At 44.8% G+C, this 121,896-nt stretch overlaps 1 protein-coding gene across 2 annotated transcripts; it reads left to right on the forward strand.

Annotated features, from left to right (window-relative positions):
* The first annotated feature begins 32,244 nt into the window (after window positions 1-32,244).
* LOC144770854 (C-type lectin domain family 2 member B-like) lies at window positions 32,245-120,390 on the forward strand. Of its 2 annotated transcripts, none has more exons than XM_078655634.1 (6): window positions 32,245-32,827; window positions 41,174-41,236; window positions 43,135-43,286; window positions 63,281-63,384; window positions 73,731-73,854; window positions 114,093-120,390. In XM_078655634.1, exons 1-6 carry the CDS (start codon window positions 32,590-32,592, stop codon window positions 114,114-114,116), a joined length of 705 nt encoding a protein of 234 aa, XP_078511760.1. In that variant the 5' UTR covers window positions 32,245-32,589; the 3' UTR covers window positions 114,117-120,390. The 2 variants fall into 2 exon arrangements, with proteins under 2 accessions (XP_078511760.1, XP_078511761.1); XM_078655635.1 differs by having other exon boundaries at window positions 32,250-32,827; window positions 73,731-73,858.
* The last annotated feature ends 1,506 nt before the right edge of the window (window positions 120,391-121,896 follow it).

Genomic DNA, 121,896 nt, shown 5'->3' on the forward strand with positions numbered 1-121,896 from the left:
TCCCCTGTACATTTATGGTGTGGGTGGACTTCCTGTTCCTATAAATGTACTCTGTGGCAGCAGGTGGGCATATTGGTATGTGGGTACCATCAATACAACCAATTATGTTGGGGAAATGTGCCATCTGATAAAAGTCTGTCTTCGTCCTTTGCAGTTCTGCATGCGTTGCAGGGAAGCTGATGTAGTGCTGCATTCTCTGCAGCATGGCATCAAGGAATCTTTTAAAGAAGCATGACAGACAACTCTGGGACACCCCACCTACCGCAGCAACCACACTCTGGTAACTCCCAGATGCAAGCAGGTGTAGGCAGCACAGCACCTGCACATGGGGTGGGATGGCGTGTGCCCTTGGGGTTGGATGTTCCAATAGTGGGTGGAGGTCCCTGATTAGGTCCAGGATAGTTTGGGGTGCCAGCCTGTACCTCTGTAGGATCTCTGGCTCAGTTAGCTGGAATAGAGTGATCCTCTGCCTGTACACCTGCTCCTCCCTCCTCCAGACCCTCTCTCCTTCTGCTTGTAGCCGTAGCTGCCTCGCAATGACATAGAATGCCGCCATTCTGGTGAAAATGTTGCATTTTGGGGCATTTTTTATACCCTGCACCTGTTTACCACCTGATTTCAATCCATGTTAAATACCGACTCTTAAATACCGAATTTCATGCAAATTCGGTATTTAAGTGGTTACCTAGGGCAAGATGTAGGTAGGCCAATACCGGTCGGTAACGGCCGAATTTACCGAATTTCAGCCGTTACCGACCGGTATTGGGCATTTGGGATGTAGGGGAGCCAAAAACATCCGAATCGGTAAATTTACCAATTCGGTAGAGTTACCAAATTGGAAAACTTACTGAATCGGGTAAAATTCAGAATCGGTAAAAATACCGAATCAATACAGTTTCCGAATCGGAAAATTACCGAATCGGAAAATATACCGAATCGGTAAAGATACCGAATCGGTAAATTTACCGATTCGGAAATTAAGAAATGGTAAAAATGAGTATTTGAGATGTAGGTAACCACTTAAACTTTGCATGAAATTCGGTATTTAAGAGTCGGTATTTAACATGGATTGAAATCAGGTAGTAAACAGGTGCAGGGTATAAAAAAAGGTCCCAAAATGCAACATTTTCACCAGAATCGCGGCATTCTATTTCATTGCGAGGCGGCTACGGCTACAAGCAGAAGGAGAGAGGGTCTGGAGGAGGGAGGGGCAGGTGTACAGGCAGAGGATCACTCTATTCCAGCTAACTGAGCCAGAGATCCTACAGAGGTACAGGCTGGCACCCCAAACTATCCTGGACCTAATCAGGGACCTCCACCCACTATTGGAACATCCAACCCCAAGGGCACACGCCATCCCACCCCATGTGCAGGTGCTGTGCTGCCTACACCTGCTTGCATCTGGGAGTTACCAGAGTGTGGTTGCTGCGGTAGGTGGGGTGTCCCAGAGTTGTCTGTCACGCTTCTTTAAAAGCTGCAGAGGATGCAGTACTATATCAGCTTCCCTGCAACGCATGCAGAACTGCTAAGGACAAAGACAGACTTTTATCATATGGCGCATTTCCCCAACATAATTGGCTGTATTGATGGTACCCACATACCAATATGCCCACCTGCTGCCACAGAGTACATTTATAGGAACAGGAAGTCCACCCACACCATAAATGTACAGGTGATCTGTGATGCCAAGTACATTATCACTGATCTAGTAGCCAAATTCCCCGGGAGTACCCACGACTCCTACATCTTCCAGAACAGTGGGATCTACGCACGCCTGACTGCAGGGGAATTTGGAGAAGGATACTTGCTAGGTAACAGACTGTGTGAAAGTCCCTTGATACGTATTGCAGGTGGATGTGTGTGTGTGCATGTGATTAATTATTTTCTTCTTACTATAAGGGGACAGTGCATATGCCCTCCGGGCCTTCATCCTCACTCCCTACCTCAACCCTACAACACCAAGCCAGAGGAGATACAACCGGGTACACAAATCAACACGAAACATTGTAGAGCGCCCCTTTGGCATGTGGAAGTGCAGGTTTCGCTGCCTCCACAAGAGTGGAGGGGTCCGGCAGTACACACCAATCACCTGCTGCAAGATGATTGCAGCCTGTGCAATGCTGCACAACCTTGCGGTAAAGAGGGGCACAGAAGTGGATCTCACAGATTATGAGGACCATGACGACGATGAAGCAGTGCCTGAACCACACGCATCTGGAGTTGCAACACCAACTGATGGCAGACACAGACGGGATGAGATCACACGCAACTACTTATAAGTAAGTAAAGAGACACAGACAGGTGGAGTATGCACCAAAAGTAGTTTAATTTTGTAACGACGTAGGTTTTTGCCTTTTTATCCGCTAGCAAAGGCCCAGTTCATTAAAGATAATCTACCCTCGGGTGCTGGGACCTCTTGCATAGCTTTTAATTTACACTGTCTCACCCCTTTTCACTGCACACTCAGCAACATACCAGCTCCGCAGTCTCCTGGCGTTGAAGCACACCCGGGGCACATTCGGTGCCTCTGTGGTGGGCCCGATGATGAAGCATGCCACCGACTAGGTCGGTGGGTGAGGGCTTTATGAGGAAAACAATGCTTTTCCCCACTTTATGTTGCTTCTCGACGTACCTATAGAGTCTTCTATATTCTACTAACCTAGCTAGTCCTTTTTGATATTTGTTGATTATGGAAATGCCTTGTTTGCCTCCATAAATGAGACTCTGCTGACTAAACTACAAACCATCCAGAACGCGGCGGCGAGGTTAGTGCTGGGCTTGCCTCCTAGGTCTGCTTCTATACCCATTCTTAAAAAACTGCACTAATTACCTGTGCGCCAAAGATGCCATTTTAAAATTTTGAGTTTAACTCACAAACTCCTTCATGGCATCGGCCCCTCTTATTTAGCAAAAATATTAGTGTGGTACACTCCGTCCAGAGCCCTTCGCTCTAGCTCAAAGTTCTTGCTGTCTCAGCCTAGAGTCCGGTCGTCCAGAAACGGATGTCGATCCTTTTCATATGTGGCCCCCCAATTATGGAACAAGTTGCCCATTCATCTTATGTCCCTCCCCAACCATCTGGAGTTTCGAAGGGGATTAAAGGCGTGGCTCTTTCCTGAATACAGTTCCTTGTGATGTGCCCCCACTCTGGTAGGTCATGCCTTTCTTCTGCACAGCGCCTTGAGACCTCTTTTGGTGATAAGTGCGCTATATGAAAGCATTTGACATTTGACATTTGACATGCACCTGTGTCCTGTGGTACGTTGTGGGTTGTAGGACCTGCCTCCTGACTTTCCTCCCTCTCAGGTGGTGTGCCTTCAGTCTCCTGCGAACGCCTGCGAGACGTTTCACCTGTGGACATATGAGCGTACATCAGCTAAGCGCTACTGTCTCACAGTCACTACCAGTAAATAAATGTCACATTGGCTATATTCTCTATGCAGTCGTTTCCTTCAATAGTTGGTTGGTGTGCTGTATGACATGTTCTTACATTCCCTGACTACACATAGCATCATGCATTGGCCCTGTATAGTGCTAGCAGTACTGGTCTGGGGTTCACTAGCCCACAAAGGGTACAGGTAAGGATGATGGTATGGGGGGAATGCTGTGCATTTGTCTTACCTTTTTTGCTTCCAGCTCCGGCTGAGCTGTCCACTTCTCCCAGTCCGCAGACGCTTTCTGGTTCAATGGTTGAGGCCACCATCTCCTCCAGGTTAGTGAGGGGGGGTGCTGGGTTCTTGCCTCCGCCGGTTTTGATGTCTGCTTGTGATGGTCTGCCAATTTCTTTTTTGTTTGGCTCCTGAGGTCAAACAATCGTTTTTTAAGGTCCTCTGTGTCTCTGGTGGTAACCCCAACTGCATTTACTTTGTCCAAAATGTCCAGCCAGATTTTTCTTTTGGCAGATTCTGCCACAGTGAGGGACTGCCTGCTCAAAAGTTTGTGGTGCACCTTCACCACCTCCTCCACAAGGACCTGCAACTCCATGCTGCTGAATTTGAGTTTTCTCTTCCTCTCAGGCTGCTCTTTATCTTTGCTGCTTGACATTTGGCAATTTTAAAAGTGCACCAAACCCTTTCTGCTGCTCAGTGACTCAGCTCAGCTCCAACTGCCTTTCCAGAAGCTTCTGATTAGTTGCAGCTGCCTGTGTAGCCACTTCCTGGTAGGGAGGGGGAGGGTGGTAGCACCTGATTGGCTGCCTACTTAAGTTTCACTTTTGTTTGCTTTCCGATTCGGTATTTACCGATTCTGTATTTACCGAATCGGTATTCGCCAGGCATTCCTATGGGCCTTTTGGTCCATAGGAATGAATGGGGTATACCGATTCGGTAATTACAGAATCGGTAAATTCCGATTCGGTATTTTCCGATTGTCCGATACCGAATTTTACCGATTCGGTATTTATTACCGATTTTTTATCTACATACCATTTACCGATTCTAAAATACCGATTCGGTAAAATTCGGTATTTTAGAATCGGTAAAATCGGATTACCTACATCTGGCCCCTATATCTCAAATACTCATTTTTACCATTTCTTAATTTCCGAATCGGTAAATTTACCGATTCGGTATATTTACCGATTCGGTATCTTTACCGATTCGGTATTTTTACTGATTCGGAATTTTTCCCGATTCGGTAAGGTTTCCGATTCGGTAACTTTACCGAATCGGTAAATTTACCGATTCGGATGTTTTTGGCTCCCCTACATCCCAAATGCCCAATACCGGTCGGTAACGGCCGAAATTCGGTAAATTCGGCCTATACCGACCGGTATTGGCCTACCTACATCTGGCCCTTAGTGACTTTTGATGCTCAGAGACAATGTGCTGTTCCAGAAATAGTCACCTATGTTCCAACTTTCCTGCGAGTATTGGTCCATAAAGGGAACAAACGTGCCGCAAATCTTGAGGAAAACAATAAACCATGGTGGCTCGAGCCAGCTGCAGCCCGCAAGCGGTTTTAAATGAGCGAGGTGGGAACAGAAGCTACGGGGCCGTGAACGAGGGTCAGCAGGGGACAATCAAAAAATTAATGTGAAAGCAACATTTAGTAAGGGCAGTCCTTGGGAAATGCAAAAGGAGGAAGGGTACAGGTACACGAGTCGACAGCTCAAAAATCTGTGCTTGAAACCCAAGGAGTGGATATCAGACTACCACCGTTACATCTTAAAATCTTGGAAATAACAACAGAAAACCCTTCAAACAATTGAAGCCATTGCATGCGTTTAGGCAGGAACCTATTTAAGCTGATCCCTCAAAAATAGTGAATGTGCCTGTACAATACCTGCATTAGCTACTTAGGGACATAAAACTACCGTTGCTATCCCACTTTGCAAAATAACCTTACATGTGTATATTATGTTTCGTATAATTGCTATCAAGCTACACAGGCATTTATTAGTGCTAATTTAGAGGATGAAGTCTAGTAGACACTAGATAGCCATGACTTCATGAAAAGCTACTATACCAGCCTCGCCAGGTACTTTCTTCTTTTAGGCAAAATGGACATATGTACACAAAACCTTAAGAGCACAACACTTCATATCCATGCACAAAGGCAATCGAAATCGCCATGATTACCCTATTTCAATTTAAACAAGCATTGGCCGCGTGACCCGGCCGGGAGTTGTGTCACGAGCAAAAATGAATTTTTAAAAAACGCGAGAGGGGAAGCCAGTGGTGCGCGCGCGATGTGAAAAAGTGCTGTGCACGTCACGCGCGCCTGTGCACATTCTGGCAAGCTGATCGCCGCTTTGAGAGCACTTCTCAAAGCCCTCCTAAATGTCTCTCTGAGCAGCGCATGTGCGCTGACCCAGCGAGACCTAAAAAGGACTGGGGGCGTTCTACAGAGGGGAATTGAGATATGCAGAAAACACCTAGCATTACAAACGTATTCAACTAAAAGCCAGGAGAGTTGAGTCCATGCCAATGTTTTTAATGTCCAAAAGAGACATATTTACATGAGGTAAATTCGCATGGAAAGCATCCATAGTCTGTGATTTAGGAACATCCATTATGCTATGGATTCGGCCCTCCAGCACATACAATGGACATTAATGTTTCTGTGGTAGTAATAACAGGTTTCTACTCTGGAAGCGGAGTAGCAGTGTCCGAGGCCAACTCAGGAGAACAAATGCACAAAACAAAATAAAGTAGGTATTACAGAATTGCAGAGTGACATGTTTTAACTGGATTGAATTGGCAAGTTAGGTATGGTTTCTACTTTTATCTGGCATAGGCCATGGGGCTATTATGAGGAAAGGTTGTTTGGAATGTTTCGCTTAGTTTTATTTAACAAGTAGCATTTTCCCTGATCTCTTGCCTGGACATACATTTCAGTGCCAAAAACCCCTTTTGCTGCTGAAACGTCATCTATTCAAAATCTTGTGCAACTGGTGGACCTGAATTTTCACACAAAAGGCATAGAAACGACATAGCATGGGCAGAAATAATACACCTTAGGGAAAGCTGCACCTTCTTTTTAAGCGCACAATAGTGCTAGCGTGTGTTTAGGCGCGCAGCGCTGATAATTATTTTTAAAATTATCGTTTTTGTAAAAAGTGTAAAATTGTAATTTAACATCTCTGTTTTTTAAATCCCATCAGTCCGCCCACATACCTGCACTTTAATTGTGCCCTCACTGCTTCTAGAGCGGATTACTGCCTCTAATTAGTGTTGCTCGAGGCGCCCGACCGCCATCTTGGGACTGCTCTGGACTAAGGGTGCCACTCGTCAGAGCGCTCTAGTGCTCTGTGTGACAGCAGGGGAGCCTGTATTTAAGGCGAGCACCTAGTGTGGCTCGGCCTTAGGGAAAGCTGCACCTTCTTTTTAAGCGCACAATAGTGCTAGCGTGTGTTTAGGCGCGCAGCGCTGATAATTATTTTAAAAATTATCGTTTTTGTAAAAAGTGTAAAATTGTAATTTAACATCTCTGTTTTTTAAATCCCATCAGTCCGCCCACATACCTGCACTTTAATTGTGCCCTCACTGCTTCTAGAGCGGATTACTGCCTCTAATTAGTGTTGCTCGAGGCGCCCGACCGCCATCTTGGGACTGCTCTGGACTAAGGGTGCCACTCGTCAGAGCGCTCTAGTGCTCTGTGTGACAGCAGGGGAGCCTGTATTTAAAGCTCACACCCTCCCGCGCAGCGGTGACGCGCAGCGGAAGCGCCTGACTCTCGCCTGAGTCAAGCCAGAGTCTGCCCGTCTGTGCCCGTCAGCGCTAGGGAGGCGCGAGAGGCGGGAGACTCTGACCTTCACTCCTACTGTTCCAGGATGCCTCCTGATTTAGGTATGTCACGAGACTATTTACTATCATTTCGGGGCCCATATGCCCCTTGTCACTGTTCCTTAGTCCCCCACACTTGGCATGGCCCGGCTTGTTGCGCTCATTGTCGGCTAATTTTAAACTCTGATCTGCCGCCTGAGATACCCAGTGATACTATTTTACTTCGAGGCGGGCTGATTAATGCTCGCTCCTTAGTAAAAAATGCTCAGAACGTCTTTGATCTTATCACTGAATCTCAATTGGATTGTCTTTTTGTTACGGAAACATGGCTGAAGCCATGGTGCAATCCTGCCATTGCCATAGCTCTACCACAGGACTACCATATCCTACGTCTAGATAGGCAGGAACAACGAGGAGGAGGTCTTGCAATTATTTATCGCAACCGCTATAAATGTACAATAGAAGCACTGACGGAGCTTAAGGAGTCAGAAGCACTTGTTTTTTCCCTAGTACTCCATGATTCTCTTGTATTTTCTGGAGTACTTATTTATCGCCCTCCAGGCCCCCCTTCCACATTTCTGGACTCTGCTAGTGATGTGTTGAGTGATTTAACTCTTAGGTTCTCTAACTTTACGGTGTTGGGTGACCTCAACTTACATCTTGAGGCACCAAATGATCCTGGAGTCAGTTGCTTTCTAGATACAATTGAAGTGTTGGGACTTACTTTGGTAAATCATGAACCTACCCATCAAGCAGGACATCTATTAGATGGTATCTGCTCTAACTTCCCTGGCCTTATAGTTACACCCCCTTGCCCTCAGGTTTGGACAGATCATTTCTTCATTCCTTTTCTTATAGTTGAACACCGGAAACTTTCTGTCAATTTCCTAAAACGGACAGATAATCCTCATATGAAACCCACTCCAAACTGGAAGTCATTAGCGAGGAGAGCTGACATCGTTGAAAAACTTAACAACGAATTACCAGCTCTTGCTGATTGTACTCCTTTAGATTATCAAATCTTTTGTGATTGGATTACTGGAGTAGGCAAGTTGCTTACACCATCCAACAATGAGAACACGAAACCTAGGTATAAGAAAAAAAATGCTTCGTGGTTTTCACCAGCCCTTAAGACTGAGTTAGGCGAAGTGAAAACGCTAGAACGGTGGTGGCGTCGTAATTACGACACCGACGCACGCAATAGTTACATAGTAGCAAGACGGAAGTATCATGTAGGAATAAAATTAGCAAAAAAAGCCTATTACCTACAGGCCATTTCTTCAGCAGGCCAAGAACAAAAAGCTATCTTTAGGATTGTTAAGGATTTTATCAATCCTTCAGCTCTATCGCAAGAGATCCCTCCATCGCAAGATCTCTGTAACACGATATCTGATTATTTTGAGAATAAAATCCTAACAATCACTAATACCTTTCCATCAGAAACCATCATCACAACTGATGTTGGAGAGATAGCGAAACTGACTCCCCCCCCCCCGTTTCGACGAGTTCGCCCCAGTCTCTCTGGAAGAAACTGCTAAAGCTATTTTAGCCAGCAAATCAGGTTCCCCTTTTGATCCCTGTCCTGTTCCGGTGTTGCACCAGTTAATAGAGATAGTTAATCCTATGATTAACAGTATCATCAACTCTTCTCTAGTAACAGCAAGTATCCCTGAGGATTGGAAACTTGCAGCTGTCAAGCCACTCCAAAAAAAGGCCCTGGCCGACCCTACCACCCTTTCCAACCTGCGCCCGATTTCCCTGCTACCCATTCTATCTAAACTGACTGAAAAGTTTGTCAATAGTCAACTGACAAACTTTCTGGAGAAGAATAACGTTCTCCATACGAATCAGTCAGGTTTTCGGTCAGAACACTCTACCGAATCAGCTTTATTATACTCTGCTGAAACTGTAAGAGCAGCAATGGATCAGGGAAAACAGGCTGTCCTTATCCTTCTTGACCTGTCGGCAGCCTTTGATACCGTATCCCATAACATCTTACTGGACCGGTTGGCTGCCGCAGGGGTGGGAGGGCAGGTGTTGGCCTGGTGTAGGAACTTCCTTATTAACAGGCGCCAAATAACAGTGCTTGGCCCATATCAGTCTGAGGCTAAAAACGTCAGCTCAGGGATGCCACAGGGCTCCAGTTTGAGCCCTGTTCTTTTCAATCTATATATGGTACCCCTGATGAACTTGATCGCGTCATTCAGGATCAGTTCTATATCATACGCTGACGATACCCAACTGATTTTGGTGCTGGATAAGGAAAAACCAGGTGCCGAGGAAGATCTTAGGAATTGTCTTGCAGCAACATTCAAATGGATGAATAACAACCATCTAAAGTGCAACGCCGGAAAAACGGAAATCTTACCCATGGGGATCAATAACCCTTTTTCCCCCTTGGTATGCTGGCCATCGGATGCAGAAGCCCCACCCAATACAATTGCATCCGCACGTAACCTAGGCATAAAATTTGACAACTGCCTATCTTTTAAACCTCAGGCGATAGCAGTGGCAGGCATGTGCTTTCAAATTATTAAAGCACTTAGGAAGTTTTTTGATCTCCTTCCTCTCTCAGCGAGGAAAACAGTCGCAGTGGCCTTAATAAATTCTAGGCTTGACTACTGCAATGGACTCTACGCTGGAGCAAATAAAATCGTGCTCCACAAATTGCAGATGGTCCAAAATGCGGCTGCCCGCCTCGTACTGCGTCTGCCCCGTAGATCATCAGCCTCTGCAGCCTTAAACACTTTACATTGGCTGCCAATAGGAAGGAGAATCCTGTTCAAACTTCTTTTGATTACTTTCAGGGCCTTCCATCAGCGTGGCCCGATCTATCTACGCAGGGGGTTTAAAAGATACTACCCAACACGCTGCCTTAGATCTGCAAGCCAGAATTTACTTACCACTCCTCGTTTTAAACTGGCTACAAAAGGTGGCAAATCCATTTTTGTACTGGGAACCAAGGCGTGGAATAAACTTCCCCTTTCCTTGCGATCCCTTTCCCAAGAGGCCCCTTTTAGGAAGGCATTGAAAACCTGGATTTTTTCTATGTCTGATACTCTGTGTAGGACTTTAGTTTAGTGGATGTGCTTAATAATTCAGGATGCTCTCTTCCCTATTCCAACTATTCCACCGGGTTGTGTAAGCGCCAAGATACTCCTTGGAGTGGTAGCAGCGCTCTATAAGTGTCCCTTACATTTACATTTACATTTACACCTTGTCTGACGAAAACACAAAAATGCTTACTTTATGAGGTGTTCTTCCAGACACAAGCTTTACAGGCTAAGTACACACGCCATGAGGCCTTTTCAGGTCCTCCAGGCATCTCGTCATGTGAGTCATGTTTACTGCCATGAGAGCACAAGCATTTGAAATGTTATTGGTCTTGCATTTACAGTAAAATATAAATAAAAGGCATTGCCATTTACAATGCAAATAGCTCAAACTGACGTAAATGAGAGACCTATTGCATTGCAAATGCTTGTTTCGAGTTGGGTGAGCCGCGCATCTCATTGCGTGCGGTCACCACTATTTAGCATATAAATGATAAAAATAAAAAATTGAGTTGGGTGAAATGTGCAGCCGCCATTATTTAGCATATAAATGAAAAAATAAAAAAGAATTGGCATAGCCAACAGGTAGGCACCACGGACAACGGGAGGGAGGGTCCGGGGAGGGGGTGGTGGGACGAAAGGTACGGACAACAGGAGGAAGGGTGGGGGAGTAAAGAAGGCACAGACAATGGAAGGGAAGAATGGAATGGAAAGGCTCTTATATAGCGCATGGCTGCCCGGGGGCATCCCAGCGCTGCAGCAAGACAGCGAAAGGGAGAGGGAAAGTATTCCGGGGAAGAGCCAGGTTTTCAGCTGCTTCCGGAAGTCCAGATGGTTGGGTTCTTTCCTAAGAGTTTGGGGAAGGGAATTCCAAAGCTTGGAAGAGTTACATGAGAATAGCAATTAACGCTCCCGCAAGTTAAACGCACGCATGGACAATGGGAGGGAAGCGTGGGGGGTAAATAAGGCATGGACAACGGGAGAGAAGGCCTAGGGGGTAAGGAAGGCACGGTCAATGGAAAGGAGGGTGGGTGTAAAAAAGGCACGGACAATGGAAGGGAGGGCGAGGTGGTAAAGAAGGCATTGGCACCGGGAGGGAAGGCGTGGGGGTAAAGAAGGCATGGACAGCGGGAGGGAGGGGGGATTGTACAGAAGGCACGACAGACTGAATGTAAGCAAAGAAGGTCATGCCTGCAGTAAGAGAAACTCTTTAAAGAAAATAGTGCTCACAGTCTAAATAACACATACCGTGTAATAACTGAAGTAAAGGGGCCAGTCACCATGAGAGGTTACACATGAAGACAAGGAGGTACTAAGAAGGAGCTAACAAGACTTTTTTCAAAACAGAAGCCATCATGAACGAAGGACAATGACACAAGCCAATGGCAAATATGGGTGGACAGTGGGCAGGGCTTCTATTCCCCACTCCACTACAAGTCTTGCAGAGAAGGGCAGGCACACTGACTCTAGGCTCGACCTAAAAATTAAACAATGCAAGACAGAGTGGTCACAAAGTGGCCAGATTGATTTTATTCACACCCAAACACATTAGCGTCACTTTACAGTGTTTTTTCAGTGAAGCGCTACTTTTGTTTTCTTGTCTTTCTTTGAACAGCATTGCTTTTCCCAGGTGGAGAAGTGAACCAATCCTGGAGGTACTGTAATGCCTGATTGATGGGTGGATTGGTAAACAAAATGTTTACTGCAGCTCTGTATTCACGGATGTGGTCTTTTTAAACCATACTCCTTACCTTTTGTAAGAATATAAGTAATGGACATTGAAATGTGTCCCTTCCGGGCACTGTAGACATGTCCTTAACTTTTCAGGCAAAAGCACTCACTGATTTCTGAATAGTGAGTGTAAAAGTGTTATGGTAACCATGTTGCTCCTACTTACATCTCACATGCTTTACTTAATCTTGCATTCCCTATGAGTGTTTGCTTTTCCCAGGATTTTGGTACTTTTTAGATGTTGCCTTAAGCAGCGCGCATACGCTGCATAGGCGAAAAGACCTTTTGTTATCGGTATGGCTTTTCAGCCAAACACGTGCACGCGTTCCATTGCCTTCAATGGCAATGCGTGCACCCCAGGCGATATACTTGCGGGAGCGAATGCCACCATATGGTAGCAATTATCGCTCCCGTGAGTGAATCGCACAGGCTCCCCTCCTACCCCCTGCTGATGTGCCTCCCCCTGCTGCTGCGTGAGCTTGATGAACCTTCAATCATTGCCACTAGCGGGATTATACAACGCGGGCCTGGCCTTCCGACATCTCCCTCATGGCTCCGCCTGGGGGAATCTCTGCTTTCGCTGGTCCTCCAGCTCTTTGTGTCTCGCACTGTTCAGGAGCCTACCCCTGTGGGCGCTTTGGTGCACAACACCACAATGTCCCCCCAAACCCTCTCTCATGTCTGAGCGGTGCTTCCGCTGGGCCAACACTCTAGTGCTGATTCTTTGCAGGCACACGCACTGCTCACCTTCTGCCTCCTAGCCAGCAGTCACGGGTCGTAGGTCCCGCCACACATCCTGGAACAGAAGCCAAGCAAAAGGTCGAATGAAGGAACTGAGATGAAAAAAATTCCTGTTCAGGCGGTTCCCCAGATATCGCTTACGATTATACATTTTATCTTTCAATTCGTTCTGCTGGGTGGGGTTAATATTTGCTCCAGCCCCACAATGTGTTTTGCTTTCAAATAGGAAGCTAGATGTTTCAGATATAGGCACAACTGGCTGGTTGTTTGAGTACAGAGGTTTTTGCGTAGGTCGGAATTTTGAGCCGTTCCTATATGTCTGAGATGGGCCGCCAAAGCCACAACGTATAGTCAAGAAGGCTCAATTAGAAAAATCCATAGTTGTACAATGTAGAGATTTCTCTGGCGAGCCCAACTCATCTTTAATCTGCCACATTAAATACACTTGATTTGTGGAAGGTCTGTTCTCTCTGGAGCTGGAGGAAATGGGTCATAGAATTCCCTTGAAGGACCTGTGTATCTACTACTGCTATCTTGGAAATGTTATTACATTTGGAAATGATCCGGAGATAACATTTTTATAATAAACCAATGGGATTTTTTAGTTGAGGAAATGTAAAATATTGTTGGACATCAATAAAAAAAAACAGACAAAGGCTTGGCCAGTTTCCAATCAGTCAGTCATAAAACCTTTTTTCGGCTTAGCTAGTCATAAAAGTATATAAAAACAATGCATACATTTATAACATCACTTAAAGTTTAACACACATACCTATGAAAAGGATCGAAACAAATAGGTGGGTTTTGCCAGGATGTGGGAGCATGTTTGCCTCCCTGAACTTTAGCTGTCTCTTTCTGGGTCTGACTGATGATGTAATGCATGATACTTCCTAGCACTCTGTGAGGCTTCTGATTTAGCTGACATTTGAGGTCGTTAATATACTTAAAGAAAATATTAAGGCAGTATGTTTTGTTATAATTATTAAGAACTAAAATGTGGCATTTTATGTTATAAAATGGTAAATTTTCAGAAAATGTCAAGTATTTTTCAGTAAATTACGAATGAAAAGCTGGTATTATAATAAAAGATGTTGTATTGTACACATTGCTATTGTTTAGGCTAAGAACGTATTTACTAAAACGAAAATCTAGCATTTTAGAGACAAATAGCTTTTTTCCAAAATGACAAAGATAACGTAGGACAAAATCACTGTGTTTACTCAAAGTGAAAACCTGTACCTTAGGGAAATATGGTAGTATTTATTGAAAATGCCATGCGCATATTTCGACCCATAACTTGTGGTGCATATGCGAAAAAATCAACCCGATATGGGTACACCCTGTGCTTATGACAAGGCATAGTTTTGCTGGTGTTTCAGGACAGTATAACTCGCATATCAAATCCATTTTTTAAATTCACTGCTTATGAAATGTATTTGCTACTCGGACAACTGTTTCATCAGTGTTGGAATTTTTCATGCATTCCGATTTATGTATAAAATCGAGGATTGAAATGTACAATTTTCACATTTAAAAAAAAAAAACCTTCCTATGTGGTGTGGGCTAAGTTACACTGATTATTTAGTCCATGACCCACCGGTGTGATTATTTCGCCTCTTAAGGACCATGGGCCTTATTTATGAAGGCCTTGCGCCGCCGGTGCGCCACTTTTAAAATGGGAAAAAGTGACGCACCGGCGGCGCAAGGCCAGGGCCGGACTGGGAACAGAAACCGGCCCTGGCAAACTGCTCAGCTGACCCCCCCTGGTGTGAGGGGGAGTGCAGCCGAGCAGTTTGCGAGGGCCGATTTCGGCCGATTTTGTTACCAAGGGCCGATATTGCCGACCCCTGGTAACAAAAACGGCCCCCCATGGGCCCAAAACTGGCCCCCACCCTAGCGGCCTACCGGGGAAACGCCCGGTGCCCGCTATGGCCAGTCCGGCCCTGCGCAAGGCCTTCATAAATAAGGCCCCATGTTGTTAGCATCCTGGTACGAATACACCAGGACTTTGCCACTGGGCGGATAGCACAGCCCACAACAAGAAAATCTAATATGAGAAAGTTCAATATTTATTCAGCAAGTTGGCACAGCGAGCCAAGATTCAGATGTATTTAGCAGGTTGTTTTAAGGACATTAATATGTTTGTAGATGGAAAGTAGCAAAATGGTCCATTCTTAATCTTACTTGGTTATGCAGATATTGATAACGCTGAGTGATTGCATATGTACTAAACATGGTTATGAATGTTTCTCTGTAGATTGATTCTCGGAATATAAACTCAATAAAAGTGTAAAAAATAAATACAGTATGACCTGGGTCTTCACCACATGGTATATTCATGGATATAACTTCCTTTGTGTACTTAGGGCCATATGTATCAAGGTACCAATTAGCGATTCTGTAATAGCGATTTTTAAGAAATCGCTATTTCAGAATCGCTAATTGGTATGTATCAAGAAAATCGCAGTTTTTTAGCGATTTCTTGATATTTCTTAATTGCGAATTCGCAAAGTGCGAATTCGCAATTAAGGAATACTTTCCCATTCCGGGAGGCCCATAGGAAGGAATAGGATTTATTCTCAATTTGCGATTCGCAATTTGCGAATCGCAAATTGAGAATAATTTCAAGGGTGCAGGGGTGTCCAAAGGACACCATGTTGCACCCCTGAAATAAGCATGGGTGCACATGTGGTGCACATGGCACTTTGAAAAATGCAAAAATTGGCATTTTTCAAGAAATTCGCAAATTACCACCAACTTGAAGTTGGTGGTAATTTGCGATTCCTTAGGGACAATTAGCAATTTATTTAGCTTCATACATTGCATTAAAGGAATTGCAAAATTTGTGATTCCTTAAATGCAATTGCAAAATAAGGAATCGCTAATTTTGCGATTCCTTATTTTGCACCGGATTTTCATTCATACATCCCATTTAGCAAATTCGCATTCGCAAAGGCCGAAATTCTGTGAATTTCGGCCTTTGCGAATGCAAATTTGTATGATAAATATGGCCCAAAGTTTTAACGATTCAGAAAACAAAATGAAGCAGGTCTCTGACTCATTCTTGGAAAAAACCTTTAACACAAGTAACTCTTCCATGTAAGTAGGCCACAGGGCGTGTTGTACAGGTTCAACCACATACCTTGCAGGGTTGGCTAAGCATCCTTACTGAAATAGCCAATCATTTGAGGGTCAGGGTGGGAGTGGTGGGTAACACCTCTCTGAGGATCACATCTCAGGGGTTAGTCAAGAGAATCCTGGGCGCCTGTGTTCTGCTTGTAAGTACTGATGTCGTCACTCGGAGGATGACAAACCTGAAAAAGTTTCACAAAACACTTTTTTCATGTGCACTAGTACAAACGAAATGTGCTTTGATCTTTCTTGGACAGATTTGTTCTCCTCTAGGTGTAAAAATGCCACAAGAATTATATGGTAAAAAAATCGAATTCATAATGTTTCAGCTTCGCTTATCGGGCCTGATGTAGTTCGAGTCTGTGCACAATTTGTGACCACTTGTGAACTGATTTTTTGCAACATGACTGTATTAGTATGCCACAAAATCACCATTTGCAGGGGATCGCAGAGCGACCTCCCTAATAATGAATATTATTTAGGATGCCTACAACTTGCGCCCACTGCCATTCACTAGAAGCAGAGATGGTGGCCTAGAAGGGACAGCTGACCACCATTCTTGTGTTTGCTTTCCCAAATAAGGATTTTTAAAATAGATTTTTTTTAAGGAACCTATGTCATAGATTCATCAAGGTAAAATCCGCTCGCAAAGGGGCAGATTCTCAGAATCTGCTCCTTTGCGACCGGTATTTTTGCATTTGGGATGCATCATCCCAAATGCAAAAATCGCAAATTGGGGAATTGCAAAATTGCAATTACTTGCATTTAAGGAATCTCAAATTGAGATTCCTTAAATGCAATGCATTAAAGTTTAAAAAATAGCGATTTCGCTAATAGGGCTCGCAAATAACCATGAAGTTGAACTTCATGGTAATTTCCAAAAACTTAAGTGCATTTTTCAAAGTTTCATGTTGCGCACACACATGGGCATGTGTGTGCGTAACATATGTGCACAGATCAATTTCAGAGGTGCAACAGGGTGTTCTTTGGACACCCCTGCACCCTTGAAATCGCATTCTCAATTTGCGATTCGCTAATTGCGAATTGCGAATTGCAAATTGAGAATGTCTTCCCGTTCGCCCATAGAATGAATGGGGAGGTATTCCTTAATTGGGATTCGCAATTTGCGAGTCGCAATTAAGGAATTTTAAGAAATCGCAATTTTTTAGTGATTTCTTTATGCATTGCATTTTGCTATTCCTTAATAGCGAATCGTTATTTTTCGGTATTAAGGAATAGCAAAATGGGTTCTTGATGTATCTGGGGGTATATTCCTTAAAAAAACAGACTCTGCTAAAAAAAAAAGTTTACTCTTTAGCAAGGTTTTTTTAAAGATCATTTTTGTTGGTTTAGATGCGTTCGTCGCGTTTTCGAACAGAAAGGCTTCTCTTCCCCTCTATTGAACAATCCCTGATCTGTCGGCGATTAGTGCTGCTTCACATATGTAGTGATGGATGAACGATGAAAGTCCATGAAGTTGCTTGTAGATGTAATTTATTAGAAGTAAGATGGTACAAGGTTATTGAGGTATAAGTAGTGGTACATAAGTTAAGTAGATTTTGAGCCCCACCAGGAGCAGGATCATCTCAGCTCAGCCCCAAGTCTCAACTGAAACTCAAGCTGAGTCAGCATTCTATTACATCACAACCATGTTAACATTCTAATAGGCCAGGCATGAGAGATTGCAATAAAGAAGGATGCAGAAGGCACTACAACATGCCAGCAGAGTGGACTCCATCTTCTGCATAAAGCTGCAGGGCATTCCCAGCACCACCCTCTCCCCCTCCCTTCCTTCTGAGTTCCCTAGGGAAGACATGTACAGTAGGATTCCTAAATGATGGTTGTTTGGGTCCCATTCCTATATAGTAACTAAAAGAACATGGCATCTATTTTCAGTCAAGGCCTGTTTTGTTTTCACCCTAATTAATTATGTGTAGGTTTCTGATTCGAAAACATTCACTTTCTTTTAATTGGTATAGATGGCGGACTAATGATATAATTCCACACATGTAAATATTATCTATGTATACGTTTGTGGAAATGTAATAGTAAGTTTGTAATATGATTTCTTCTTTTTGTTTTCTTTTTCCATTTAAATACAAAATCTTTCAAATTGTGCAAAGGAATGGCGTGGTTGTAGGCCTGTCTCAGAAACCTGCATGACAGGTTGGTTGCGAAATGCCAGTGCACACGCTTATGTTGGAGTTTAAAGGTCTTCGAGGAAATATCTGTGTGTCATTTCTACAATAGCGACATAGAGAGTGACACCATCAGCTTAAAGTGGACAGGCCCACCTAATCCTCTTTCGTCTTCAAACCGCTGCTCGATATTATTTACATACTCGGTAACACGTTTGCACAGGTCGATTTGCTCCACCACCTTCAGTGTTTGTCATACATGTGTTCTAAAGCTCCAGGTTGTTCATTGTAAATTATTTGGGCATTTATTGTCACAAGCTGCATTTACTGCTTGCACGTTGCTGGCCAGCTTTCCACGCATGTGTGTTCTTTTGAGGGTGCAACATGTGAGCTGTACCCCTCCATCTTCTTGGTGAGGCTGGTTTTACAGAATCGAACATGACTCGTGGCCCGGGCAAACTTTTGATCTGCTCCGAAGCCTATTCTGACCGGGGTTCGCAGGGATCACTTTTGAGTGGTGTTCAGTGCATGGCTTAGAAATTATAAGGTCCCAAAAGCGAGACCTATTGGCTATGCCAATGCTTGTTTTCTTAGGCAGCATATTGCTCTATGTAGTGCGTAATTTGAATTGAGTCACATCCAAGTGTTTATAGCGGGGCACAATTGGGTTGTAATTGAAGGCAGTGCGAATTTCTCTCAGTGGGGCAGAATGGTGTTCAGTGGGGAAGAGGATGTGGCACTATGGTCAGAGCTGCCAAATTTGGAACTGGGGAACCAGGTTCTGCCTTCATGACTGTACTAGCAAAAATGGCCCCCACTGGTCTAAAACCAGCCCCCACCCTTCCAGCCCACCAGGCAAAAACCTGGTGCCCGCTACGGCCAGTCCAGTCCTGCCAGTCCCTAGACTACTCTCCTGAGGGAGCACATTCCCGCGATAGACCTTAGAAGGCCCTGCAACACCTTAGAAGCCCAGGTGTCTTTGCACCAGCAGGTGGACCCTAGCGGTGGCAAGTATGTGTTAACCTGGGAGGCCTGTCCTCGACAATCCATATTGAACGTCACCTCCAGTCTTGCGGTCAGGCCTTTAAAGCAACACACCCTAGAGCAATAGTGACTCTGTCACAGGATCCTTGAGAAGAGCCAGCTCTAGGATGGTGAGACTGGTGTAACCGCACCGGGGCGCTAACTTTGGGTGGGGACGTCATGTTTGCATGTTTATTATGGTTTTAAAAGCACTTGCGGCCTCCTTCCTGGCCTTTGGCATTTTTCAGAAACAAAAAAATTGTCATGATAACTTTGGTGATTAATGTTCTTCCTAGAGAGAGAGAGAGAACAGAGTTTTGACCAGTGGAAGTTTTGACTCCTGGAAAGTGCAGATTGTGAATGTACGTGCTGCAGCAAAGAACATGTACCATGTGTAGGAAGGTGGATATCGATATCTGACTATGGTTACCCCCAAACGTTTTGCCTAGTGTTTAGCTGGTTTTTGACTTAGTTGGCCTGGGATCCTGCTATTCAGGGCCCCAGGCTAATTGCTCTCTCCTTAAAATGGACTCCATGTACCTCAGGTACATACACAATTGAAACTGGTTCACCTTATTGGCCCCTGTAACAGTGTACCCTAGGTACCCAGGGCATAGGTGTTTCCACGGCCTACCAGGGGCTGCAGCATGTATTATGCCACCCCTGGACTGGCCTCCATATTTGACACAACTGGCTGATCACTCAGCTGGGGTAAGTTGGTGTAATCACCTCTTACTTAGGTATAGTATGTCTATATCTAACTTAAAATGGACACATATGTTCCTATCAGTCACTCCTATGGTAGGCCTCATCAATCCTGGAGGCAGAGTGCTTGGAAATATGTGAGATGGTGCTCTAGCATGAGCTGAGCCTGTCTGCAGCTTTCGGAACCACGTCCTTTAGCTGTTTCATGATATTGCCATACCATATACTCTTAAGTGCATTATGAACCTCGCGGTTAAATACTATCTTTGGTTTGGCTTTATCAAAACATGTCGAGTAAGGTGTCATACGAATTGGAATACTACCCCCTCGCCAATTCTGGTGACGGGGGTAGCATTCCACCCTTCTAGAGGGACATGACATGTACCTAACCTGAAACCCGGGTAAAGTTAAACATGAGCCTCAGCATCACAAAATGGATGCTGCCACCACAGACACAAGTCTGACCTCCTGCTGCTGGGAGTCCTTCCAGCTTGGGAGGATTGGACAAAGGGTTTCCTGTCAGGGGAGGTGCTTGCACCACCCCAGACAGGATTTTGTGTAGTGGGCTGGGGAGGGCTGAATAGAATGAGACATGCATGGGGCACACAAGGTGTCCCTGTGCATATGCCAGTTCAAACCAGTACTGGGGCTCTCCAGCCCCAGTCCTGGCACGAAACTGGACAAAGGAAAGGGGGTGTAACCACCCCCCTTCCTGGTCCCACCCAGAGGAGGGACCTGGCAGGTAATCCGGCCCCTAGATTTTGAATAAGAGTAGGAGCTGTGTCCTAAGACTGCAGATCATCCTGAACTCGACTTGAAACTAAGAAGAAAACTGGACTTCGACATTCTGCTGCACAGAAGACTGAAGAGCATCTCCCTTGTGGCCAAGGAGTGACCACCCTGTGAATACAGGCACCATCCAGCAACTCGACGTCTGCTTTGCCACCGCCTCCCGCCGGAGCCCGAGCCCAGAGCTCAACAAGACCTGGATTCCCAGACATCTCCAAGCCCAATCCACAGTCCCTGAAAAGAAGAGACCCGTGGAGGCATTGAGAGACGTGGGACCGGCCATCTTGAAAGACCCCCGAGAAGCTGACTGCGCAGCACCCGAGGCATCCTCAATGCTGTGCTTTGGGGTTTGAGAAGCCCCCCTACCGAGCAGCATTTGCACCAAAGATCAGCCCCCCAGCATCTCCACGATCTGCGTGGGGCCCTTTTGCATTTTGCCACTCGATGCATCATCCCGGTTGCTGGCCCGTTGGCTAGTGGCCATCTTGGCGACGAAATCCGAAATCTACACCACTGGTCTGGTTGCTCCAGACTGGCCCTTGCTCCTGTAAAAAGGAGCAGCCCCTCTGACCTTGCTGGTCCGAGCGAAAAGCTTGCATCGTTTCCTGCGTGGCTTGCATTAGCCAAGGCCTGTTTACCCCAATCGAGAAGCCGACACCGCCATCAGCTAGAGCCTTTGTGGGACAGCTCGTGACCAACTCCTGGACTTCCTCGACCTCTTTGTGTCCACGTGGCTGCAGAGACAATCTTCACCTCTTCGCCTGTTTGCACCCGACATCACCTGGTTCCTTCCTGGTTCCACGGCAGTCACTGGCTAGTGGCTTTGAACATTGTCCCCTCTGCTTTCACGTCTTCACCTCTTCAGATCCACCGGAACGCTCCACGACGACCCGCCTGCAGCATCTTCATCTACAGGCTCCATAGACCAGCGCGACGAAACCCGACACGCTTTGAGACATATGCACCCGCTTCCTGTGGGTGAGGTAACCCTGGCACTCCGGTGCTCCTGTGTATCAATACACCTCTAGTGTCTATGTTCCAAGTTGCTAGGTTCTAGGTCATCCGGAAGGTTCCCTTTTCTTTAACTTCGTGACTTTTACGCACCCATTGAAGTCTGCGGGCGCCTGCGTGTAACTTTCATCACTGCACACGCACTCCGTGGGCCTCCTGATCACTAACTACTGTTAGCTCCTTGTAGTCCTAGCAATTCCCAAGGCTCTAGGCCTTCTTCTTTTAAGAGTCGTGGTTCGTATACCACTATTTTAGTATATGGTTTGAGCGGCCACCAAGGCCTATCCATATTGTGCAACTTTTGTATATTTAAACAGTGTTTTGTTTTAACGCATTTGCTTCTGTGCTCATAAAGAGTATAGGGGATACTTGTAGTAAATAAATATAGATATATTTTCAATATATATCTGTGTGGTGTCCTTTCATTTGGTATTCAAGGAGAGTGTATATGGTAAAACAGCTTGCTTCACATGCCTTTACAGAGTTTAGCCTAAGACTGCTTTGTCCATGCTACCCCTAGGATAGCTGGTCTATAAGGACGACTTACAACCAATCATCCTAAGGGTTGCTTGGCATGGTACAAGGTGATCACTAGAACTAGTGAGCATCATATACCAGGCCAACTTCTCACACCATGCAGATCACAAAGTGCACATAATGTAAATAGGTCAGTGGGTTACTGTTTTAGTAGGAGATATCATTTTGTTACTTGCAGTTTATAAGTTAAAATCCTAACTTAGAACAGTGAGCTATTAACTGTCATATAAGATCTGCATGTAAAATGCAAGGTAACAATTAGAGCATTATGTTTTTTTTCCCAGTCTTTGATTATCCTAATGTTGTAAAAGATGTTCATTCAGATGGAAGTCAATTCTGATTATTAAAGAGAACCTCCAACCATGGCATTACATTTTAAAGGATGTATGACGTTACAACGCAGGCTATTACAACGCCTGCCTTTACAACGCGGTTTTTACATCACAAACCTTTACAACGCATAGCGCTTAGAGGTGCTGGATAGTAAAAAGTTTAATTTTCTATTCCAACTCCAGTCCCCGTGGACACTAGGGAAGGTGTTGGATAGAAAATTAAACTTATTCCCTATCCTAGAGCGCCCCCCAGCGCAATGCGTTGTAATAGTTTGCGTTGTAATGACCGCGTTGTAATGGTAGTGCGTTGTAAAAGTTTCTTTGTAACGGTTGTTCACCCATTTTAAATTCTCCGTTTGTGTTTCTCCAGACCAATCACTATTAAATTATATTGCCTACTAGTATGGTTGTCATGTGACTCCTACACCTTGTAGTCCTTTGTCTTATGTAACATTTCCTATACAGTAATTTAACATGTATAATTTATTGTCTATGTGTAATGTGTGTAATGTAAAGTGCTCTGACACCCTACAGTGGTATGAGCGGCGCTTTAAGTCAAATTAAATGCATCTGAGAGAGAATGTAGTTATGGAGACTTGAGAGGTGCAGTTAAAGGGTGGTAGTGAGGCACTTGGGGAGAGGAGTTGGCCTACAGGCTAGGGCGGTAGGGGGAACTGGGTTCTGGGGAACCGGGTGTGAGTCTCCGCAATGACGCTGAACATCCTGTGATTCTGGCCAATCACATAATCTCCCTGTGCCTAACAAAAAGGAATGTGTCCTCGTGTAATGCAACTGGTGCTATGTAAAGTGCTTTCATACCCGATTCGGGTCAAGTTCGCGCAATATAAAACTCTGTAAATTAAATAATAATCTGATGCGGAGGGAGTCATTGGGGGGTACAAACAAACATTGTCGCACAGGGCGCCTCCAACGCTAAAGCCGGCCCTACTCTTTAGGCCAGTCCACCTCACGCATTGGTACCTTCATTGGCCTTGTTTCAGCAGTAGTAGCTGCAACTCACCAGAGATCAGCAATGCAGGATTTGCACGCACACCAAACTAAGGGGCCCATTAGGATCACGGGTAGATCGTCACCGCCCCCCATGCCTATGGCAATCTGCCCGTGATCCGACCCCGCCTGCCAGAATATTCCCCCCGCCATATTTCTATGGCAGAAAAACTGTCCCCTGCTTTTCGAGTTGACCGGGCGGAAAAGGGTTTAATATGGTGGCTGTGTCTGTTAGACACCGCCAGCCATATTACCATCGGTGCAGTAACATGCCATGAAAGGCATGCGGGAATATACTGCGGGGGCCCGTTGTGGGCCCCCAGGGACTCTGGGGGGTGGGCGGTGCTGAGTGCACCGCCCGCCACAATGACAGGAATGCAGGAAGCGCATGCCACTGTGGCGGGTGCATCCTAATTGCCCCCAAAGGACACCTGCCCTTAAGGTGGGCGGTCCCGTTTCCTGATAGGATGGCGGGTGGACAAAGTCCGCCCGCCATCCTAATGACCCCCCAAGTTCGCAAACTTCATAGTCTATCTGCTTCATGCACAAACACTTTTAAGATGTGCTGCCTGCTTTGGGGGCAACTGGAATTATGCAGCAAAGGAGGATAAAATTATACTGTGGTGCTGACAAAATTACGCAGGAAAAAAAGTCTGCAGCGTAATGCTATATATTTTCTGCTAATTTATTATTTTGACATTTTACACATGCTAACAGTCTCTGGAAAGATTGTGCCTTATTAGTTCCATTGTAACTTACAAATACAGCAGTGAGAAAGGTGATCAGTTAACCTTTGCGAAGGGTTGTCCACTCCGCAGCAACACAAGTCACATTGTTTTTTAACTTTTTATCTGTTTGCGCTCCAAACAATTTATTAGATAAAATTGTCATATTATGTAGCAGATGTTGTGTTATGTGTCAAATATGGCAGAGCCATAATTATATAGAAAACATTTACAAACTAGGCTATTTTGCTGTTCATGTATGAACTGCTCTTGTGGAAAAAAGAAGAAGTGCTGATGACAGACACTCCATGGTTCGGAGACAAATGGCTTGTGCTTCAACTTTTAATCGTATTTGAGACATTCTGTGGTTTGAAACATATACCACTCTGTGAATGTATTTTAATGTCAAAAATTCATATTAAACCTTAAATAATTATATGCCTCCATTGGTTGAATTAAATAACATAAAAAGCTGTAACTGGTCAGTAAAATGCCAAACAAATACTTAGAATTGGAATGTTTTGTGCATTCTGGCCACACCTCTGACTCTGCCTACTGATCCAATCCTCGGGTTATTCCCACCCTCTGATTCTCCACCCACAGTTCCCCTACTTTTTTCCCCACTTCGACCTCTGGGTAAACGTCACTTTGTGGTGACCGGAACCAAGCAGGGAACGAGGAAAAAAGGTTTTGCCTACAGTAGTTCATAACTCCAAGGCCCCTTGTTCTTGTTCCACTCGCCATGCATGGACACCCATGCAGTTGTGGGTGGCAAGTGGTGGGAGGCTTGGAGACTATATGATGTCTTCCTGTAGGGTGGCTCTTTTTCAGTCGAGCTTGGGCAGTGTATGCACTGCTCTGCGAGGTATGCTGTGTTCTGGTATGGACTTCAAGCTCCGCCCTCTCTCCACCCATATTTTTCATTGGCTTGTGTCATTGGCCACTGTAAACTGTGGTTGTTCATATGTTAAAAGGCTTAGTAGTCCCTCCTTAGTACCGCCTGGTCTCATTGTGTAACCTCCCATGGCGACACCCACTGTTACGTGTGTTGTTACTCTGTAGGTTTAATTACAGCCTCCGAGCATTATTTTATCAAATTGCTTTGTGATGCCTGCTGTTGCAGGCAGGACACACTCTCTGCTAATGCTTTCATTTTATTTTTATACCACGGGCGCCAAACACATTTGCAATACAATAAGTCTCGCATTTACGAGAGTTCATGCTATTGGCATTGTAAATGACAATGTTTTTTATTTGTCTGTTTTAAAAATAACACATAAATAAGAAGCATTGTCATTACAATGCCAATAGCTCAAACTTTCGTAAATGCGAGAACTATTGCATTGCAAGTGGTTTTTATTCTCCACCCAACAGGTGGGGAGGTATTGGTCAAGCTGTTACTGGTTATATTAGAAGAAATAGGGCATATGCGCTGTCTGTCTGAGGTGTGCTCTAATCTACTAATCATGAAAAACCAGTGCTTTAAATGGGCCAGTACTCACCGGTACCGAGTACCGGCTCTTCTTAGTTTATAACTCTGAGTAGCGGCACTTCTCTACGGCCGTTGAGAGTACCTGTCCTCATTAGAGGTAGGCTCATTGCCTGTGCTGGTGAGCATGAGTGGGACGAGTCTCTGGCAACCAAGGCGCCGCTTTTGCAGCCCCCGATCTGAGCCCCTGCTGAGCTATTCAGCAGGGCTCATTTAAATAATGTCCGGGTGCTCACCCTCACGCTGTGCTTCACAGAGCAGGGTCCATTCAGGCTCTGTGCTGTCAATCACATTCACACTATCCTGTGCATTCCTTGCAAGCACAGGAATCATGTCAGTGCCCTGGCAGTGGCAATCATGCTACGGCCATTCCATCCCTGGTGGCAATTAAAAAAGCCATAGTAGGTGAGAGAAAAATGGCTTTCATCTACCTTAGTCTTTTTGTGTGTCTGCTATGTTTGTGTGTATGCCTGTTTTTGTAAGAAAAAAAGTGAGCACAAGAGAGAGAGAGTGCAGACACTCAGTAAGTATTTTAAAGAAAATGGGTGGTACTTTGTCTGTACAGGTCTGCTCGGTGACAAAGAATCATAAATAACGTAAAAGGTAGGGTGGGTGAGTGAGTGGATGGATGGATGAATAGTTGAATGGATGAGTGAAAGCATCCATGGGTGAAAGAGGGTGGATGGTTGGATAAAAGGGCGGGTGATGGGTGGATAAGTGAAAGATTGGATGGATGAATGAAAGGTAGGGAGGATGGATGAAAGGGTGGATGAAGGATGAGTGAAAGGAGGGATTGAGTGAAAGCGTGGATGGAATAAAGGAGTGAAAGGGTTGATGGATGAATGAGCGAAAGGATTGATGGATGAGGGGAAGGGTGGATAAAGAGATGGATGAGTGAAAGGATTAATGGATAGGTTTGGAGATGGATGGACGGATGGATGGGTTTGGATATGAAGAGTGGATCGATGGAACGGTGAAAAACTGAATGTAACGGTCAAATGGTGGACATCAGCAGGTAAATGGTAGGATAGAAGGATGAATGGATAGATCGATGGAAGAGACAAGAGATATCTTTTGGGGAGGGTCATGACGAGTTGCTTCATTTGCTTGGCGCCATAAGAGCTTTTGTTCGACGTGGGGGTATTTTCAGTTTCTTCCTACTCGTGTGCTCAAAAATGTATAGTATTGTGCCAAACAGCAGCAATTAACAGTATGACATTAGGAAGGTGCAACTATTGCAAAAAAGGAAATGTTAACATATTATCCCATTTCTCTTTCATTTTGTGTAATGAGTTAACCTGCTTTGTTTATATAAACACACTTCTCAGGTGTTTTGGTATGTGCTGCAACTAATATAGAAGTTGTTAAGTATCATCATGACTTGCCCTTTGCCCCGCCCCTAGCCCCGCCCCTCAATACACCTCTGGCTCTTTTTAATGAGTACCTGCACTTATTTGTTCCCATTTAAAGCACTGTGAAAAACCGTCTGGTTTCTACCTCTTAAGCAGAGGAAACGGATATTCTTTCTTGCCTGGAGCGCAGTGGCGGCTGGTCCATGGGGGCGTTTGGGCGCCGGCCCCCCCTGTTTTCTCGCCGTTCGAGAAGGCAAACAAAGGTAGTTACCAATGATAATAACTAACATTTGTTTCTGCCTTGCCTTCTCGCACGGCGAGAAAGTAGAAGTTCCTGTGTGGGCGGTGTTACTCGAGGGCAGGGGCTTGCCCACTGTTGGTAATACTTTATTTATTTATGTATTTTGAAATTTTTATTGCGCAACAATTACCCTGAGGTGTCTCGGCGCATATGTGGGCTAGCAGGACCGCAACAATAAAGTTCACTGATTGAACAACCATGTCTTTAAGAGCTTCCGGAAACTCATCAAGTTGGGGGCATTTTTGATACTTAGTGGTAGAAGGTTCCAAAGTTTTGGTGTGGCAACCAGAAAGCGTCTGTCTCCCCAAGTTGCCGTTCTTGTGCGAGGTACTGGTAGGAGGCAAGTGTTAGCAGATCTCAGCAGCCTTTTGGGAATGCACAGCTGAAATGCCTCAGTCAGAAACTTGGGTCCGACGCCATGCACTGCCTTGTAGGCAATGCAGAGGGCCTTGAATTTAATTCGGCTCTCTATTCTGAGCCAATGAAGCTGGCGAATGGCAGAGGTAGTAGGCTACATGTCTAAGAGAATTCTAGCAGCCGCGTTCTGTATAGACTGTAGCTTAGACAGCACAAGTTTCTGGGTATTGAGAAAAAGGGCATTTCCGTAATCGGTTTTGGAAAAACCAAGGTGGTAACTAGGGTCTTCCCAGCTGAGGTGGGGAGGTAAGGCAGCAATTTCTTAATTTTCTTTAAAATGAAGAAAGCAGAGGAGACAACCTTGTTGACATGAAGGTTGAATGTCAGCTTGCTGTCGAAGATGACTCCCAAAAACCCAGCTGGTTGGGCCACCAGATGGAGGACCATTCTGGGGAGGAATTGCCAAAGGTCATAACCTCGGTTTTATCCGAGTTAAGCCTTAGGCAATTGGAGGACATCCACATACTAACAGCAAGCATAGCCTCCTGGAAATTGGCTGCCACCGCTGTGCCGTTCTTATGGATCGCCAGCACCAGTTGGGTGTCGTCTGCATAAGATGTTAATCGCACCCCATGGGCCTTTATTACCCTCGCTAAGTCCGTTACGTAGATGTTAAATAACGTGGGACTTAGCGAGGAGCCCTGTGGTACTCCACATGGTAATGCAGAGACGGAAGAGTAGTAATTACCCAACTTGACTGTCTGGGTACGGTCGGCCAGGAAGGATGAAATAAGATCTCTAGTCGAACCGTTTATCCCCAAAGCTGTGACACGGTCGACCAAAATAGCATGGTCGACCGTGTCAAATGCTGCGGACAGATCCAGAAGAATCAGGATAGCCGCACCTCCCTGGTCCATAATGGCTCTAATTTCATCTGAAGCTTTTATGAGAGCGGTCTCCGTTCCATGTCCTTTCCTAAAGCCAAACTGCGTTTCGTCTAGGAGTTGGTGAATATCGACGAACTCTGAGAGTTGTTTATTCATCAGAGCTTCGCAAATTTTGGCGGGAAAGGGGAGACAGGCAATGGGTCTGTAGCTGACCACGTCGGAGGGATCCAGGGAGGGCTTCTTCAAAAGAGGCTTAATCACTGCCTTCTTCCACGGGGCTGGATAACAGCCGGTTTGAAAGGCAGTGTTACAGATTTCCATAAGTGGGTGAGAAATCACCTCACTTAAATTAGCCATCACTGAAGGAGGACATGGATCCAAAGGAGATCCAGACTTGGTGATGGAGATGAGTCTGCTAATTTGGTCTTATGTGGTGGCGGCAAATGAGGAAAGGGGCGCATGGTTAATATGGGGTATTTCCTTACTGCTGACAGTGGATCTAGTCCCTGCATCCCCACCAAAAGATGCGTAGATATCTGCCACTTTAGTGATAAAGAAAGTGGACAACGCATTACAGAAAGGCTGGGAGGGTTCAACTCCAAAACCCGACGGAGGAGTAGATAGGGAGGTGACCACTGAGAACAATTCTCTGGCCGAGTTACTGGCATTATCTATTTGGGTCGAGAAAAAAATCATTTTCTGAGCAATAATAGCCTTTTTATATATAGTTAAGGCATCTTTGTAGGATTGCTTAGCTATGGGGCAATAGGATTTCCTCCAGCGTCTTTCTAAATTCCTACAATGTTGTCGATGAAGTCTAAGCTCTTATGTATACCACGCCGCCGATGGCAGTCTTCTGTTAGGTCGGATAGACTTTTCCGGGGCTACTTGATCAGCAGCATTCCTGATCCAATCTTGGAAATCGGAAGCAGAAGGGACAAGGTTGGATCCTATGGTCGGGGAGGATAATGTCAAGATATCTGCCATCTGAGGGATATCAGCATTCTTCCAAGCACGAATTCCTTCCCTGCTGGGTGGTCTGTTTGGGCAGCCTGAGAGGCTACCCAAACAGACAGTATTAACACAGTAGGCAAGCCGCTCCCCCCTGCCCTCGAGTAACACTGCCCACTCTCCCTGTCTCTCTGTATGCTGCTGTGCTGCAGCATACAGAGAGAAATGACGTCAGTAGGGCAGCCGGCCGAACCAATCACAGCGCTGGCTGCTGTGGAGGGGAGGGAGGCTGCCTGCTGCCTTCTGATGACGTCGGAATTCTACAGCGACGGCGGGAGTCGGAAGTCTGGATCCTGGATCCTCAGTCAGGATTCAAAGAAAAGCGGGAAGCCATTAACTGAGGTAAGTTTCGGAGTCCCGAGCCAGCATTAATACTATTACTGCAGTGAAGTATAATGAGAAGTCGAGGAATCGTTGAGGAATGTTCGGGGAAAACAGCTTGACGACTCCTATAATTTAAAGTCTATGTCAGGAAAACCCAAACTCAGATGGGATCTCTCGGCATCCAACAGTTTTCTGTGATAAAGTTCCGACTGGAAACAGTTAATTTTAGATGAAAACTGTTTTAAAATGTTTCGCATCGTCATCGTGCACTGTTCTTATTGAAATATATTACAATTTCACTGTTTATTAAACTTAGCATGTAGTGTTAAACAGTTTTCATTCTGCATCTGCCACCGCAAATGATTTCTTTAGGAATACATATTAAATGGGACCCCCAGAAGTGTTCTGACCAGTATTGTACATTATGTTTTAGATATGGCTTTATATACGGTCATTGATCTGTTGAAGCGTGATTCACATTTTGCTGCCACCCTCCTCCAGACCATGAGTCACTATGCCAGCCCTCTATATCCTTTGGCTGTCTTGCACTTACAATGGCAGAAATTGGTCTAATCGCATGTGCACATCCTGACGCTCCGACGGGGCCCCGGTGCTGCAGAAAAGCAGCTGTGCGGTCTTGTTTGTCGTGAAATGCACCAGGCTCACTGCAAGAACAGGTATGTGTGTAGGTGGGATTTGTGTAGTGTGAACCTAGCCAGAAACAGAAGAGCTGCATAGGGTCGACGGAAAGGACACACTCCGTGTCAGCAGAGGTAGCTTGGTTCTGGCAGCGAGAGTGGACTGTGACTGCACTGTGATGTGTGTCCTCAACTCTTTTCTGAATTGGAGCAGCAGAAGGGGATGCTATTGTTTCTGACCCTGGGTACATAGGAAGGTGAAGCCCGCTGCCTTGTTTTTTCTTCTTTAACTTCCTGGTCTCCAGTCTGATGGTGTCTGGGCTCTGGGTGTGCCAGGAGCCGCCATTGATAAATTCTATTATTTAGGCATCTGGTTAGATGCTAGATTAAATTGTGATCCTTTAATCAGCCTGCTTGTGCAGTCCTTTAATAGAGTAGCCCGAGGTATTGATGCCTTTGCGAGGCAATTGGGTCGTTCGAATGTCAGTTTCATAATGGCGGTTTATAAAGTAAAATGTGTCCCAACAGTGACATTTGGTTCTGAGATATGGGGCTAAAAGTCTTGCTTCCTCAGTCAGGTTGCGGAAAAACATTTTTTAAGGAGAATCCCGAGGATACCTCTGTCAGTACCTGGCTTATTAAGCAGGTTTGCTGGTTGTCACGGCTTTTGCTGCTTTGAAGATGGTGCGGCCGGTAAGGGAGCCAGTGGAGTTCCATCAGGATGGGAGAGGTGTGTTCCTACTTCTTCAGGCCCTGGGTGAGATGCAGCGGCAGATAAGAAAGCTGCCCGTCCTGTGCGGGTGACTGATGTGGTGTGTGTTAGCAGTGCCCTCCCCTCTGTACCCTCTCCCTGCATTAACTTGCAAATTGTGTGTGTGTGTATGTGTGGGAGAGACGATCAGGCTTGCTCGCCGACAGGTCCCAAACATTTGCGCCTCACCACTTTCAAATGTCACCAGCCGCCACTGCTGGAGCGAGCTTTTTTTCTCTCCCTCTCTCTCTCCCCCACATACACACCCCCACGCCCCCGCACAACCTCATCTTCCAACGTCAAATGTGTCAAACTACTGCTGCTTCCCGCCTCATCTTCAGCTTACGTCGTCACTCCCCGTCTTACCACTTTCTTCTCAGACTTCAGCGGCTTCCTTTCTCTAAAGGTTCTGTTTTAAAAATAAAAAATACATCTTTTGTTGTCATGGAATTGGCCCTTCCTATCCTCAGAGCGCACCCCCCTCGTCAGCCCGCTCCTCCTCTCTTCCTGTATCCGAACCCCAACAACCTGTGACCCCCAAGGTTCGCTTCTTCACCTTAGGTCAACACTGGCCTGCTCTTATTTCTGTCCCACTCTCTGGAACGGTCTCTATTTCTCTTTTTCTCGCTGTCTGCACACTTCCCTCTTCTCTTCCTAATCTCCCTCTTGTCTATTTAGCTTCCTTTCCCAATTGACAGTTTATCTCAGAACTCCCCTATTCAAGCAATGGCGCGCATTACAAGACGCTGCACCCATCATCCGTGGAGCGCGGGGGAAGTGACCCAGTCTGTGTCCAGTCATGGCTGGCGAGGGGGCGCGCTCTGTCCTTCATGAAACAAAAGAAGAGATGGTCGGCTCAGTCTGCGCTGCTACAGAAGGAGCCGCAGCAACCACAGACAGGTACATGGCGCAGCAAGTGACGATATTTTGCCTTCATAAATAGGCGCTGAAGCACAGCAGGGCTTCGAGGCGCCTAGGTTTGCGCTTAGCGGAAGCCAGCCAGAATAAGGTGTCACTCGTGCCCAGGGCGTGGAACGGGGGACGGGCAGGGCCGCATCTGCAGTGACGTGGGCAGGAGTAAAGCAAATGCTGACTCGGGCTTTGCTGTTATCGTTCAGTTGCTAAATAACGCGGAAGTGAAGCAAGCCTAAGTATGCAAGCAACAAGACGGAAGTCACCACTGGAATCTGGCAGCCACCTGGCGTGCAAGAGGGTGTCCAGGCACTATCCACCGACGCACAGTTTTCTAAGTACTCCCAGTTTTGACAGGGGGTCACCAGAAGCCCCGAGCACTGCTGTGATTTGCCCAGGATCACACAAGGTCCAGGATGGAGACAGACACTGACTGGCAGCTGCCTATGCACCGCGAAGATTCCGGCTTCCTTTCCACTCCGGGAGGGACCCCGTCGACTCAGACCCCCCAATCCTACAGGCGGTCTAAAGACGCAGACCCATACGCGCAGGATGAGTACGCGGACTCCCTCAACTCAGGCGGCACGGTGGATCGCCCGCGGAGGAGCCGGGGCACGGAAGATCCTTGCACGGTGGCCAGGAGGTGGAGAGAAGGTAAGAGTCAAGTACGCAAGCAACAGTCTCCAGCACTGGGCAGAACTATCACGAGTGCGGCAGGTGCAGTGACACCGGGCCCAGGGGTGTTACAGAGGCCCAGGGCTTTCATTGGGCCGGGTCTCACCAGGGCTGAGCCCTGGCACAGGCGGTACGTTTTTCTCCGGCCTGCAGTGACAGCGCTGCTCACACTGCTCACTTTTCACTAGTGGAGCAGTTACGGCATGACGTCATGCCATGTGAGCGTCGTAAGGGAAGGGAAATCCTTTAAAGATTCATTTTCTCTCTGGATTTCCTTTCTCTTTTTGAACCTCAGGAGCAGCAACATTGTCGTGGTGTCACCAGGGCTTCAAGTGGAAACTTTTTCAATATTAAATACAAGCCATAGTTGCTGCTTATTCTTCGTATGCAACTAACAACCATTGGCAAAGCAAATAGTCCTGACTTGTTGTAGGTATGATGTTATTTGTTGTATCAGAATCAAAATATATTTGATTGTTTAGTTAATTAAAACCATAACACTATACCAATAATCTCACTACTAAACACCATTTTAATATAGCTTAAAAAGATAGCAAATTAAAAATTCTTGTTGTAGCTGTACCGTAAAAATTAATTTGGGGAGTATAAAAGTCACAGTGAATGAAGCATCTATGGGTCATGAATACACAGGGTGTACAGGATAGGTAATTCATACAGTACATTTGAAGTTGGAAGGGAGACAGGGCTTAGTCTCTAAAGTGCCGTTGTGCGTGGCTGCTAGCCGTGTTTAAGGCTTTCTCGCAATTAATTATATTATTCATTAAACTACAGTTGAGCTTTGGGTCGTTTGGATCGAGACATTTTAGTATTGCAGTTCTGCAAGAACAAATACCTCGTTGTATAATTCCTTCAGCAATTTGCGACGGTTTAGATTTAGGGCTGGGCAGATACATATTGAATGAATAAAATCCTGTGTTTGTGATCCACAGAGAGTACATGACTTTGGGCCCTGATATTTCCAGTGGGCTGGTCTGCATAAAACAACAACATTCCTAGTCGTACTGCTAAAAACGTAGGGGGATATTCACAATGAAGTGGCGGTGAGAGACGTTAGCCTCCTTGGCTTAATGCCTCTCACCGCCACTTTGGAAACGCAAGGCTGCACCCTATTCTCAAGAATGAGGTACAGCCTGGCGTTTCCCCCTGCGATGGCGCTAAGTTTCACGACTTAGCGCCAACACAGGCACCCTTGCACCAGAGCTCAAGGGTTTCTAAGTGCAGGGGAGCGTTGTTTATGTGTAAGAAGGTGTTCCCTTCCTGCACATAAACAATCCCAAAATACCATGTTGTATCTTACATGTGTGCTGCTTCGTGCAGCACACATGAAACTTACAAAATGGCATTTTTTTAAAGGTTTGTTCATGTACAGGAAGCATGAAAAAACATGGCATTTTACTATTTCCATGTGTGCTGCAAAAATGAAGCCTTTCTCCTCGTGTCTCCAACTTAAGACCATGATTATTCGGGTCTTAAGTTCGGCGCGCTGCTACCTATTATCGCCGCCCTTCATAATAGGTGGCAGCCATCGCAATGGGCGTTGCCGTGGAACAGCTACCGCAACACCCACTGCACGCCCCCTTCATGCTAAATTTAACATGAAAGAGGCCTTATTTTCAAGGGAGAGTTAAGCCATGTTAATTGGGTTAACGCTGCCTTGTGAATATGACGCTGACCCTATCGCCACGGGAACGTCAGAAAAAGTGACGTTCCCGTGGCGATAGGGGCTTGAGAATATGCCTCTCAGTCTTTAATTAAGGAGAAAAAGACAGACCTAGATAGGGGGCTGGTTGCGGTTTTGTATACGATTGCAGTACATCCATGCATGGGCTTGTTTGCTTAGTCTGGCTTTGTCCTCCATTAGTAAATGCTTCTTTGCCACCTTCTTTAGTATTTGGTGAAAAGAAGTAAATGATAGGTTCCGCTGACAAAGGTCTGCCATGTTGGTAAGTTTTAAAGATGATTGTAGGTACTCCGTGTAGGCGAACTGAGGGTCACCTTGTAATGCATTCCAGAGTGCATTATTAATCTCATTTCCTCGGCTGCTCCAGATTTTTTACCAGGTCTTTATTTTTGCATATCTTCTGTATATTAGTTGCTGTTGCAGCCCAAATTCCAACAGGATCTATGCCATTAAGGAGATGCGTGGTAAAGACAATGCTGGTCTGTATACCTGCATTTAGATGCTGTCTATCCAGGCACTGCTAATTTTCCTTCATGTATGTTTTCACTGACATTACTTTGAAAAGTATAATGTTGAAGTATTTCATAGAGACATGTCCTTTCTGATGTGGACTTCTTCTTGGATAATACGTATCCAGCATGTTACTTTTCAGAATATCTGTACTGCATGGATCAAATTCTGCAAGATATTGAATTTCAGCAAAATACTTCAGTACTCTTTTACGAGTATTAGTAAGCCCTAAACTCACCCATAAAACTCCTTTAGATTTAAAAAACTAGCTGAGCTTAACCGGTCTACACATTCATAGGAACCAATCTCTCTGTGAGAAAGTATTTTATAAACTAAAACTTTACAATTTCTTCCTAAGACTCCTTCTGCTGAAATCTCCTCCCACATTTCTTTCATATCAACTTTGTTACATAAGATGTAACGTACCTAGCAACAGCAATTGAGTTGTCGGCAATAAATGGCACATCCAAGTTTGCACTCCACATCTTCAGAATCACTCAGTTGTAGTCATTAATTTACTTTGAGGCCTCTGTTCTTCATAGATTGTATTTATTTTTTGGGGGATATCCTTGTAAGTGAATGTGTGACTGCAGACAAAAAGCTGTTGACTCTTCCTTGTTAGATGACAGGTCATGGAAATCTTAAATGTCATCTTGTATGAAATTTCCCTTTTGCTATGTATTTTCGCTGACAATAATTTCTGCCTCTAGTATTTCAGAATCGTAGAACGTGTTCTCTTAATATGTTGTCACTACTCTCATTTGTGATGGAGCAAGTTACATACTACTCATTAAAAGGCAAAAATGACTCATTACTGTGTGTTCCAAATGTTGGGGCATATTTTAAATCAAAAAACAATCCGAAATATCAGATCAAAGAAACCTAGCTTACAAGAGGAGTCACTATCGGCATTGGATGTGGCTCGCACACAGGAAGGGGAGGAATATCCTTTTTCTTTAGTCCCCTCACTCACCGGAGTTTCCTCATGGTGACATGCTTCATCATAGGGGCTTCCCAACCTGCTGCGGGTTGAGGCGGGCTACGACTAGCGCCACTGCGCAGGAGCACTTTTTTCATTGATGACTATGTGTGGAGTCATGTGAAAAGGGAAGTGAGTGGAGTGGTTAGAAGTGGCTATTTGCTCAATCTTGTGGCGCTCGTGACTAAGAGCGTGATGTCCCTGGAAGGAAATAAATGTTAAAAAAAACGTATTTACATGCAGCGTTTAACCCTCGTGTTTTCCTGTAATTTAGGAGCTCAGGTGCGAGAAAAAGAAATATATACAATGACCACAAAATAGTGCAGTGCCTATAGACAACACAAAAGACAGACGCACAACAGGGATAAACATGATTCACAGCATATGAGAGGCCAGACAAGTCACTCTCAAATAATAGATGACATATATATGGAATACACTGACTAAATGTAGGATCTTCTGAATAAAGTCTACTACATCTATACTCAGCTGCAAGTATTTGCACAGGCTGCTTGTCATACCTGCCACCTACTGAAAAAACCACGAGTATGCTGTTTCACATTTTGACTTCCCAGCAAGCTCTCCGGGTAGCCTCGGGGCTATATTGATCTATTCATTCTTCGGCAAGTGATCTTTCGAGCGGCCACTCCTAAGCAGCCAGTGAAAGCTAGTGGCATTGACTTTTTTATCTATTCCGATTTTTGCCATTAAACAGTCGTAAGATGCTGGCAGCTCCAGGAACACACAAGCTTGGGACCTCTGTCTCTCTTATGGAGCCTGCAACTCTGTCAGACCCTCTAATTTAATAACAGTCTAAAGGTCCAGGGACTGTTAACCAAAGGGCAACCAGGGGGCTGAAGACACTTCCTCTTGTTCTATTTACTTTTTTTCTCTGTTGAGTGCAAATGGCTCATTATGGGTATTCATATTGTGGTGTCTCCAGGTCAGATGGAAAAAAAAGCTTTAGGATTCAGTAAGGGAGGGAGTAACCCTTTCTGTCTTGGGAAAGTCAACAGCAAGGGCTAGGGCAGTCATGGCAGGATTGCTGGATTTTTCCTTTTTAGGAGCCATTTTCTTGTGTTTTTGATTTTTGGGCTATGTCTTCTTGTCTTTTATGAATTTGGCTTAGGTCTGTCTTTCTTTTCTCTCTTATCGTTGGCTTTTTATGTCAAAATCTCCTCTTTAAGTAGTTCCTCTGGGCGGCTGGGCAGTCAGGCCTTGGGCTGATGGGGCATGGGACCTCATCATCAACCAAACCCTGGGAGTATGGGCACAGGCCCTTGATGCAGACAGCACTGGGGGGTGGGTTGGGTGGCTTGCCACCATGGGAGCCAGGGGTGGGGGCTCAGGTGGGCTGGGGAGGAATGGGGTAGGGAAGGGGGGGGGTAATTTATTTATGTCTTACTGAGCATCTGGGCAGCATTTTAGGTAATTTGACTTGGAGTAAAGCTATCTACAGTTGGGAGAATATTTGCATATATGGTTCTTTACAAACTGTACGGTGGAGGAGTTGCTCGTGGATCTTTCGTGTTAATGACAACCGGTAGTATTAGCGGCAATACTGTTCACCAGCTGCATATTCTTTCATGGAATATTAATGGGGTTAAATCGCTACAAAAAAGGAAACTGGTGCAGGAAGAACTCAATATGCTCTGGCCTCAAATTGTCTGTCTACAGGAGACCCATATGTCTCAGACGGAAGGTTTACTGTTAAAACAGCTTGGTTATCAGACACTAACCCTCTCCTGTTACTCTTCCGCCAATAGGGGCGGGGGTTGCACTTCTAGCTCAGGATAGGAGGTGGGGAGATACCGCAACAAAAGATGGATTGGGGGGGGGGGGTGCTGGCTGATATAGAAAATTCCAATGGATAGTCATCGGTTTACTATTTGTATGCCATATGGTCCAAATACGGATGATCCAAAGGTCTTTGACTTCGACTTATCTGAAATATATCTCTGGGCCCCATCTTACATTGTCTGTGGTGATTTTAATGTGATGCTGGGTGCCAGAAAAGACACAGTATCCCAGCATGTATCCTTTGACCAGCTTTCTCGTGATTCTGCTCAACGGGGCAATTATTGGCTATAGAGTGTTTAATATGGAGAAATGGGGTTGTATTGTACATGCTGTTAAGTTGATGGTGCAATGTGTTAAGGGATGATTGGTGCAGTATTGTAAAGTGGGTGTTGTGCGATGTGGTTTGGAAAGATAATGAGCTGAATAGGATGACATAGAGTTTCTGTGTGGTGTGTTGCTATAAGAGGTGGCGGGTATGGTGAAGTGAGCATATCTTCAAAGTTGTATGCATTGTGTTGTTGTAATGTCATGGTGTGGAGTGTTGTGGTGTTTTGTAGATATGTATGGCTGAGTACTTTCTAGTTATATGATGTGATTTCATAAAGTTTTTTTGTAGTTTGGTGAAGTTTTACAGTATGGCATAGTGTGGTGTTGTGTTGTTTATTCTAATATCTTTCTGGTGCTATGTCATACTACATTACATAGAATAGTGTGCTTTGGTGTGGCTAAGTCTGGTGCAATATGTTAAAGGACTGGTCGGCGCTGTGTGGTCATTATCTAGTATTGATAATTAAGGCGTGACTAACATACAATGTTGTATTATGTTGTTTAAAATAGCATGGAGTGGACTTGTGAGGTCTGGCTTGGTGAGGTAGCAGGTGCTATGATGCGTGGTAAAGTGTGGTGTGGCATTAGTGTTGCATATTTTATAAGAAGCAGTGCTTTTGTTTGGCTTTGTTGTTTGAGTGTGATCACTCCTTTTCTGATTTGCACTACTTCAGGTTATGTGTTAGATACCTTATTTGTGATCCTCCTTGCTGGAGTCCTCCCTGCCCTGTGAAAGCATTCTCTGTTTACCTATCCAGTCTGCATCCACTCATGTCTGATGCTTGTGTTTGTAATGTTGGCTTGCTTCCTCTCTGAGTCTGAATGGGTTAGTGGCTCTCACTAACCCTTCCAGACATTTAGCATGGCATCAGCTCAGTGTGCAGGATCCTGTCTGCACAAGAAGACTTGAAGATACATACAGAGGTGGCCCCTCACAAACTCTGCCCTTGTTTATCAAAGGGTATATCAGAGATAGTGCAAGCAGTGGATTTCAATACCTATAACCACAGGTTGGAAAGTAATGTGGTGAGTTGAGATACTACAAATGGGTCAAACATGACCACAATGGTCTTATGCAGGTTCTACAAGTACTGCAAAGATACAGATGGTATGGGGATGTAAAGCTCAAAGAATGAAAGGTAGTTAAACCAAAATATATCCTTTAAGCCAACAGACTATACTTCGCAGTGTGTGCCCTGGCTTATGTCTGTAGAGTCTGGTTACACTTGCGTAGTAGGAATGTATGACGTTACAACGCATACATTTAAAACGCATCCTTTACAACACAGTTTTTACATCGCAACATCTAGTACAACACATTTTTAGAAACTACCTTTACTACGCTTTCCATTACATTGCATTATACCATTACAGCGCATGCCATTACATTGCATATAGGGTAAGTGTTGGATAGTGTAGGGGTAAAAATTACTATTCCCACTCCAGTGAGTGCAACAGTAGGGTAAGTGTTGGATAGTATAGCAGTAAACACTATGCCTTGTAATGGTATGTGTTGTAATGGTATGCGTTGTAGTGACATGAGTTGTAATGACGTGTTGTAGTGACATGCGATGTAATGGCTGCGTTGTAATGGCATGCGATGTAAAGGATGTTGCATTGTAATGACTGCTTTGTAAAGGTAGTGCGATGTAATGACTGCGTTGCAAAGGATGTTTCCCACACCGTAGAGCTCCTTATGGAGATGAAATGGGACTCAAGAGGGCTGTTTTGTGTTGTATAAAGTTGCATATGGAATTATAATAAATAAATACATTTTATACGTAACAAAATGAAATTGCTTCATGTTTGCATACCTCAGAAAAGGTTTTAATTTTTAGAGCACTGAATAAACAGATTCCCTTTATAAATCAAAATACAAAAATTGTAGTTATCTTGAAAATGAATCCCCAAAGAAACTAATATATACTATTCTTTCAGAATGACTTTATCGTTTGGGGATACAAGGTATGTCACGTTTATTTGGGGCTGTTTATCACCAGGGCAACCACATTTTCATTTGAAACAGATATTTTATGGGCAGTTTTGAATTATTCAATAGATCAGTGGGACACCAGGTCAGGCAGACTCTCGCCCTCTCATAGGGGCTCATTTATGGGATTTAGTTATAGCACAGCGCAGCAAGGCACCTTGGCCAGCTGCCTTATGCCAAAGTGAAAGGGCAGAAATGCACCATATTTAAGCTTTCCTGTCCTTTCTTCCTGCACTGGTGTCGTTTCGGCAGCCTTGCGCCAATGTAGGCACCCTTGCACCATGATGAAATGCAAGATTGTTTTTGTGCAGGAAGGGGCTGCACCAAAACAATCCTAAGAGGTGTTTCCCTCATTCTATGTGTGCTGCAGAATGTAGCACACAGGGAAAGCGGAAAAACTGAGGAAAAATAAATATGTTTCTCCTTGTTACGCCTCACCTCGGGAGGCATACGGATTTGGCGCTTCTCTAGGTTCACATCACTTAGTAAATCAGGGGCAGCATCAAATTCCATGTCTGTTGCATGGGAAAGCCCACTGCAATACCCCTGGAACTTAGCCTTACTCATGATTTATGAGTCCACTCAAAGGTACACAAGGTGTCTATGCGTGGCTTCATGAATCAACATGAGAGCCCTGCATCACCCATGTACCACTTTACATGATGCAAAAGCGACACACTGCCCTCATAAATAAGCCACAGAGTTTATAACTAGGAGACATTGCTGCCAGTACTTACTAGAAAATCCTGAGAGCTGTCATTGAGGGAAGTATTCCAAAGATTCTCCTCCTAGAGCAAATGATGCCCAATACTTCTATTTCATTATATTTGGTCCTTTGGCTGGGTATCTGAATGGTGGGAGACCTAGGCATTAACCTCCTTTGTCTTTTGATGTATCACAAAATAAGTGACACCTGTTAGGTGCTATGCAAATATTTTAACCTATAGCAGAATGGAAAAAAATGTTTACTTATTTGAATTTTACAAGTTACCAAACATTCCTTGTTTTCATTTTCAGTACTGATCGCACTTCTCGCAATATCATTTGTGACTTCTTTAGCAATAATCGTGTGGCTTGCAGGTAAGACATTTGGAAACAATCCCATAAACATATGCTAATTAATTATAGCTTAGATTAATAAAAATCTATTCTCCATGTGCTTGATTTCACTCATCTCACAACCATTTCTAAAGACTTCCCAATCCCACCTTTCTCTTTCAATCATAACTCATTCTTTATAGCCTCCCTTGTCTAGCACCTTGGATCATTACAATGTTGTTTTAAAGGTATGTCTATTTTTGTCTTGCAAACATGTGTGCTATTTCCTTTGTCTTGCTAGTTTTATTTATGAAGTACAGCAAAAAACAATTAAATATCCATGTTCCATTCCCTTACATTTGATCCTTATACTGATGCAATATCAAAATATCTATTTTTTGGTGTACTGCTTTTTTTTTTTGTAATTCATATAACTATATCGCTTGTGGCATAAGAGTTCCTACAGATCAAAGACATACTGTACATAGTCTGGGAAACAACACAGACATTAAGAACTGTAACAAATGGAAGTATGTGTCACTCATATCCCATTAAACAACTAACAATCTGAATACTTGTTCACAAAGCCTTGTATTGTGGATTCTTGAACTTGATCCCATTGAATAGGCTTTGCACTGCCTTTCTCCATTTACGTCGATCTCTGTGGACAAGACCAGGCCTGAAGTCATTTTGAGGGTCCATACCACCAACACCAACAGTCAGCTACCTCAGCTGAAATGTTCACAGTGCTCATCCATAAAATAATGTGTGAGGTAATGCTTGTTTTCCAATAACCATAATAATTTTAATGTTTTTTTTTTCAATTTTGTTTCTCAACTATAGTGCTTGTTTTATGGGAAAGGCTTGGATACACCTACCTTTTGTTTAAAACTTAATTTATAAATGCTATTTGTTACAGTGACGTGTTTTAACCCAATTTTAATTGAATATTATTTCTATACACTAGTTCTAGATTCCTTTCTCTTTCCTAGGTCTTTCATCTGGTTGAATCACTAAGACTTCTCTCAGACTTTTTGTCCAATTTAACATTGATATAAGTTGTGTCTTTTAAATGTTAGTCATAGCCAAATGCTGCCCCTCTTTACCTGTTTCTGAAAACCACAGTTAAGTTAATGTCCTTACCACTGGTAGTATAGAATCCGACTCTCATCTTCTTGTGTGTGATCAACCACTTCCTCTCATTTAGCCCTTTATGTATGAATATTAATATATGGCACTCCTTTGTATTTCTTTAATTCACTCAAACCCAGCGACAGAGCAAGAAAGAGAGGTGTAAGAAAGTGGATTAATGACAGGGGTGGATGATAGTCCACCGCAAGCAATAAAGTGACTAAGCTGATTGGTCCAGGGAAAGGCTTTAATAATTTAAATCTGAGCTCACTTTGGCATGTGCCTGAGCATGCTTTGGCATGGAGCAGACAGGCGTAATTTAGTGAAATTGTGTAAAGCATTTATAGGCATCAATGGCTGAAAAGTAAACAACACAACATACTAAAAATCACACTTGAATTCATAAAAAAAATAGTAAAATGTAATAAACAAAATGACACAAAAATGCCATGAATCAAAACAGGGGAGTGAGAGACATGTAGTTTTAAATATTTAAGAGAAAAAGCACCTTGAAAAGTAAAGCGTCAATAGAAAGTATAGCTAGAGAGCGACCAGGACCTAGTTGCACTTTTAAGCCGACCTCGATAGAACGCAGGTCTAATACACCAAGCAGGTTTGTCTGTCAAAGATTTCGCCTTCTGAAATAGTCTCTGAAAATGAAGTGTTCCAAGTTACAAGAAGGTCTTGCTCTGAACTCTACTTCAGATGTGTGAAAAGATGTTCTTCCAAGCCTTCGGTATAGGAGGTTTTTAAGAGTGTAAGATATAGTAGAAAAGTGTTCAGCTTTCTCAATACCCATCTTTCACCAGGTGCATCACTTCCGCCTTGTCCTAAGGACTGGATGTGGACTAATGGAAAATGTTACTTCTTCTCAAACAAAAAGGAGTCCTGGAATCAAAGTCAACAGTTCTGCGAGTCCCATAATGGCAACCTGGCCACCATACTGGATCAAACCACTCTGGTAAGAAGGAATGTGGGAAAGCTATCTGCATCTATGTAATGAAATTATTGCACAGGTGAATCAGTATTTGAGTGAAATATGATAACCTATGGAGTTACTCACAAATGTAGTATAAGAATAGTTGTTGAGGTCTGATTTTATCTTCATTTCTTTGATGTGGTTAATTTATATAACACTGGCCTGGTCCAAATGTGGCGGTTTAGCTTCACACATAGGACAGGGAAGTGCCTCATTGTATGTGCATTTAGACAAAAAAAATGACTAAAGCATTTCTGACAAACCTTTTTCATTGAACATATTCAGACAATTTTTGTAACTATAATGGTATTCACCACACTGAAGAAAACAACTAGTTGATTGCCCATCTTGACGAAAAATCATTTGGTTAAGTTTGGCTTTTATCAAATACCCCTCTACTTTTCTTAAAGGGAGTATTTCCACTTAGGGCCCCCTTTTTGTGTTTCCATTCTTCTTTTTAAGCAACCCCCTATACCCTAATTTCATCCTGTTCCAGTTCCATTTTTTCTGACCTCCCAATAGAATGTTTATATTTTTCTACATTTCCTAATGTTTAGGAATTGAGGGGCATATTATCAAGATGTGCGTTAAAAAACGCACATCGCACATTTCCTTATCGTCGGCTATCGCTGGATTTTATCGCCGTTATTATCAACGCGCAACACATAGGCGATATTAAATCCGGCGATAGTCGGCAATAGCGTTGTTGTCACGCGCTAATGTGTGCCTTGATAATTATGGGGGGGTGAATTCAGCTTTATGATCCACACCCCCATGTTATAAATGCCTAACACCTGATCAAAGCAGGCGTTGGGAGACCTGCGATAAACTAGTTTATCGCAGGTCTCCTTCTCCCAACGCCTGCCTTGATAATAGGGTGTTACCACCTCCAACCACATTCTACATGTGGTTGGACGTCGGAATGCCCACTCTGCATCCCACTAGCGTTATCTATCGCCCCCAGCGCGAGGGCGATAGATGAAGTCAAGAATACATCTCTAACTCTGGTTACAGACGTATTGAGAATAGTGCGATAAAAAAATGCGTTAGCGACTTTAAAAAGTCGCTAACGCATTTATCGCGGGCTTGATAATATGCCCCTGAATTCTTTTTAAATTCCAACCAGGTCCAGTATATTTTTTTCACTAACATCTTTGACTGTTTGTATAAAAGGTAGTTTGTCATTATAGGATTTCCCAAAATTGAGTTTCATCAATTTTGGAGTTTGGTCAGCCTTGTTTCGTCAGGCTGGTGTTCCATTGAGAACTCATCTTCAAGAGTCAGAGCCAAACACACCAGGCAATGTACACCAAAATCCAACAGACAAAGATGTATACTTAGCTCAATGTAATATATACAAATGTAAAAAGTCAGTCTTATTTGCAGAGGACAGTAATGGTGGCAGCTGGATAGGAGTTCGTTGCAAACAGACCAAGTTCACATCAAGTGCATACAGGCAGAAACAGAAGATATGAAATTGCTTCCAAAGTTGCATCAGTATGATTCAAAGCCTGGGTGCTTGCACGGAGAAGGCTTGCTTTCTTGTCTATTTCTTTTAGACATTTGTTAGATCCTTCTATTTCCTGATTAAGAACTGCCTAAATTATCAAATCATATGATGACTGCAGAGATTCTAATGGCTCTAGACTTATTGTCCTTTAAGTGACCTATCTAGCTGAATGTTAGGCCAAGGTACCTGTAATTACACATAGGTGCTATTTGGGCATCGGCTGTTCTTCATGATAGCATTTTCATTAAACTCATCTGAGAAAAAATCATTATATTAGTTTTTGAAGTGATAATCACAATTTCATTAATTGTGTTACTTCCACAATTATGTTCATGTTTGATGGAGAAGAATTTGGTAATCAGCACATGCTAAAAGTGTGTGGGAGCAAAATTGTACCCCAAATTTAGATGCCCCAAAATATACTTTAATCAGAGTTCTCACATTTGACTGTATCGAAAGATTTTAGTCCATAATTCAAAAATAAAGCAATACAGACGAAATACCACAGGACTCCCAATTGCAGAGTTATATAGTGAATGCAGAAATCAGAGAGGGAACATGGCGGCCGGTAACTAACGGCCTTGACAGAGAGCTCCCGAACGCCCGAGATGTGTGGCGTGAGGAAGCTGAGGAGGCGGATTGAGCACTGCAGCAGGCTATCGTAAACGCTGCTCTGAGACTCTGCTGAGACGCTTCTGAATATGAGGTTTCTTCGGCACATTTTCAGCCTAACTTTCTCCTCCTAGAGTCACCTCTCTTTTGCCGATTTCTTTATATGGTTTGCCGGTTTATGTCCACGCTCACATTCACGCCCTTGCCTCCCGCCTGCCACCACTGCCCTGTTACCTGCCGATTTCTGCCGGTCTCCACGCTTCCGCAGGTCGGGTGTGGCGTGCACGGAGGGCGGCGTTTTCTTTTCTTTTTTTTTTGTTTTGTTTCCAGCCCTGGGTTTCGTGGCGCTTTAGGGGCTAGGTTGAGCTGAGTTTTGCTCGCACCTGCCGTGTTTTGTTCACGCCCATTTGTCTGCTATCTGTTTGCTCCTTTGGCCTGCCTGCTTCCCCGCATCTGTTTTGGATTGTGAGACGACCCAGGTGTGGAACGCGTGGACATAGCTGCCAAGGTTTCAGATTGCTATGTGTGACATTTTTATAATTTCAGTGTAATTTTGAGTGACATTTCAACGACTATGAGTGACAATTTCTCACGAGCAAAAATCATGCAACGAAACATAAAGAGAAACATATAAATATCAGAAATTACACCCATTTAAGCAACAAGAAACAATAAGAAGTAATTGAACTAAAGTGCGCTAACAGGGGCCTGCGAACAGCGCCGGCAAGCTGCTCGGTCAATCAATGCGCCTGTGCTGAGTGGTGGCCTGAGTAAAAGCAACCATGAAACTTAAAGTAAACCAAACATAGGCAAACGGTCGACTTACAATGTGAGTAGAGATAAGATCCAATGTGGAAACCCGCAGATTCACACCATGTGCCAATGTTGGCAGCTTAGCCCCCCATTACACCATCCCTAAAACAAACAAAGTTATCTACCAAGCAAACTGATAGCAAATTTGTGGTAACACAGGTGTAAACAATCCTTTTAAACATGTGGCGCAGTTCACCTACAAACACGTGACCACAAATTGTGCCAAGAAATACGTGACCCTCTGCAGTGAATCATATTGGGCTCACTCACCATGCCTACTACGTGAAAATGATACCAAGCACTTCTCAGTCAAATATGCTGCAATCAGGAATGAATAGTGATAATCACAATTGTAAAAAGCGCACACTGCAGTGAATGCTGCCTAAATTAACAATAAACTATGACCTTAAACCCGATGATGCAGTTCAAACAAAAGTTTCCATGCACCCGGTCATTGAAAACAAAATGAAAAAGAAAAATTAACCAATGCTCCATGATTCGCCATTTGCTGTTTAAAGAGGACTCCTGCTGGTGCACAGTTAGAACTCGATTTTTCTAGGAGGCTTCCGTTGTGATGTAATATATAACTGCTATTTCAAAGTCTCAGGGTGCATCATAACCAGGCTGGACAAAATAGTATCTAAATGAATGCATGATGGTTGCTATTTTCAAAAACCTTTTTTTTAGATGATCGAGGGCATGAATTTCAGAAGCGGGACCCCAGCGTGACTGGATAAGTGAGCCCCGGACTCCCGCCTGCGAGCCTCCAACAAATGAGCCGATTATGTTCATGAACCAACAGGGGTGGACAAGTGTGCCTCTTTTAACTAATGTGTGAACGTCTTGGCAGGTGAATTCTGCGAGTGTGGGTGGGCCATACACGACTTCAAATTAAAACTAAAACCCACGGCTGCCTCCTACCTCAGTGTCTTGTCCAGCAAAGCCTGAGTGAGACTCCAACTCGCAAGTGAAGAAAAAGTACTGCTCTGCCAGAGACGGGCGCGCTCTGAAAAACAAAGCTGCCGCCAGCCTCCTGACTGGCTGCCTTGCAGCCTAGGGTGCTTAATCACCCTGCACGTGATCACAGGGAAGCGCGCCTTAATAGAAAACGACGACGATGAGCTGTGAAAGACATCTTGGTGTGTTTATTAGTGATTCACCAGGCTGTGCTGCCAGCTCTCCAGTGCAACATTCATCAATCTATTCTATTTAATTTTCAGACAGTCACATGCACGCGTTCCGTAGCGCAATTGCCTCGCTGCTGCAGCTCCTTGTTATAGCACGCCTGGGGGTCCCTAATTATGCGTGACTAATTCATTTAGTGCGGTGATGCGGACACCTGCACTGGGATGCGTTAGTGTCACGCCTAATGCGTGATACTTGGCAGGGCTGCGTGGATGTTGCATGGCGGCGGGGGCGGAGTGGCTTCGGAGCTTCCTTGCAGCCACCTCTTCGGTGCTGCCAGAGTGTGGAGGCGGCGGGCCCTCTTGTTGAAACCCTGTTTAACCCTGGGTGCGGTACTGACCTCCTTTTTAGGTCTCGCCTCTCAATGCGCATTGAGCGGAGCGAGACCATAGGGGTTTAAACAGACTTTACCTAGACTGGCGATTTGGTGCTGTGCCCGTGCGCTTTTAGGTCAATGCGCAAGCGCATTGACCTGAAATGCGCGTGCACAGCATCAAATCGCCAGACATCTGTTCCCCAGCTTGGCGCCTCCGCTCCTGCTCTCTCCTGGCTGCTCCTCCCCTAATTATTCACGGCCGGCCGGCCGTATTACTTTCACTTTCACGGCCGGCAGGCCGTCTGCATCAAAGGGTTTCACGGCCGGCCGGCCGTGCTTTCAGTTTCACGGCCGCCAGGCGTGTCTCCTCATTTAACTTGTTTTAATATCCTATCCCATCCCATCCCTCTATCACCCTCTCATTGCTGTCTCTTGCTCCCTCCCGTACCCCTGTGGCTGCTTGTCCTGTGCTTCTGTTAGCATCTTTGAACAGGCTGGTAAATCATTTTCTTATCGTGTTTCCTCTTCCGTCCTCCAATCACCCCTCCCACTGTTGCTTTCTCCCTATCATGCCCCCTGGCTGCTTGTTTTATCTAAATTCTAAAGCGGTCTTATTTCCACTTTACGGATACCGTACTTTTGCTACTGGGGAAGTCGGTCTCCTGGAGACTCCCGGACTTGGTCAGTCGCACTCTTGCTGCAGTCAGCAGGCACTAAGGCAGCCACAAAGCGCCTCACAGACTGCCATCACAGTGCGTCGCAGAGTCGTGGGAGCGTGTCAACAGTTAGTAAGCAAGTGGAAATGCAGAGGAGATGTGTTTCAGGAACTAGATTGTGGATATACATTGGAACTAATCCTGGTGTCTTCCGACACATAACGTGGGCAACTGACTTCTTCTCCATATACCACAGTACCCCTATTTGTTCAGGGCTCAGAAATAGGTTGCTCTAGCATTAAGTAAAAATTCAATGGTGATATTGTCTATAACTCTAATTTTAAAAGCATGTGCTTTTAATCTATGAATGGCGGCACACTTTTGGTCAAGGCAGTGCGAAATCACTGGTTTGCACAGGCACTCAGGTTACCACCTGGTTGCAGGAACGGACTTGCCACTATGAAAAAAAACAATTGTTACCATATGTGGTAAATTAGCATGATCAGCCATTTCGGGTGCAGACACAGGAATGTGTATCGAGGGGCAGTGCAAGTGTATGCAGGTGCTCACAGCGTCTTCTAGGCATCCAATACTTCATTTAACTCTTGTTATAGACTTAGACAGAAAGGACTCTGACTACCCTAATAGCAATGACAGGGATAGTAATTACCGAGTTGTTGAACATCTGCCTCCTGAGTGACATCTTTACTGCACTACTCACACATACGCCTCTTGATAATAATAAGGAACTGTATATATTTTTCTACAGCCGCGCAGCACCAATGCTTGTTTATTTTCGCTTCTTTGCAGCGCGCACCACTCGCGCGCTCACTGAAACACCTTTATAGTACCGCACATAAATATAATTTTCTGATAAACCAGTTAACTGACGTTTTTTTCGATCATCATAGAACTTCATCAATGTTCGTCGAGATGGGAGGGGGCAATTCTCTGAGCATGGGAATGCTTCATAAAGAGATGGTCATCCGTTAAACTGCATCCGCCCTCATGACGCAGCAAAGCGCGAAGGCTTGAGTAATTAAATATATGAATGTGAGGCAGTAAAGTTTTACTGTATTTAATGTTACACTTTCTTCAAAGTAGAAACTGGTGCTCAGTAAAGTGCTTTGAACGGAATATATGGTGCTTTTTTTACGCGTCTCTTACGCAATAGGACACGCTCATATTATCCTGTCTTCTTTGGGAACATTTTCTTGCTCAAAATAACGGAGTAGCAACCAACGACGAGAATGCTAGCCGGAATAAGTTAACACGGTTCAAATATGTTCTTTCAATGTTTCAAGCTGTTTTCAAGCTTTCTTACAAATCACAAAAAAATGTTAATATTTCACTTTTGTTCTTGGATTTTCTTCACAATAAAAAACACTGAACATAATGTTCACAAAAGTTATTTACAAAACTTAAAGCTATTGACATTAAAAATTAAATTAATTAAGTATTAATTACTTAAAAAAATTAAAATCCATTGTTATTTGCAATAGCAATACATCTAAGTCAAGTAAATACAAAACATGTTGCATTACAAATGCTATAGGTGTCACATTTGCGAAAGTTATAACTATTGGCATTGCAAATGACAAAGCTATTAATTTAGGTATTTTCAAAAACAACACATAAATAAAAAAAAATCATTTATAATACCAATAGCTCAAACTTTCCTAATGCGAGACCTATTGCATTTCCAATGCTTGTTTCATATATCTCAGCAAGCAGTGGAACTGCAGGATCTACAAGACTTACAGGACTCCAAGCCAACACGAAGGGAGGTAGGAGCTGAGAGTGAGGCGGCGGGGTGCGTGAGTGAGCTGGGCAAGGTGACCTTAAATAACACATGCTTCCTTCCAGTATCAAGGGGTTACACGGAGGGCACTGCGTTGCACACCTTAACAAATTCTGTACCCCAATTAATCTATCGTATGGAGAAGGGAGTGGGTAGCAGCCCTGATAGTAACGTGAGTCCGGTTAAAGAAATATCCCCCTACGAGCCTATGGTCTGTCGGTACACGCTGCGTAACAGGCCCCCTAGCAGCCTTGCTGTAATCACGAAACCAAAGGTTGTTTCATCCCCCATAGTGGTAGTAAAGGCTACCACTAGGCAGGCAATAGGTACCTCTGTAGCGGAAGGAACGCCCCCAGGTAGGGAAAAGATCGTAAGAAAAAACCCAGGGGAGGCACTATTACGCCCACACTGAAATCCTTCTATAAAGTTATTTCCACCAGTACTGTGGTGTGTGGGCAGAATATTAGCACGAATAATAGCATAATGGATAAGGATAAGGACAAGGTGGTGGCTTTAAATATGGCAATTGTTTCTACCCCTGCTGATTCTGCGACTTTGGTCACTACAACTACAGCTACCATTACTACTGAGAACATGGTGGTTAGTGAGGTAAGTACCCAACCTTCCACTGAGCCTTCTGCTATTGTGAAGTGTTCGTCCGCGCAGGACCACATAGTTTCTATCCACCTGTCAGTAGAACTGTCAAATAGCTTTTCGGCGTTAGAGATTCAGCAAAACGAGCAGGATGATCCCCCCACAATTTTAGTGAAAGTGGGTGGGTCTAACCCTGAACTTCGACGCACGGAATTCCTGAGCTACTTAACCAATCTCATTTGTTATCCTCACCATCTGCCCAGTCTGCCCATTCTGTACTTGGTCTTGCGGATATGTCTGGGCCCCCTGGTACGCTGGCTTATATCTTGTTAAGCTTGAAACATGACATCATTTGGAGGTCTACCACCTCAGAGGCCAATCAGGCAGCTATCCAGGCCTCCTGCGAAGCACTCGCTCAGAAAGTAGAGGAGGTGTCTCAAAGAACAGACGCTCTCGAGGCAGAATTACCAAAAATAAAGGAAGCCTTGTGTGCATCATCTGCTTCGATGAGTAAAATGGTCAAGCAAAATCAGGATCTGAAAGATGATATGGAGCGGTTGGAATATCATTCAGGAAGAACAACCTGAAAATTCTAAATGTTCCGGAAGGGAACGATATAAGAACTTTGTTGTCTGCCTCCTGAAGGGTACTATCCTGAAAGATTCTGAAGATGTAGGCATGGACATGTGTATGGATATTCAGAGGGTGTACCGCGATCCATTCAGGAGGATTCAAGGAAGAGAGCACCCTAGGATATTTTTGGTGAACTTCCTTACATATACCATTAAGGAGAGGATCCTGTCTCTTGCTCTGAAAGCCCGTCAGCTAAAGTGCAGTTCTTTCTCTACTGTATTTTCTTTTTCCATCCGTTTGGATGTTTCCCATATTACGGCCACTAAGCAGTGGGAACTGGGGAAGAGAAGGACGATTTTGAACGCTCTGGGGGCTAAGACCCGGATGAGATTCCACGCATCGTTACGTATAATGTGGAATAATCACATGTATAACATACGTTAATTAGAAGAAGTGGACTCCCTAATAGAGAAAATCAGAGAGGAAAGTGGGGGTGGAAGCAGCGGTGGAGGTGGAAGTGTTAGTAAGGTGTGATTAGTGAGCATATTTAGTAAAAGCTATGCATGACATTGTTGTATTTTTTGGGGAACATTTAGGCAAAACAAAATTCGGATGAGTGGTTTTGTTGAAATGGATAAATGTTTAAGTAGTACAGTTGAGAATTTAGTCGACTAAATCAAGTAGTTACTGCCACACTTCTAGGGTGGGGCTCGGCCTCTGTCCAAGGGCATATGCCCAGAGAAAAGGGAGGGTTCCCCATGGGTGTAGAGGGTCGAGGGGAGTCACGGGTGGAAGGGAGGATGGGTGTCAGGGGGAGCACAGGTGGGGTTGCAGCGGTAGAAAGTAAAAAAAGTTCTCTGTTCCACTGTAGTTGTCAGTGTAAATACACTTCAGCCTGTTTAAAGCTGGACGGAAATATGGTATAGGATGACATTGAATGAAATAAAGTTCCTGTCATGGAATGTTAATGGTCTCCGATGCCCCCGAAGACAGAGGCTAATAATGAAATATTTGGAGCAACCCTCTGCACAGGTTATCCTCTTACAAGAAACCCATTTGGGTTATCTTGAAGCAAAAGTCATTTTTAGTAAATATAAGTGGGTGGAGAGCTTTCGTTGCTCAGAGCAAACAGTGCATAGCAAGGGAGTAGCGATAATATTTAGATCTAACTCAGATACCTCCATCTAGGATACGTTAATTGACCAATCTGGGAGGTGTATTTTGGTGCAGGTAGAGATGGGAGGGGGTGGAACTTGCCTTAGTGTCTTACTATGGCCCTAATGTCGACGAGCCGGCCTGTCTCCTTATAGTGCAGGCCAAACTTGCAGAAGTCACCACACCAATACTAATGGGTGGCAATTTTAATATTCTCCTTAACACCTCCAAAGACAGGTCTAATCTTAGCCGCTTTGTGGGAGCTCAGTGCATGCGTCGGACAATGATTAACATGATGCATGAACTCGGGTTAGTTGATTTATGGAGCTCAAAGAAGGAGGGTGAACCGGGTTTTACTTTTTTAGTAAAAAGTACGGCCACTCTTCCAGATTAGACTATATCCTTACGGATAGGTCATATCTAGAGCTTTTAGTAGATATCTCTATTCTTCCATCTATTTAGTCTGATCATGCCCCAATAACTTTCCTTTATCGTAAGGGGAAATCGACAATTGCTCCTAGGTGGACATTAAAAAGGGCAATGTTGTCGAATTAGGAGTTAAAAAGAAACATCAACTGTGGAGTATTTCCCCGAGAATATGGGTTCAACATCATTGGAGTATGTTTGGGACGTGTTTAAGGCCGATGTCCGTGGTGTACTCCACAGCTGGATAAGCTCCAAAAATAGGGAAGAAATGTCAGAACTTAAAAGGTTGGAGGAGGAGATTTCTAGGCAGGAAACGGTTAGTTCTAGCTGTACATTAGATCATTTGCCACAAGTCCTTAAGGACTTGGAGGGTCATCCTTTGGCCTATAGGGATAAACTAGATCAAAAGTTTAGAGCCCAATGGGCTGTTCACAATATGGAAAATTTTGAATACGGCGAAAAGGCAGGGGCCACCCTTGCACGAAGATCAAAGGCGACAGAGTGAGGAATAATATCAATAAGCTAATAGTGGATGAGAGTGGTACGACATCTTGTCACCAGGAGGATATACAGAGGTGTCTCCTTTCTTTATTTTCTAACCTCTATACAGAAGATAGGGCTCCTTCCACCACATCAATCCAAGATCGGCTTAAAAGTAAAGCTTTACCTAGTTTGTCAAGGGAGGGCCGGGACCTTTTAGAAGGTCCAATCTCTGATGAAGAAATAAGGAGCTGTCTAAAGAAGATCAAAAATAATAAGGCGGCAGGGACAGACGCACTTCCGGGGGAGGTATATAAAATCTTGGAAGAAGTTATAGTGCCTAGACTTAGAGAGCTGTTTAATTTTATCTTTAGCCCAGAAGGCAGAATCCCCCCTTCATGGAAGGAAGCAATAATTGTACTGATCCCGAATCCCGGTAAAGACCCTCTTAGAGCTGAATCATACAGACCAATCTCCCTGCTGAATGCAGATTATAAGATCTTTACTAGCATTCTGGCACGGAGGTTGGTGAGGGTAGCTCCGCAACTAATTAATGAGGACCAAAAGGGCTTCCTGCCGGAAAGATACATCCAGGAGTAAAATCTACAATTAATTGGGTGTATTGACCTGGCGGTGGCACAGTCGGAACCCTTGGCGGTAGCCGCCTATGACGCCGCCAAGGCGTTTGATCGTGTGAGTTGGTTGTACCTCTGGGAGACCCTAAAAGTAATGGGTTTTGTTCTTCCGTTTAATAATGTACTAGCTAGATGCTATGAAGGGGCTTCTGCTGTTATTCTTAACGGATTATTGACACCAAGTTTTTGTATTCAAAGGGGAACACGACAGGGGTGTCCTATTTGACCCCTGTTATTTGATATTTATATTGAGCCCCTGGCTCAAGCCTTGAGACTTGATGAGTAGATCACCCCATATCTGATTATAAGTGTAAGCTGGCCTTCTATGCTGACAACCTGCTGGTGTATACCAACAACCCAGCAGAGGTATTTCCCAGGGTGGAAAATATCTTGGTTGAGTTTGGCCTGCACTCTGGATACTCGGTCAATTCCTCCAAGACTGAGGTTATGTGTTGGGGAGTTGAGGACTATACTGGGAGACACTGTGGGGAGGTCAGGTTTTTGGGGATTATTATAACCCATAATATAGAGGATATCCCCACGACGAACTTGAAGAAAGTGTCTAAAAAAATTGATCATCTTTTCTTGAAATGGCAGCATCTTCCCCTTACTATTTATGGCTGGGTAAACCTGGTCAAAATGGTTATCCTGCCGAATTTGATATATCTGTTTGGGGCTGTCCCACTTGATTTTCCAGGGAAATTACTGGGAAAAATCCAAAGTAAGATAGGGAGCTTTATATGGGACAACAAAAACTCCAGGCTATCTTGGAAGAAGTTAAAACAGAGGCTACTTAAAGGTGGCCTCGCTCTCCGAGATGTATTTTTATGTTCGCTTGCCTTTTTGTTTATAAATATTCGTTGTTTACTCTCTAGCCCTCCTGGTTCTAATTGGGGTATGATCCTGAATGCTACGGTTCATTTTGAGGGAGGTAGTACCAGGTTTTTATATAAATTTGGTGCTCCCAGATGTTTTTAAAAAGTACGCCTGAAAGTAATGAGGTTAGCTCTCAGGGTGCGGCAAAACTTGAAAACGAAGTGGGGAATAAGATATTATTCCGACTTTGCCCCTATTTGGGACTCTCCAGGGCTTCCCGCCTGCCTAAATGATATCTTGGCTATTCCGATTAGGAGGGCGGGAATCGTCATCTGGTCCGATTTAATATCTCTGGATGGAGTCCATCCATGGGATGTGTTAAAGGCAAAGATAGGAGACTCCTTCTCCCGCTTCAAATATTTGAAAATATGTTCTTGGTTTGCTGCCGAGAGAGACCTTGTAGGTGGAAACTGGGACATTGAAAATACACTCCATAGGGCTTTAATTGATGCAGAGGATACAGATCTTCCTCCTCCCTATAGGGTATGGAACTCATCATCCCTGGAAGAAGCCTCTGTTAATTTTTTTTTCTCCCTTCATAATTTATACAGCCTCCCTAAAGAAGAATCAATTTTTTGTGGTGAATAGATTATACAACACCCCAAAAAAGATTGCTAGGTTTGCTTTAAACTTAGCTCCGAAGTGTCCGAGGTGTGGTTTAGTGGAGGCTGATGATTTGCATATGTTTTTTGATTGTGGATCCCTAAGGGTCTTTTGGGAGAATGTGGGGAGGGCATTGGAGGGAATTTTTAAAGTTAAGATTAACCTTAATTTGTCTTTAGTTGTTTTCGGTATTGAGAATAATCTTATAAATCAATTATCTAACAAATTGATTGGTTTAATCCTCTGCTTGATATTAGCGGCCCGTAGAGAGATTTGCAGGTTGTGGAAAGACCTTGAGCCACCGCCATATGAGATTTGGTTGAGAGCAGTATTGAGCATGGCGAGACTGGACCAAGGGGAAGGAAGTATCTGGGCACCATTAATTATTTGGGGTACAGAAATGAGGTTGGTCTAAGTACCCGCGGTCCAATGATTACACCAAGCCTCGTACAAAAGAAGCTGGCCTGGTCGGCCTAAAAGCGAATGCAAGAGCATCGACCCAGAGCGCCCAGTTTGGAAGAGGGTTTTTTTTTCATGCAAAATTGCAGATGCTTAAGGTGAATTGAGGACAAAAAAAAAAAAAAAGAAATCAGACATTAGTCTAAGTCCCAATGAGGGGAAAATTTAGGAGAAAAACAGATAGCATAACTAGCAGCATCTAAGCCTTTAGATAGGTTTTCTGGCTCACCCAGAAAATCAAGAGTTTTTATACATTATTCTCACATATAAATTTACATGATTGGCAGGGTTACCATGGTATGAGGAATGTAGAAGGGCTCTTCAAGAGCAGAATAAATGTAACAGTTGAAATAAACAAGTAGATTTCAGCTTGATTGTGTCCTTTAGAGTTTGCGAGGAGATAAAGTGTGGGGGCGGGGGGGGCTGGATGAGTAGACTTCCATCTTGGACAAGATGGTGTTTGCACTTGATTTGCTGCCTAGTTAACATCTTCCAGAAAATCGCACTTTAACACTACACATAAAAAAATGGTTTCCAAAACAACTGCATTATTTAAGTATGTACATGTGAAATCAAATATGAGAAATATAAACCCATGAAAATCTCTACCAAGTGTGGTACCCAACCTAACAGAAAACAGTAAACTCTGGATATACAGGTGATCAAACCAGCAATGTATAGATTTAAAAAACTGCAATCCGCATTAAAGCTCAACATTTCTTAAAGTAACATTTGGTCCTAACCTCATGTTGCAATTCTCTAACTTCAGGGTATTTTATCATATTTATAATAGAACTAATAAGGCTGTATTTCCCTTCCTCACTCTGGCTGCTGTTCCAATTGTGGCCCCCTTCCAAAGATGTGTAGGAATATAAAGAGGTGTTGAAGGTAGCAACATTCACAATTTACCAGTCCCTAAACCAACCATCATGAGTTATTTCCAACTTAGCAGACCATCTAAATTATCTCTGTGAGTCCATGTTTATGAATTTGGCAATTGTATTTCTCAACTGCTCCCCACATTATGAAAAAAGCATCTTAAAGTTAATTGGCCACTTAAACTGCAGTTGAAGGCCTAATCGGTGCAAAATCTGCTGAATGAGTACGATTGTACCAAGACCTAGTCAAAAACCTATGACTGAATCTTGAATCTACATTGGTTGCGCAGGGAGGATTCTATTCCATTTGGTTGCTTCTTAATGAGTAAGAAGCTGCGTCCTTGTTGAAATGTCCTTATTTCAGGAATCTGTAGTAAATAAACCTACAAGGGCCATTGAGCTGTAGGTGGAAAGTAGCAGAAAAGAAATTGCCTAATGAAGGCAGGACCTCAGCCATGCACTTCCAAAGTAGAAGTCAATGTAGCAAACATAAATCTCCAGTGAAATGAGCATAACATGTTAGAACAAGGAGCAGACATGCTGCACATTTCTGCACTAGTTGAAGGTGTAGAATTACATGCAGGCTATAGCTTGAAAATTCCTCGTCAACATTTTCTGACATTTAAGTGCTCTAATTATCACAACAATCATGGTTTAAAAAACAGTTGTTCCAAGACCAAATGTCTTGTACACCATAAGTCAGAACTTCTTAAGAGAGCAACACAGCTTGTGATGTTACCGTTCTATTACATTTATCTGTAGTAAATTGTACTGGCAAGTGAATCCTGACAGCCAACTAAAAGTAAAATTATGATAGTAGTTATATAAAACTTTAAATGGTATTCGGTGTTCCAAGTGTTGAACTATGAACTGATGTGTGAACCTTTTGTGCTTTGTGCCCTTAAATCTCTTTCGTAGACAACATCTGTTGTTCGCCTGGTCTTTAAACCCATTCTCACAAAATAATTTGTGCATTTACTATGCCATCTGTAAGAAAGGAAAAGAAAATTAAGCTTTAATGCACTTTCGTCAAGGGTTCATGGGGTACTATTCACAGTGTGCAATAATGGGTCTTGCATTATCCGAACAGTTCCCACCATAACGTACTCCTTACTGACCACCAGTCCTTCAAGTCCTACCAGTCTCATATGCTGTTGTATATTTTCAAATTTATATGACTAATAACTTCCTCATTCAAGACATTTTCCCAGAACCTCTCAAGACATGGTAAATACTCACACTCCTAAAGAAACCTGTATTAGATCACGATGACCACATCAACTACCAGTCCATCACTCACCGACCTTTCATTGGCAACAGCATTGAAAAAGCAGTACATACTTGACTCTAAGTTCCCATCACGGCTTACCATCTCTTGCATGACTACCAATCTGGCTTGAGGTTGCCTGGAGATCGCACTTACACAATGAAGATGAGACCTCCTCCTGTCAACCACCCAGCACTCATCCACACTTGGGAGTCTAGAATAGGATTCATTGTCAATGCCCTTCACTGGTTCTCCTCCTACCTTTCCAACTAATTCCACTTTGCACACAGGGCCATTGCCAGGTCCCAAAAGATGCCTACCACCTGTGGAAATCTCAAGAGATCCATATGGGGCTATATGCATGAACACATTTTCCCATCGACACAGAATGGGCAAAACCCTTTGATGCATGTGGCCCATGGTTCCTTTTGGTCCCCGGTCATCTTCAACCTTCACATGAAGCCCTGGCCATCTTACTAATGGGGCCAAGAGCTTTTCCAGTGCAGACAGAACCAGTGGGACAGAGGCACACTCCAGTCTAGTCCTTGAGTGCAAGCCTCAAAGTCCCTAATAGGGTAGGTGAAGACAAGGGAAGAAACATCAATATGCTCTAGGGCAGCCATTGGTCTGACCATAACCAACACTTTATGGTGTGTCCCACAATCTCAAATGGCCCCAAAAAAATTAGCAAGACCTCATCTTTATCCAACTCGTTGGCAAGCCAGCCAGCTTCCTACCATAAAACGATGGAGTAGGTCAGCAATATAAATGTTACAGAAATGTAAAAGCATCACCACCTATTTCTTACATCCAGGACCGCTAAGACAAGCAAGCGTCCCTTACAGCTGGGTTCCCATAACATTTATGACTGTGTCAACTTACAAATAATATGTTCTGCTGTTAAATAAACTTTGTGGATGAATTATAGTGATGGTTCTTACTACAGAGGACCCTTTAAGGTAAAAAGAAGGTATGCTGGTTGCTCTATTATGAATTGTCCTCTAGCACATGAATGAGAAGCCCAAACTAGGGTGTTGAATTTATTTACCCCATATCTAATATTCCCAGGCTCCTGTGAAAATTGCACTCTATCAAGTTCGTCTTTCATTACAATGCAAACCCACTGAGACACTGAAAACACAATCACATAGACACCCATAGAGAATATCACCTATCTCCCATGTTTTCTCACAATTAACATAGAGTGGCTTGATGGCAAATATTGAAGTGCACCATGTACTGTATTGATGGGCTCATGGTTATTTAATAGGTTTTATTCTTTATTCTAATGATGTTAGTTCTTTTGTCTTATGTTCCCTTTCTCCTCTTGCCCTTTTGAGTACTTTGAGTACTTTAATTTATTCCTGATTTTTTAAATGTACGTGGACTATTTAATAATATTTTTTGTACTGATTAATAATCAAACAAGCTTGAAGAAGCACCAGGCCTGGGCTCCACTGAGTGGGCAAAACACGTTTTGGCTGATCCTTATTTTTGTTTGTCTTACAAAAAAAAATATGCATGAGATGACTACTACCAACTCAAGGGCACCTACTGATGCAGCAGTGCTGGTGACGTTGCCTGCAGCGAACCCTGGTACAGGTACCCTATTCAACTGATATGCCATTAAAATGGATGTAAATGTGGCCTAGGTAGAGACCTTAGCAGGGACTGAAAGTTGGACTACCTTTAAGGTTAAGAGTGTTTTTGGGATGGAATATTCTTAGGTTTGAAGACCTGACTGAAGAATTTGATATACCTAGAGGACACTTTTTAGTACACAGGGCATTGGTTGCAACAATAAGGAATTACTGGAGAAATGGTGATGCTGAACCTGCCACACATCAGGTGTGTCAACAGCTCTGTACAATAAAAGGGTGTGTAAGACTGGCCACATATCTATATTGTGTGATTTGTTCAAATACTTTCTCCTCTTGCCAAGTTGAAAATAAAATGGGAGGGAGACTTAGAGCTTTAGGTTAATGATGTGGGCTGGGATAGGATTGTAGCACATATACCAGCTGTCTCTAGATAAGCTAGGTTCAAATTAAATAATTTCTATATCCTGCATAGAGTTTATCCAACACCTGGCAGGATTAACAGATTTTACGTGACTGCTGCTGCAAGATGCCCTAGATGTGAAGAGTTGGGGTGGAAATGTTTTACGTGGTATGGCCCTGCCCTTCATTAATGGTGTTCAGGAAGGAAGTCATAGAATATATTAATGACATAACATTACGGGATATCACTTGTACACCCGTGGTCTGCCTCCTATGGGGATACCCTCACCCCAAAAATAAGAAACATACTATTAGAGTTAGTGACATTGGTTCGATTCTGGAAAAATGTAAATTGACAATGCACTCGAAATCGTGCATGGTCCTAAAGTACTAGATGGCATAAGGTAATGGTTAAATGGGAAAATTTGGAGAGTGCTTTGTTGTTTCATGAGATAATGAAAGGGTGAGGACAAATTGAAAGGGTTAAAGCAAGGGAACACCTGGTGGATAGCTTGTTGGCTCCAGAAGGAGATACAAATGTGTCCAATAGCTCCCTGAGTTTTTGTGGGTGAAAGAAGGGAAATCTAGATAAATACTGATAAATTGGGTGAAAATGGGTACTACTGTGATATACTTGTACATGTGGAATATTTTAGCTCTTATTTATGACTGCTTTACTTGATTAGGGGTAACTGTGGGTGGGGGGATTGATGTTATAGTTTTATTGTAGTCGTTTTAGTGGATCTAATATAGATATTACATTTACAGTTGTTGAAATATGTTTGAATGCTTGTGTATACATGTCATGTGAGATATATTGATTATCAGTTTTAATCTATTAATTATAGTTATCTTGGTATTTCTCCTTTTCAACCTATCTTTTATTATTTTTATTATAATTATCTGTGTACATCTCCTTTTTAAAGCAAATGATTGTACATGCTGTGGGCATCATTTATGATCTGTATTATATGCCTCTCACTATTGCACTAAGGTCTATTTAATGAAACTAATAAAAAATATTTAAAAATAACTACTACCAATTTGTAAATCTAATCACTGTACTAAATACAAATACCAAGACTACATGTTTTACTGCACACTTAATACAATCAGGTTTTGCTTACTTTACCTATTGAAAATATTTTCAAATTTGTGGGCATAGGGGCATTGCTCTCTTAGGCAAGCAAACACTCGCACAAAGTAAGCCATTGTAAACTAGCATAATTCCAGGGTTCTCCCCCTCTGTATATCCCTGGTGCTGTATACCTGGCTGGCTTGCCTGCTCAGCAAAATAGCCCTCTCATGTATCTCGGGGATACACCTTCCCCGCACCCAGGCCACAAATGGGCCTCGTGTGCTTAATGTGTACCAGAGGTTGTGTTCACTGATGCCCCCTTCTGAAGGCTGAGAGGGATTTGTTCACTAACACTACTTCATTATATTTCGGTGATAACCAATCCCCAGAGTCAGATCCTCTTCAAGACAAAAAAGACAGTTTCATACAAGCACTTAAAACACTTTGGGGCATATTATCAAGCCCAATTTTGCCGCTTTAGCGGCCGTTTTCGGCCAAAAAGCAGCGATTTATATATCACTCTATTATCAAGGACACGCTAACGCTAATGACATGCAAAGTGGACATTCCTCACTAAAATGACATGAATATTGTCGCTAACACAACTTCCCTCTATTATCAATAGTCACGATTATCTCTGGTTACTAGCGCCTGTTTAAAACCTGACTTACCCATCTTGTCAAGGGGAGGTGGATTGTCAGTCTGAGTCCGCACTTGCCTATTAGTAAACTTTGCAATAGCGCAGTGGAAATAGCGCTTGTTTTCTTGCATTGGTAGTTCTCACCGCTATCGCTGGATTTTGCATCGCCTCTGAAATAAGCGTTCATAATAATGCGCTATCTCGGCTATGAAATCCAGCGATAGTCAGCAATAAAAATAACAGCGCTAAGCACGCTTTGAGATAATTATCGCAAATCGTTGATAATATGCCCCTTCGATTTTAATGCACTGTCTGACCTACTATGCCAAAATATCTTCGAGAGGGAAGAGAACTCTAATTGCTTTTTAACTAATTACTTGGAGAAGCTCACTAAGGTGGTGGACGATCTGGCACGTCAAACCAAGCAAATTGCAGAAAATAGACCCCGGAAATAATGGTTCTGAGACGATTTAAGGCTAATGAGAGAATCTTCGCGCCACCTAGAATGGTTATTGTTTCAAGACTACTCTGGGGTTGGAAAACAAAAGTGGCTGGCCTTGAGCAATGATCAGAAGAAATGGTAAATCCTGGTACTTTTCTAATGAAATTTTTTGGGTGCCTAATCCGCTATGGTGTTTTTGGGCCTTATAAACCGAGCGAAAGAGACTCAGAAATCCTACAATATTCCAGCTTCTAATTCCAATTGCAAAAGCTTGGGGAGAGCTTCCCCTTTGCAAAGCATTTACTCATGGGTCAGTAAATAATAATTTGTGACTGAAATTCGAGTCACAAACCAGTGATACACACCTTGGCATATCGCAAATAGGAGTGGGGACACAATTTGTTAGAGTTCCAAAAGTCACTTTACTCATCAAAAGGCTTTTGTACATTGCAAAATGCCCTTTTGATTGCAAATTGTGTGATTTTGTCAATCACAGGATTTGTGACAGCAAAATGCTTTCTGCATGGCCCTATGCCATAATTTCCTTAGCTCTCACTTATTTCATTGTGGCTCTACCTTTTTGCCCAAAATGCATAGTATATACCAAGGATATACGCAGTAACATTAATATATGAAGGGACAGACTCAAACATTCCATGCTACTCTTGAACACTTGTGTTAGTTCTTGGTATCTGGTGACCAATGTCTTTGGTACCTATGTTCTTATAGGAACAGACAGTCTTGTGCAATGGATGATGTATGCGTGCTGCCGTGCGAGGGTTTGCCAATATCAAAGTGGTGTCAAATTGATAAGACTCAAAATGGGCTAATCAAGGATCAACACTGCTTTGGAGGGGTTTGTCCCGTATGGCCTAATGTCTTCCTTGTGTTTAATAATAGTGCACACCACCATTATCACCAGACCTTCATCTCCTTGTTTTTGATTGTGATATTAATTTGCCTCTTTCCAATTTCAGGATACAATTAGACATTACAAAACCATTGACGATTCTTGGATTGGGCTACGGAAAAGAGATGACGTATGGTCGTGGGTCGGTGGCATCAGATTTTCCAATTCATTGTGAGTACCTTATATGATATTAAAGCTAATAATTCAATGCAACAAGTAAAATGACTTCTAGAGATGGAGTAGCAGTGAGTGCTGCATTCAAGCATGCTGATGGTGTAGAGTAATGTTTAGGGGTGGGACCTTAGATCTGGTGCTGTGACATCTGCTCTTTGTAGGCCTGTTGTGGCAACTTTATATTTGCTTGAGCTCATCTCATCACCAGAAGAATCTGACAAGATACATCATAACAGACAAGAGGTACATGGAGGGGTTTCGGATCAGTCCCGATCGGGTTTGGCTTGCTTAACTGAGACTGCTTGGGCACTGTGTTGATTAGGTGTGTGACAGTTTTCAGGATGAACACAATGGTTGCATTCTCTTGCAGTTAGAATTTACGATGAAGTGTGTTAGTTTAAAAAGTAGTCCAAATCGATGCTGCGATCAATATGTCGGCCGTATAGTGGCAACATTCACAAAGGGCAGAAGTTCCTTGAATTCTTTGTATGGTGCTGTTTTTCTTAACTTGCACAGATAGTTGTTTGTTATATTTTGACAGCCACAGTTTAGGTTTCATGTCCTGGCTGTGCATCACTCTTGGGTACCAATGCATGTGGCTTCAACATAGGTAATGGTATCTCCACTGGAAGGGCTACACAAGGTCTGTTTGCTTCTCTTTCTTCCCTGCAGTGTTGTATACTGTGTTGGAAACATAGTATACTAGGGGAAACTGTTCCGCACCCCCAACCCGCCCCTTAGACACCACTGCACAACCCTTTTTCTGGTAGAGGAGATGGCTTTATTTCGTATCTTTTCTCGCTCCAATGTTATGCTGGCTTCTTACTATAAGTTCTGGATGTAGGGTCGGTTCCTAATCTGCTTCAAGGTTTGACGTTAGGATTTCTTACTCCGTGTGATCCTTTGGATTCAGAAACCCAAAAGACAAAACAAAACAAAAGGATTCAGGCTACTGTCCCTGACTTGCATGGGTTTGGGGTTAAGATGTTCCTCCACCAGTGCCCTATCCATGCTGCACCTAGGTGCAGGGAGTTAGTGCTCAAGGGTTTGTGGTCCTCAATCCTGCCCACCAACCCTTCAAAGAAAAGAAACATGCAGACGGCACTTGCCTGAGTCCACGGCCCTCCTGGACCGTGGGGGTGGGAGACCCAGCCTCCTTGTCCCTCTTGGGAGTACTGGTCTTGGCAGCAGTGCTCTCTGAGCATCCACTGGATCTTGAATCCATTCCGTCGTCTCGCAGGGTATCTTCCTCTGTTTTGGTCTAATCTCCAAGTTTCCCTTTCTCCTCGACTTCAGTCTTCTCCTTGCGCTCCTCTTCTCCTCTGGTTGTAGTCGGCAAAAAGCCCCCACTCGTCCGTCGTCCTTCCATTTCTTCTGTGTCACTCCTGACACATGTTTTGACATCTAGAGCGCAACCCTCACTTCCGGGTTGGACTACGAACGCCGCCATGTTGGATTTCTCGCATGGATCATGGGAGCCCGGCCCGGGCTCCTCACATTGCCTTCTTCCGAGAATGGACAAAGGGGCCATTCAGTGACGGGACATCGAGATAGGAAGTCCACATTCATCTGTAGTTTCCCCGGAACATGAAGAGTGCTGAAAGAAAAAGGCTGCAAGAATCCAGCGGAGTACTTTAGGATTAGAGTCTTTGTGTAGGGCAAGCCAGATAAGAGGGGCATGGTCTGTAAGTAAGAGGAAATGCTTGCCTAGGAGATAATACGGGAGGGTTTCCATTGCCCATTTGATGGCCAGGCATTCTTTCTCAATCGTGGCGTACCGGGTTGCCCCCGGGAACAGTTTTCTGCTAAGGAAAAGAATGAGGCGTAGATCACCTTGATCATCGGGTTGGGACAGATTGGCACTGAGGCCCCTTCCCTAGGCATCTGTCTGTAGAACGAAGGTTCTTTTGAAATTAGGACAGGTAAGAATAGGGTTTCTTTTAGCTGTTTGAAGCTTTGCTCCTGAAGAGAAGACCAGTGGTTGAGCTTCCCTGTATATGTTTTGGTGAGTAGGTCAGTAAGGGGACTGGCTATATCGGAGAAGTGTAGGATGAATCGCCTGTAGTATCCAACTAGCCCTAGAAAGGATTGGACCTCTTTTCGGGTGGTAGGACAAGGGATGCTCAAAATAACTTCAAACTTGTTTACTTGTGGCCTGATGTTCCCTGCTTATATATCATAACCGAGGTACTCGATGTGGTTAGTTCCAAATGTGGATTTCTTAGGACTGACTGTAAGTCCGGCTTTCCGTAAAGTGTTTAGGACCTCGCCAAGATGGGTGAGATGTGAGTCCCAATCTGGGCTGTATACGACTATTTCGTCCAGATATGCGACGGAATATGTCTGATGGGTCGACAAAAGGACATCCATCAACCTTTGAAAGGTTGCTGAAGCGCCATGGAGACCAAAGGGAAGGACTTTAAAATTGAACAATCGAGATGGTGTAGAAAAGGCATTTTTTTCCCTGGCCTCAGGAGAGAGAGGGATCTGCCAATACCCTTTTGTTAGGTCTATGGTAGACATAACCCTAGCATCGCCTAGATGTTCAATGAGCTTGTCCACTCAATGCATAGGGTAGGCATCAAAATTAGACACAGCGTTTAGTTGACGGGAGTCTATACAGAACCTTATACTCCTGTCAGGTTTGGGAACCAGAACAACTGGAGAGGAACAGGTGTTGTTGGATGGTTCAATAATTGCAGCCTCCAGCATGGCTTTCACCTCTAGTTCTACTGCCTGTCTTCTTGCTGCAGGTATGTGGTACAGTTTCAACTTGACTGGTTTTGGGGTTTCTGTGAGTATGTCGTGTGCAACCAAGGTCGTCCGGCCTGGTGAACTAGAAATGACAGAGGAGTATGTCTCACATAGAGAGTACATCTGTTGTTTTTGTTTCTCCGTCATCTGTCCATTCAGTCGGACCTGTGCCTTCTCTTTATGGGGGAAAGTGGTCAGGGATATTTCCAAAGGTTTATCCATGGCTACGTGGTGTATGAAGATGTCATTCATTGGAGCCACGGGCACGGGTCCATCCCAGGCTTTGAGTAGATTAACATGGTATATTTGTCCTGTCGGTATTTTGTGGGGAACAGCTACATGGTAAGTTACCGGGGTAACTTGGTCCAGGACCTGGTAGGGACCTTGCCAATAGGCCAGTAGTTTTCTCTGAAGTTGGCAGGAGTATCAGCACCTGGTCTCCTATCGAAAACTGGCTCAACTTGGTATTTCGGTCATAAGCACATTTCTGTTGTTCTTGAGCCTTTTCCGTGTTAATGTGTACCTCTTCCTATAGAGTGGCTAGTGTTTCCTTTAGATTCACACTATACTGTAACAGGGGACGCCCCTCGTCCACCGTACACTGTTCTGCTGCCATATACAGGAGTGTACAGGGTTTTCTTCCAAACAAAACCTCAAACGATGAGTACCCTGTGGATTTTTGTTCGTACGACCTGATGGTGAATGACACAAGGGGGAGTTGACGTCCCAGTCCCTTCAAGCCTTGTCGATACATTTTCTTAGCATATTTTTGATGGTTTGTTGTACCGTTCAACTAAACCATCTGTCTGAGGATGGTAAACTGATGTGCAAATTTGTTTGACCTTCAGGGTTTCGCACACTTGCTTCATCAGTCGGGAAATAAAAGGGGTACCTTGGTCCATAAAGCGCTCATGGGAAAAACCACCGGAGAAAAAAGGTGGTTGAAGAGGTCAAGGGAATTGCCTCAGGATATCATGTGGTGTAATCCACTAGGACAAGTATATACTGATGTCCTGGGGCAGAGGGGATTAAGGGGCCTACTAAGTCCATCCCTACCCTTTTAAAAGAGACATCTATTATTGGAAGGGGTTGAAGGAGAGCTCGGGGAAGGACTGGTGTATTCACTATTGACATCCGACACATGAAGCACAATATCTGGCCACCTCTTGGTATACCCCTAGCCTGTAAAACTTGTTCAAGCGGTACTTAAGTGTATGTTCCTTGCCATCGTGTCTGCCTCCTGTTTGACTGTGGGCTAGACATTAGGCCTGTTCCCAAAAGGCTTTAGGGACTAATAGTTGTTCTTTGGTGTTATTAGGTTCTTGAGTTATTCTATAAAAGAGTCCTTTTTTTACACAAAAGAAAAGGCCTACCTTCAGTAGCTGGCCCTCCTGTGCTTGTTACCAGGCATGCTGCATTGTTGCGTCATCCCTTTGGGCTGTACGGAAGCTCCTGCCTGGTCTCTGGGGAACATCTGAGGACCAAGGACATGAGTGGGCATGACACAACTGACCATATTATATAATGCTCGTTCCTCCCTTTTCTCCCTATGGGTTTTTGTTCTCTTACAGCAGGGTTAATCTAATATGTCCTTACTGAATGGTGCACTCTCTAACCATTGCAAGGCAAAGGTGGAAGAGCTGAGGGCCTGTGAGTACTCATGAAATCTAGGGAGATCGGTTCTTAACAGAACGTACTCAGGAAGAGAGGGCACTATCCCAACTTTTCTCAACTGCGGATCTCTGTCTATTTCGATCAACAACTCTGCTACGGGGTAAAGCTTCTTTTCTCCATGTTGAGCTGTTTAAATGTGTCATGCTAATGTATACAGACCAAAAATAGAATAAACTCTTACTGCCCACCAAAGAATCCTATGTTTGGCAACTCCTTTCCAACTTCTGTTTCTCTAAGTTGATTCCTAGGATGGGCTGGTTGCTGTGAGGGCCAGGATAGTGTCTACAGTGTGGGGGCTTGACAAGGCTTGGCAAGAAGTAGCAATCCATCCAGTGGCCCAAGTCCTTCCTGTCAGGTTTAGGACCTTTTCTTACAGATATGCCGTAAGTCCCTACAAGCCATGCTGGGATTGGCAGGGGTAGGCAAACCTCTGCAAGCTGGGCCCTTGGGCAGTGACCACAGTCATGCCAGGGGCACAAGTTTTTTCATGGTAGGCCGCTGCAGCCTGTGCAACCTGCTGGGGATGCCAAAAGCCAGTACCAATGCTACCTTCTAACCAAAACACAAAAAATGAATGTGACCTTTTGGATTATTCTATGTCAGTAAAGCTGTAAGGGCATCCTGGACGAGGTATTGTTGTTTTTATTTTACATGAATAATAACTATTTAAAAATCTGTGGATTTGCTCCTGCTCAAAAACAGACTGATAGTGGCACTGTGTGGAAAATTTCAGATATAAGTGCCAGTGTTGAGATGTAAGTGCCAGTGCCCAGCTCCAGAAAACACCAGTACAAATTAAACAATGATCAGGTGATAGTTCTCCCGAGTCATACATTACCCCAACTCCTCACTTCTAGAGGAAATACTTTGTCAGCTTCCTTCCAAGCCTCCAAATATGCGCCTTGCCTAGTGCTCAGCTACCAGTGCACTTACTGTAGTCCTCAAGCTGGCATATGCATACTCACACATACACAGTATGGGAGGTGAGCCTATACTACAAAATGCCATTTGTATGCTCATCAATGATGTTGCTGCTGTTGTCATTAGTCATGAACTTTCTGAGTTTCTGAGAAAAGTACAAGAGTGACTGGCTGCATGCTAGAATTGCTCAGCCACTGCTAAATACTCTGAACAGCACTCCAGTCTTTTGTATTGCCCACTTTGCTACTACAGACAGTGGCCAACAATATGTAAATCAGTCTTTGACATATTTGGATAGGAACAGTCCCATATGAATTGTCATGTCACGTCTATTCTCAATAGGAACATTAACAACCTTAGCGCCATTTTCAGCTAGTTGGCCGTCATCATGATCTGCTACATAAATTGCATGGCATAGTGCACATGGGATTTACCTCTGGCCGTACTTGATGCTATTAAACCATCTCTCTGAGAAAGGCAAAAGAGTGATGGGTGGAATGCTTGAATTAATCTCAACCGCTGTTATTTCTTTGGACTGAACTTCTGCTCTTTGAATTGTTGTTATTTTTCTCCTGGTGCTCTATGCTAAAGACAGGTACTGAGCATTTTCAAATTAGCCTTAGTCCTGCTGCAAAGGAACAGTCCAGCCTGACCTACTGTTATACGGTCCTCTGAATGGAAAGGCAAGCAACTCCAGACCTTTTTCAACCATATTGACCTCATCAGTGAGGTGCAGCATTTGTCCTACAACACAGCGTGCTATGGCATAGGAGGCTGGGCACACATATCATACTTAAGGTGTCTCACTAAGAAAAATATAGATTTCTGAGTGTATGAGTGGAGCAAGGGGTAACCACATAGCTGCCTAGTGGGTACTGAATTTCAGTATTTATGTTTTGAATCATAACTATAAAGTTCCTTCAAATTAGAATTTTCATGAACTTTATATATTTGTCCCACATAGAGTAGCATGTGATCTTAGTAGAGAAACATATTTAATCGCCAGGCCAAAGAAGAACCCTGAACAACGGTCCCTCCTACGTTGTCCTGGACTTCCGTACCTGGGCTTGACCCCACCCTGCCATTTGTCTAAGTTTCCATATAGCTCACCGAGATTGGGCTACTGTTGAATTTTACATACGTATTTCTGCTTTAGGTTAGGATATTTGTGTTATGTCATCTTTCACTGTGATGTAACAGGATTCTGTTATAGAATGAAAGGGTTGCTGGGGAATCAGTTGGGTGAAGACAGTTGATGGAGTTGGAGGGTACTGTGCTGTATTAAATAAACCTGTTATTTAAAATCTACTTCCTGGTCTCTGCCTGAATTTAACAGCTACATGACAGAAATATTGAGGAACTAGTAATGAGATGAGGTGAGAAGTCTTACTAGGGAGTAGTCCTACCCACTCCGGAGATCTACTACTCCCCCTCCAACTTTACCTCCCCCAAGTGTTTACCACTGCTGCCCGTGCCTTTTAAAACTTTTTGCATCCCACCAGGGCTGCAATAAGCCACATCCTGCAGTGACAACATTAACAAGGAATCCAACATCGGTCACTGGTGTAGTAAGTACACTTAGAGCTGTAGTCATTAAAAAAGAGAAGAATACCTCTATTCCACACTGTCACTTGGTATTGTGCTTAGGAAGCCCTCTGTTAGAAATCAATGTTTCTGGTTGGCAGAGGTATGCACCCTGTCCAGGCAGGAGCCAAAATCCTGGTCAGGGTAGGTCAAAAACATACCCTAAATTAACCTGTGCTCACCTCTGGTATCTTAGCACAGATTAGTCAGACTTAACTGAAGAGGCAATGTGTAAAGTATTTGTGCATCACTGAAAACAGTAACACGATGAAACACCTCACGAAAAGATACCACACCTGGATAGAAAAGTAGAGTTTAATTTATAGAAAACAACAAGACCAAAATGACAAACATCCAACAGGTGGAACCAGAGTTCTACGTATTGGATATATATCTTGAAATATAGTGCTTAAAAGATTAAAACGAAAGACAGAACAGGGGGACCCTACTCACTAAGGAACCAGGGTAAATAGTTATATAGGCAAAGCAATGGTTCCTTTGGAATAATACAACCTATATTTGTAATAATATGCACAATCGCGAAAAGGAGGGTTTGACTAATGTCAGAGGGGGAAGAAACCACATAGACTTACGATTCAGTATAACACCATTTATAAGTTTTCAAGGGAGAAAAAAGGTATATACTTTGTTCCAAATTCATTGAAAAAAACGTTTGTGCATAGTGTCCCAAGTGAACAAGGAAACCTAAACATCTTTGAAGGAAACGATAAAGAAAGCATAAGGCCCATGTACCGGCACAAATGTGAAAAATGAGAAGGGTGTATGTTTACCTGTTAGTGCAATCGTGCAGCCTGGCGAAAATGGTGTGCCACACGTGAGAAATGAAAAAGGGAAATAGATACTAACATGGGGACCCATCCGGGTACTGGTAATGTGAGGAATCATCGGTCTATGTGGTTTCTTCTCCCTCTGACATTAGTCAAACCCTCCTTATCTCGATTGTGCATATTATCACAAATATATGTTGTATTATTCCACAGGAACCATTGTTTTTCCTATGTAAAAGAATAAAACGCCATGTCTATTCAGTCGCATTTGACCGGGTCAAATCTGAAAGTTCAGGCCCACTGTGAAGGAGCATGGGTCGGCGGCAGGACCCAGGTTGGTCCTGCTGAAAAGTACTTCAAGTGCGCCAGTGATGGAGCTGAGATGCTTAGAGCAGAAGGTGATGAATCGGCAGTTAAGTACAAAATTTGTAGGCGATACGTCGTCAAGCCGCGCAAACTGGAGATGTGTTGTCATCGACCTGCAGACTCTAGGCGATATGTCGAGAGCTGGAGTCAAAGAGCCGCGCAGACGGTGATGCAATATTCTCTGTCATGCAGTGGCGGCGATGGTTCCGCATCGAGGGAGATGCATCATTTCAGAGCAATGCACCATAATCAATGGGTGAATTTTGTTAGTTGCAGTATTTTTTACCCACTTCCAAGGGCCCAGGACTGGATTGGCAACACTTGGAAAGGCAGACTTATAGCTGGCAAAGACCAAGTGTTGTTGGAGGTGGAAGAAGAATCTTTGATGCCCCTGAGACTCAGACCAGAAGGCAAGCAGACAAGTCCTTGGAGCAACCCTGGGTTCAAACGCATTCAAATGCAGCAGGCAGGTCGGCACAGCAGAAAAGGAGTTCTTCCAGAGCAGCAGTGTGGCAGTCTTTCAGCAGCACAGCAGTCCTTCTTCCTGGCAGAGTATACACAGGCTTAGAAGTGTACTGAAGTGGCAGGGTCAGAAATCCAGTTTTTATACCCAGCGGTGTCTTTGAAGTGGGGAAGACATCAAAGAGTAACTTTGACCCTGCCCTGGCTCCAGACTTACTACATGGGGTTAAGCAGTCCTTTGTGTGAATACAGGACACAGCCCATTCAGGTGTAAGTGTGAAGCTGTGCCCAGCTCCTCTCTCCCATCCTGCCTAGGATAGCCCATTAGTATGTTGATGGCCCATCAGTCCCACCTAAACCACTTAATTTGCAGCTGTCTAGAGAGTAGTACAAGACGCAGCTGGCACCCACACCAGATGTGTATGGGAGACAGGCATGAGGCCCACAGGGCTTAAGAACAGAAAAATGTCAACTTTCAAAAGTGGTATTTTTAAAGTTGTAATCATAAATCCAACTTTACCATTAAAGAGAATGTATTATTACAAGTCAATAGGTACCAAACATAATAGATCCACTCCCTCTCAATCAAGAATTATACTTAATAGATGCGATAAGAAAGAAATCCCCAATGTTAATCGATGAAAGGGGTGGGCCTCACTATAGTGAAAAACGAATTTGGGAGTTTTTCACTACCAGGACATGTAAAACTTAAATGTACATATCCTACCTTTTCGATACACAGCACCCTGTCCTAAAGGCTATCTAGGGCCTTAGGAGTGCGCTATATGTAATAAAAGGGGAGTTTAATGCTTGACAACAGGTTCCAAATGCAAAGTCGACAACAGTAAAATTGCACACACAGGCTCTGCCGTGGCATTCCTGAGACATGTTTAAAGGGCTACTTAAGTGGGTGGGATAATCAGTGCTGCTGGCCCACCAGTAGCATGTGATGTACAGGTCCTGGGCATATATAGTGCACTTTCCTAGGGACTTATAAATAATATAAATATGGCAATTGTGGATAAACCAATGTCACCATGTTTAGAGGAGTGATGTCATGCACTTTAGCACTGGTTAGCAGTGGTAAACCTCCCAGAGTCCTTAGGCCAACAAAAACAGATCAGCCAAACGTAAGGCAAGCAGGCAAATGATTTGGGGAAAACCGCCCTTTGGTTGACATGTCTAACACCCTCAATCAAACATTGTCCCATTTCTGAGGTTGAAACTCATGTAATTGATTTATGAATAGCAAAAACACATTAAATGTGCTTTGTTTACCTGTACCAAACTCAAGAGACAACTGGTACCTCTAAACTAAAGGCTATCTGCCCTCACATTTGGAGTAAATGAACTGCAATCTTTATGTTCTAATACACAAAAGTGCTTCATCAATAAGCTTCAGGACATCTGAATCAAGGATGTGATTAATTGGTTATCATTTATATGTGACAGCATGTTTTTTCCTGTATTTTCTTGTTTTTGTAAATTCTCATAATTCCTGTTAACTACTTGTGATTTATGAATGTTAGGATTTTGTATATAAGTATAATTACTTGAAAGTTATGCACAAGAATACATTGAATAAATCTGTGTGTCCCCAAAATTAATCATTTTTTGCAATTCATGGCCAGTGACAGATTCTCCTTTCTAGTATGTATACAATCCATCTCAAGTGATTCTTTACGGAATCCAACCCCGTATAGATAAAACTGTTTAAGTAATGAGGCATTTTTTGTTTCAAATCCTCCAACAGATCCGCTTCATCAGTCTTTTTCTTCTGTACTTCCTCCACAGACTGCCATTGGCCCAGGATGTTTCTGGCCTACATTGTGCCTACTTAAATAATGACAAATATGGAATATTGCATTGCACATCAATGCGCAACTGGATCTGCACCAGGAACAGCTCCATTTCCATGGCAGGTAGAATCCTCACCCTCTTCGTACCCGGTGACCTTAAGCAATGCAACTCATTTTCCAAGATCTTCAAAGTGCACATAATACTTTCAGAGTCCTTTCAAGTATGGCATTTGTGAATATTCTGTTTGCGTCAAGGGATGACAAGGTAGAATGCAAACTAACAGAACTATCAACATCATAGCAGGCAGGGAAAAAGAATACGAATGGTGTGGTTTCAGAATACACCAGACGCCATCTGAAGTACTTTTATAATAATAATAATAATAATCCACATTTGTAAAGCGCGAACAATCACCCGTAAGGATCTCCAGGCGCTGATGGCAGTCAGAAAGGTTAAGCAAGCTATTGCCCAGAGTCACATGGTGCTGGGCTAATATGCCGCCGGCACCGGGGATCGAACTATGATCCTTAGATTCTAGAGTCAGTCGCCCTGGCCGCAGCGCCACACCTCTTCCTTCCTTCCTTCTTTCAATGATTGGGCGACTCCGACCACACCACAAAAAGTCCCAAAAAGTTATTAATCAGGCTGCCTTGTGTGACTTTGTAAAGAAATATAGTGCCGCGACTTGCACTGCGTTGGGTTACATTTTGTTGTGATAGGCGTACATTGTTGGAGCATGGGCGTTCATTTGCATCCACACATTGAATTTGACACAATCCTAGATTTCGTAATGGCAGTAAACCTGGTATTGCATCTACCACAGAGAGCCATAATGAGAAAAAAACATCTTATTTCTCCTTGTTATTTACTCTTTCATGCATTTTGCAGCACAAATAGAAAGAAGAATACGCCTCTGATAATAGTTTGTAATGCAGGCATTGCTTCAAACAATTCTCCCGATAATGCAGGCACCCATGTGTCATGGTGTAAGGGTGCCTGCACTAGCACTCAGTCGCCACAAGTGCGCCGTTGCAAGCAGAGAGCTGACTGCGCCATATCATTGCAAATATGCACAGTTCAGCTCTTGCCCTTTCACGCAACGCTGCTCTGTGAATCTCTTTGTCGCGCTGCATTGCATGAAATCATAGTGGCAAATGGTTTCTGGTTTTGCCTGTGGCCCTTCCTTATGTTTAGGGGTGGGTGGAATTTATTGATTTTTTTTCTGAAATTTTAAAATTCTGAAAGATTTTGCAGAATTCTGCAATGTGGTGGACTAGGACGTTTTTGGTATTTTGTTGGAACAAAATGCACCCTTGCACCCTAAAATGTGTACGTATATGATTTTTTCCTAGGAACGTATAGCACGTATGAAAGGACGCAAAGTGGTAATTGTGATTTCTAAACATAGAGGGACTGCCTGTTGCAGGAAGAGGGAGAAGTCCCTCTTCGTTTACAAACTGCACCCCTCGGCGCATTTACATACTTTCTAAACATGGGGGGAAGAGGGAGCGGTCCCTCTTTGTCAGAAAACCACTGGAGAGTAAGCTTTAATCTGCAGTGGTTTTCAAACATAAAGGGACTACTCCCTTTTCCCTCCCTGTTTACAAATTTCTGCAGTGGGATGTATGACGTTACGACGCATACTTTAACAACGCATACCATAACAACGCAATTTTTACAACTCAGGATCCTTTACAACGAATGCCTTTACAACGCATGACATTACATTGCAGATACTATTACAACGCATGCCATTACAACGTAAGTATAGGTAAGTATATAACTTTATTTAAAAATTGAATTAATAAAAATGTAATTAATTTAATTTAATTTGAATAATTTTAAAAATATATATTTTTATTTTTAAATATATATATTTTTTTTAAATAATGTAGGCGTTTAAAAATAATATTCTAACTCCAGGGGGGTATAATAGTAGGGTAAGTGCTGGATAATGTAGGGGTAAAAATTACTATTCTAACTCCAGGGGGGTGTAATAGTAGGGTAAGTGCTGGATAATGTAGGGGTAAAAATTACTATTCTAACTCCAGGGGGGTGTAATAGTAGGGTAAGTGCTGGATAGTGTAGGGGTAAAAATTACTATTCTAACTCCAGGGGGGTGTAGTAGTAGGGTAAGTGCTGGATAATGTAGGGGTCAAAATTACCATTCTAACTCCAGGGGGTTGTAATAGTAGGGTAAGTGCTGGATAGTGTAGGGGTAACAATTACTATTCTAACTCCAGGGGGGTGTAATAGTAGGGTAAGTGCTGGATAGTGTAGGGGTAAAAACTACTATTCTAACTCCAGGGGGGTGTAATAGTAGGGTAAGTGCTGGATAGTGTAGGGGTAAAAATTTCTCTTCTAACTCCAGGGGGGTGTAATAGTAGGGTAAGTGCTGGATGGTGTAGGGGTAAAAACTACTATTCTAACTCCAGGGGGGTGTAATAGTAGGGTAAGTGCTGGATAGTGTAGGGGTAAAAATTACTATTCTAACTCCAGGGGGGTGTAATAGTAGGGTAAGTGCTGGATAGTGTAGGGGTAAAAATTACTATAAATCAAATTGGGTAGGACACTTGTTACCGCTTAGCCAGGAGATGTAACCCTCAGAAACGCCGTGTATTCCGAGTAGCGGTGTATCTTGTTATCCGCCCCACACAGGCGTTGTGGCAGTAGTCATAGGGTTTCTCAAAAGTAAAGTGCCAGCCCCGCCCGAGGCAATCTCTGGTGTATCATGGCAGTGTCCAGAGATCAGGTGGTAACCAACTGGTAGGTATATACAAAGGCTGATAAAAATAGTCTCAATCTACAAACTAGCTTTATTCATGTAGTTGATTGGCTATAATAAAATAATGTTGGGGTATGCTAATAGGACTAAATAAGGGGTCCTATGCCTATCACTTAATCATACGTCGACATGTTTCAGCTCTGCGGCCCGAAGGTCTATGGAGCTTTCGTCAGGACAAATAACAAAAAGACAAAACAAATTTAAAATTTACTCTCACTATTTGTGAAGTAATTTGTTTGTTTGGAAACATGGGGCGCTTACCCACTGCGAATCAGACCAATGTTTGAAGTTACTGGCAGATAAACAATTCTATACTGAAATTGCAATAGACCCGACATCAAGACTTAAAACAGAGATTGCAATGATGGTCTATGAAGCTGAATCACATGCATGGATCAGTAAAAAGGAAGCTGAATTTCTCATAACAATGGACCCGAAAATACCTTTTTTCTATTCCCTTCCTAAAACACACAAAAACAAAGTCCCTCCTCCCGGATGTCCAATAGTATCAGGAATAGGTTCTGTACTAGAACCGCTTTCAAAATTCGCAGACCAATTTCTACAACCATTGGTCCAAAAGACTCCTGCTTACTTAAAGGATTCAAGAGATCTGTTAAACCATCTTAAGGATAAATCGTTCGACCCCAATACAATGCTATTAGTGGGTCTGGACGTAGAATCCTTATACACTAGCTTACCACAAACAGAGACCCTTGAAATGCTAGAGGATGTTCTCTTCATGGAAAACTGGAATTTTAAAACACCAAGACACTTTGTTCTTGAATGCTGCCGGCTGGCGCTAACCGAGAATTACTTTGAACATGATGGCCAGCTGTTCTTACAGAGCCATGGCACCTCCATGGGGAGTGCCTTTGCTCCTTCGGTGGCAGGACTCTACGTCAGTAATTTCGAAACAAAACATGTCTTAACAACCGAAAATCCGTACGTTTCCAGTATTTTATACTGGAAACGTTACATAGATGATGTTTTACTAATCTGGCGTAATGACCAAGACCTGAATCAATTCATGAAGTGGCTCAATACACGAGATCGTTGGCTCCACTTCACACATACAGCTGACAAGGGAAGCATTGACTTCTTGGATTTGACCATCTATATAAAAGACAACATCATCGAGACGAAAACCTACAGAAAACCTACTGCAAAGAATAGCTTTCTATCATATAAAAGCTTTCATCCACAACCACTGAGAGACAATCTGCCCTATAGCCAGTTTCTTCGTCTCAAAAGGAACTGCAGCCAAATAGCGGACTATCAAGACCAAGCCAAAGAACTGAGCGACAGACTTGTCAAAAGACATTACAAACCGTCCATGATATCTAAATGCCGCAAGAGAGCCATGAACCAACCGAGAGAAAATCTCTTAAAAACCTATGAGAAAACGACACCAAAAGATCTGATGACTTGTGTAACAACTTTCAGCCCTGTGACATATCAAATAAACAAACTTATCAATAAAAGTTGGCATATCTTGAATACAGGCAAATTTGACTGGCCCAAACCCCGTTTTGCCAATAGGCGTTCAAAAAATCTACGTGATTTTCTGGTTCACACCCGACCACAAAATTTGAGAATTGAACATCCAATAAGGGATTCCCAAATGATGCCTGTGACAGGACATTATCCTTGCGGCTCATGTATAGCCTGTACTTCCACAAGCAAATCAAAAACCTTACAATTGACACCTTCATTGAAATGGATTCAAAAACAACATAGCAATTGTAATTCGTCTCATCTGATATACATGGTGACCTGCCCATGTGAAAAGAAGTACATAGGCATGACATGCAGAAAGGTGAAACTCAGGATAGGAGAACATAAGAGCAACATCCGCCTTCAGAAAACCACAACAAAGCTCTGTTCCCACTTCGTTGAGTTCAAACACAGTATCGAAGAACTGAAATGGACAGTAATTGAAAGAGTACCAGAGAGCATCCCCAACGTGGAAAAAGTACTGTATGGGAAGGAATAACGTTGGGTCGATCGTCTGATGACAAACAAACAAGGATTGAATGATGACATTTCATGGCACCACTTCAGTAGATAATATTGATTATCCTTGAGTGGCAGTTCGAGACCACTACTACTAAGTATGAAATTACAACCGTTCGTATTTTCCGTAAACAACCTGAACACTGATAACCAGAATGCTTTTTATTTTTATTTTTATTACATCATCTGGTTGAGGTTTAATCCCTTAGTTCGGTTCCTTTAGTAGTAGTTGTATTGTTTATCTCATGACCCAAAGTCTGCTGTTACGAAGTCAAGTCCTCTTTCTATACCAACTGTTTTCCGCTATAGCACCAGCGGAAATGCGTCCTCTGCGTTCCTAAGGCAGAGCCAGCACAAGACGCGGACATTGTTTCTGACGCGGGTATGACAGTTTCTCTTACCGATTCCCGCCCAAACTTTTGGTGAGACAATACCGGTAATGTTCTAATCCCACTTTTTTCATAGCCTACGACTATCTGTCATAGACCATTTGAGTGGCGACAAAGGTAAGACCTCACACGAGGTATTTCTTCATTACCGATATTAGTATCTGCTACCAACTCTGTAATAACTGCGGGCACTTTTATAATACAGGTTCAAGACACTCTTACCCAAATGAAAGGTACGAACCTTGTTTGTCAACTTGAAAAACGTATCTCATGTCGAATAGTTTTGGTTTGTTTGACCGCTATTTACACTCCTTTCTCACTTTTGCTATTTTCTTTACAATTCGCCATGAATGTTCCCCTATGAGTCCATCAAATGTATCCAATTTGATAATATTGGTGCAAGATATTGCATATTCCAGTGTTACAAGAGACACTTAGAGATTTCATATAAAGTAAATGTATACAGACCGCGCATAAATGCAACATGCCAGATATTGCCTTGCTCTTTCTTTCTTTTTTCTTCCTTTTTAGGTGAATAAGCCTGATTCGCAGTGGGTAAGCACCCCATGTTTCCAAACAAACAAATTACTTCACAAATAGTGAGAGTAAATTTTAAATTTGTTTTGTCTTTTTGTTATTTGTCCTGACGAAAGCTCCATAGACCTTCGGGCCGCAGAGCTGAAACATGTCGACGTATGATTAAATGATATGCATAGGACCCCTTATTTAGTCCTATTAGCATACCCCAACATTATTTTATTATAGCCACTCGACTAAATGAATAAAGCTAGTTTGTAGATTGAGACTATTTTTATCAGCCTTTGTATATACCTGCCAGTTGGTTACCACCTGATCTCTGGACACTGCCATGATACACCAGAGATTGCCTCGGGTGGGGCTGGCACTTTACTTTTGAGAAACCCTATAACTACTGCCACAACGCCTGTGTGGGGCGGATAACAAGATACACCGCTACTCGGAATACACGGCGTTTATGAGGGTTTCCCATTAATACATCTCCTGGCTAAGCGGTAACAAGTGTCCTATCCAATTTGATTTATAGTACTACGTTTTGGGGAACAGATAGGACCTCCTCTTCCCTCCTTTGTGATAAACAAGTAAAAATTACTATTCTAACTCCAGGGGGGTGTAATAGTAGGGTAAGTGCTGGATAGTGTATGGGTAAAAATTACTATTCTAACTCCAGGGGGGTGTAATAGTAGGGTAAGTGCTGGATAGTGTAGTGGTAAAAATTACTATTCTAACTCCAGGGGGGTGTAATAGTAGGGTAAGTGCTGGTTAGTGTAGGGGTAAAAATTACTATTCTAACTCCAGGAGGGTGTAATAGTAGGGTATGTGCTGGATAATATTAAAATTACTTAAATTAATTTATTTTTAAAATGTATTTAAAGTACTTTTTTTAAAATGATTAATTATTATTATTTTTAATATTTTTTAAATGATTAATATTTAAATAATTAAAAAAAATTAATTAAATAAATGATTTAATGAAATAATATACTTACCTATACTTACGTTGTAATGGCATGAGTTGTAATAGCATCTGCGATGTAATATCATGCGTTGTAAAGGCATTTGTTGTAAGGGATCCTGCGTTGTAAAAATTGCATTGTAAAAGTAGTTTGTTGTAATAGTTGCGATGTAACGGTTGTTTCCCCTGCAGTGCATACCCCTCGGTGCACTTATATACCCTGCAGAGTAGCACTGCAGTATTTTCGTAAACAAGGTGGTAGGATTGAGCAGTCCCTCCATATTTAGAAACCACTGCAGTTGTTTTTAAATTTAGAGGGGTATCTCCCTCTTCCCACACTGTTTAGAAATCAAACCACTGCAGATTAATTCTGAGTTTCGAATTCAAGAGTATGTGAAAATAGTATATTCCTCCAATTCCACCGGCGGAATAAAAAATTCGCCCCTGGCCTAATTATGAGGCCTATTAGGATGGCGGCCGGAAACGTGTTCCATCTGCCATGGTCGCGGCAAAAACACTCCCGACCGCACCGTGGATAATCCGCGGTTGCGATTAGGATATTTCTGTCAAGAAACACCGACCGCGGCGGACGGATCACATCAAACACCGTCCGCGGCAGACGGATCACATCATACACCGTCCGCGGCGGACGGATCACACCAAAGACCGCCGTAGGCGGACAGTACCAAAGAAACACCCTCCGCTGCGGACGAATATGACCGCAGAAACAGGCCCAACCGCCGCAATACCTGCGGAGGGTCCGGCCGCACGATTAGGATAACGCCGCCATCCCAACGGAACTCACCACCTCCCTCGACCGCCGCGGAAACAATGCTTCGACAAACGGAGCATGACTGCGGAAGGACCAAACAAACAACATCCCTGACGTCAAACCGATTCCAAAATGGCTGACGGAAGTAAATAGAAAACACACTAAACAGAACACACACACACCTGAAACACCCACCCCCAACAACTACACGCCCCAATGACACCCCCCCTAGCACCGAAAAATACACCCAAGTCACCGCACCCACAGAACACCTGACTGGCAACAACCATTGGGACACAACCACCACACAGAGTATAAAATGAATCCCTCCCATTACCACAATCCTTTGCATTACAGCATAGCTGCAAGAAAGAGGCAGAATACCACAAACAGCAGACACACACAAACACACATACAACCTGCACACAAACACACCCACCACACAAACCCCCACAACACCATCCCTACACACCACACACCTGCACACCCCACTCCACCACACCAACACCTTGCACATCACACACCATGACACCCAAGAAAAACCCCAAGTTCACAGACAGTGAGTTGAAGGTCATGGTGGATGAAATCATCCGTGTCGAACCACATCTGTTCGGTACCCTAGTCCAGCAGACCACCTTGGCAACCAAAACAAACATGTGGGACAGGATAGTGACCAGAGTGAATGCGTCAGGGACCGTGCCCTGCACCAAACACGATATCCAGAGGCGGTGGCACGACCTCAAGGCAAGGGTGAAAGGCATCAGGGCAAAGAACCATCTGCGGGCACACCACACTGGCGGCAGCACACCCCCTGAGCCTATACCATTTGCAGAATGGGAGGAGAAGGTGCTGGGCATACTGCACCCTGAGAGCCTGGAAGGAATCGAAGAGGGACTAGAGGCTGGTAAGTACAAACCAATGACCACTATCACACTGCCATGGTCTGCCTTTCACAAATGCCAAGACACATCTCCCAGGCTCCAATCCATGCATGTGGGCCACAGAGTCACCCAAATGTGAAGTCCTGGGCTCAAATGCACCCACCATGACCAAACACAAATGTTGCCTCCTACGTTCCCAGGCTTGCATGTTGTCAAAGCAGCCAGCACCACAACTCCCAACAGGCCCCCATGTGGACAGGGAGGGTGGGGGGTGTGAGAGACCAGCACTACAACTCCAAACAGGCCCCCATGTGGACAGGGAGGGTGGTGGTGGGTGGGGGTGTGAGAGACCAGAACTACAACTCCCAACATGCCCCCATGTGGACGGGGAGGGTGGTGGTGGGTGGGGGGTGTGAGAGACCAGCACTACAACTCCAAACAGGCCCCCATGTGGACAGGGAGGGTGGTGGTGGGTGGTGTGAGAGAGGTGGGTGGGGTGTGTGAGAGACTAGCACTACAACTCCCAACAGGCCCCCTTGTGGACTGGGAGGGTGGTGGTGGGTGGGGGGTGTGAGAGACCAGCACTACAACTCCCAACAGGCCCCCATGTCGACAGGGAGGGTGGTGGTGGGTGGGGGGTGTGAGAGAGGTGGGTGGGGTGTGTGGGAGACCAGCACTACAACTCCCAACAGGCCCCCATGTTGACAGGGAGGGTGGTGGTGGGTGGGGGGTGTGAGACAGGTGGGTGGGGTGTGTGAGAGACCAGCACTACAACTCCCAACAGGCCCACATGTCTCATCCCAGAGCAAGATGGAGTCCGCCCACCATTTGCTGACCAGTGCATATCCTCCTTCAAACTTACAGGTAGATAGACATCTTCACAGGGGCACCATCCAATAGCAGGACCGGACCACACGGGAAACATCCTTTACAACGCAACTTTTACCACGCAGTGCTTTTACATCACCTGCCATTGTGAGCTGTGCAGCTACCACCACCACCACCACCACCACCACCACTCATGCCTGTGCCACCCTGCCAGACCCATCGTCCGATGATGGACCATCGACATCTCAGGCTAGCAGGGAGAGTGGACGGGAGAGGACACAGGTGAGGCCCCAGCTCACATACAGGAGTGTAGGTGCTAGGCGAGGTCGGGAACGAGACCCACCCCATCCTGGGACCGAGACCTTGGATGCCATCGCCAGAGTCCATGCCTCCTATGAGCGGTCGCAGGCAAAGGCGGATCGGGCCCACCAAGACTCGCTACAGAGCTGCCAGCTGTTGCGGTCCATGGACACCCGCATTGGCCAAATTGTTGACTTCATGGGGCAGCAAACTGCTCTTTGGAGGGAGTGGTTATCCCGCGCCACACCTCCTCCCCCTCACCCAAGTGCCCAGCGGGACAGGTCACCAACACCACCGCCACCATCACCTGAGACCACTGACAGGGAGGTGGTCCCTGACCAACCTGCCCCCACAGTTATCTCCGCTCCGGCTCCAAGACGGAGGGGCCGTCCGAGGCTGGATCCAGCTGAGAGCAGTGGCAATGCACCATCCACCCGCTCGAAGAGGGGCCGACTTCACCCTTCCTTGAGCCTGCCATTCACCCTGCAAACTATCTTGCCCCACAATGCCAAGCATTGGCACACGTCTGTCGGACTAGGTGTACATCACACAATGTGGTGTCCCCACGGTGTTTTAATCTGCCATGACCTTCAACTCTCACTTCCCCCCAACACCTACGTGTAAATATGCACTAACAATCAATCCACAACCTGTTAATAAACACCACGTAAACACTCAATGCTGTGTGACCTCCATGTTTTAATCACATGTTTGTCTTATAAGTTGTCATTACCAGGTGCAGGGATCAATGTTCTTGAGAATTATTCCTCTGTGGGAGTGACCTAGGGATAATGAGAGAACAACAAGCACAGGTCAGGCAACTGAATCACACCCATCACACCACACCGTACTGCAACATCCCACAAACCACACTCATCACCAATTAAGTGGATCACAGGACACACATCAGGGAGATTTGCATGTACACCATCTCCCACACCCATTTGCGAACAGAACATACCAGAACAGGCAGCATTCACACACCACATCCACATATCAACAGCAAACATACATCACGCATTGACCAGCAGCACAAGAGGTAGTTACTCACATTCAAGGAAAGTAGCGATCAATGAGCTGACGCCTCTGGTCCACACCTTCTTCCTCCCCACTATCCTCATCAGTGGATATGGGTGGGATGGGAGGCGGAGCAACCTGTTGGTCTGCAGGGTCCATGATCAGTTCAATATTATTGCGCAAGGCCAGGTTGTGGAGCATGCAGCAGGCAATCACGATTTTGCATACTTTGGCTGGTGAGTATGGCAGGGCCCCTGCGGTTTTATCCACGCAGCGAAACCTAGACTTCAGCAGTCCAAAAGTACGTTCCACCACCCTCCCATGGGCATCATTATAACGCATTTCACCAGGGGTAGTAGGATTCCGTCTGGGGCTCAGCAGCCACGGCCGGTTTGGGTACGCAGAATCGCCTAGGTGGGGGGATGACAGACACATACATCATTACCAGGATTGGTGGGAACACCATGGCACACATACAGCACAATAGTCCTCACAGCACACTCACCTACAAGCCACGCACGTTCTGGACCCAGATTAGCCATCAGTTGGGGGACAATGCTGCTGCGCAGGATGTGGGAGTCATGTGCGGACCCAGGAAATTTGGCACACACATGGGAGATGATGTTGTCAGCCAGGCACACCACTTGCACGTTGATCGAATGGTAGTGCTTCCGATTGCGATATACAGGTTCACGTGCCTGGGGTGGAATTAGACCAATATGTGTGCCATCAATGAAACCCGCTACGTGTGGTATCTGGTCAGCTTTCACTGCAGCCAGCTCTGCCGCACGTGGGAAATGGATGTAAACATCCTTGTAATGCATCAAGGCATTCAGAACATCCCTCAGTACCATGCTGAACATGGATTGTGACATCCCCCCGGCATGACCAACTGTGTACTGGAAAGTGCATGTTGCAAAGAAGTGAAGTGCCGCCATCACATTTGCTGTGGGTGTAATAGCTCCTGGATATGGCCTGCGTGGCTGTAGATGAGGTGCCAATTGGGCTACAAGCTCCTGCAATCTACGTCGGTCAAGCCGGAATTTGCGGATCACCTCCTCGTCAACCATGTCCTCCAGCACAGTGTATGGTCGATGCACATTTGGAGCCCTCCTGTGTGGGAGTAGATGGGAGCAGATGTCAATTGACCAACACCGCATAGCTGTGCCACACTATCACATCTTGACAAACACAATACATATAATACATGTTTCAGACACTGATTGTATGTGTGACGTGACCGATATATAAGGCAATACAGCTAACTACACACACAATGTTCACCCCCAAACAACATCCTGTGTGCAAACATGTCCAATGTAACGTGCACACATGTTGAAAGAACTGCCAACAACACATGACTGAGGGCACAAGTATGGACAAGCGTCCCCACAGACACACATGCACGTGCACACACAACACGAACATGGAACAGACCCTCCTTGTCTTCATGCACCCATGACCCCACCTACAATGCTGGGCATCCTCATATGACATGCATGGGCACACAATAGGCGACACACATACGCATACACAGAATGCATGTATACCCCCATCGTTGGTACTTGCACACACAAACCACACACTCACAACAGCTTCTGAATGTGGGTACACAGCCTTGATGTACTGTGTAGATGTGTACAAATGGAAACGTGTGTCCGCAAAACCAAGACGTCAACACATCGCCATGCACATCTGACGCAACTTGGGTGCACATCACTGGCCTTTGTTAACCACTGGTAAGGTCAATAGTATGACCACACATGCAACAAATGAACATGAATGACACACATGGACACGGGCCATTGACTTGACATAATGATTCTTGATGCATTCCGGACATGTCCTGACACACATGTACAACTATGAACATTACATGTGTGCGGAGACATGCAGTGTGTGTACACACGCCATCCGGGTACGCCTTCCCCAAACACAGAAGATGATCCTTGATACTGCAATTGTGCATGACATATGCTGCATGGTCAAGGACCATCACGGTCACACCCCGCCAAACGCATGTGTGCACTACCGCGAAAGTGCATCTTTTGAAAATCATCACTCACTGGCATCGCAATGGCGGAGCACGCATTCCGCGGGGGCGGTGCAGGCTAACACATACATTTGAATATGCAAGTAGAAATGGCAGTTGGTACCCCCATACAGTCACATTGCAGCACCCCCCGCAGACCGCCGGCCCTGGCCGGTCACCCACCACCGGCCCTGGCCGGTCACCCACTGCCAGCCCTGGCCGGTCACCCACTGCTGGCCCTGCCCGGTCACCCACTGCCGGGTGCTGGCCGGTCACCCACCGCCGGGTGCTGGCCGGTCACCCACCGCCGGGTGCTGGCGGTAGGTGAGCACCCTGTGCATTGAGGTCACCCTGGCATGGATGGCGCTGCCCGGTCACCGACCGCCGTCCCTGCCCGGTCACCCACCGCCGGCCCTGGCCGGTCACCCACCACCGTCCCTGCCCGGTCACCCACCGCCGGCCCTGGCCGGTCACCCACCACCGTCCCTGCCCGGTCACCCACAACCGGCCCTGCCCGTATACCCATCGCCGGCCCTGCCCGGTCACCCACCGCCGGGTGCTGGCGGTGGGTGAGCACCATGTGCATTGAGGTCACCCTGGCATGTATGGCCCTGGCCGGTCACCCACCGCCGGCCCTGCCTGGTCACTCACCGCCGTCCCTGCCCGATCACCCACCACCGGGTGCTGGCCGGTCAGCCACCGCCGGGTGCTGGCCGGTCACCCACTGCCGGGTGCTGGCCGGTCACCCACCGCAGGGTGCTGGAGGTGGGTGAGCGCCCTGTGCATTGAGGTCACCCTGGCATGGATGGCCCTGGCCGGTCACCCACCACCGGCCCTGCCCGGTCACCCACCACCAGACCTGCCCAGGCAGGGCCGGTGGTGGGTGACCGGCCAGGGCCGGCGGTGGGTGACCGGCCAGGGCTGGCGGTGGGTGACCGGCCAGGGCCGGCGGTCTGCGGTGGGTGTTGCAATGTGACTGTAAGGGGGGTACCAACTGACATTTCCACTTGCATATTCAAATGTATGTGTTAGCCTGCACCACCCCTGAAGAATGCGTGCTCCGCCATAGCGACGCCAGTGAGTGATTAATTTCAAATGATGCACCATCGCGGTACCGCTCACATGCGGTTGCCGGTGTGTGACCGTGATGGTCCGTTCACATGTAGCCAATGGAAACAGGTAACGCAGGGCGCGTAAGCGCATTCAAAAATAGCGGAAGCCGTGCACCGCCACACCAGGGCCAGTCATTGGCTCATTTTGAATGAGGCATCCAGGGAAAACCAATTCCCATGAGGCACAGGGTCAAGGCTGATTTGCATACGGCCATGTCTGAACTGAGGTGGTGTGGAGTGCAAAAAAACGATGGATTTAGGCCCAGATCTCCGTACTGGGGTGAATGTATGACATTGTTCTGCATTCTGTCCATCAATTGTTGTTTTTGCATTTGTCACCCCGAGTGGGATGGGTATGCTCAGACGTGAGTCCCATGCTCTCCAAACCACTGGAGTTAAGCTATCCTGGCTGAAGACGGCTGATAGCCAGAAACCGGTCCTAGGATTCTTGATTCTGGTCCAGGAAAGACATGGCTTGGCAGTTCGGGCTGGACTGTTCCCATGAGGCACAGGGTCATAGCTGATTTGCATATGGCCAGGTCTGAACTGTGGTGGTGTGGAGTGCAAAGAAACAATGGATTTAGGCCCAGATCTCCGTACTGGGGTGAATGTATGTCATTGTTCTGCATTCTGTCCATCAATTGTTGTTTTTGCATTTGTCACCCCGAGTGGGATGGGTATGCTCAGACGTGTGTCCCATGCTCTCCACACCACTGAAGTCAAGCTATCCTGGCTGAAGACGGCTGATAGCCAGAAACCGGTCCTGGGATGCTTGATTCCAGTCCAGGAAAGACATGGCTTCGCAGTTCGGGCTGGACTGTTCCCATGAGGCACAGGGTCAAGGCTGATTTGCATATGGCCATGTCTGAACTGGGGTGGTGTGGAGTGCAAAAAAACGGTGGATTTAAGCCCAGATCTCCGTACTGGGGTGAATGTATGACATTGTTCTGCATTCTGTCCATCAATTGTTTTTGGCATTCGTCACCCGAGTGGGATGGGTATGCTCAGACGTGAGTCCCATGCTCTCCACACCACTGGAGTCAAGCTATCCTGGCTGAAGACGGCTGATAGCCAGAAACCGGTCCTAGGATGCTTGATTCCGGTCCAGGAAAGACATGGCTTGCCAGTTCGGGCTGGACTGTTCCCATGAGGCATAGGGTAAAGGCTGATTTGCATATGGCCATGTCTGAACTGGGGTGGTATGGAGTGCAAAAAAACGATGGATTTAGGCCCAGATATCCGTACTGGGGTGATTGTATGACATTGTTCTGCATTCTGTCCATCAATTGTTGTTTTTGCATTTGTCACCCCGAGTGGGATGGGTATGCTCAGACGTGAGTCCCATGCTCTCCACACCACTGGAGTCAAGCTATCCTGGCTGAAGACCGCTGATAGCCAGAAACCGGTCCTGGGATGCTTGATTCCGGTCCAGGAAAGACATGGCTTGGCAGTTCGGGCTGGACTGTTCCCATGAGGCACAGGGTCAAGGCTGATTTGCATATGGCCATGTCTGAACTGGGGTGGTGTGGAGTGCAAAAAAACGATGGATTTAGGCCCAGATCTCCGTACTGGGGTGAATGTATGACATTGTTCTGCATTCTGTCCATCAATTGTTTTTGCATTTGTCACCCCGAGTGGGATGGGTATGCTCAGACGTGAGTCCCATGCTCTCCACACTACTGGAGTCAAGCTATCCTGGCTGAAGACGGCTGATAGCCAGAAACCGGTCCTAGGATGCTTGATTCCGGTCCAGGAAAGACATGGCTTGCCAGTTCGGGCTGGACTGTTCCCATGAGGCATAGGGTAAAGGCTGATTTGCATATGGCCATGTCTGAACTGGGGTGGTATGGAGTGCAAAAAAACGATGGATTTAGGCCAAGATATCCGTACTGGGGTGAATGTATGACATTGTTCTGCATTCTGTCCATCAATTGTTGTTTTTGCATTTGTCACCCCGAGTGGGATGGGTATGCTCAGACGTGAGTCCCATGCTCTCCACACCACTGGAGTCAAGCTATCCTGGCTGAAGACCGCTGATAGCCAGAAACCGGTCCTGGGATGCTTGATTCTGGTCCAGGAAAGACATGGCTTGGCAGTTCGGGCTGAACTGTTCCCATGAGGCACAGGGTCAAGGCTGATTTGCATATGGCCATGTCTGAACTGGGGTGGTGTGGAGTGTACAAAAACAATGGATTCAGGCCCAGATCTCCGTACTGGGGTGAATGTATGACATTGTTCTGCATTCTGTCCATCAATTGTTGTTTTTGCATTTGACACTGAAGAGGCAGCCCCGGAGAGGGGGACAGAACCGTTCCTGAGGACTCACATGTGGAGACACCATCGTCCTCATCTTCAGACAGTGTTGGTGAGTCAGCACTGTTGTCACACACAGGGAGTGGGCAATCAACACCTTCAGTCAGTACACAGCACACAGGGCCCACACTGCCCCCAACTGCAACAAGTACTGCTCGTGCTCGCCAGAGTAGGGGGAGCAGAGTTGCCTTCGGTGCAGGCACCGCTGCCCCTACCCCTGTGACACAAAGTGCACTTTGTGCTGAGGCTGTTGATATGCTGCGACAGCTGTGTGTAGGGCAGACCAACATGATCAATGCATTCCAAGACCCTGATAGGAAGTTGGGGCAGGTGGTAGCATTCATGGAAGGGATGCATGGCGATGTTGCTGGTCTCCACAGAACAGTTCAGTCATTAGCAAACACTGTATCTGCAGCTATTGTACAGTCGCATGGACAACGTTCTACTTCAGTTCCCCCATCCACACCACTTGATATCTCAGGGGAGAGTGACATTTCAGACCAGGCCTCATTTTCTGGGTATTGCACTAGAAGCAGCCACAGGCAGCAAGGCAGGGCATGGAGGGCACAGACACCATCCCCTAGGACAAGGAAATCTTTCACCGAACACGACATCAGCTACCCTGGAGTTGACACACAGGATCCTCAAGGGGTGTTGGGGGACAGGGATTCACATGTAACACAGGCATACCCCTCAAAGGGTACTCCCAAGGCCAGGGACACTCCCAAGGACAAGGACAGTACAAAGGAAAGGGCACCTCCCAAGGCCAGGGACACTCCCAAGGACAAGGACACTACAAAGGAAAGGGCACCTCCCAAGGCACGGGACACTCCCAAGGACAAGGACACTTCAAAGGACAGGTACACTACAATGGACAGGGATACTACAAAGGACAAGCCAACTCCCAGGGACAGGACACCTCCTATGGCCAAGGCACCTCCCAGGGCCAAGGGTTCTCCCATGGACACGAGTTCCATCAAGGACAGGCATACATCACCCCTGCCTGCCCTGAGGCTGATGTTGGTGAAAGAATGTAAGACATGTGTCTGCGGTGGAGTCCCCCCATACCTCTACTCCCATCCACACCCCTCAGAAGCAGAGGAAGGAGTACACTGTTGTTGCATCCCCCATTACACATGATGAAGAGGGCAGAAGGCAGGCCCACAGCAAACGTCAAGCAGGGTCCAACATGTCCCCAGAGAGCAGACCCCCACCAGCACATGATTCACCTTTGATGGGTGATGTTTCTGATGAGGCCACACCACTTACCAGTCCAGTCATGTCCGGGGTGCCCCTACATATCCCAAAGAGATGGAGACACACACCAGTGACACCTACCCACCCCAATGTCGCTCCAGTACAGCTGTCCCCAGCTCCCAGAGCCACCCTGCCTCCTGGCCCATACAGCCCTGTGGCTCATCATTTCAGTGGTCCTAGTGGGTCAGCTGCAATTCACTCTCATGTGTCAGATAGTGGCACCGTGTCTGTTGTTCGATGTCATGCCTCATGTAGTAGCACTGTGTCAGTTGTGCCCTCTCCTGTTTCAGGTACTGGCACTGTGTGTTTTCGCAACTCTTATGTCTCAGATACTGGCATGGTATTTGTTGGTCACTGTACAGGGACATGTCCTGGCAGTGTGTCTGGGTCTATGGCTCATGTGTCAGTCACTAGAGCTGTGGCTGTGTCTCACACTCCTGTATCGGGTGCTGGCAGTGTGTCTGGGTCTATGGCTCATGTGTCAGTCACTAGAACTGTGGCTGTGTCTAACACTCCTGTATCGGGTGCTGGCAGTGTGTCTGGGTCTATGGCTCAGGAGCCCCTGAATATGTATTACAAAAGCTTCAGCGGACCCAAAATTGCGCAGCTCGTACCCTACTCCAAATACCTCACAGAGAATCGGCCAAAGCGGGGATTCGATCACTCCACTGGCTCCCTGTCAGGGAAAGAATAAAATTTAAGGCCCTCTGTATTTCCCACCAAGCCTTTCATAGAGCTGGCCCTGCGATCAACCACTCTCTTCTTACTCCCTACTGCCCCGGCAAACAGCTTCGTTCAACGAATGCATGCCTTGCCGCAATTCCCCGAATAAAAAGGTCCAGGGCAGGAGGCAGGTCTTTCACGCTCAATTCCGCCAAACTCTGGAACTCCCTTCCCCCCTCACTAAGAGCCAACCGGATCCTCTTTTCTTTCCGCAAAGAGCTAAAAACCTTTCTCTTTGGAAATTAACTACCCCCACTTCCCTCAGAGTACTACGTCTTCTACTCAGCGCTTGAACGCCCTCGGGCAGCAGCCACGCTATACAAATCCCCTTTTCATTTCATTTCTCTGACATGGACTGTTGATGCACTTAGCCCCTCTCATGTGCTGCCTCTGATGTACCTGTGCCTTGCCATGGACTGTTGATGCACTTAGCCCCTCTCATGTGCTGCCTCAGATGTACCTGCTCTGTTCTGTGCCATGGACTGTTGATGCACTTAGCCCCTCTCATGTGCTGCCTCAGATGTACCTGCTCTGTTCTGTGCCATGGACTGTTGATGCACTTAGCCCCACTCATGTGCTGCCTCTGATCTACCTGTGCCTTGCCATGGACTGTTGATGCACTTAGCCCCTCTCATGTGCTGCCTCATATGTACCTGCTCTGTTCTCTGCCATGGACTGTTGATGCACTTAGCCCGTCTCATGTGCTGCCTCTGATGTACCTGTGCCTTGCCATGGACTGTTGATGCACTTAGCCCCTCTCATGTTCTGCCTCCGATGTACCTGCTCTGTTCTCTGCAATGGACTGTTGATGCACTTAGCCTCTCTCATGTGCTGCCTCAGATGTACCTGCTCTGGTATGGACACTGCCCTGTTGCTGTTCTGTTACTGCATTGTGCCCTCTCATGTGCTGCCTCAGATGTACTTGCTCTGTTCTCTGCCATGGACTGTTGATGCACTTAGCCCCTCTCATGTGCTGCCTCAGATGTACCTGCTCTGTTCTCTGCCATGGACTGTTGATGCACTTAGCCCCTCTCATGTGCTGCCTCAGATGTACCTGCTCTGGTATGGACACTGCCCTGTTGCTGTTCTGTTACTACATTGTGCCCTCTCATGTGCTGCCTCAGATGTACCTGCTCTGTTCTCTGCCATGGACTGTTGATGCACTTAGCCCCTCTCATGTGCTGCCTCTGATGTACCTGCTCTGGTATGGACACTGCCCTGTTGCTGTTCTGATACTGCATTGTGCCCTCTCATGTGCTGCCTCAGATGTACCTGCTCTGTTCTCTGCCATGGACTGTTGATGCACTTAGCCCCTCTCATGTGCTGCCTCTTATGTACCTGTGCCTTGCCATGGACTGTTGATGCACTTAGCCCCTCTCATGTGCTGCTTCAGATGTACCTGCTCTGTTATGGACACTGCCCTGTTGCTGTTTTGATACTGCCTTGTGCCCTCTCATGTGCAGCTTCAGATGTACATGCTCTGTTCCACCCAGTGCCCATGCTCTTGGCTACTCTCGGATTATACCACTATTATGTGCAATAAAGCAAGTCAATCGTGTGTAGTGGTTTGTCTTTGTCATTCCTGGTTGTCTCCTTGCATTGTTGATGTATTGGTGCTATCGTAAATGCTGTTTCCCCCACATGACCCTCCCCCTCCCCACGTCACGGCCCCGGAAGGTACTCCCCTTCTGACAGCAATTGGTGTGTTGGCGTACCTGCGTCGTCGTCGGCGACGGTCCATGACTTGCTGGTGGTGAAGAAGGAAAAGTATAGGGAATGCGTGTAGCGCTGGGTCCATGACGGCGATCTACCTGTGGTGGGTATCTCTGCAATGTTTTGCTTCTCCGCTGTGGTGAATCCGCCGTGTTCTTGCAGGTTGTTTTTCCACAGCGATTTGATGTGTGTTTTCCGCCATCGTGATTTAGAGGACGGTCGGAGACGTCATTCCGTATGGCGGTGTCTCTGGATTGGTTACGTCCGCCGCGGGGTCGGGTGTAGTACCGCGGCAGTGCGTGCTCTTCCGCGGCATACGGACATTTGACAGTGCTTCCTATCTTAATATGGCGGACAGACTGGCCGCAGCTGGCGGACTGTCAAAAGGCATTTTCCGCCTACTCCAGGACGGCAGTCGGCCTTCCGTCCGCCATCGTAATCGACTCCTAGGTTAGGCCCCTAGTGTCACCTGGCTTTTGTGTTTTTGAACAGATAGACAGTTTACTTATCACCTTTAGGTATGTTCACTTATTTGACTATCCTGCTCCGCCTCCCTGAAAAAACAATTTTTACGTCTTCTCATTATTCCTGACATGTGTGAAGAGGTACGCCACGCTACACACCATTATATTTTTCTTAAGGTCCTAAATTGCGTCTGTAACCAGGCATTGAAAATTGGTGGTGGTTGCTCCCACCAGTGGTCACTTTTAACCAGAGCCGAGCTCTGTCCTCAACGCAATAGACAAATAAACTACTTTATTGGCAACATAGAGGGGCATATTACCAAGCCTGCCGAAATGACATTAACGCCGACAACAATATCATCGCCCTATTAGCAAGCTGTCGCTAACTGATGTTAGCGACAGCTTTTAGACGATAGCGAGCGGTTTGGGGCCCGCTTTGTCAGTGATGTTTATCGCTAATGACATGCAAAGTGGGCATACCCAACCTGTTAGCGACTGAAAGCAGTCGCTAACATCGCTATCGCCTATTAGCAAGGCAGGCGTAGCGATGGAAATATTCCCGCTATCGCCAAAAACTAACGCCTGTTCAGAACAGTTCTTAGCCATGTTATCCAATGGGAGGTGGATAACATGGCTAAGAGGATTTAGTCGCTAATGCGTGAATTTCGCTGTATTCCCAGCGATATTCACGCATTTCGCCTGATTTTATCGCTTTTGAGATAAACCTTGCTAATATCTCGATAAATATCGCTATTTGTTGGTAATATGCCCCAGAGTCTCTTGAAACTAGAAGGCGTTCTGCAGGCCTGAACCTTCAAGAGCTAACTTTCAGGGACCAAGGGCCATATTAGAAGGCAAGGACGATACATTATCGCCGCTGTTATCGGCAGGAAACTGCTGCTAAAGTGGCAATAATGGGCTTGATAATATGCCCTTGTGAATTCCCATAGCAGCCCAGGATAACACCAGAACCTGGGCTGCTATGGGAATTCACAAGGGCATATTATCAAGCCCATTATGGCCTCTTTAGCGGCAGTTTCCTGTCGATAACAGCGGCGATAATGTATCGCCCTTGCTTGATAATATGGACCCAGGTTCTGATCTCTTATGTCTGATCATGTTGTCCATGTGCTGGTAAGAAACTGAAGTTAGTTTATGGATGAAGGCATGGAAGTGCAATTCTGAAATGCATAATTTGGCTATAATGTTAGTAATCTGTCAAGGTACCTAGATTTGTACTTAACCGCATGCGCGCTAGGTATTTTCCCGCTGTGCGCTGCGTTTTTCTAAAAGCCGCGTTACATGACGAGCTCAGCTCGTCATCAGCGTACGAGCGCCGTAACTCATGACGAGCTGAGCTCGTCATGAGCATCGAAGAGGTTAAATTGCATATGGTTGCCTTTCCCTACCCCTTTGATAAGTTGTTTAGGCAGTGGAGCAGGGATTCACATATATGCCAATTAGCCAATGTCAAGTGCAAAACCAATAGCCTGTCCTACAGCAATCACATGCTGAGACTCTTGAACTTATTATACTCGAAAAAGCAAAAATAAAAGCCCAACAACTAAGCACAATAAAAGTTTAGGGCGCTTGTGTTCACAACTTACTAGAACTCTAGATACTGAGTCTGAGATATAAAGTTGATTTCCAAAGTGTCCATGACTCTTTGGGTAACCATGGACAGGTAGTCGAGGCCTAGCTCAAAGGGGGTGGAGTAAGGCTGAGTCTCTGTTCAGTGCAACACAATTCTTACAGTTGCAAATAAAGCTGTGAATGTCAACCCAGAATTGTGAGCACATAGCACTTCAGTAAGTACCTCAAAGTTAAAAAAAAACCATACAGTACAAGTGGAATTAAAATAATAAAAAATGCACACAAATACAATAAAACTGTAATGAAAACAACACAGTGGTAAAACCATGTTACATGGCTATGCAAACTATGTAAATGCTGTTTCCCCCACATGACCCTCCCCCTCCCCACGTCACGGCCCCGGAAGGTACTCCCCTTCTGACAGCAATTGGTGTGTTGGCGTACCTGCGTCGTCGTCGGCGACGGTCCATGACTTGCTGGTGGTGAAGAAGGAAGAGTATAGGGAATGCGTGTAGCGCTGGGTCCATGACGCGATCTACCTGTGGTGGGTATCTCTGCAATGTTTTGCTTCTCCGCTGTGGTGAATCCGCCGTGTTCTTGCAGGTTGTTTTTCCACAGCGATTTGATGTGTGTTTTCCGCCATCGTGATTTAGAGGACGGTCGGAGACGTCATTCCGTATGGCGGTGTCTCTGGATTGGTTACGTCCGCCGCGGGGTCGGGTGTAGTACCGCGGCAGTGCGTGCTCTTCCGCGGCGTACGGACATTTGACAGTGCTTCCTATCTTAATATGGCGGACGGACTGGCCGCGGCTGGCAGACTGTCAAAAGGCATTTTCCGCCTACTCCAGGACGGCAGTCGGCCTTCCGTCCGCCATCGTAATCGACTCCTAGGTTAGGCCCCTAGTGTCACCTGGCTTTTGTGTTTTTGAACAGATAGACAGTTTACTTATCACCTTTAGGTATGTTCACTTATTTGACTATCCTGCTCCGCCTCCCTGAAAAAACAATGTTTACGTCTTCTCATTATTCCTGACATGTGTGAAGAGGTACGCCACGCTACACACCATTATATTTTTCTCAAGGTCGTAAATTGCGTCTGTAACCAGGCATTGAAAATTGGTGGTGGTTGCTCCCACCAGTGGTCACTTTTAACCAGAGCCGAGCTCTGTCCTCAACGCAATAGACAAATAAACTACTTTATTGGCAACATAGAGGGGCATATTACCAAGCCTGGCAAAATGACATTAACGCCGACAACAATATCATCGCCCTATTAGCAAGCTGTCGCTAACTGATGTTAGCGACAGCTTTTAGACGATAGCGAGTGGTTTGGGGCCCGCTTTGTCAGTGATGTTTATCGCTAATGACATGGAAAGTGGGCGTACCCAACCTGTTAGCGACTGAAAGCAGTCGCTAACATCGCTATCGCCTATTAGCAAGGCAGGCGTAGCGATGGAAATATTCCCGCTATCGCCAAAAACTAACGCCTGTTCAGAACAGTTCTTAGCCATGTTATCCAATGGGAGGTGGATAACATGGCTAAGAGGATTTAGTCGCTAATGCGTGAATTTCGCTGTATTCCCAGCGATATTCACGCATTTCGCCTGATTTTATCGCTTTTGAGATAAACCTTGCTAATATCTCGATAAATATCGCTATTTGTTGGTAATATGCCCCAGAGTCTCTTGAAACTAGAAGGCGTTCTGCAGGCCTGAACCTTCAAGAGCTAACTTTCAGGGACCAAGGGCCATATTAGAAGGCAAAGGCGATACATTATCGCCGCTGTTATCGGCAGGAAACTGCTGCTAAAGTGGCAATAATGGGCTTGATAATATGCCCTTGTGAATTCCCATAGCAGCCCAGGATAACACCAGAACCTGGGCTGCTATGGGAATTCACAAGGGCATATTATCAAGCCCATTATGGCCTCTTTAGCGGCAGTTTCCTGTCGATTACAGCGGCGATAATGTATCGCCCTTGCTTGATAATATGGACCAGGTTCTGATCTCTTATGTCTGATCATGTTGTCCATGTGCTGGTAAGAAACTGAAGTTAGTTTATGGATGAAGGCATGGAAGTGCAATTCTGAAATGCATAATTTGGCTATAATGTTAGTAATCTGTCAATGTACCTAGATTTGTACTTAACCGCATGCGCGCTAGGTATTTTCCCGCTGTGCGCTGCGTTTTTCTAAAAGCCGCGTTACATGACGAGCTCAGCTCGTCATCAGCGTACGAGCGCCGTAACTCATGACGAGCTGAGCTCGTCATGAGCATCGAAGAGGTTAAATTGCATATGGTTGCCTTTCCCTACCCCTTTGATAAGTTGTTTAGGCAGTGGAGCAGGGATCCACATATATGCCAATTAGCCAATGTCAAGTGCAAAACCAATAGCCTGTCCTACAGCAATCACATGCTGAGACTCTTGAACTTATTATACTCGAAAAAGCAAAAATAAAAGCCCAACAACTAAGCACAATAAAAGTTTAGGGCGCTTGTGTTCACAACTTACTAGAACTCTAGATACTGAGTCTGAGATATAAAGTTGATTTCCAAAGTGTCCATGACTCTTTGGGTAACCATGGACAGGTAGTCGAGGCCTAGCTCAAAGGGGGTGGAGTAAGGCTGAGTCTCTGTTCAGTGCAACACAATTCTTACAGTTGCAAATAAAGCTGTGAATGTCAACCCAGAATTGTGAGCACATAGCACTTCAGTAAGTACCTCAAAGTTAAAAAAAAACATACAGTACAAGTGGAATTAAAATAATAAAAAATGCACAAAAATACAATAAAACTGTAATGAAAACAACACAGTGGTAAAACCATGTTACATGGCTATGCAAACTATGTAATGTGTGTGCTTACTAGATCGTGTACAATCCTGAGAGAACAGAAGCACACTGCTACCTGCTATTTGAATATTAGAATGGTTCATCGCTGTTCGTCTATAGCATGTTCCAGCACTCCTCATTAAGAAACAAGCAAATGATCAATAATTTTACAAAATTCATGTGCTACAATAATCAATATTGATAGAGAGACAGACGGTAAGATAGAAACTTGAATATACACATGGCAGCTGCCTACCCTTTTGACTCTTTTCAGGGGTTACACCATGGTAAATATGCGTTACTATCCTCACACTGATGCTTAAGTACCCCACTGCACTGGCAGAGGCCCCACCTTTCCATAAAAATGTAGTTTGACCATAACTTCTAATTCCTTGAGAGGAGGAATAGCAAGCTGTGCCCTCACATAGTGGCCATGACATCATTCCTAATGCTTACACATTAAATCCTCTGTGGTCCAACCAAATCTTAATGAACATCCATGCTTCTTCTGTGCCAAGTGTAGTTGGCATTTTCAAAGTTCCAGTGTGCTAAGTGCTAAGCGATAAGTAAGGCACATTAGAACACTAATAATGACACCTGAGAGCTCATTGTCATTATTACAATTCCTCTTTTCTATATTGTTCTTTTAATTGTCTGCTATCTTAAACTAGTCATTGAGTTTTTAACCTTGGAAAATCATCCACAAGCCTAATCTGCCCATGCTAGTGCCTACCCAACACAACCATCAAAAGCTTCCATATTTTAATAAACACCCCCCCATCCTGCTCAAAGGACATCACTAACTTAAATGTAGGTAGAATCCTAGGATTGACGAATACCTAGGCCTCCTTTTCTTGATTTCACCTCATGCTTGGTTTATCTACCCCCTAATACTTCCTTTCCCTTTATTTTACTCTTGCAGATATTTTGCATGTCTGCATTCTCCCACTGGCATTGTTTTCCACCTTCATTTATCCTTGTCTGTCTTTCTGTCTCAGTCAAAGTCTGGAGATAATAATAATAATAATAATAATAATAATAATATTAATAATAATTATAATATGATCAATAAAGCGCCTGGTTACACCGGAACGGTGTGTCCCCGTGCTAAGACCAAGGACCTATGGAGGCAAGAATGCTAATGAGTAAGCAGAAAGGAGTTGGGGGCATAGAGGAAGACAAGATTAAGAGGAGCAGAATAACCAAGTTTTCAGTTTGCATCTGAAGATTTTCTCAGTGTGTTCTGCTCTCAGATAAGGTGGTTAGATAGTTCCAGGTTTTCAAAGCTAAAAAGGAAAAAGAGCATGTCCCTAGTCTGACTCTGTTTGCCCAGGGCACACAAGCTAGCTTAGCTGTGGAAGATCAAAAAACACGAGAAGGAGCATACAGTTGGATCAAGGATCGGAGATGGTTGGGACCTTGCTAGGAAGGAATTCTGTGGTAGAAGCTTATCACTTTGAAGTTGATTCTTTTTACTAATGGAAGCCAACGAAGTCGGGTCAAAGCCACAGAAGCAGAGGATCTTCTAGGAAGACTGAGTACCAGATGAGCCGCCGTATTTTCTGTTCTTTGAAGCTTGTTCCAGTTGCGCTTGGTGGCTCCCAGATATAGAGTGTTGCTGTAATCAAGCTGCAATACTACTAGGGCATGAACAATGGTTTTCCTTGAATCCAGCAGGAGTAAAGCCAGGATTTTCCAAAGTGTCGTGAGAATGTCAAACATTTCCCAGCAACACTGCTGATCTGGTTTTCAAAGGTGAGTTTGGAATCAAACTACATCCCTAGGTTTTTCACTTTGAGGTTGGGTTCCGGGAGATGGCCACTAGGTCGAAGTCCAGATTGAGGGGGCTCTACCCACTATCAAGATTTGGGTTATCTAGGCATTTAATTTCAGACAGCTGTCGGACATCCAAGTGGTGACCTCTGACAGGCAAAATTTAAGTTGATTTGCTGCAGCACCTTCAGACTGAGAGAGCGTGACAATTGGTTGAGTGTCGTCAGCTTACGGTACCAATTGCACCTGGTATCTGTCAATAATCTCTGCCAAGGGGCAGATGTATATATTAAACAGGGTGGGTCTGTGAATCGAGCCCTGCGGGACTCCCTGTGGCAAAATAGTAATCTCAGATACACAAAGCTTTTGTGTAACCTGGAAGGTTCGCTCCCGAAGAAAGGAAGTAAACCATTTCAGGATACTGCCACCATCCCAGCACTCTCCTAGCCTCTGCAGTAAGAGGCCATGGGAGACAGTGTTGAAAGCCACACTCAGATCAAGCAGTATCAGGGCCAAGGTCTGACCTTTATCAGTGCTCTGTCCCAGAGTTTGCCCTGCATGGAGTATGGGGGAGTCAGTAGAGTGATTAGCCTTTAACCCAGATTGGGACGAAAGGTGCAGGTCATTAGATTCAATGAAATAAATTAACAGATTATTATGTTTTTTGAGGATTTTTGCAGAGGATGGCAAAAGAGATATAGGTCTGAGGTTTTCCAGGATAGACAGATCTAGAGAGTGTTTTTGTGTATGGAATGTACCAGAGTGGGTGTCTGTTTCTTGGGGACTAGACCTAAGTTACTCGACCTAGTTAACAGTTTATTAAGATGAGGAAGAAGAGCTGCTGAACCTGAGCAAAGAATTTTGGGTAGGGCTGGGTCCAGAGGGCAGCCCGACTTGATTTGCAGGCAGGGAGGATGGCCATTACTGGTGGGGAACCTGCCCTCTGGGCTTCGATGGGAAAGGTGTCATAAATCTTGGCCACTTTCGAGGAAAGGGAGGGTGGCTACGTTATTGCAATTTCCTTAGAAGGAGTGGCAGTAGTAGACAGGCGTTCAAGAGTGTATAATGACTTAAGTATGGACAAGTATTCTTTAGATGGTTTAACTGCAGAGTTAATTTTCTGACGATAAAACTCTATGAGAGTTTATGATGAGCTTGTGGTACTGGTTATCACAAGTTTATAGCGTGAGTCGCTGGTTAGACTATACTGTGCGACCGAGGGAGTACGATGGCAGCTTTTCACTTCCATTTCGTGCGGTCTGTCTGGCACAAAAAGGCAGTCGGAAGCTGTCTCTGGGGGCCCCCAACAGGGCCCCCATAGGTGTGAGGCTGCCAGATGGTGGCCTGGGGGCACCTAGGATGCCGGCCACAGGGTGCAGGGATGAACTGCACCCCTGCTTTCAGCAATGCAAGCATGCTTTCCGGTCGGAAAGCATGCTTGCATTGTAAGGTATACTAATGCGACTGAACCCTGTTCGGTCGCATCATACTACCACGGCTGTAACCGACGACAGCAGACCGGTTACAGGTCGGTCGGTTACAGCTCCTGCCCGATGTCGGACGGGCTTAGGTCTGTCTGACATCGGAATAGACCCCTAACTGGGGCCTAGCAACCCCATGCACATCAGGAGAGCTTCCTCTCCTGTACAATGCTACTAGTAAAAAAATAATCGGCTAAAATAACAAAGACAACGAAAAAATGTATAAAGATAAAATCAAGTACTAATTAAAAACGGAGGGGACACAAACAAAGAAATATGTTTAAAACATAGGGAGTCAGGCATTTCCTGCACCCGAGGGTGCTACAAGGAAAGAAAAGACAATAAGAGCGATGAAAAATATTGGAGATGGAAAATAAGCTGATTGAGGGAACTGACCTCTTGCAACCATCTTCAAACATCCACCACTGGAGCACTGTAGCTATTGCTTTTATTGTCATAGGGCCCGACTCACAGAGGTAAACGTAGACCTTAAGTCTAACATTAGACCAAAAGTGTAAGTTTGGACCTACAGTCTCAGTTTAGACCTGAAGTCTGAAGGACTGAAGGACTGGACTTTTAACAGTACCAGTGGTGCCAGGGAACAACACCTATAACCTTCATGGGATACCTGTTTCGGCGCACAAACTACAGAGACACGGGACACTTCCTTCGGCGTCAAATATCAGCGTTTATTACTGCAGGGAAACAGGAGTCAAAAGAAGTACATTGACATGTAGGTTCTGCGAGTCTGCTTCAAATTGTGTTTGTAGGTCGCTCTCTTTTATACAGAATGTTGCCATTGCATAACATGTGGACAAAAGATTACAATCCGGTTCTCACAGTAAACTTCAAAGAGGTCGCTTTCATGTGTTCAGAATCCCGGAACATAATTACAATAGCAATGCCGGTTCCCAACTGTAAAAGTACATCTTCCCACCATTAGGCATACCTATTTAGAGTTGTAAATGACAAAGAAGAAGAGACAAGAGCAGCTGCAAGGAAGTCAGACACGTGTAGAGAAAAGAGTGTGGGGGTAATATCGGAAGCATGATCGTAGGATCAAAGAGTTGGATCCATCGCCTGCAAGGCTGTCACAATAAGCCGGCACGACCAGATTACCCTCAAGCTGAGTCATTTGCCTTTGCTGTGTCATTCCTCCGGCCATAAAGACGCATGAAAGGAATATGCGTCTTCCGCAAGGCTTGGGAACTAGAGGGTCAGGGGGCGAACAGTTATCTGCTCGCTGACTACGTGAGGGCAAGAAACAAAATGGATGCCGTATCTAAAATGGAACCCGAGGGTTCAGATGAAGAACGCGTAATATTAGACGAACCCTGGCAGGTAGCGTAGCGAAAACACACACACTTGCCGAACTCGCCATTTACGGTTCGTAGATACCAAACTCGTCCATATTCGGCAATGCCCAGAACATCGTAATAATTTTTACGGAACCTCAGACGGTCCTTTTGCCCTCATGTAGGCAAGCACTAGTCGGAATCATAATCGATTTCGATACTCATCAGATCATCCAGATGTTGTTGATACATTATTCTATCCTTCAATGCCTCTTTGGTGACAACGGGCTGTCTTATACACGTCGTAGCACAAAGGCCACATAAGGCAGGACCACATTGCACACAAAGACAACATGAGAACAGAAATGTCACAACAACCCCTATGATCATCAGAATCTTCCAGCCCCAAGTCGATATCAGACCCCAAAACCATCCCAGAAGCGTCCAATTTCCTTCGTCCACGTGTATGGACTACGAAATTTTGTGCAACTTAGAGATGGCTTGATAAACCGTTGGAGCGTTATCAGGTATGAATACGCAGCAGCTCGAATGGATAACTTTACAAACCCCACCTCTATCTGCTAGAACGATATCTAGAACCATACGGTTCTGCAACGTCATTAGTCTATCCGCCTGGAGTTCGGCTGTCAAATTACCAAGGGCATTTGCAGTTATGTTGGCAGTTGATTCTACTACACGAGTTAACTGCCTCAAGTTCCTGCTATTAACCATCGGTCCCCAGAACGGTAGGAAACCCTTAAAGAAGTCTCCCGCTTCTTGTCCGGAAGTATCTTCTTTGCTAACCACACCTCTCACAATTCTATTTCTGTGGTAATCAGAGGCCACAGTGAAAGTCGGAGGCAAAAGATTCGCAATATAGCAGGTACCCGAGAAGTCATGAGGTAACCACGTATAGGCTTGATCATAGCATACAAAGTAAGTACCCTTGGCAGGCAGGAAGACAGGGGAGGAGAGCGTCGGTAAGACATACGTCTCGGTACAAGCACTCTCCCCAAACTGAGCTCTCGGATTTCGACCAAGACCTTTCAAGCAGAAATTACCAAGGTGAGGTACAATCCATATCGGTGGTGAGCTTTTAAGCTGCCTCTCACCCACTGATAAGCTGTACTCAGCCTCACTTAGTTCCTTATATGCTCGCACCTCTTCCTCTGGGATGAGCGATGCGTCAAAAATATCTCTATCTAAGTCTGCAATAGCTCTCGTCAGAGTCTTGTGGTACGGGCCAGGACCAGAGTTTGCTGAGCGTGGTTCTCGATGGGGGTAGGAATCTAGTGCGCTATGGAACATAGTTTGTAATGCTCGAGCTGACCCTTGTGCACTATAAGGCAGAACTAAGTACGGAATACCCTTATCCATGGTATGTGGCATTAACCCACACACCCAACAGTTGGTAGTGTTTACCACTAACTGATGCTGATGCAAGAGTTGAATAAAAGAGTTGTTTCTGAATTCCGCACGTCTGACTTGTTCGTGTTGAGGCAGAAGATAAAAGGAATGTGGAGAGACAGTAGAAACGAAATATAGATCACGAGATGGGAGAGTAGATGTAGCAGAAGACAATAAGAATTGGGACCCGTAATATACTTCCCCCACCAGCAACATAGATATAGTCAGGAACAGTATGACCATCTGTAAGAAAAAACATTTCGTATGAAATATTTTATGCAATGCAGATCTTTGCGCCAAAATTTCCTCTCTTTTCGACAGCTCAGACAATGATGATTCCATCCCCTAATGACCGTCCGCGACGTTCTTGACGCACTTCGTTCTGAGTAGCGGTTATCAATTCCCAGGAGTTCCCAGAAATTGATAATAGAAACCGACCTTGTGTCGATAGCTGCTAAACAGAAGGAAGTACCCGCACGGCCTTACGGTCAACCTGGATGGTAGGTTCTAGCTAAATAATGTTCTTGGCTGTACGAAAAAGAAAAAAATACACAATATATAATGTCCACTGTTTTCAGAGCAATGTAGAACCTAGAAACAAAAAAAAATCTTTTTATTTGTGGCTTGTTCGTGGACGAAGAAAATATCGGCTACTTCCAGGGCGAGTCTGATCTTCAAACAGTGGATTGGATGGTAAATGAGTGTTCAATTGTTCAGGCAATTTTTCAGAGTTCTCCAATGGCGATGGCTAAGAAATTGTTCGAGGGGTGTCAGCTATGGACTGAGCTTCGCTGAACGGAACAAAGTGTTGTGGAGTGTCTGTTTCACAAGAAGAAAAACCTCTTTTCGTCCAGGTGTCCGACGGTAAAGGAAGCGGGACTCTTTTGGTGTGGGTAGCGTGTACCCAGTTTTTCCGGCCTTCCAGCCGAACTGCCGTTCTCGTTGCTAGCTGTACCTGGAACGGTCCCACGAATCTCGGCTCAAGATTTCGCTTTCGTCCGAAGTTTCGGACAAGAATCCAATCTCCTGGTTGGAGCCGATGACCAGGACCTTCTGTTTGTGACGGCAGAGCCTCAAAGACCTGTTGGTGAATCAAACTCAATTTAGCAGTCAGATCATAGAGATAATCGATCAACATAGGGTATTCAACTCTATCAAATTCTTTAGGTCTTGGGACTCCCCATACATTAGCAGGACGGCCGAACACAATCTCATATGGGCTGAGCCCTACTCGAGAGTGTACAGTTGCCCTGGTCGACAGGAGAGCCAGAGGCAAAGCGTCGGGCCATGATAAACCAGTTGTTGCCTGAATTTTAGCCAATTTCAGTTTTAGAGTGCCATTATATCCTTCCACCAAGCCTGCTGATTGTGGATGATTTGCACTATGAAATTTTTGTACTATCCCTAAACCGCGACACACACTCTTCATCACACTTCCAACAAACTCACTTCCGTTGTCCGACCATACGACCCGAGGCATTCCGTAGCGGGGAAAATACTCTTTGAGCAAAATTTTTGCCGTGGATAAAGCCGTATTATCCTTAAGGGGGTAGGCCTCAATCCACCTAGAGAATGCACACACCACAACCAACACATACTTCAAGTTATTACATCGGTCCATGTGGATAAAGTCCAACTGGATGACTTCGAAAGGGTATGTAGGAGGGGCAAAATGGCCAGGTGGAGTGGGGGTGCCCTTACCAGGATTGTGCATCAAACACACCATACAATTCTTAACCACTCTCTCGGCACACTTAGTAATCCCATCATTCTTCCATACATGTGACAACAACTTGCATATGCCTTTAGTGCTGATGTGCGCCATACCATGAGCCATTGTAACAACAGCGAGCACATACGCATCCGGTAACATCCATCTCTGCTTCTCTGATAAATCAACCCAACATCCATTCTCATCCAATCTTCCCGTGCTCTCTCTCCATTTAGTCCTTTCCGTCTCAGTGGCTTCATTCTGTATTCCTTTCACACTTTCAAATGTGTCTTCACACATACCAGTCTCTGTTGGCCATCTCACTGAGCTCGTAACATACATTCTGTTCGTCAAATCTTTAGCCGTCTCTTTAGCCGTTTCATCCGCAAACGCATTTCCACGACCCACATCATCTGTTACTTTCTGATGTGCGCTACATTTGACTATGGCCACTTGTTTAGGCAATGTGAGTGCATCTAAAAGATCATTTACAAGCTGACCATGTTGAATCTTCGTGCCATGCGACGTAAGGAATCCTCTTTCTCTCCACAGTCGTCCAAAACTATGTGCCACGCCAAACGCATACTGGCTATCTGTAAACACATTCACCCGTTTATCTTTAGACAACACACACGCTCTCGTCAATGCGATTAACTCGGCAGCCTGAGCCGAATTCTGACTTAATCTTGCGCTTTCCACAATCGTTCTCAATGTTACTACAGCATACGCAGTCGTCACATCACCGTTCGGCAACTTAAAACAGGAACCATCCACATACAAAGTACCATCGGGATCTGTCAATGGAGTATCTTTTAGGTCAATACGACCCTTAGTTTCCTCCTCAGTTCTGAGATAGCAGTCATGTACTGCTTCACCACTTGATTCTGTGTCGATCGGCAGCAATGTTGCTGGATTCAACACATTACATCGTTTTATCCGTATGTGACTGGCCAGCAACGTCAACTCATATCCAGACAATCTTGCGCTCGTCAGATGTTGAGTTTTCGTTCGATTCAATAGAGTGTCAACTGCATGCGGAACCATTACCGTAAGCATATTATCCATGACTAGACCTGCGGACTGTCGAATGGACGCCGCAGCTGCCGCTGTAGACCTTAAACAACTCGGCAAGGCTCTTGCTACTGGGTCTAAAGTCGAAGAAAAATAGGCACATGGGCGTTGTTTGCCGCCAAAAGGTTGTGTCAGAACACTCAACGCACAACCATCCCTCTCGTGAACGTATAGTGTAAACGGCTTGCTGTAGTCAGGAGTACCCAACACAGGAGCCGAACACAACGCATTACGTAATTCCGAAAAACTTTTCTGACACTCTTTAGACCAAGGCAATGGGGATGGAATATCTTTGCACGTAAGAGCTATCAATGGTTTCGCCAACAATGAAAAATTTGGAATCCATTGTCTACAATAGGACGTAATACCTAAAAAGGCGCGAACATCTCTCTGGGTTTTTGGCACAGTCATTCGGGTAATCGCTGCAATTCTCTCTGGGGTCAACCTTCTCCCTTCTTTTGACAATAAGTGACCTAAATAGGTAACTTCTTGACAACAATACTGTAGCTTTGAAGGCGATACCTTGTGATGTAAGTCATGTAGATAATGCAATAATGATACCGTAGCCGTTTTGCAAATAGCTTCTGTATCAGCTGCCACTAAAAGATCATCAACGTATTGAATCAAGGCTGCACCCGTTGGTAAAACAAAGGCATCAAGCTGACCTTTAAGTGCTTGGCTGTAGATTGACGGACTCTCACAGTAGCCCTGTGGACCGCGTTTTAGCCTAAAACTGCGACCACCTAATGAAAATCCGAATAGATCTCTGCTTTCCTCTGCAATCGGAATGCTAAAGAAAGCATTCTTTAGATCGATCACCGTGAACCAGGAGGCAGATGCCGGAATCATTGTTAGTAAGGCTGTAATGTCAGGAACCACAGGAAATTGTGGAACCACTATTTTGTTCACCTCTCTTAAATCTATTACGAAACGATACACAGGAGGTTTAGTCGGGTCAGTTCGTTTCAGAATTGGCAATACAGGGCTATTACACACGTTTCCACGAGTTTCTTCAACAACACCTTTTCCAATGAGATCATGAACGATTGCTAACAGCGCTCGTTCGCCCTCAAGAGAAATACGATATTGAGGTAAACGTGGTAATCGCGCATTTGGTTTCAATTGAATCACATAGGGTGGAATGTCTAACAGGCCCACATCGTTGGGACCTGTGGCCCATAGGGACGCAGGGAGGGAACTCAATTCCGGTGGGAATTTATCGACTGACAAATACATGGGAGAGATCACTCTCCGTCCCAATGTAAGCTCCACTCCTTGGGGGGAACAATACAATGTTGCATATGGTCGTTTCAACAAATCCAGGCCCAAAAGATTCTCACCACAACCTGTAGATAGAATCAGTGGAGCCGTTAGCTCACGAGGTCCAATCATAAGAGGCAAAGGATTAGAGACTGGGTTACTAACAGGGGCGCCAAAGAATCCAACGGAAACGTTCGTTAAGCCAGACAAAGGTGCGCCAGGGAGTTTCGAATGCATGATGGAACTTTTTGTCGCACCAGTGTCTAACAGAAAAGGCTCAACTACACCCGATGTAGCCACTGCAACGTAAGGCCCACTCTGATCGACCGGAACTGATACTACTCCCTCTCTTTGTCGTTGGCTGTCCTAGTAATGGTCATTTACAACAGTCTCATGCTCTACGTAATAATCATCCACATTATACTGTGCAGATCGAACTGACCCCGCATTTCGCTGGTCAAAACAATTATTCGCATCCGATTGATTTTGATGGCGATCAATCTGATTTTGGGATGAACCACGACCTCTACCTCGTGATGCCTGTTGAGGACCACCACCACGGTTTCCTCGTGTCGACACACCATTCAGGCGGTCCCGTAAGGCAAGACAATCATATTTTAGGTGTCCCTCTTTCCTACAATATGCGCACTGATTATACCCAAGTGAAGATCTGTAATCAAAGTTGTCAGAGCGCGGCTGCATCCTATCAGGCTGTGCTCGTGGTCGATACTGCTGTTGTGAATCATTTTGGTTTGATCGTGGAGGGTATGCTTGCTGCAACAAAACCTTCGTTTTGAGCTCCTTCGTTTTCTTTTCTACACGATCACTTTCTTCCTTTTCCCTATTCTCATAATACTGGGCCGTTGCCAGTATTTGCGCAGGGGTTGAAACTGCCCATGCACTCTCTGAATTCTTTAATTTGTTGCTTAGCTCAGGCAACAAATTCGACACGAATTTGTCAACGAATAACCGCTGGCCTCCCTCAGCGCCCATGTCCTGGCCGCTGTGGTCGACAAACGCGTCCTCAAACCTTGTAAAGAAATCCGAGACACTCTCGTCTTTCTTTTGCTTACAAGCTGCTAACTTATCCCAGTTCACCTTCATCGCTGGCATGAGAGTTTTCATGAGCGTAATGATTTTCTGAGGCAAATCTAAGATTAGCTCGTCAGGCTTAGCCCCACCAACTTGTAGTCCATCAGCCGTTATCAATGCAGCCCAATCACCCCCTAATTCAACTGCGTGATCGGCTTGACGAATTTTAGCCCAAACTGGTTGCGGTACAACATTACCGAACAACATGTCGATATCGGCAAGGTTCATAATAGAAGCTTCCACCAGTTGTGATAACTCCTTATAATAACCAGCCGGATTTTTACGCGGATCGGGTAAGGATTGCTTCACTTGCAAAACCTCCGATCGTTTCCATGGAAGATGTATCCACACTCTTCGAAAATGCGGTAAAACCGCAGGGTTAGCAGCAGGGTCACCAGGCACCCAAAGTGGCGGAACCTCTCTCATAGGATACTGACCAGGAACCGCTTTCCAACTCTCAGTGGTATCATCAAATGACACCCGAGAATGTGCTGTGGATCTGAACGCTAATAAGCGTTCCACGGCACGTCGTACATCTTCTCCTATAATCATACCATTCGAAAAGTGACTCTGGAGTTCAATTATGTCGGGCGGTACATTATCTACATCATCGTTATACCATTCTTCCCTCAAAAAGTTACACATCTCCTCAAACACGAATCTCTGCGTAGGTTCATTAAACTGAGAAAACGTGTCAAAGACCACACGAGGAGTGTAGTTAGCAGGATGTCTTATCCACCTCTGTGCCATGGTTACTAACGTCTCTTTCTCCCTACCACTAGGGATCTGACTCCGTCTTTGAGGAGTTTCAGATAAATTAGACGAAAATAATGGACCAGAAAGAGGTGAATAAAGGGTAGCAACAGAGTTAGGAACACGCTTACGAACAGAAGGAGAAAGAAAAACAGGGGCAACAACACTGGAGGTGAAGGAAGGCATAGTAGGAACGGACAAGGTAGTCGGAGTAGCAGAAACAACAGTCTGCGAAGGTACAGGTACAGGAGCAGTAGGAACAAGGACAGGTGGTGGAACAAACGTAGGGTTAACAACGGGCTGACCCGCAGCCGCTGGAGCAACAAGGGGTACAACAGGAGGAACAACAGGAGCAGCTACAGGAGCAGTAGCACCCTGTACATAAGGAGGTGGTGATTTCATCAAATATGACAACAAGGAATCCTCCTTCAAATCTTCTTCTTTCTTTTCTAGATTATTCGGTAAAACCGGGTAACATTTATCTATTTTCATGTGATGCAATCTAGTAGAGATTTTCATTTCCTTTTCTTCTTTTTCCTGTTTACATTCTCGTATAGTTTGCATTATCGGAACAAACCCTTGCTTTTGATCCTTTTTAAGTTGTTTGATTTCTTTCTGTTTGGCCTCTTTACGCCATATCCGAAAGGAATCAAACATAGCTGGCCTAGCTTTCTTTAAAAATAATTTAGCCTCAAGATTATCTAAAATCGAAAGTTCAAAAGTTCCATGTGGTGGCCATCTAAGGTCACCGTCTTTCTTTGTATAGCGGACCCAGTAATCATTATATATTATAGGACCCACCCCATGTCGACTATAAAGATCATGTATCGGAGTTCCAACTGGAGGTATCGGACACGAGTCCTCCAACCGGGAATCCATTGCGCAACATTTGAAAATACGAAACAAACCACAATGGCTAGGCATCGTGCACACTAACCTAGTATCAAACTTCAAGGATTACCGAAGCAATAGAACCTCGTGTAAGTCAAAACCCTCGGTTTTTGGCAATTGCAACTGTCAAATAATACTAAGAACCAATACTAAGAACCACAAATGCAATGGAACCATGCAATACAACAAAGCCTTAAGGCTACCACAAAGCTCGGAGAGCTAACAACAAAGCCTGAGGAGGCTATAACAAAGCTCAGTGAGCTATTACAACAAAACCTTAAAGGCTACAACAAAGCTTTCGAGAAGCTAGAACAACCACTAAGGACTGGGAGCGACCCACAATTACTTAACTCAGAACTTCAATGGCGTCACCAGGAAGGCCCGTCTATCGTCTCGCTTGTACGTAAGGTCTGCGCCGGGCGTCGAAGACAGGTCGACAGTCAGGGCATCGGTCCGTCGCAGCCGTCAGGAGGCGGGAATCTTCGCAGGGAAAAACTTCGGGCCACTTATTTCGACAACAGGATCGATGAAGCGGGGTGCACCTTCCCTCGGAGATTTCACACGAAGTTCCTCACGATCATCAGGCTTTGGACCGGTACCGCTGAAGTCGCCCCACGTTGGGCGCCAACTGAAGGACTGGACTTTTAACAGTACCAGTGGTGCCAGGGAACAACACCTATAACCTTCATGGGATACCTGTTTCGGCGCACAAACTACAGAGACACGGGACACTTCCTTCGGCGTCAAATATCAGCGTTTATTACTGCAGGGAAACAGGAGTCAAAAGAAGTACATTGACATGTAGGTTCTGCGAGTCTGCTTCAAATTGTGTTTGTAGGTCGCTCTCTTTTATACAGAATGTTGCCATTGCATAACATGTGGACAAAAGATTACAATCCGGTTCTCACAGTAAACTTCAAAGAGGTCGCTTTCATGTGTTCAGAATCCCGGAACATAATTACAATAGCAATGCCGGTTCCCAACTGTAAAAGTACATCTTCCCACCATTAGGCATACCTATTTAGAGTTGTAAATGACAAAGAAGAAGAGACAAGAGCAGCTGCAAGGAAGTCAGACACGTGTAGAGAAAAGAGTGTGGGGGTAATATCGGAAGCATGATCGTAGGATCAAAGAGTTGGATCCATCGCCTGCAAGGCTGTCACAATAAGCCGGCACGACCGGATTACCCTCAAGCTGAGTCATTTGCCTTTGCTGTGTCATTCCTCCGGCCATAAAGACGCATGAAAGGAATATGCGTCTTCCGCAAGGCTTGGGAACTAGAGGGTCAGGGGGCGAACAGTTATCTGCTCGCTGACTACGTGAGGGCAAGAAACAAAATGGATGCCGTATCTAAAATGGAACCCGAGGGTTCAGATGAAGAACGCGTAATATTAGACGAACCCTGGCAGGTAGCGTAGCGAAAACACACACACTTGCCGAACTCGCCATTTACGGTTCGTAGATACCAAACTCGTCCATATTCGGCAATGCCCAGAACATCGTAATAATTTTTACGGAACCTCAAGTCTCAGTTTAGACCTGAAGACTAAGTTTAGAGTTCACGGCTAAAGTTAGACTTCAGATCTAAACTTAGCCTTCAAGTCTAAGTTCACTTTTGTGAATCATGCCCTTAATCTTCAAATTCCACGTTTCCAGAATTCATTGCCTACACCGTGGAAGTGCTAGACCATGTATCATGATTACACTGAGAGTCAAGACTCACAGGTGAAGATCAGCAAAGTGATTTCTACGAGAAAAGTAAAACTCAGCCCTAGAATTGTAATTGTGGTGAATGTCTATGACTAACAAAAGTAAATGTCCCTGATGCTCATGATGTCTGAGATTATGCTGTTATGTTATGTTAACAAAACTTGATTAAGTGCACACTGACCCACAGTTTCATATTTCTTAATATCAACTTTGAAAGCAACATCAAGGGATGACGAACACCAATGATTTAATGATTTAAGATGTTAAGTCAGTAAAGACTTGCCCAAATAAGCAAGGGGTACATTTACAAGGGCATGGCGCCATAGGAACATCACTTTTAACGACGTTCCGGTGGCACAATGCACTGCTCCATGTTTACAAAGTGTCATTAACACGTTAATTGCTTCGAACGTTCCGTGCCAGTGCCGAACGTTCGAAGAAACGGGTGGGGCCGCGACGTCCAACGGTCGTTCGTAGCACCAGGTAGGTAGTGCTCCAGTCGGCAATACGGAACGGGTTAAGCCACCTTCTTTGGCTTAACGCCGCTTTGTAAGTATGATACCGTTTCACACAGGTATCTAGGTGAAAGGGACATCCAATGGGTGATGCTGTGGGTGATCCACCACACAACTCATTTCTTTTTGATGCTGCCCCAGATGCTGCAAGGGTATGTAAATCTGTTGCAGCCCCAAAAACGAATGCTATGGTACAACTGGGAGAAATACTTTTATTTCTCCCTTTGTGCTTTTTCTATGTGTGCTGCAGCACAAATAGAATGGGCAAAACGCCATGAATGATTGTTTACGTGCAGGAAGGGACACCTTTCTGCACAAGATTGTTTACGTGCAGGAAGGGACACCTTTCTGCACATAAACAACCATTCCCTGCAATGCAGGCTCCCTTGCACTATGGTGCAAGGGCGCCTGTGTTGGAGCGTGGCAGCTAACTTTAGCGCCAGCACTAGGGAAAACCCCAGATATGCCGTATTGTTGTAAATACGGAACAACCCTGTGTTTTGGAAATGTCGGAGCACACACACTGCCAAATTGTCGCAGCTCAGCTCTCCGACATTTCATTGTACGTATGCCCATCACGTTTTCTTTTCTGAATACGTATTCTGATGTAACCCTATCGATACAGGACTATGTTGTAGCCCTAATGAGGTAGGCCTAAGATGGTGTCCAGTTTAGGTATGCCTGTGCCTATCATCCTACTCCATAATCTTTAGGTGTTAAAAAGGTTTTGTGGAGGCGGAAGAAGCATTGAAAAAACTGCTAGTTGGGTAAGTGGGAACAATTTAAAAGTGATCATGGAAGAAATCTGTAGATATGTCCTAAGAATTACTCTTTGACCAAACAGTATTTGTGCTAACCACAACTTTTATTTTATTTTCCCTTAGGTTTCTGAAAAGAGCCAAAGCTGATCTAGGAGTTGATGCTGATCAAGGTTTAGCGCAACACCAAGACATATTTACACTAGAACGTGTTACGTTTTGGAAATTATGTGCTTGGTGATGGACCAGCCCTGAAATAGATATTGTGTGTTGCCTTCACTTCATGTTATGTTGTTCTTTTGAATGTTATATGTGAGTTGCACCCTTATGTCCATTATCTTTTAGGTACTGTTCTTCTTGTAATTTGCATTGTCCTTATTTATCCATCTAGTCTTCCTGGTTCTGAGCTGCTAAGCTTTCCTTCTGTTTATGTGTGACATTTTCCAGTTTTCAGGGTGCTAATATGTGATGGAAAGTTATGAAGGCAAGCCTTTTACAATTCTGTGTTATTGTTTTACTAACTTTGAATGTACTGTGAAGCTGAACAACTTTTCTGTTTAAAAAAAAGTTTTGTCTAGGACAATAGAGGACAATAGAGTTGTCTATAATATGCTAATGCAAGCAGACAAAGCATTTATTTGTCTTTGTTCAACCTGCCTTTTTTGTGCCTTCTATACCTGCACCCTGTTTGGTATACCGCAAATAGACTGTGCAATGCCAAACATGTACATTTCTGTATACATACAGGGACTTCAAGATGGTATCAGAAGTGGGAGGAATCTGATTTCAAAGCCCTGGGCCATTTAAATGATATTAAAAGCTCTGTTAGAGACACCTGCTTTGTGATGAAAAATCTTCCTATTCCACATACAACATTTAAAATTCTCATATTCATCAACAGACTAAGAGCTTGATCCCTAGTAGTAATCTTATGAGTATTAAAAAGATTTTTTTAACTCCTTCTGTTTGTCTAGAAACCACAAAAAACATCCAGCAAAATATATAGGCCACTGCATTTTACTTTTAGCTCACATGTATACAAGCCCTGTTCATTTCACATTGCAGTTTTTATCTTCCTGTCTGCATTGCATGGGTTAATGCCAACTATAAATTTCAATACACCATTTCGAAGCTTAGGACTTGGCATGGTCTCAATGTAAGGAAACATATGATCCTTGCTTCAGCGTTTTACCAGGAACTGGGTGGACAATGTGCTCCCCAGATAACATAAATCTTCTTCTTGGGCCTTTTTACTCATAATAGAGTGTGGCTCCTCTTTGGGGATCGGCTGCCCTAGCTTCCACTGTTCTGTCTCTAGTGATAGTTTGACGCAGATCATAGTTAGTTGGTGTCTAACTTGGGATGCCCAATTTAATTCTCTTTCCCTTATTTGCCTTTTACATAGGTGTAATATTTTGAGGATGCTTTCTCTACTCAGTCTCTGCCATACATTCAATGTAGCTTGCAGTCCCTCAGAGTTCCAGGCTGAAACTTGGCATTCTGCCCTCAAATCCTGGATCATAGTTGATGGTGAGAGAGCAAGGAGCTGTTTCACACATTTGCCCTCCTCAGGGTTCCAATCCAATTTACTGCCTTAAGATAGTACATCCACCCTGTACTAAAATTGTGGGTGGACCATTGCATTAAAAGCTGATAAAATTGGGAGTAGAGACGGGCATCCATATTTCTGCTTGATTTGTTTTAGGCCCCATACTGAGGAAAGTTTGCTTTTGATGAGTCTATATGGTCCCTTCAATTTAATGTGGTATTGAACCAAATACACAAATATTGATATTTGTCCATCACCTCAATTTTGACCTCTCCTAGTTGGCAGTTAAAAGTTCTCTTTCCTTCCCCAGTGTCAATATTTTAGTCTTTTCCAAGTTGACCGTAAGGCTATTATTTGAACAATAATTGTGGAAGGCATCCAGTTTCTTTTGCAGACCCAGTTCTGTTGCGCCCACTATCACTAAATCCTCTGCGTATAGTAGATATGTATCAACGGATGAAAAAATTACAACTCGCTCCGTTTGCTTCTCTTCAACTGCTATGTCAATCCTGCCCTACATCCAAGAAACCAAGCTCTGGACGCCCTGGCCGCCACAATTGGAGACTTTCTCATTAAATACCCCAACCACAACCCTCTCATAGCCGGGGACTTCAACAACAGATTGCTCGATAAACCACCAAATGAAAACAATTACGCCAAAGAGGTCGCGCATCTTCAAGCTCTATATAAAGCTAGCTCTATATCATCTGCTTCCAGCCTAAGAAAAGCAAATGACCACACATGGGCACCCCTTCCAACTTATAGAAACATCTCCACTATTGACTATCTGTTCATTGAAAAAAAAGTTTGCCCATCACCTAACGGATTTTAACATCGATCATCGAACAGAGAGCGACCACAGGCCTTTAAGAGCTTCCTTTAGTCTTTCCCCTCACCGCATCCTGCAGATTTTCACCAATATGCGAACCCACCGGCGAGGAAATTGAGCAATTTACACGCAGGATTAAATGGTCCATTAACCTAGATCCAAAACTGGCCGATTGGGTAACGAAAAACACCCAACTAAAAAGCGTTATCGGCCCAGAAGCCATTTTGCATCACTGGCCCACTCTTCTGAGCGACTTACATCAGGCTCTGGGGGGCTCATCCGCCGTTCAAAAAAAACGGATGATAAAGGCTCTCAAGCAACCCTCTTAGAAGGAAACATCTGAAAATAAACGAAAGAGGCAAAACGGCCTAAATAGCAGGAAAAAAGCAGAAAGAGCTACCCAGCTATCCACGAAAGGGCCACACAGGGCAGCTCGTAAGAAACAGAACAAACGTATAGAGGAAGCCTGGCTAAAAATGTTCTTCCTCTCAAAGGATAGAAATCCGGCCCATTTCTGGAGGCATATCAACCAGCTTAATAACAACGGCCACACCGGAGAAAACGGAGTCCCTGAAAACGTATGGGTGAAGCACATTAACCAACTTTATAATGGTGGGGCACGGGAGCGTTCAACCACTCCAACGCCCCCAGCCCCATTCAACGGACATACTTCTGGTCTGGCCTTACCTGAAAACGCAGTAAGTAAAATCATCAGTCGCATGAAGAACGACGGAGCACCAGGCCCAAACGGAATACCTGCAGCAGTCTTTAAAAAATTCCGGCAGTTTTGGGTAGAACTCCTCTCACCCCTTTTTGCACATGCTTTTCTCACAGCTAAAATTCCACCTTCTTGGCAGGGCTCAATCCTACACCCAATCCACAAAAAGGGCAACTTCTCAAATCCGGCCAACTGCAGACTGATAGCCTTGCTAGACATCGAAGCCAAAGCATACGCCCGGGTCTTACTGGCGGAACTAGAAAACTGGGCCAGCGAAAACAGCATCCTTCCTCACTCCCAGTCAGGCTTCAGAGCAGGCTGCTCCACGATGGACAAATAATGGCTCTGTCCTATTTATCGCGGAAAGGTACCCTGGCTTGCCAACTACCTCTATTCTGCTGCTTTGTGGACTACAGCGCAGCCTTCGACCGGGTCAATCGAGGGACACTGTGGAACAAATTAAACTCCTGGGGAATACCATCTCCTCTTCTCTCAGCCTTGATATCCTTGCACCGTAATACCTGGGTTAGGATTAAAACCAGCGCACAAACATTGTCCAAAAAAATTGCAACTGAAAACGGCTTAAAACATGGCTGTGTACTTGCTCCGCTACTATTCAACCTCTACACTGCTGATCTACCAAAGGAACTGGCAGCCGCAGCCCTGGCTGCCCCAAAACTGGGCGGGCTGAGCCTACAGACAATACAATATGCCGATGACATCATCATCATGGACCACACAAAAACAGGATTGCAAAGATCTCTCACTGCTCTCAATAAATATAATACAAAGAACCATCTTGTGATGAATGAATCAAAAACCAAAATTTTGATCTTTGGGAGGGACAAAAAGAAAAATCTTACTTGGAGAGCAGGGGGATCACAAATAACGACCTGCACCAGCTACAACTACCTAGGAGTTTGGTTCAACGCTAGGGCAAACCAAGCAGCACACCTTTGACACTTAAGGTCTAAGGGTTTGAGGATCATCCATAGCCTTAGGCGTCTGAATCGTCATTTGCACAGCCCTTCAGCCGAACCAATCCTAAGGGTGCTACGGGCCAAACTACTACCCGCAGTTACCTATGGCCACTTGGCCTTTCCCGGGAAAATGGACGCATTTCTGGGAAACCTACAAATAAAAGCTTATAAGAAAATCTTCTCCGTTCTGCAGCATGTGAGGAGGTCGAGGATGAGACTCGAGCTGGGCCTGACATGCGCAAACCTCTATTGCCTGGGCGACCTAATCAAATACTATATACACACCTTACGAGCACCAGGACAATCTTTGAAAGAGCAACTACAAGCTGTGTTCAAGGACGAACAATCCCCTTGGCACAAACAGTTGCACCTTGCCATCTCTACATTAAAGATTGAACCAACCTCTCTCATTAACCCAACTATTCCTCTGCTAACGTGGGAAAAAACAATAACATTTCAGACTGACGTTGCCGGGCTATCTAAAAAAGAACTTTTCACTGCCTTGAATGAATCGTATATCAAGGGGAAACCTCAATTATACTTTAACTATTCCCTCAGCCCCCAGACTCGCAACAAAATATTATACATGAGGCTGCTAGCCCTACCAATCTTCGACTTTAACCCACAGTGGGCTCGGTGGAACGAGCAGCCCATTTGCAGATTTTGCAACTATATACATGAGTCCTGGCTCCACCTGCTTTGCCTTTGCCCATTCTTTGCCACCGATCGACGTCGCCTACTGATCCCCGTCTTTCGGGAACAATCACTGAGACACTGCAGTGAAGCATCGACTTTGTGTTTAGTAACAATTCAGCCCAGGCCTTAGCAAGAGCTGGGAAGTTCGTTAATATCATTTTAACTGCACTGCATAAACGCCTAGCATTAAGAACCTGATCATGCTTTTATATATTTTAAAATTTTAATCTAACACGCATTGCTCTGTTTGTACATTACGGTTTTTATTAACTGTATAATAAAGATAAGATAAGATATAGTAGATATGGGATATGGGTCCCGCACATCTTAGGGCTTAAACCACCAGCATTAGGTAACATATTTTGGTAATTCAGACAGGAGTAATGAAACAATAAAGGAGCCAAGACGCAGCCCTGCTCTATTCCATTCTTTATCTGTATTTTCTTTGATAGGGTCCCAAGCGTATCTAGGATTACCTTAATGCAATTCTGCGAGTGCATTTCCTGAATTAGTGAGAGTGCTGCCTTGTGTGGAGTAGTGTGGCTCACTGGTTAGAGGCGGCAGGCCTGAGAGCAGAAGTCAGCCCGGGACCAGGGTTCAATTCCCGACGCGGCAGGGTCGTGGACCTTGGTCAGCGGACTCGATAATTCTCGCTTCGGTGCTTACTATAATCAGGGGTTCCACTCGGCAACGCTGGGCATTAGCTTGCCTAATCTCCACAACGGCCCCACCAATTCCGGGGATGCCTGGCTCCACCTTGGGGACTCCCAGCAAGGGACCATCCCACAGGGAAAGCCAGGACGGGTTCCCCAGAGTTATACAGCGCCGGGACGCCCCGTTGCTGGGGCAGCTGTGCGCTTTACAAGTATACTACATTTACATTTACATTTGTCAATACCGAGCGCCCCCAACATATCTCACAGTAGCTTTCAATCGACCAAGTCAAAGGCGGCTTGGAAATCAACAAAACAGGAGAACAATCTCCTTGTAATTCATTTGCCTTTTAGGCCATTGCCCATAGACTAAGGCAATGAGCTATTGTTGAGTGTCCCTCTTTAAAGCAACCTTGCACTAATGGAATTAAGTTATTTTGTTCTACTCAGGACTTCATTACACCTAGCAGTATGCTCCCTTCAATTTATTGTGGTATTGAACCAAATACCCAAATATTGATATTTGTCCATCACCTCAAATGTGACCTCTCCTAGTTGCCAGTTAAAAGTTCTCTTTCCTTCCCCAGTGTCAATGTCGATAGTACCTTTTGGATCGAGGGAGACGGCAGACGCGGCGCTTGATTGAAAAATGATGGGGTGTGGACAGTGAATATATACGTCCTCAATGACCCAAGATCATCATACATAGAGGGATTTGACTGTTATCCTTCCTCGCAAGGCCACTTATGCCTTGTATATTCTTTGATGCCTCATAAACTAGAAATTAAAAGAAAAGAGATTTTTTCTACAGCCACAAACAAAAAGGCTGGTAATGATATTCAAAGCCGTATCTGTAACCAGCTAAAAAAAAGTTTTGAGTGAAAACTTTGAAACACGTAGGAAAACCACCCGCCCTGAAGAAGTCCTACGGACGAAACGCGTTGGCTACGTTTCTTTTTAAACTGGAAGATTGTTAATAAAAGCAAAAGAAAACAAGAACCTCAAGTCCTACTGAAATATTTTTGGGAAGAATGCATTTAATGTTATTGTAAAAGACACATTGTGTGGGGTGCTGTACCATTGTGCTGTTTTGAATCATTGGGAGCCTAGGGGTATATGACTTCAGGTTAATAGCACCCACAATAAATCTAGTGGACCACAATATATAGGATAAAGTGCAGATCGTTTGGCCCGATACCCCTGTTCTAGTGTTTTTGTTCTATTCCATTCTTTATCTGTATTTTCTTTGATAGGGTCCCAAGCGTATCTAGGATTACCTTAATGCAATTCTGCGAGTGCATTTCCTGAATTAGTGAGAGTGCTGCCTTGTCAATACCGAGCGCCCCCAACATATCCCACAGTAGCTTTCAATCGACCAAGTCAAAGGCGGCTTGGAAATCAACAAAACAGGAGAACAATCTGCCTTGTAATTCATTTGCCTTTTAGGCCATTGCCCATAGACTAAGGCAATGAGCTATTGTTGAGTGTCCCTCTTTAAAGCAACCTTGCACTAATGGAATTAAGTTATTTTGTTCTACTCAGGCCTTCATTACACCTAGCAGTATGGTCCCTTCAATTTAATGTGGTATTGAACCAAATACCCAAATATTGATATTTGTCCATCACCTCAATTTTGACCTCTCCTAGTTGCCAGTTAAAAGTTCTCTTTCCTTCCCCAGTGTCAATATTTTAGTCTTTTCCAAATTGACCGTACGGCTATTATTTGAACAATAATTGTGGAAGGCATCCAGTTTCTTTTGCAGACCCAGTTCTGTTGCGCCCACTATCACTAAATCATCTGCGTATAGTAGATATGGGATATGGGTCCCGCACATCTTAGGGCTTAAACCACCAGCATTAGGTAACATATTTTGGTAATTCAGACAGGAGTAATGAAACAATAAAGGAGCCAGGACGCAAGCCTGCTCTAGTCCATTCTTTATCTGTATTTTCTTTGATAGGGTCCCAAGCATATCTAGGATTACCTTTATGCAATTCTGCGAGTGCATTTCCTGAATTAGTGAGAGTGCTGCCTTGTCGATACAGAGCGCCCCCAACATATCCCAAAGTAGCTTTCAATCGACCAAGTCAAAGGCGGCTTGGAAATCAACAAAACAGGAGAACAATCTGCCTTGTAATTCATTTGCCTTTTAGGCCACTGCCCATAGACTAAGGCAATGATCTATTGTTCAGTGTCCATCTTTAAAGCAACCTTGCTCTAATGGAATTAAGTTATTTTGTTCTACTCAGGCCTTCATTACACCTAGCAGTATCTTTGAAAATACTTTCTCCCCCACATCCAGCAAACTAATAAGGTGATAATTCTTAGGCTGTATGGCATCCTCATTTTTATATATTGGTCTGACTTTCGGGAAAAATCCCAGCAGTCAAGGTTTTTGGGAAGATGACATTTAAAAAGCTAGCACACCAATCCACATTATTTGTTAACATAATTGCTGGTAAATTATCTGGCCCTGCTGCTTTAGTGTCTTTCATCTTTTGTAA

This window comes from Lissotriton helveticus, chromosome 7 (assembly GCF_964261635.1).
Source record: "Lissotriton helveticus chromosome 7, aLisHel1.1, whole genome shotgun sequence".
NCBI classification, from domain to species: Eukaryota; Metazoa; Chordata; class Amphibia; order Caudata; family Salamandridae; genus Lissotriton; species Lissotriton helveticus.

Coding starts and splice junctions, on each gene's coding strand:
- LOC144770854 (XM_078655634.1), top strand. CDS start 32,590: ATGGAGACAGACACTGACTGGCAGCTGCCTATGCACCGCGAAGATTCC. Junction 32,828..41,173: donor GGCCAGGAGGTGGAGAGAAG/GTAAGAGTCAAG, acceptor TTTCATTTTCAG/TACTGATCGCACTTCTCGCA. Junction 41,237..43,134: donor AATAATCGTGTGGCTTGCAG/GTAAGACATTTG, acceptor ATCTTTCACCAG/GTGCATCACTTCCGCCTTGT.